Raw genomic sequence first — 132,939 nt, 5'->3', positions numbered from 1 at the left:
AATGGGAGCTCTACACTGAATGACATTTCCCATTCTTGTGAAAAAGAGGATGCTATTTTTTGCATTTAGAATTTTCTGTAGTGCTTTGAGCAGACTGGAAGATATGAGGATGGAAGTCTTCCAGTCTTCCACATGTTAAAACAGAAAGGAAAGTGGGGGACCTTGATTTGTGTTTTCTACAGTACCTTGAGTAGTGCCTTACACAGAATAAACACTCAGTTTATGTTTTAATATGAATTGATGGCATTTATTACCTAGGAATTGGCCATCAATAAGATACTTATTGATGTAAGAAACTTCTTATATTAGCTAGCTAAAAAAGGAAAGAATGGATATAATTTTGCTCTTTTCATATAAGAATTAACTATTCTTTAACCTGTATATTTTTTTTCCAGTTGCTTAGTGCTTTTGCAGCACTTATTTTTAGTGTAGTTTGTTTCATGTTTCTTATGAAATGTGGTGGACCACCTTGGTCAGCAGAAGGGAAAATAGGGGTAGCAGTAAGATTTACTAGAAAGAGTGTAATGATTTTCAGTGTAGCTTTTTTCCTTCCTTTTTTTCCAACATTTCTTCCCCTCCTTTCTTCCTCCTCAAAAACTCTTTCCCCCTCCCCACAAGAAGACAATACATGTTAGCAACTTAATATGAATTCTGTCATACTTTTCCTCCATGATCATAAATCGTTAATGTAGCACACACATGTATATGTGTTTATGTGTGTGTATCCATATATGTAATACACACACATAAACACATATACATGTGTTTTCTGGCACTGTTGAACAAATGGTAATGTATACGCATTTTTTTTTTGGATCTTACCTTTCTCATTCGACAGTATCTTCTGGATATTTCTCCAAATCCCATTTCATCTTTCCCCTGTGGCATCCACTTTATGCTCAGGGTTTTGCTACTAGAACATTGAGGTCCTTTTAGATTTTTTTTTTAACATAATCATACTTTTATTTCTTTGGAATAAATTCCCATGAGTAGAATTGTTGGGCTGAGGACTGTATGTATTTTTAATTTTAATAGATTTATCTGAGTGATTTTCAAAAAGATTACAATGCTTAATGCTCCCACTAGCAACTTATGAAAGTACTTTTCCTTCACTTTCTCACCAGAAACAAGCAACAGTTTTCATAGGTTCTCTTAATTTTTGCTGGTCTGATAGGAATAAGGTTTCATTCTTACTTTAACTTGCATTTCCCTGAGTGCTAATGAATTTGAACACTTTTCATATATTTGTTGGCTATGTAAATTTGTTCTTCTGCTATCTAACTTTATGGAGTTGTTTTTCTTTTTTTATTGTCAATTTGTAAGAGCTCTTTTTCATATTCGTGTATAGTTAAACATGTCTATTTAAAAAATAGCTGCTTGGTTTCTAGGCTTGGGCTTTGAAGTTTTTATCTGCTTAGAGAAGACTTTATTGAATTATTTTAATTTTTTTTACACTTAAGTCTTTAATATAGAGAGAATTAGTTTTTACATATGGTATAAGATGCAGATCTTCTTTTATACTAAACTCAGCCCAAACTCCTCTTCAGACCATCACCCAGGATAGAGAGCTTGCTACCTCCTAACTGTGTTAAAATGCCACATATATTTTTATTATACTCAGGAGGGGGTCCTATAGCCAGGTCACCTTATATTTACTTAGTGTATTAGTCCGTTTTCATGCTGCTGATATAGACATACCTGAGACTGGGAAGAAGAAGAGGTTTAATGGACTTACAGTCCCACATGTCTGGGGAGGCCTCACAATCATGGCAGAAGGCAAGGAGGAGAAAGTCACATCTTCAGTGGATAGTGGCAGGCAGAGAGCGAGCTTGTGCAGGGGAACTCCTCTTTATAAAACCATCAGAATGCGTGAGACTTATTCACTCTCATGAAAACAGCATGAGAAAGACCCGCCCCCATAATTCCATTACCTTCCACTGGGTCCCTCCCACGACACGTGGGAATTGTGGGAGTAACAATTCAAGATGAGACGGGTGAGGACACAGCCAAACCATATCACTTATTTCAGTCTCAGATTATTCTTTCCAGAAAGTTAAACTGATGCTCTACTTTTGGCCTAGAATTCTGGTAGAAGCAAGAATGTAAACATTCCACATTAGTCTCCTCTTTGTTTTGTCTTTTTTTTTTTTTTTTGGTTGGATTTTGTTTTTGGTTTTCTATAAGGTCTTAGTAACTTACATAATTCCCCTGCTTTCACTGACTTTATTCTATTTTTATTAACTATCCTTACATCTCTCCATCTTCTAAGTCATTTTCTTTATGATTAATATTGCCCACTCAACAATCCTTAGTCCTACCAAAGGACTTTTTTTGGAAGTCTTTTAGGAATGCTAGAACTTACTGATGTACTATAACCATTGTTATCTTTTTTATTATATCATAACATTCTACTGTCTTAGTTTTTCATTTTTAATATTCACTTTTACCTCAAGTTTGGTAAAAATTATATAATAATGTAGTCAATTTAACATATTTTCAAGAAATTGGCTGAGACATTTTTCAAGCTTGTGAACATAATTTTTTCAACATTCCAAAAACCTAGTAACTAAACTAAGCTGGTATATAATGACCGTTGCACATTTAATCTTTAAACATGATATTAAACAACACATTTGGGTTCTTAAAAAATTTATTTTTTTTGCATTGCCTCACAATACATATTTATATTTTAAGTGTTTCTATTGTAAAATAAGACTTGCTGAAGGACCACATGGTGTAATAGCAAATTGAACTTGGTCATGAACTCCTACTTTAAACCCAGGTCATTGCACTTACTCCTTCGTTGACCTTAGGAAAATTATCTTCTCTGAATCTGTGCTCCCATGTATCAAATAGGAATAAAAATGTTCACAGAATTTGGTTTTAGAGACAATTTAATTAGTTAAAAAGAGAAAAGAAAACAAAATCCCACTATCAATATATATTACTTTTTTTGCGTATTTCCTTCTGGTTTTTGCTCCTATGTATATCTATTTTACTATATATTTATGAGTATGGTATATGTGTATATTTAACATGTTTATTTAGGTCAAATAAAAAATGTAACACTTTTATTAGGCTGTTCAGTATCGAGCAATAAAAAAAAGCATATAATCTTAATAAAATAGATTTTTAGTTTTCTCATAACAAATAAGTCAACTTATTTGCATTTCAAATTGCAGTTCCTGGCTGATGCTGATTTTGCTGGTCCAGGGAACACACTTTGAGGTCACTGATCCCTAGGTAATTGTTGCCCAAATCCTCTTCACTTTTTGTCATATGAGTTATATGAAAAACAGCATGTATTTTTTAATGTTGATTGTTTACAAAGCAACAAATCTTTTCCTATTATATGCCTTCTGAAAGTCACTTTTCAGTTTATTATTTTCAAGCTGCAAGATGCATTTGATATTATTTTATATAATTTTATCATTTTAAAATTAGGGACCCTGATGCCTCATTTTCTGATTTCTATTATGAATTCTGTTTTTCTCATTAGGCTGACAGAATAGATAAGAAAATTTCAGTAGGTAGATAGGAGGGAAGGGATATTTAGAGGTAATTAGGTAGAGTGGAAAACACAGACAAGCTGATTTGAACTCAGTAGTAATCCTTTAATAACTTGGATAATATACTTTCTCAGCCTCACTTTTTTTTTTTTATCTATAATACAGCTAATGATATCCACCTTAGAGGGTTGTTAAAAAGATGAGATAACATACATGATGGTTGCTAGCCATGCCTTGTCTATAGTAGGCACTCAATAAGTAATAGGTGAGGTAATATTGTTACTGTTATTAAGCAATGAGAAGTTCAAGTTTGAACTTGTTTTTTATTTCAACATTATAATTCATATATATCGCAATAAATCTTGATAAAAATAAAGGTATAATAACCATCAAACTAATAAAATACATTTTCTAGGTTGAAAAATGACAGATGCAATTTGTTCAAAAAAGAAAATGTACGGAGAATATTCAGACAGTGATGACAGGAAACAATGGAGATTACACAATATCAGAGTAAAATGTTCATAATTGTTAAAGCTGGGGGATAATCACATGGGAATTTATTATACTATTGTGCCTATTCTTATGTACGCCTGAATGTTTTCATAATAAAAAGTTTCAGGCTGGATGCAGTGGCTCATGCCTGTAATTCTAACCCTTTGAGAGTCCAAGGCAGGAGCATTGCTTGAGCCCAGGAATTTAAAACCAGCCTGGGCAGCATAGTGAGACCCTGCCTCTACAAAAACATTTAAAAATTAGCTGTGGGCTGGGTATGGTGGCTCATGCCTGTAGTCCCAGCACGTTGGAAGACCGAGGCTGGTGGATTGCTTGAGCTCACGAGTTTGAGACCAGCCTAGGCAACATGACAAAACCCCATTTCTACAACAAATACCAAAAAAAAAGAAAAAAAGAAAGGAAGGAAGGAAGGAAAAGAAAAAATTAACTGGATGTGGTGGGTCATGCCTGTAGTCCCAACTACTTGGGAAGCTGAGCTGGGAGAATCATTTGAACCTATAGGAGGTGGAGGTTGCAGTGAGCCAAGATCGTGCTACTGCACTCCAGCCTGGGTGACTGCAGTGAGACCTTGTCTCATAAAAACAAAACAACCCCAAAAAAGTTATTTTAAAATCAGTGCTCTCATTTAACAAACATTTTTTGAGCATTTATCAAGTGCCTTGCTTTACACCGAACTGTCCTTCAGTCCTATTGCTGTTACTGAGGTGTGAAGGAAGTGTGGAGCATAGGAGGAAGGGTTTAATATCAATGGATTGAGGGTATGTGGAAAGAATTGGGAAAAGCTTTACAATGTTGAAGATGTGGGCTTTGAAGAACGAGTAGGGTTTGGTTGGATGGAAAAGAGATTAGAATGGGCATTCCAGAGAGGCAACAATCTAAACAAAGGCACAGCGATATGAAAATCCTGGCATTTTCCATGATCGATGCCTCTTCTAATATGCAGGCATGTGGGAGCTGAGGCTGGAAGGAACTTGTATGTTATGCTGAGAAGTCTGGACTATGTTTCTTCAACTGAAGGCTTTTGAGTAGGAGAGTGATGTGATTGGATATGTGTTGTAGAAAGATAACTTCGCTTTTTAAGAAAACTTTATTGAGGTATAATTGATATACAATAAACTACACATACAATTGCTGAGTTTGGACATATGCACGTACCTGTAAAATTATCAATACAATCAAGCTAATAGACATAAAAAAGATAACTTTGATTATGAGTTTGAGAAAAGATTGGAAGGATAAGACACTAGAGACAGACTAGTTAGGATACTCTTAGAACCTATTGAAATAAGAACTAATTTAAGGACTTTATGAGTATTGGCAGTAGAAATGGAAGGGTGAAGACAAGTTCAAGACATTTTCTGGGTGGAAATTTGACCTAGGATTGAAGCAGGGAGCTACACTGTCCTCCACAGTGTAAACTAAGTTGTTATGAGTCATATAAAATAGCAATAACTAGAATTTTTTTTCCGCTTCTGCTGAAAGCATTTGAAGAATGATTTTTCTCACCTGAGCATCTTTTCTTCAAGTTCATGGTTCAGCTTTTATAAAGACTAGTATTGTGCTTTCTGGGGCTGTTTTCTTTTATTGATCCATTTATTCCCCCTCACCTTTCTCCTTTCTTCCTTTTGTGTGTGTCCATCCACACACACTCCTTTCTTTTAAACAAAAAATAATTTACTTTCTTATGACTTGTGGATATAAAATCATCATTATCTTTTGGGCTTAACATTTAAGACAATTTCATAAATGTGAAGCTTAAAACCTATTTCCCCAAATATTTTGCATTATTAGATTTTTGGGGGAAGTACATATTGCTGACATGTAGAAACTTTTTTTTTTTTCTTTTGAGATGGAGTCACCCAGGCTGGAGTGCTGTGGCATAATCTTGGCTCATGGCAGCCTCTGTCTCCCAGGTTCAAGCAATTCTCCCACCTCAGCCTCCCAAGTAGCTGGTATTACAGGCACGTGCCACTGTACCCAGCTAATTTTTGTATTTTTAGTAGAGATGGGGTTTCACCATGTTGGCCATGCTGGTCTTGAACTCCTGATCTCAGATGATCTGCCTACCCCAACCTCCCAAAGTGCTGGGATTACAGGCATGAGCCACTGCACCCAGAAACTTTTTTTTTTTTTTTTTTAATCATAGAATCTGTGTAGGTAGTGTTTTTTTAGGTGGAGTTTCTCTGTTTTTATTTTTTTCTCTCTCTCTTCCCATCCCCCACAACACTAGAAGACCATAAGTTATGCTTTGTTTTAGAAAAAAGAACATATCACATTTCTAGATCTTCTTGGTATATTACAACTAGAATATGTCTATAAGGAGAAAATAAATGGGTAGAAATACCAGCACAATTAGAATAACCAAGACATTGATTTCAGGAGGCCTCTATTAACAAAAGGACCTAGAGAAGCTGCCACGTGGCGGAAATCATGAATAATATGTTGAATTGACTTAGATCCCTTAAACCCAGTCTTGCTTCACATCAGGTACCTTTGTTGGGCTTCCTAGTTGGAATTTACCTGGAGTGCAGCTTTGCCATAAAGTAAACCATCGGCCTACGTTAGAAATTAGTAAAAGTTCCTGTCTCTCAACACTGCTAAATCAACTTGATGAGAGTGTTTATTTTGTAAGGAAATACTGCATTGAAATAATCATGTAATGAAGAAATATTTCTTACTCTATTTGCTACCACAGACATACACCATATCATATTCTAGATGTAGACTTTTAAGTTATAAACAATTAGCAGTTGAAAGAAATAACAAATAAATGACTCTCGGGACTGTATTTTCTCTCTATATTTATACAACTATATTTGAGTTGTTGTCTTTGTTGGCAAGAATCAGATATAACATAAAAATGCATTCCTGCCACAAGTGTGTACCTGTATCAAATCATAAGGAAACATAAGACAGACCCAAAGTGAGGGACATTCTACAAAATAACGGGCTTGGATTCCTTAAACATGTCAAGGCTAAGCAACACAAAAGCTGAGAGACTTGCATGTTTTTTAAAAACGAAGATGTGATAACTAAATGCAGTGCATAAACCTGGATTGGATCCTGCTCCAGGTGAAGATGACATCTATAAGAACATTATTGGGACCAGGTGTGGTGACTCATGCCTGTAATCCCAGCACTTTGGGAACCTGAGGCAGGTGCATCATGAGGTCAGGAGTTCGAGACCAGCCTGGCCAACATGGTGAAACCCCGTCTTTATTAAAAATACAAAAATTAGCCATGGTGGTGGGCACCTGTAATCCCAGCTACTTGGGAGGCTGTGGCAGGAGAATAGCTTGAACCTGGGAGGCAGAGGTTGCAGTGAGCTGAGATCGTGCCACTGCACTCCAGCCTGGGCCACAGAGCAAGATTCCGTCTCAAAAAAAAAAAAAAAAAAAAAAAGATTACTAGGACAAGTGATGAAATTTGGATACGGACCATAGATTAGAAAATAGGGCCTGGCGTGGTGGTTCACACCTGTAATCCCAGCACTTTGGGAGGCTGAGGCAGGTGGATCACTTGAGGCCAGGAGACCAGCCTGGTCAACATGGCAAAATCCTGTCTCTACTAAAAATACAAAAATTTGGTGGACGTGGTGGCACACGCCTGTGATCCCGGCCACGTAGGAAGCTGAGGCACAAGAATCACTTGAACCTGAGAGGCGGAGGTTTCAGTGAGCTGAGATGGCACCAGTGCACTCCAGCATGATCAACAGAGGGAGACTGTCTTAAAATCATTTTGTATCAGCATTAGATTTCTTTATTTCAGTGACTGTGCTGTGGTTATATAATAAAATGTTCTAGTTCTTAGGAAAATGCATATTGAAGTGTTTAGGGCCAAAGAGACACTTTATGTAAACAGTTGGTAAGTCCAAGTAAAAGGTAGATGTGATTTTTTTGTGCTATTCTTGATATTTTATCAGAAAGTAACCTCCACAAAAATATCTTAGAAAAAAATCATTATTTTTGAGAATATTTTATTATTGTCATAAGTTTTTATTTCAAATTGGTGTGTTGAATTGTGTAAATTTCTTAATAAAAGACTTGTGTATTAAGCATATTACTTATTATTAAACGTTTTCTGATGACAGTTATTCACAATTACCTTCCAAACAGCTATTTATCACAAGTTCATTGTAAGTGCTGGCAATTAAAATCATATGTAACATACTAGGGATGCTGAGAAAGAGAAGGGCAGCCCTTCTCTTTCTGTGGGGCCAGCCTGGCATTCACTGGTAGGCCTTGGCGCTCTCCTGTTGGACATAGTTTCACAAAATATCAGCATTAGGCAAGGCCAATCTGAGACCATGCTAAATACAAGATAATAAATACAAGGTATCTTGATGCAGTACAAGATAAACACACATTTTTTTCTAAATGCACACAAAAATAAGGTTACTGTGTCATCTACAAAATACCAAACATCCCCCTTCCCAGCTAATGCTAGTGACAGTTGCTTCTCTACCAATTATAGCTTGAGCTATGCTCTCGTGCCCTCCCTATAGATAAGATTTATTGAGGTAGCTAGTCACAGAATTGTCCTCATATTCTGCCAACACTCAGTATACAGTGAACCCCTGCTTCCTTGAACTCTCCCCCAAATCACAACCAGAGTCCAAATCCATGACAGATTCTGACACCCTTTTACTGAGGTGCCCCAAGCCTCATGGTGTGCCTCTCAGGTTCAAGTGATTCTTGTGCCTCAGCTTCTCACGTAGCTGGGATCACAGCCTCATGGTGTGTGTGTGAATAATAAACACAACTTGTTCAACTACAGGTGTGTTCCTGACCACAAGACATTGACAATGTCTAACATGATGTATAATACAAATCAATATGTAATAGGTCACTCACAGACATATATTTCTACCAATATGTAAGTGCTATTTGATTTTTTTTTGGCTTAAAAATAGAAGGTTTATAACTACCTGACTAAGATCATTTTGTAGTAAGGAATTTATAGCCCTGTATTTTAAAAATCAAGTTCTGGCCGGGCGCGGTGGCTCAAGCCTGTAATCCCAGCACTTTGGGAGGCCGAGACGGGCGGATCACGAGGTCAGGAGATCGAGACCATCCTGGCTAAAATGGTGAAACCCCGTCTCTACTAAAAAATACAAAAAACTAGCCGGGCGAGGTGGCGGGCGCCTGTAGTCCCAGCTACTCTGGAGGCTGAGGCACTCCAGCCCGGGAGATAGAGCGAGACTCCGTCTCAAAAAAAAAAAAAAAAAAAAATCAAGTTCTATGGTATAATAAAAGTAAGTATTTTCTTTTGTCAACATTAATATTTTACCATGTGGATGGTAAATGATGGACAGTTGTTGGCAACTGAATGAAAGAAAGATGCTCCATGTTTTCCCGAAAAACACTTGGTTCTTGGAGATGATTTAATATTCGGATTGCATATCTTTTTTTTTTTTTCTTTTTTTTTCTTTTTCTTTTTGAGGCAGTCATTCTCTGTTGCCCAGGCTGGAGTGCAGTGGCATGATCTCAGCTTATTGCAGCCTCTAGCTCCCAGGTTCTTACCTCAGCCTCCTGAGTAGCTGAGACTACAGGTGTGCACCACCATGCCTGGCCCCTTTCCCCTAGCGTAATGTCCTCTAGGCTCATCCATGTCATAGCATGTATCAGTACTGCAGTCCTTTTAATTGCCAAATGATATCTTATTGAATTGATATACCACATTTTCTTTTTCCATTTATCAGTTGATGGCTATTTGGGTTGTTTCCATTTTGGGGCTATTTTGAATATTACTGCAGTTAACACTGGTGTACACAATTTTTGTGTGTTATTTATCTTGGGTAGATACCTAGGAGTGAAATTGCTGGGTCAGGTGTTAACTCTATGTTTAGTCTTTTAAGGAACTGCCATACTGTTTTCCAAAGCAGCTGCACCATTGTACAATCACATCAGCACTCTGTGAGGGATCCAGTTCTCCCCATCTTTGCTAACACTTATCTGTTCCTTTTATTATAGCCATCTTAGTGAGTGTGAAGTGATTTTTTCATTGTGGTTTTGACTTGCATTTTCTTATGACTAATGATGTCGAGTATCTTTTCATGTGCTTATTGACCATTTGTATATTTTCTCCAGAGAATTGACTTTTCAGAAACTTTGTCCATTTTCACAATTGGGTTAAGTTTTTATCATTGAGTTGTATGTGTTCTTTATATATTCTGGATACAAATCCTTCCTTTATCAGATAGATGATTTGAAAATATTTTATCCCAATATATGAGTTATCTTTTCAGCTTTTTGATGCGTTTTGCAGCACAGAAGTTTTTAAATTTTTGGCTGGGTGCGGTGACTTTCGTCTGTAATCCCAGGACTTTGGGAGGCCGAGGTGGGCTGATCACCTGAGATCAGGAGTTTGAGACCAGCCAGGCCAATGTGGGGAAACCCCGTATCTACTAAAAATACAAAAAATTTAGCTGAGTGTGGTGTCATGTGCCTGTAGTCCCAGCTACTCTGGAGGCTGAGGCAGGAGAATTGCTTGAACCCAGGAGGCAAGGTTGCAGTGAGCCAAGATCACGCCATTGCACTCCAGCCTGGGCAACAAGAGTGAAACTCCATTTCAAAAAAAAAGAAATGATTGCCTGATCCAAGTTCATTCAGAATTATGCCTGTGGTTTTTTTCTAAGAGTCTTACATTTAGATCTTTGATCCATTTGGAGTTAATTTTTGTATATGGTGTTTAGTAGGGTCCAAGTCCATTCTTTTGTATGTGTATAGCATCATTTGTTGCAAAGACTATTCTTTTACCATCAAATTATCTTAGCACTCTTGTCAGAAATGATCATAAATGTTAAGGATTATTTCTGGACTCTCAATTCCATTCCATTGATCAACATGTCTATCCTTAGGACAGTACAGCATTGTCTCAATATCTATAGCTTTGCGGTAAATTTTGAAATGAAAAAGTGTGAATCCTCCAACTTTTTTCTTTTTCTTCAGCATTGTTTTGGTTATTCTGGGTCCCTTAAATTTTCATACTAATTTTTGGATTCAGCTTGTTGATTTCCGCAAAGAAGCCAACTGATATTTTGATTCAATCATTTGGTTTTTAAATTTAAATTAATTTACCCACTTTTGTGGGGTGATTTAGAATTTATAGAAAGCTTTTGTTTATGCTACTTGAATAATTGTCTCATTTGTCGTTTTTGCTAAGCATTGTTGTACATTTTGTAAATGAGGGCCTTAAAGGTTCAAAGAGGCTGACTATGTAATTGTTATTATTATTTTTTAACTCTAATACTTGTTCTTTATATTGTAGCTTATTTCTTAATATGCCCTCAAATAGCCATTTAGAATAATAACGTCTAAATTATAAATGTGATACTACATTGGTGGGAAAATTAGTCAATAGCTAAATTAAAAACATTCTTATTAGGAACATTTTTTCAGTTAGAGGATATTTGACTGCTTAGAAAAATTATGAAGAATTTGTGTTAATCCCTTAAATCTAGTTAATTGTCTCAGGCAGGATTGAGATGACATGAAGTCACCCAGTGAGTAAGGAAGGTAGATAATGACAAGTTATTATTTGTAGTACACTGAATGAAGGATATTTTATTTAAAGGGTCCTAATTATTCTTTTTCCAGAATGATTTGAATATGGAACCATACACCTATTAAAAATCACACTTATGGGGACCACACTGATATAATTTTTGTTTGTTTTTGAGACAGGGTCTCACTCTGTTGCCTAGGCTGGAGTGTGATGGTGCAGTGCTGGGCTCAAGCGATCCTCCCATCTCAGCCCCCAAGTAGCTGGGACTACAGGCATGCACCACCATGCCTGACCAATTTTTAAATTTTTTGTGGAGATGAGGTCTCACTGTATTGCCCAGGCTAGTCTTGAACTTCTGAGCTCAAGAGATCCTCTTGCCTTGGCGTCCGAAAGCATTGGGATTACAGGTGTGTTAGTCTGTTTCACACTACCATAAAGAACTACCTGAGACTGGGTAATTTTTGAAGAAGAGGTTTAATTGACTCACAGTTCTGCAAGACTGGGAGGCCTCAGGAAACTTACAATCATAGTGGAAGCAAAGGGGAAGCAAGCACCTTCTTCAGATGGTGGCAAAAGAGGGAGAGAGAGTGAAGGGGGAAGTGCCACACACTTTTTTTGATCTCTTGAGAACTCACTCACTATCATGAGAAGAGTAAGGAAAATCCACCCCGTGATCCAGTCACCTCCAATCAGGTCCCTTCTCTAATTGCACATGAGATTTGGGTGGGAACACAAATCCAAACTATATTAACAGGTGTGAGCCACCTTGTCTGGCCCAATACAAAATAAACTTATATCTTGTTATCAAGTTTTTTTTTCATTATGTAGATATGGTCAAAGAAAATGTCATTAATGTTTGTGAGAGCTTTAAGTTCCACCTGAACTCAATTTTTAATATTAAGAAAATATATATTGAGGCTAGGTGCAGTGGTTCACGTCTGTAATCCCCATACTTTGGGAGGTAGGCAGATCACTTGAGGCTAGGAGTTGGAGACCAGCCTGGCCAACATGGTGAAACCTCTATCTCTACCGAAAATACAAAGATTAGCTGGGTGTGGTGGCACATGCCTGTAATCCCAGCTACTCAGGAGGCTGAGGCAGAGAATCGCCTGAACCTTGGAGGCAGAGGCTGCAGTGAACTGAGATCACGCCACTGCACTCCAGCCTGGGCAACAGAGTAAGACTCCATCTTAAAAAAAAAAAAGAAAGAAAGAAAGAAAATATTTATTGAGGTAAAATTCATATAACATAAAATTAACCATTTTAATGTGAACAAATGCTGGACTTTTATCATGTAAAATTTCAGGGACACAGAACAATAAAAAAAAATACCATAAATACTGTTATGCCTATCACCCAGATTCGGAATAGTCTTAGCATTGTGCCTTATTTGATGAGAACTTTAATACTTTTTTTTTTTTTGAGATGGAATTTTGCTCTTGTTGCCCAGCCTGGAGTGCAATGACACAATCTCTGCTCACTACAACCTCCACCTGCCAGGTTCAACTGATTCTCCTGCCTCAGCCTCCCAAGTAGCTGGTATTACAGGCATGCGCCACAATGCCTGGATAATTTTGTATCTTTTTTAGTAGAGACAGGGTTTCACCGTGTTGATCTGGCTGGTCTCGAATTCCTGACCTCAGGTGATCCGCCTGCCTCGGCTTCCCAAAGTGCTGGGATTACAGGCATGAGCCACCGTGCCCGGCCTAATACATTTTTAAAAATAAAACCTTATAGATAAGTTTAAGGCCCCATGCCTATTTTTCCTGATTCTATTTCTCAAAGGCAGCTGCTATCCCAAATTTGGTATTTATTGTTGCTATGAATATTTTCATACTTTTGCTACATATGTGTGTATCTGGAAACACTATATGGAATATATGGAAGGAATATATAGACTATATAGAATTGTTTGACAAATTTTTATATAAATGGTTTTATATTGAATCATATTTTACATGCTTTTAAATTATTTATTTATTTACTTATTCTTTAGACACAGAGTCCCAATCTGTTGCCCATGCTGGAGAGCAGTGGCATGATCATAGCTCACTGCAGCCTGGAACTCCTAGGCTCAAGTGATCTTCCTGCCTGAGCCTCCCAAAGTGCTGGGATTACAGGCATGAGAAACTGTGCCTGGCCACATACCTTTAAAAAAAAAATGCAACATTATGTTTCTGGGACTCATTATGTTGACACATACCTTTGTAACAGCTAAACAGTATTCAGTTGTATGGTTACATCACAATATACTTATACATTCTTTTTTTGATGGACATTTAGTTTCCAGCAAGGTTATTTAAATTAGAAAATGCAACAATGAACATTCTTTTTTTTTTTTTTTTTGAAACGGAGCCTCACTCTGTCATCCAGGCTGGACTGCAGTAGCGCTATCTCGGTTCACTGCATCCTCCGCCTCCCAGGTTCAAGTGATTCTCCTGCCTCAGCCTCCCAAGTAGCTGGGATTACAGGTGCACACCACAATGCCCAGCTAATATTATTCGTATTTTAGTAGAGACAGCCGTGTTGCCCAGGCTGGTCTCAAACTCCTGAACTCAGGCAATCCACCTGCCTCGGCCTCCCAAAGTGCTAGGATTACAGGCATGAGCCACCGCTCCCAACCAAACATTCTTTTTTCTTTTTTTTTTTTTTTTTTGAAATGGAGTGGTGGTCTGTTGCCAGGCTGGAGTGCAATGGTGATCTTGGCTCACTGCAACTTCCGACTCCCGGATTCAAGCGATTCTCCTGCCTCAGCCTCCCAAGTAGCTGGGATTACAGGTGCCCGCCACCACGCCGGCTAATTTTTGTATTTTTAGTAGAGATGGGGTTTCACCGTGTTGGCCAGAATGGTCTCGATCTCCTGACTTCGTGATCCACCTACCTTGGCCTCCCAAAGTGCTGGGATTAAAGGCGTGAGCCACCGTGCCTGGTCAACATTCTTATTTCTAATGTGGCATAGAGGAGTAGTTAGGAGCTAGGGTGCTAGAGCCACATTATTTGTATTTGAGCTGTGTCCCTATGGGTAAATTACTTCTCTGGATTTGAGCTGTGTCTCTATGGGCAAATTACTTCTCTGTTCTTCTCTTTAGTGCCCTGTTCCCTTCAGTCATGAAAGCAATGAAGGAAGACAGAACTTCTAATATTATGGTTTCTGAGTCATCCTTAATGAGCCTGTCATCAATAAAATGAGAAACTGCAACCTATTTAAACACTATTTATCAGATTATAACACACATTAGAGAATTTAAATATCTTTATGGCAGTACAATGAAATAAAGTGCAGTCTCTATTCTGACTATTGTTTGAAGCTGAAATTTATTGGTATTTTAATACCAATAAATTAAAGTTAATAAGTGACTTACTAAGTAAGACCAATCATGGCATACTACTCAAGGAGCATTTTACAAAGATCTAATACAGAAACTATGTCTGATACAACAGTAACTACAGTTGCCAGATCCCCATTTTATTTCCTGTAATTTATATTTGATATTCCTGGGTTCCTCTGTCTTTTGGAGCAGCCTATCTAATGTACGAAAAGGGAGAAGTTAATAGGTGTATATAATTATGATTTTATTTACTGTCCCTGGGACCTTTTGCTGTTTTAAACTTACAGTTTGGTGGGGTAGAGTGCCCATTTGGCATGTTTGTATGTGCTTGGCCCATTTAAGCAGAGCTCTTCTTTGCCCTAGGCTGGTAAAAAAAAAAAAAATCAATTCCAATAGCACATTTGAGAAGAGGAACAACCATCATTGGAAACTTCTTTGATGTTTAATTTATAGTTTTAAAACATAATTTGGTAAACTGAGGTGTTTTTCCCCTCCTTTACATTCTCCAGTAGCCAAAGTTGTCTCTCTTATTAGAAATAGCCTTTTTTTTTTTTTTTTTTTTTTTAATGAGACAGAGTCTTGCTCTGTCACCCAGGCTGGAGTGTAGTGGTGCGATCTCGGCTCACTGCAACCTCTGCCTCCCGGGTTCAAGCAATTCTCCTGCCTCAGCTTCCCGAGTAGTTGGGATTATAGGTGAGCACCACCACGCCCAGCTAATTTTGGATTTTTAGTAGAGATGGGGTTTCACCATGTTGGCCAGGCTGGTCTCAAACTCCTGACCTCAAGTGATCCACCCTCCTCGGCCTCCCAAAGTGCTGGGATTACAGGAGTGAGCCATCATGCCTGGCCTTTACCTATGGTTCTTGTATCTAAAGCGCAAATTTTTGGAAGTTGATTTCTGTCCAATATATCTGTACTTGAAGATTGACAGTAGAGTTCCTCTGGGCAGATCTGACATAGTAACTGAATAGGAGGGATTGGAGATGGGAGCTGTTGTTCCCTTCCTCCCTCCCCATCCCCCACCCCCACTTGGACTGAACCCTAATCTTCAGAGCAAGACTCCTTAGGATTAGGATAAAAAGAAATTAAGATCTCAGAAGTTTGAACTGGTTTGTCACTGACTAGGTAGAGAGTTTCCCTTCGTTGTTTCAGTGCTAAGAATTTGACCCTGTCTGGTGCTGCACCTATCTTTTTGTAATTATATACATTCATTGTTGTTATATCAGTTTTCAAAAGCCACTTATATGGGCTTACTTTACACAGATAAAGTTAACCGTTTTCTTGTTTAAGCCATGCTGCTTTCAATTACAAGCAGCCTACACAAATTCTAACTGATACTGGTGAAATTGGATTAAATGACTTTTGGTTCCTTTCCAGTTCTGACACATGAACTTAAATATTTTTTGAGGGCCAGCTCTATGCCTGGTGCTATGCTAACTGTCTACATTTCCCTCCTATCTGTCCACATATCCTTCAAAGTGAGCTTCTTTGAACTACATGCTTGAAGCCCTGAGTTGGTTAGCATTCAGAGACTGGGTGATGCAGCTCGAGTGGCTGAATTTTCTCCCTACCTTCTGACAGTCAGTGGGCTCTGATGATCAGTATCTTGGTCCTGCCCATTTTTGCTAAGAGCATGAAATAACTTAGTTTCTAACCTCAGTATCCTAGTTGTGAAGTCCATCCTGACATTCAGAGATTCTATACTTCTTTTTTTTTTTTTTTTTAATTTTACTTTAAGTTCTGGGATATATGTGCAGGTTTGTTACATAGGTATACATGTGCCATGTGGTTTGCTGCACCTATCAACCCGTCATCTAGGTTTTAAGACCTGCATGCATTAGGTATTTGTCCTAATGCTCTCCCTCCCTCCCTTTGCTCCCCACCCCCTAACAGGCCCTGGTGTGTGATGTTCCCCTCCCTGTGTCCATGTGTTCTCATTGTTCAACTCCCACTTATGAATAAGAATATGCGGTGTTTGGTTTTCTGTTCCTGTGTTAGTTTGCTGAGAATGATGGTTTCCAGCTTCATCCATGTACCTCAGAGCACCACACCTGATGCCTTTGTATCCTGTGACCACATTGTTAAGGTCAGCCCACTTGTAACCCCCACTTGTGTGGACCGCAACCCCTGGTCTGGGGATTCCCCGTATCTGTCATTGTCACTCCCCTCGGGGTCTTCCATCTGATCACCAAGGTTTAGTTTGAGAAATCTGGTTAGGATCTGCTACTTGCGCTTACATGTCGCCAGGGATTCTACTTGTTTCACCTTCTCTGGGCAGTCCTAGGACAAAACAATTGGGTCTATTTGTTCATTCATTCATTTTCTCATTCCTTCTGTGGTTAGTACCTCTTATTTAATATAGTCAAGGCATCAAGATACAGTTACCCTTGATGAAGTCATCAAGATCTATTTGCTAGAATGCTTTAGATATGCCTTTTATCAGGAGGAAGAAATGGCAGGAGGTCACTGAAGTTCAATGGACAGAATTCTTATTTCAGCAAATGTGGCCAGATTTGCTAAAGATTGTGTTTATCTGGGTCTGACATTATCTCTTTCCATTTCTCTCTCACACTCTCCTTGTAGTAAGATATTCGAAGTCAGTATCTTCTGGATGATGATGATCCATTGGAGGAAGATGTCCTTGTTGATGTATATGTTTTAGGTTCTCCAACAAATAAGTATATAGTTTTTGTTTTTCTTTCTTTCTTTCTTTTTAAATTTTATTTATTTTTTTGAGACAGGGTCTCACTCTATCACATAGGCTGGAGTATAGTGTTGCGATCACAGCTCATTGCAGCCTTGCCCTCCTAGGCTCAGGTGATCCTCCCACCTCAGCCTCCCAAGTAGCTCAGACCACAGGCACGCACCACCATACCTGGCTAATTTTTATATGTTTTTGTAGAGACAGGGTTTTGCCATGTTGCCTAAGCTGGTCTCGAACTCCTGGGCTCAAGTGATCCTCCTTCCTTGGCCTCCCAAAGTGCTGGGATTACAGAAGTGAGCCACTGTGCCAGGCCTAGTTTCTGTTTTTAATTGGAGAAATATCTTCAGATTTGGCCAACTTACAAAACACTTATTTTTGAGTCATTTGAAATATAATTTATTTGAAACTTAAAGATATTTTTATTTGTGCTAGTCTTTTGAAAATACTTGTGTCCTTTGCAAATGGTCATATCCTTATCTGAATAATCTTTTGTAAATACAATTTCTGGAAAAAAAGGGAAATTCAGCTTCCTATTCTAAAATGTAAGAACTAGGAACATGATGCAACCTGGCCTCTGGGAAGGAATCTGGCATCCACTTGTTTGGGAGATATTCATTGAAGAGTTAGTGAAGCCGTTATACAACGTGTGTGTGTGTGTGTGTGTGTGTGTGTGTGGAGGGGGGTGGAGCAGGAAGGGTAATTCTAAAGAGCACAGAGCTTTTAATAGCTATGCTATTTAAAATTGATTATTTAAGTATGAATAAATACCTGTTATAGTAATTTTCAGAAACCTCTAATTTATTTGGGAAAGGATGGCATTATAAAAAGTAATATTTGTCAGAATCTGCTATAAAAACTGGTAAAGATTATGTGAAACTCAACAGAAAGATACTGAAAAAATTAATAGCATGGTTTGCTGCAAATCAGAAAAATGTATTCACAGGGATTGAAGTGGAGGAGGAAGAGTTTCCAAGGTAAGGGAAAGGGGGATAGCTGTGAGATTGGGGATGGAGAAAAATAACATTTAATGCTAAGTACAGAACTGAGAAATTTAGATAGATTCACATTATAAAAATAAATAAATATGAATATAGGGTTTTTTATTGCATACTACAATTCTAGAAAATGTCAAGATTGTTTGATCATCTTATATTTTTGCTTCCAATTTATCATTTAGCCTTGCAGACTTTAAAATAAAGGCATTTTAGGCTGGGCACGGTGGCTCGTGCCTGTAATCCCAGCACTTTGGGAGGCCAAGGTGGGCAGATGACTTGAGGTCAGGAGTTCAAGACCAGCCTGGCCAACATGGTGAAACCCCATGTCTACTAAAAATCCAAAATTAGCCAGGCGTGGTGGTGCATGCCTGTAATCCCAGCTACTTGGGAGGCTGAGGCAGGAGAATCGCTTGAACCTGGGAGGTGGAGGCTGCAGTGAGCCCAGGTCGCACCACTACACTCCAGCCTGGGCAACAGAGTGAGACTCCATCTCAAAAAAAATAAAAAATAAAAAATAAAATAAAAGTTTTTTTTTGAGGAAATAAATCATTTTCTACCAATATTACATAGAAAGTCTTAAAAACATAATTAATAACTAGAGAAAGATAGTGTATTTAAAAATAATATCTAACCAGAGAATTTCAGGTTTCCTTCTGGTTTTCTAACTATTGGTAGCTAAAAATGCTGATGTCATTTAAAATTATTAATTGCTATTTTGTATGATCCATTTAAGCTTAAAATAAAACTGGATATTCAATATTAAGCCAATATTTTTATTCAGTTCTGTGCCAAGAATGATTCTAGGTACAAATACACGGCTATGAATCAAACAGCCAAGGGAATTAAGAAATGGAAATGAGTTCTGTTTCCATGACAATTTAATGATTCTTATTCTGTAGGGAAAACATTCTTGCACTACTTCCCCTGAGTTCATGTAGAGTAGTAGTTCTCAATCCTGGCAGCCATTAGAATTACTTCAGGGTCACTTGGAGTGGCATGAGCTCAACCCAGATTTATTAGAAATAAACAGAATTTCTAGAGATGGAGCCTGTTACCTTCTTCTTTTTGAGCTCCCTATGTTGTCGAGCCAGAGTTGAGAACCACCGATTTATTCTAGAGTATGCCAAATCCAAGGAAGCAGATGGAAAGCCTACTTCATTTCTGAAGATTCATAGCTTCTTTTTTTAAAATTCAATGCACAGGAATGTAAAATGGCTCTGTTGCTGTGGAAACTGGTTTGGCAGTTTCTCAAAAAATTAAACACCATAATTTTACCATATAACCCATCAGTTCCATTCATAGGTGATATACCTTCAAAGAATTGAAAACAGATGCTTAAACAAATACTTGTACATGTATGTTCATAGCAGCACTATTCACAATAGCTAAAAGGAGGAAACCATCCAAATGTCCTTGAATAACACACTGTGGTATGTACAATGGAATATTGTTCAGCCACAAGAAGAAATGAAGTAATGATTCATGCTACATCATAGATGAATCTTGAAAACATGCTAAATGAAAAAAGCCTGACACAAAGGATCACGCCGTATGATTCCATTTATATGAAATATTCAGAATAGGTAGATTTCTATAAATGGAAACCATATTGGTGGTCGTGGAGGGCTGAGAAGAGGGAAGAATGGGGAGTAACCGCTAAATGGGTATGAGTATTTCTTTTGGGACGGTGAAAATCTTTTGGAACTAGATGTAGTGGTTGCACAACAATATGAATGTACTAGATGCTACTGAATTGTTCACTTTAAAATGGTTAATTTTATGAGATGTGAATTTTGCCTCAATTAAAAAAAACCCTATCATCTACAAACATTAAATCTTTACTTTTAATGTGATTTTCTTGATTAAAGAAAACTAGCTTTTCAGCCAGGCACGGTGGCTCCCACTTGTAATCCCAGCACTTTGGGAGGCCGAGGCAGGTGGATCATGAGGTCAGGAGTTCGAGACCAGCCTGGCCAAGATGGTGAAACCCTGTCTCTACTAAAAATACAAAAAAAATTAGCAGGGCATGGTGGTGGGCACCTGTAATCCCAGCCACTTGGGAGGCTGAGGCGGAGGATTGCTTGAACCAGGGAGGCAGAGGTTGCAGTGAGCTGAGATTGTGCCACTGCACTCTAGCCTGGGTGACAGAGCAAGACTCCATCTCAAAACAAACAAACAAACAAACAAACAAACAAACAAACAAACACAAAAACAAAACAAACAAAACTAGCTTTTTAGGAAATCAGATTAAAGCTTGTCATAAAACGCCAGTTGAATTGACTTAATTCTGTGATCCAGGCTTTTCATTTGTCTCATAAATAGCCTAAGGAAGAAGCTGTGACTTGCCCACATTCTGAATACGTCTAAGAAGATACTGTTATCTGGAAATCTGAATTTCTTTAAAACTCTCTGTTTAGGTCTTCATTGGGGAGCTCTCATGGACCAAAGGGTATCCCTTGTCTCAAAAATTCATGCTGGTGGTTTCAAAACTTCTGGCCATGTCTCTGAGGCGACAGAGTGAGACTCTGTCTTAAAAATAAATAAATAAAAAATTGAAGATACTACCTTCCCCAAAAGGACAGAGGAGAAGCATGCCAAAAGGAGGAAAGGAAATTATTATATCAAAAAGATACCTGTGCATGTATGTGTATTGCAGCACAATTCACAATTGCGGATATGGAATCAACCTAGGTGGACCATCAGCTTGTGGATGAAGGAAAGTGTGGTGTATACAAGTCAAGCATAGTGGCTCATGCCTGTAATCCAGCACTTTGGGAGGCTGAGGCAGAAGGATCCCTTGAAGCCAGAAGTTTGAGACCAACCTGGGCAACAAAGTGAAACCCTGTCTCTATTTTTTAAAAAATGATGTATATATATCATGGAATACTACTCAGCCATAAACAAGAACCAAATAATGTATTTTCAGCAGTTTGGATGGAACTGGAGGCCATTATCCGAAGTGAAGTAACACAGGAACAAAAAAACAAATACCACATGTTTTCACAAGTGGGAACTAAGCTATGGGTATGCAAAAGTATACAGAGTGGTATAAAGGACACTGGAGACTCAGAAAGGGGGAGGATGGGCTGGGCGCAGTGGCTCATACTGGTAATCCTAATACTTTGAGTGGATCACTTGAGATCAGGAGTTCAAAACCAGACTGGCCAACATGGTGAAATCCCATCTCTGCTAAAAATACAAAAAAATTTAGCTGGGCATGGTGGCATGCACCTGTAATCTCAGCTACTCAGGAGGCTGAGGCAGGAGAATCGCTTGAACCCAGGAGATGGAGGTTGCAGTGAGCCAGGATCATGCCACAGCACTCCAACCTGGGTGACAGAGCGAGACTCTGTAAATAAGAAAGGGGGAGGGTGAAAGGGGGATGAGGGGTGAAAAACTACCTATTGGGTACAATGTACACTATTGGGGTGACTGGTACACTAAAAGCCCAGACTTTACCACTCTTCATCCATGGAACCAATAACCATTTGTACCGCTACAGCTAGTGAAATAAAAAAGTTTTTTAAAAATTAAGGAAATAAGAGAAAAGGAAAAATCAGCATAAGAGATGTGAAAATGTCACAAGTAGCTAGAGACTTCAGGTTTTGAAAACATACCAGAAATCTGAATTTTTCTTAATAAAAAGATATATGAATACTCTAGTGGTATTTAAAAATGCCAAGCAATGGATATATTTGGAACCTAGAAAAAACTTGTTATTGTTTGAGAAATAATCTTCTGGAGGAGTGAAAATGGTGTCATGATTCAGATGTCAAAAAGCAGCTGATCCTGTGTAGTTTGTGATTTCACGGCATGCTAAACATAACAGAATGGTGGGGTTGGTTGTGAGTGATAATGGCTCAGAGATAAAAATATTTGTTTATAGAGTACTTTGGTTAAAAGAATCATGAAAACAATATTTTCAAAGAAAGACTAAGAAGACAATATAATTGTCTCTTTTTGCCCACTAAATTCTAAATGAGTTGCTCATGTTCTCTCATGATTCAGTAGCACAACACCTTCATATAGTCGAACTGTGGCTGCTGCTAGCCTCAACACCCTCTTTTTCTTTTTCCTTTATTTTTTAAAAATAGATACAGTGTCTTGCTATGTTGCCCAGACTGGTCTTGAACTCCTGGGCTCAAGTGTCCTCCTGCCTCAGCCTCTCAAATTGCTGGGATTATAAGTGTGAGCCATCACACCACCTTCAACCCTCTATTAAGACTAAAAAATAATGAAGGCGGGAATGAAGGAGGTGGAATGTTTAATACAGCTCAGAAATATAGACATTGATGAGACAGGTAGAAGATAAGTTTGGGAAATAGAGTATTCAGCATAAATGAACCTGTTTCTGGTAATCTTGTGTTTTTATTCTTTAAGTTTAAACTTTAAAAGTTCTGTTCATCTTCTCACTTCCTTTGACCCTGTCTCCTTGTTACTTTTCCTCTGCCCTGGAAATCATAACTGACTGAAAAGTAAGCTTTTCCCTTCATTGGCTTATCACTGGCGAGCTATTTTAATGTAAACATCACCTTAAACTCATAAAAATGATAATTTTGAAGGTCTCAGTGCTTCTTTTCAAACCTTCATTCACTTTCTCTTATCTCTTCCACAGGGAAGGGTATCAATTTACTTCTAAGAATTCCCCAAAAGGAACAAATGGAAAATAGAATTTTATCTGCTTTATTTGCAATGTCACAAATATGGATCATTTTCATAAAATTCATCTCATACCCCTGGGATGAAAGAGTTGATGAGGTAATGTGCAGAGAACCTTCACTGGCAGTTCTGGTATCAGATGTACAGTTTTCAATAATCAGTTATTTGTAGATTATTTTCAACTCTACTAATGTTTCTTATGCATCTGAGGAAGACAAAAATATTTGCTGTGTGGAAGCTGGAAGGAGGAAGCCTAGGACGTGGAGAACATGTATCAAGCCTGAAAATGGGCCTATTTTTGTTTTTTTACTATTTAACCAAAATTTGAACCAATCAGAAAATTACAGAAAAACTGAGAGTATAGTTTAAATAAACCTTTACCCCTGAACTGTTTGAGAATAAGTTGCCAGCATGCTGGTCCATCACCCTGGAATAGTTTGTATTTCCTACAAAGACACTCATCTATAAAACCACAATACAATCAAAAAGTTAGGCAGTAAACACTGATACATTACTATCATCTAATTCACAGAGCCATTCAAGTTGACAGTTGTTTCAGTAATGTCCTTTATAGCAAAAGGATTCAATCCAGGATTATGCACTGCTTTTAGCTGTCATGCTTCTTTTTTGTTTTGTTTTGTTTGAGACAGGGTCTCACTTTGTCACTGAGGCTGGAGTTCAGTGGGGTGATCTTGGCTCACTGCAGCCTCAACCTCCTGGGTTCGAGCAATCCTCCTGCCTCAGCACCCCCCCCCCCCCCAAGTAGCTGGGAATACAGGCATGCACCACCACACCTTGCTAATTTTTGTGTATTTTTTAGAGATGGAGTTTTGCCGTGTTGGCCAGGCTGGTCTCGAACTCCTGAGCTCGAGTAATCCACCTGCTTCGTCCTCCCAAAGTGCTGGGATTGAAGGTGTGAGCCACCACGCCTGGCCTCATGTCTCTTTTTTCTTCAATCTAGTACAGTTAGTCTTTCCTCAAATCTCATCCCTTAGCACATTTGAAAGTTCCAAGCTAGCTATTCTGTAGGATGACCTGCCACTTTAGTTTGTCTGATGTTTTATTATGATTAGATCCAGATTATGCATCTTTGGCAGGAACATCACAGAAGTGATACTGTGTTCTCATTGCATCCTATCACGTGGGGTAAGATTTTTTAAAGAAATAGATTGTGTTTTTTAGGTTCACAGCAAAATTGAGCAGAAGGTACAGAGTTCACATACATCCCCTGCCTTACACATGCATAGCCTTCCCCATTATCAACATCCCCCACAAGAGTGCTACATTTGTTACAACTGAGGCCCACATTGACACATCATCACCTAAAGTCCACAGTTTACATTAGGGTCCAGTCTTGGTGTGGTGCATTCTATGAGTTTTGGACAAATGCATAATGACATGTGCCCATAATTATAGTGTCATACAGAATAGTTTCACTGCCCTGAAAAAACCCTGTGCTCTGTCTGTTCATCCTTCCCTCTCCCCTAACCTCTAGTGTCCACCAATCTTTTTACTGTCTCCATAGTTTAGGCAAGATTTTCATTTGCCCCATTATTGATGATGAGCATTTTTTTTTTTTTTTTGAGATGAAGTGTCACTCTTATTGCCCAGGCTGGAGTGCAGTGGCATGATCTCAGCTCACTGCAACCTCCACCTCCTGGATTCAGGTGGTTCTCCTGCCTCAGCCTCCCAAGTAGCTGGGATTACAGGCACCTGCCGCCATGCCTGGCTAATTTTTGTATTTTTAGTAGAGAGGGGGTTTCACCATGTTGGGCAGGCTGGTCTCAAATTCCTGACCTCAGGTGATCCACCTGCCTCAGCCTCCCAAAGTGCTGGGATTATAGGCGTGAGCCACTGTGCCCGGCCGATGGTGTACAGTTTGATCACTTAATTAAGGTGATGTCTGCAAGGCTTCTCAACTGAAAGTTACTTTCTGACCTTTGAAAAAAGTAAATATTTGGGGGGAGCTACTTTAAAATGATGTAAACATCTTGTTCCTCATCAAACAAGTAAATCTATGTATTTTATTTATATTTATATGTGTTCCTATTTTATTCAAATGGTTATAGTTCATGACTCTCATTTTTTACTTTAATTTTTTAAACTTATTTTAAGTTCAGTGGTACATGTGCAGGTTTGTGACATAGGTAAACTTGTGTCATGGAGGTTTCTTGTACAGATTAATTCATCACCCAGGTATTAAGCCTAGTACCCATTAGTTATTTTTCCTGATCCTCTCCCTCCTCCCACCCTGTACCCTCCATTAGGCCCCAGTGTATGTTGTTCCCTTCTATGTGTCCATGAGTTCTCGTCATTTAGCTCCTACTTATAAGTGAGAACATGCAGTATTTGGTTTTCTGTTCCTGTGTTAGTTTGCTAAGAATAATGGCCTCCAGCTCTACCCATGTCCCTGCAAAGGACATGATCTCATTCTTTTTCATAGCTGTATAGTATTCCATGGTGTGCATGTACTACATTTTATTTATTCAGTCTATCATTGATGGGCATTTAGGGTGATTTCATGTCTTTACTATTGTGAATAGTGCTGTGATGAACATACACGTGCATGTGTCTTTATAACAGAATGATTTCTATTCCTTCGAGTATATACCCAGTAATGGGATTGCTGGGTTGAATGGTATTTCTGTCTTTAGGTCTCTGAGGTATTGCCACACCGTCTTCCACAATGGTTGAAGTAATTTACACTCCCACCAACAGTGTGTAAGTGTTCCTTTTTCTCCACAACCTTGCCAGCATCTGTTATTCTTTGACTTTTTAATAATAGTCTGGTGTGAGATGGTATCTCATTGTGGTTTTGATTTGCTTTTCTGTAATGATCAGTGATGCTGCATTTTTTTTTTTTCATGTGATTCTTGGCTGCATGTATGTCTTCTTTTGAGAAGTGTCTGTTCTTGTCCTTTGCCCACTTTTTAATGGAGTTGTTTTTTTCTTGTAAATTTGCTTAAGTTCCATATAGATGCTGGATATTAGATCTTATTTATTTTTATGCTTAAATTATCTCCTGTTTGGCCAGTGGAAGCCCATCCAACTGGGCCACAATGTCTTTCACACATATCTTCATCAGTCTTTGAGCATAACCTTGTTTTTTGGTTAGATGGTAAGATGTTCCCAGTTCACCTTGTATTTTCCATGCCCCAGCTCTGGAATCAGCCATTTCTCCAAGATGTTTTATTCTTTGTTTGTTTGTTTTTGTTTGAGACAGGGTCTCATTCCATTACCCAGGCTGGGAGTGCTGCCACATGATCATGGCTCACTGCAGCCTTGACCTCCTGGGCTCAATCCTCCCACCTCAGCCTCCCAAGTAGCTGGGACTGCAGGGGTACACCACCATGCCCAGATAATTATTTATTTATTTTTTTGTAGAGACAGGGACTCACTATATTGCCCAGGATGCTCTCAAACTCCTGGGCTCAAGTGATCCTCCCCACTTTGGCCTCCCAAAGTGAAGTTTTTTTTTTTTTTTTTTTTTTTGTAAAAAGTGGCATTTAGAAGCTAAGACCTGGACATAAGGTGTATTTATTGCTATTCTCAGGCTGGCTCAGTTCAGAGTTAGGGAATATCTGTTGGTCTATATACCTATCTTTCTACACACACACACACACACACACACACACACACACACACACATTTGCATATGTATTTATTTATCTAGTATCTCTCTCTATCTTGAAAACCACGAGTTTACAACAATATGCCGAATTCCAATTCAACACCACAGGGATCATCCTTGTTTTTTCCTCTTCTGTAGGCTGTTTTCCCTCACGGATGGCCTCCTTGCACTGCTTGGGCTCTGAAAGCCCACACCATGCACAGGGGTGCTGTCCTCTCCCTCCTGGGCCCTGGCTCACTCGCCACCGCAGGCTATCCCCTGGACAGGCACCTTCCCCATCATGCCCAGACTCTAATCCCCCAGGTGCTGGGCTGTTCTCAGCTGTGGATATCTCCCTCATCCTGCTCGGGCTCTGACAGTCCGGGCCAGGCTGCTGTGCTGTGTGGATGCTGTCCTTACTCTGATGGGCGTCTGAGACCCTGTGCCAGGCCACCCCCCGTAGCCCATGCTCCTCACCCTGCTTGTACTCCATTATCCCACACTGGGTCACTGTGAGTCCTCTCAACACCACTGTGGATGCCATCCTTCCTATAATCTACCTAATAGCTTTGCGATTGAATTATGAAGGAAGGGGCCGGGTATGGTGGCTCACGCCTGTAATCCCAGCACTTTGGGAGGCGGAGACAGGCAGATCACCTGAGGTCAGGAGTTTGAGACCAGCCCGGCCAAGGTGGTGAAACACCGTCTCTACTAAAAATACAAAAATTAGCTGTACCTGGTGGTGAGCGCCTGTAATCCCAGCTACTTGGGAAGCTGAGGCAGGAGAATCGCTTGAACCTTGGGGGCGGAGGTTACAGTGAGCTGAGGTCATGCCATTGCACTCCAGCCTGGGCTACAAGAGCAAAACTCCGTCTCAAAAAACAAACTGGCATATATGTTTACCAGCAGTACCAGACACCGCTGAATTATGATATGGTCCAAAAACAGGGAAGAAAAGGGACAGTGATTCAATTCATTCTAACACATGTGTGTGTGTGTGTGTGTGTGTGTGTGTGTGTGTGTGTGTGTGTGTGAGATCGCCACTATATTCTCAGAGCTAAGGTAGCTAAAAGACATGAAAAAAATCTACTCAAAACATAGATAGTATTTAAGTAATTTAAAGTTTATTTTTAAAAATCATTTCCCTTCCTTAATAATATATATATACACACACACTTTTTTTTTTTTTTTTTTTTTTTTTTACTAAGTCTTTCTCTGTCACCCAGGCTGGAGTGCAATGACATGATCTCTGCTCACTGCAACCTCTACCTCCTGGGTTCAGTGGACATGAGCCCTTTTCTCCTTCGCCAGCCTGCACGGTGCTAAATTTTGTCGGTAGAGGGTGCTGGAGACATTGCAGAAGGAAGGGGAGAGGCAATCTGCTGCGGGTTCTGAGCGTCCCCGCCCACTACTCTTTACCTGGGCCATTTCTCAGAGTTGTGTTTGCAGCGAGAAATCTCGAGGACAAAGAGCAGGAGAGCCTACCACTTACTATAAAAGCAATGGAGTTCCCAAGCTCTGTGGATTCCCACCTGGAATCCTCTGTCTTTTTCCTGGGGAATTGAAGGGCACAGGAAGTGAAGCCAACACGATATCCCTACTGCTTTCTGTGCCTTCAGTAATAAAATCCTTTTTCTTCAACCCCTGGATGTCTTCTGCCAGCATCCATGAAACCATAACAGGTCAGCTTATTAGCTCCAGTAGGGCAAAAGCAAATCTCAGATCCTGATAACTAGCCAATCCTTTCTGAGTCCAGTTCTCTGTTATGGGACGTGATTCTTTATTTAAAATCTTCCCTGTTCAGATGACCATGTGGTTTCTGTCTCCCGACTGGACCCTGTCTGATACATCACAGCAGCAGACACATCCTCCTTAGGTAGCTATGCATAGTCCCTAGAATTGCGAAGCATTTGGCTGCCTTCAATGACATGAAACTTCTAATAATGGGTTTATGACTTCCTGCTAATGGCTCATCCTCTCATTTCCATTCATGACTGCTCAACTCAGCAGCCCTGCTCTCTGCTCTATTGACAGCAACAGCCCTCTGCACCCAAGTCATTAACTATGCCATGCTTTCTAAAATGCCCTACTTTGTCCTTTCACAGAGCATATTTAAAAAGAAAATAGAAAGGCACTTACGAAAGCTCTCTCTGTGTGTATCCATTCATGCACACAACAGGCAGAATTATATAGCCTGTTTCTACTCACTAAAAGTAAAAACTTAAAATGTAGCACAGATGTGGTGAGGACGTATCTTGGCATCAAGTATGTATCATCCTGTGTAATGTAGACAGCTTAAACTCACCTCCATGTAGCAATCTTGCAAAGAGTTTTTAAAAGACTCTAAGGTCATACAGATCTGGCTGGTTTTGAAATTTGACTCTGACATTTACTAGCTAGTTTCCATATCATTAACTGGGAATAGTCATACCTACTTCATACAGCTGTTGTAAAAATTAAATGAGTTAACATACACATGAAATGCTTAGCACAGTGTTTGTCACATAATCAAGCTGACTCAGCCTCCCTATGTTAAAATAATCAAATGAACAAGTCTAAAGCAATTTAATAAAACTTGAATTTTTAACTCAATTTCACTTCAGTGCCTCCACAGCTAAGATATTCCCTAATTGTTTTCAGACCCAGAGAAAACTTTCTCAGAGACTCTTAGAGACTTTCTCAGGGTGACCCTGACATGTGGAGTTCAGGCCCACATTCCTCAGTCTTTCACCTCGTGGGCTCTTCTTGCAATTACTTTCTTATCATTGGAAGCTTTACCTTGGCTTACCATTTTCTTTGCTAGTATTTGCTACCATTTTCTTTGTAGTTTTTTCCCCTCATTCTTCTCCTCTCAGAGGCCTCATATTCTAGGTGATGGAAGAATGATCCCCCATGCACAGGTTGGAAATGTTTTCTGTAAATGCTAAGAAAAAGATACGTATATCTGTCACAGCTATTCAACGTTGTTGTCATAACATGAAAGCTGCTACAGACATCAACAAATGAGCATGTCTGTGTTCCTATAAAACTTTATTTATAACAACAAATAGCAGACAGAGTTGGCCTGTGGGCTGTAGTTTGCTGACTACAGAGCTATAGATTTTAGGTCTTTTGGCCTGCAAAGCTGAGGTATAATCTTATATTGGGCATTTTTCTCTATCTTTGTCCTTCAGAAAGGTGCTCATTTAAATATGTATTTGTTTGGGAAACTTTGCCTCACTACAGATAAAAATATTTTTTTCTTTTTTATTTAGGAAATGGGGTCTTGCTATGTTATCCAGGCTGGTTTTGAACTCCTGGCCTCAAGCAATCCTCCTGCCTCAGCCTCCCGAAGCACTTGGATTACAGGTATGAGTCATACAGATGAAACCCTTAATTTTAAGTATATTCCTTATTCCAATAATACTTGTCACATTTTATCATGAACTTTCATTGAATGAAACCTGGCTCCCTGGGATTCTGTACCCACAGGTTATTATATGAATGTAGATAATTCAGTTCAAAAAAGTCTTTAGCTCAAATCTTAAAGCACAATGGAAATAGTTGAAAAAATGACAATGTGCTCAATAGCATTAACTATGCAGTATCAGCAAACAACCAAGAATCGTAAGTTAGCATAATTTTTAACACTTTGATATAATCTAAAACATCTGCTGGATAAGCCAAAGAAAAATTGACCTGAATAATTTTTATTACCAATAAGAGAGAATAATTTTAAAATTATGACTATTAAAATATATAATATTAAGTTATTATTTTATTATGGTCAGATGCCTTGTCACCAGTATGCAGATGTGGGTGTACTGTGGTTTTGATTCCTCTGAATAGACTATCGTTTAATATTTTTAGGTATTACAATACTTTCTGAAATGCTGAACCATTATTTAACACACTATAGTAATGGCAGTCAATCTCATGAGCAATATGAAAGACTAGACAGAAATAGGAGAAGAAAGTCTTTCACCATATTTTGAGTAATTATAGAATTGCTTAGTGTAATGAAATGAACACGTTTTAGCATTGTTGAAGGAATATGAATGACAAATGTTGTACTGAAATTGTGTAGCTAGGGCGTTTCCCTTGTGATATTTTCTGTGCTTAATTTTCTGGGCATTCATTATTCTGCTTAAATACATTTCAGAAAGATAGTCTTCCTTGACTGGTGGAAAATGCCAATGAAAATATCAAGGCCTAGAGTTTTCTTTTCTTTTCCTTTCTTTTTTTTTTTTTTGATATGAGGTCTCACTCTGTCGCCCAGGCTGGAGTGAAGTGGGGTGATCTCGGCTCACTGCAGCCTCTGCCTCCTGGGCTCAAGTGATCCTCCCAACTCAGCTTTCCAAGTAGCTGGGACTACAGGTGTGCACCACGATACCTGGCCAATTTTTTTATTTTTTGTATAGATGGGGTTTTGCCATTTTGCCTAGACTTGAACTTGTGAGCTCAAGTGATTCACCCACCTCAGCTTTCCAAAGTGCTGGGATTGTAAGAGTGAGCCAACACGCCCAGTTTAGAGTTTTCTTTGTGGGAAGATTTTCTTTAAATAAATAGCATTATTCAGATTCTTTTTCCCAAGTAATGTGAATCTGGGCTGCAACTTTCCAGAGAGACTGGTTTCTGGTCACATCTTCCTAGACATTCCAATGGATTTCCTTTCCTTTTTTGTATTCTCCTGATAATGGGGAGTGAGGTAGGTGTTCTTCCGGTTTGTCCTTACCTTCGAAGCTGTAGTACTTACAGGTCCCAGCTATGTAGAAGTAGGATCTTCCCACCTTGGACAGGTCCTAGGTTTCGAGTTCTCTATCCCATCCCCTGGGAGGTCAGCAGAACGGAAGGGGAATTTTTGAGAGTTTGGCAAATGCCCTTGGGGCAAAAGAGCTTCAGTTCTCTGCTTATTTTTCCATGTCTTCTCTCCTTTCACTTGGAGTTTTTTTTTGTTTTTGTTTTTGTTTTTTTGAGACAGAGTCTTGCTCTATCACCCAGGCTGCAGTGCAATGGTGTGATCTTGGCTCACTGGAGCCTCAACTTCCCAGGCTCAAGCAATCTTCTCACCTCAGCTTCCTAAGTAGCTGAGACTACAATCATGCACCACCACACCTGGCTAATTTTTGTGTTTTTTGTAGAGACAGGTCTCACTATGTTGCCCCAGGCTGGTCTCAAACTCCTGGGCTCAAGCGATCCTGCCTGGGCCTCCCAAAGTGCTAGGATTACAGGCATGAGCCACTGCACCCGGCTGGCTTTCACTTAGATTTTTGTCCTCTTAATCCTGAAAATTTTGTCTGTGCTTTAATGCTTTAAAGACAACATATTTTATGTTTCATTCTGAATTTGTGGTTGTTTTAAGCAGGATGATTCTTCTGAATAATCTACTCAAACATGGTACCCAGAAACCAATATCTGCTGAGTGGTTCATGGCTTTAAAAGCTATGATCCATTTTAGACTCTCACAAATATCTCTTTAAGTAACTTTGATTAAAATATTCAATTTCTTTTACAAAAATACTATTATTTGTCAGCCTCACTGATTTGGTATAATTTGGGAAAGCTCAACTAAATTAGTAGAAACCTCCACATGGTATGATGTTTTAAAATAAATTAAATTGTATATCTTGCACCGGCTTAATAAAACTAGTAAAGTACCTAGTAGTTGTCTTCAGGGAACTTTAGGTGGCTCACACCTGTAATCCTAGCACTTTGGGAGGCCGAGGCAGGCAGATCTCTTGAGGCCAGGAGTTCTTGACCAGCCTGGCCAACATGGTGATACCCCGACTCTACAAAAAAAAAAAAATACAAAAATTAGCCAAGCATGGTAGCACCTGCTTGTAGTCCCAGGTACTTGGGAGGCTGAGGCAGGAGGATTGCTTGAGCCCAGGATACGGAGGTTGCTGTGAGCCAAGATCACACTATTAAGCTCCAGCCTGGGAGACAGAGTGAGACCTTGTCTCAAAAAATAATAATAAAAAAAAGAATGATTTGTAATCTCCTATTTATGTAAATGAATGGCTCTTGTGAACGTGCCTGAGGGTGCTCGAAAAGTTTGCTCATGGAATAACACAAAGGGCCCAGATATGAAGAAGTTGGTAAGTCAGGGACGCAGTATGCGAGGAGCCTAAGGCACCATTGTGTGGAATGGGGCCTGGTCATCCTCCTAAATGTGGCCGCACATTAGAATCACCTGGGTTCTGGCTGGGATTGGCATCCCAAGATGTCACACCTGGAGTGAAGTGCAGGCATCTATGTATTTTAAAATTTCTTCAAGTAATCCTACCATGACACTGTAGTTGAGAATCACTGGACTGTAGTTCAAGCAATGGGGTAACAACTCCTGTGGCATTCCAGGTTCTGGCTGGGATTCACATTCAAAGATGTTATAGTTGCTGAGTGGGTTCCCAAGAGACAGTCATATGATATTCAACCTACCTTAGTGAATACTGGAGCTGGAAGGGATCTGAGCAATCATCTGGTACAATCTTTGCAAAGACATTTCTTATCGTGAAGGATTTATGTAATGTAAATAAATTATAAAATTCCTCCACAACCCAAATATTGAGTAAAATATCAATAGCATTTGAAAATCTGTTATGAAGGACATAAAGATGGAACAATAGACACTGGGGACTCCCAGAGAGGGAAGGGAGGTAGGTAGGGGCTGTGGGCTGAAAAACTACCTTTTGGGTACTGTGCTCACCACCTAAGTGACAGGATCATCCGTACCCCAAACCTCAGCATCACACAATATACCCATGTAATAAACCTACACTTGTATCCCCCTAACTCTAAAATAAAAATTGAGGCCAGGCACAGTGGCTCACGCCTGTAATCCCAGCACTTTGGGAGGCCAAGGTGGGCAGATCACAAGGTCAGGAGTTTGAGACCAGCCTGACCAACATGGTGAAACCCTGTCTTTACTGAAAATGCAAAAAAATTAGCCAGATGTAGTGGCACACACCTGTAATCCCAGCTACTCAGGAGGCTGAGGCAGGAGAATCACTTGAACCCGGGAGGCAGAGCTTGCAGTGAGCCGAGATGGCACCACTGCACTTCAGCCTGGACAACAGAGCGAGACTCCGTTTCAAAAAAAAAAAAAGTTGTAATTCTTTTTTTCAAGAAAATATGTTGTAATATCACTGGGAGAAGAGAAAATAGACTGCTTAGTTAATGTATTAATGTATTTTAGCTGGAAGCAGTCCATATGGCTACTTAAACAAGGTCGGGAAGGAGGAGCAGGTAGATTGAGTGTATGGGGGCCTGCTTGCTGATTGCATCTTTTGCAGTTTTATGACCAGCTGCTATGTCTCCATATATTTTATTTTACTTTTTATTTTTTGAGGCAAGGTCTCACTTATGTCACCCAGGCTGATCACAGCTCACTGCAGCCTTGACTTCTCAGGCTCAGGCAATCCCCCGTCTCTGCCTCCTGAGTAGCTGGGACCACAGGTGCACACCATCACGCCCGGCTAAGTTTTAAAAAATTATTTGTGGAGACGGGGATCTCCCTGTGTTTCCAGGCTGGTCTTGAACTCCTGGCCTCAAGTGATCCTCCCACCGTGGCCTCCCAAAGTGCTGGGATTACAGGCGTGAGCCACTGCATCTAGCATCCATAATAATAGTCAGGTACAGGCAGAAGGCATGACTGGTATTTTAAAAATTAGTTTTATTATTATTTTATTTATTCTGCTAGCAGTCTTTATCCCAGCATTGAATGGCTGGCATTTTAAATTTGAAACAGTGAATTACAAACTTTAACGATAAAATTAATTTTAAAAACAGTAAATTGGCGGACAGTTCCCTCCATCCCTCTGCACATGTTCCATGCTGCAGTCAGCCTGGGCCGCTCACTACTTTCTGAAGGTATCCCGGCTTTCCCTCTTCCATGCCCAGGTTTTCCACCCTAGTCCACTCTCCTAGTCCACCCCCACCAACATGTGAACAAGGAAGCCGCAAGGATTCTTTCTGTTCTGTGTTTCAGAATCTGTGATACTATAAACGCACACTCCAATACCTTGGAGATGGTTTACCTCAAAGACCAAATATATTTCCTATTTATATTCAATGAATAATTAGTGGAAGCGAATTATGTGAAGGTGTGACAATAGATAAAAAGGTAAGTGCTTAAATATACCCCCGTATGTGGCCTTAAGGAACTACCATTCTCTCCCCTCCTTTGTTTTATCATCTATTACTGTATAGGATCTCCGTCTCCCTACTGTTTTGCTCAATGCGTTAGATAAGAAAGTTTCTGAGGTAAAGGGATTCTCTATTGGATTAACTCACTCTCCCAGTCCTTCTCTGCTGCTTTGCTACTGAGTTTCTGATACGGAATCAGAAATAAGTAGGTCAGCTTTTGCCAAACTTACTACCCAACATTTTTCTTCTCTGAAGTTCTCACACAACACAGTTATTCTTGTCACTGCAGAGATGGCTCTGAATGACAGCTTCTCCCTAACCTCATCACTCCAGCTACCACTAAGCTGGGACCTCTTTCCTTCCACAAAATTTGTGCCAGGTCAGTGTGGTGACTCAGGCCTACAATCCCAGCACTTTGGAAAGAGGAGGCGGGAAGATTGCTTGACCCCAGGAGTCTGAAACCAGCCTGGGCAACAATGTGAGATCCTGTCTCTACAAAAAATAAAAATAGGAAAAAAAAAATTAGCCAAACATGGTGGTGCATGCCTCTAGTCCCAGCTGCTGACAGGCTGAGGCTGAGGCTGAGGTGGCTGCCTAAGCCCAGGAAGTTGTGGATGTAGTGAGCTATGATCAGGCCATTACACCCCAGTCTGGGCGACAGAGCAAGACCCTGTCTCAAAACAAAATCAACCAATCAACCCCCAAATTTACTCTACATCCTTTTTGTTTTTCCTTTTTTTCCCTGAAGGTGAACGTCTCCCTGAAAATCAGTACTCATTGAAGTTGAACTATTTTTTTTTCTTTTTTGACACAAGGTCTCTGTCACAGAGGCTGGAGTGCAGTGGTGCAATGTCAGCTCACTGCAACCTCCGTCTCCTGGGCTGAAATGATCCTCCCACTTCAGCCTCCCAAGTGGCTGGGACTATTCTGGGCTAATTTTAGTATTTTTAGTACAGACAGGGGTCTCAAGATGTTGCCCAGGCTGGTCTTGAACTCCTGAGCTCAAGCAATCCCCCCGCCTCAGCCTCCCAAAGTGCCGGGATTGCAGGTGTGAGTTCTTTATAGCAGTGTGAAAATGGACTAACAACAAGGTATTTATGGACCTTAAGGGTAATTTTGACCACATTCGTTACACAGGCCATGGTAAATGATTACATTTGTAGACATTTTGGTGCCTTGATGTTAGCAAGGGTTGCACAGTAACTTTTCACACACATTCATTCTGGAGATGTATAAAAAGTTCTAATTACTTATATTAAATACATTTTTGGTAAAGAAGCCTAGTACCAGATGCTGGCTTTAGATAATAGGGCAGTCTAATGACTTCTGACTTCCTCAGATAAAGAGTTTTGCCTCTGGATGGTCTGCTTGATGGCCACCAGGTGATTTTTGCTGTCCTCAAAACTATGTGAAAATACCTCGATTAAACATAATTGTTTATTATCCACAAAGAAATATGGTCAAATGGAACCAGCTTGAGCCTGGGCAAAGATCCAGGGCACTAGATTTGCTTCCCGAGCTTCCCTGGGTTTGCTCTCTAAATTGTACCTCGTTAGCCCAAATAATTACCCAGGACTGGGGGAAATGAGGGTGGCAGGGAAGTCTAGCGATGATGCCAATACCCACATCAGTCAATACGGCATTTCTTCAAGAGGCTTGCGAGTTGTTCAGCCCCAAGAGAAGATACAAAATAAACACGATACTCTCCTACACCTTAGGAAAGAGGACAGAGGCTGTGATGGGAGAGGTGGTGTGTTCTTACAAGTTCTTTAAGACTCAGAATGATGAAAATGCCGTAAGTAGCCTGTAATTTTTCATGGCATTTGATTTTGTTTTACTCCAGTTAAAAAATAAAAAAAATTACGTGAGAATTTATTATCTAGTCACAGTAAAATTAAATACCATTTTATTGAATATTTGTTTTTGAGTAAGACTTATTAACAATTCCAAATATTACAGAGTTCACGAAAAGATAACTATTTCAACTTTTAGAAAATATTTGTGGAATGCCTGCCATGTACCAGATGGGGGGGAGTTCCTGTTAACTCTCCCCTCATGGCTCTCAGTGTTTCTCACTCCCTTCTTAGGTTGAAATTAAGATTTAAGAGTCTTTCTGTCAGATTTTTAGAAATTAATTTATTTGCAAATTACATTGAAAAAATTCTCTTCCGGATGTATATAAATCCAGTGTTTTGATCCTAGTGAAGCGTACAGAATGCTATTATTATGACATTTAAGTATCATAACATAATGTAGCTAATAAAGCTTTTAAAACATTATGGTAAAGCGTATGTGAAATTTACCATTAGTGACATTGAGTACCTTCACTGTGTTGTGCAATCATCCCCAATAAGTAGTTCCAGAACGTTTTCATCACCCTAGAAGGAAACTCCTTTTTAGCAATCACTCCCCACTCCTCCTTTCTCTCAGCCTCTTACAACCATTTATCTGCTTTCTGTCTCCATGGATTTGCCTATTTTGGATATTTCATATAAATGCACTCACGTGATACATTGCCTTTTATGTCTGCCTTCTTTCACTTGGCAAAATGTGCTAAAACATCCATGTTTTAGCATGTATCAGCACCTCATTTCTCTTTATGGCTCAATATTCTATTGTGCCATGTGTAGATACCACTGTTTGTTTATTCATTCATCAGCTGATGGCCATTTGGGTTGTTTCCACTTTTTTGGCTACTGTGACTAGTACTGCGATGCATATTTGTGTGAAAGTTTTTGCTTGAACACCTGTTTCAGTTCTTTTCAGTATATGCCCAGGACTGGACTTGCTGGGTCATATGGTAATTCTTTAACTTATTGAGGAACTGCCAAACTGTTTTCCACAGTGGCTATACCATTTAACATTCCCACCAATAATGAATGAAGGTTTTCAATTTCTCCACATCCTCTCTAATCCTTATTTTCTCTATTATTTATTTTTTTCCTATAGGTTTAGATCCTAGGTCTATTTTCTTTAAAAATTATCGTCCTTCTAATAGGTGTGAAGTGGTATCTTCCTGTGGTGTTGATCTGCATAATGACTGATGACATTAAGCATCTTTCCATGTGCTTGTCGGCAATTTGTATATCTTCATTAGAGAAATGTCTATTTAAGTTCTTTGCCCATTTTAAAATTGGGTTGCCTTTTTGTTGAGCATAGGAGTTCCTTATATATTCTAGATACTAGTTTCTTAGCAGATATTTAAGATTTACAAAGATTTTTTTCCCATTCTGTGGGTTGTCTTTTCACTTTCGTCAGTGTCCCTTGATATATAGAAACTTTTAATTTTGACGAAGCCCAATTTGTTTTTTTTTTTTTTTTTTTTTTTGCTGTTGTTGCTTGTGCTTTTGGTGCCATATCTAAGAAATCATGGCCAAATCCAAGGTCATGAAGACTTATTCCTATATTTTCTTCTCAAAGTTTTATGGTTTTAGCTCTTACATTTAGGTCTTTGATCTATTTTGAATTTTTATATATGGTATGAAGTATAGGTACAACTTCATTCTTTTGCATGTGAATATTCACTTGTCTTAGCACTATTAGTTGAAGACACTGTTCTTTCTTCATTGAGTGGTCTTGGAACCCTTGTCAAAAAAATCAATTGACCATAGTGTATTGACATAATTTATTTCTGGATTTTCCATTCTACTCTATTGCTTTATATATTTTTATACCAGCACAAGACTGTTTTGATTGAAGTAGCTTTGCAGTAAATTTTGAAACTGGAAAATGCAAGTCCTTCACCTTTATTCTTGTTCAAGATTGTTTTGAACAAACTTGAGTACCTTCAGTAACTTGCAATCCCGTAAAAATTTTAGGGTCAGCTTTTCTGTTTCTGTAAAAGGGTCACTGGAATTTTAATAGGGATTGTATTAAATCTATAGACTAATTTTGGGAGTAATGCCATCTTAACAATGTTAAGTCTTCCAACCTGCCAGCACAGGATATCTTCCATTTATTTAGGTCTTCTTTAATTTCTTTCAGCAACGTTTTGTACTTTTCAATGTCCAAGGCTTGCACTTTCTTGGTCAAATTTATTTGCAAGTATTTTATTCTTTTTCATGTTATTATAAATGGTTTTAATTTTCTCTCAGGTTTTTCTTAGACTTTTGTGTGTTGATCTTGCAACCTGCAACATTGCTGAATTTTTAAAATCAGCTGGAATCATTGTGTGGATTCTTTAGGATTTTTAGTATATAGGACCATGTTTACTGCAAATGTAGTTTTACTTCTTCCTATTTGGGATTCATTTTATTTCTTTTTCTTGCCTAATTGCTCTGGCTAGACCTTCTAGTATAATGTTGAATAGCAGTGGGGAAACCAGGAATTTTCATGATATTAGGGGAACAATTTTCAATGTTTTGCTATTATGTTGTTAGCTGTGGGTTTTTAGGAATGTCTTTATCAGATTAAGAAAGTTCCCTTTTCTTCCTAGTTTGCAGTGTTTTTACCATGAAAGAGTGTTGGATTTTGTCAGATGCTTTTTCTTATCAATTGAGGTGATTATGCTGTTTTTTCCCTTCATTCTATTAATATGGTATATTACATCGATTGACGTTTGTGTGTAGAACCATGTTCCCTGCACTTCTTTGATAAATCTTGCTTGGTCATGCTGTATGATCATTTTAATAAGCTGCTAGATTTGGCCTGCTAGTATTTTGAAGTTTTTTTGCATCTATATTCATGAGGGATATTGGTCTGTAGTTTCCCTGTGAGGTCTTTGGCTTTGGTGTTGTTAAGGTAATGATGGCCTTGGAGAATGGGTCACAGGGTGCTCCTTTCTCTTCCATTGTTTGGGAGAGTTTGAGAAGGATTAGTGTTAATTCTTCTTCATATGTTTGGCATAGTTTGCCAGTAAACTCATTTAGTCCTGGACTTTCTTTGCTGGGAGATTTTTGAGTAGTGGTTCAATCTCTTTACTTGTTATAGGGCTGTTCGGACTTTTTATTTCCTTTTGAGCCTAGTTTGTCAATTGGTGTTTTTTTAAATCTAGGTCATCTAAATTGTTGGCAACAATGCTTGTTTTTATGAATAAATTTGTTTATAGTTAAGTTGTCTAAAATACCATGCAATTCATCTAATATGTATAAAACTTGAAATATTATTATATTGCATCTACTTTTCTAAAGCAAAACCTGTAAAATTCCATGAGATTTAAACAATTAAAATAAATAATTCCTCACATAAAATCTTTTTTTTTTTTTTTTTTTTTTTTTTTTAAGATGGAGTCTTGCTCTGTCACCCAGGCTGGATGGAGTGCAGTGGCGTGATCTCGGCTCATCGCAAGCTCCGCCTCCCGGGTTCATAATTTTTTTTTTTTTTTTTTTTTTTTTTTTTTTTTTAGTAGAGACAGAGTTTCACCGTGTTGGCCAGGACGGTCTCGATCTCCTGACTTCATGATCCACCTGCCTCGGCCTCCCAAAGTGCTAGGATTACAGGCATCAGCCACTGCGCCTGGCCAAAATCTTTTTCTACCTAGTGGTAGGAATAGTAAGAGTGAAGACTGCTGAGTGAGATGGTCTTTGTATGAATCCCTGCTCTGCCACTTCCTTGCGATATATAACCTTGGGGCTAACTTCTCTGTACCCCAATCTCCTTAGCTATAAAAAGGTAATAGAACTACCTCATAAGGTTGTTGTGAGGATTAAGTGCATTGATGCATACAAAAACTTTGATTCTTAGTTCACAATAAACAATATTAGCAAATATTTTCCATAAAGTGGTTACTAATTGGGGTTAAAATAAAAAGCATCTTAGACATCTCAATGACTTATATCTTGTAGGATTTATCACAAAATGCTACTGCCCAGTGCATTTTTGCAAACAATAACAATTCATTGAGAGTAATAACATTCACATATGTAATTAGAGTTTACAAATGTAAAAAACTTAGGGTAACAAACACTTTAAACTTAGTTTTTAGACATTCAATAAGCCCATTCCCCCATAAACTTTGATTACAAAGAAGCACAATGGGTTAATTGTGGCAAAACATAAGAAATAAGGCAGGGGAGGCAGATACAGACTTGAGAACATAAGGATATCCAAACAATTTTGTCAATATCAAGAGACAAAATCAAAGCATCTTTTATAATATAAAACAAATCCATATAATTAAATACTAATTAGGTGAAAGAACATTATAGGGTATATAACATTTATTTTCTCTACATAAATTTGCATATCTTCAATTTAATGCAAAACATCATGTTTCAACTTCAACTTAACATCATAACATGTAGTTCTTGGTGAGTCTAGATGTAATGGAATGAATATTTAAATAGACTTCAAAGATCCTATCAAGTTTTTATTTGGTTATTGTTGCTTTAAGTCCTTAATGCTTTTCTTTATTTATTGGACTAAGCCAATTTTAGAAACAAAATCCACAACCAACACACATATAATGCAGATGTTTCTGAAAAAACTAAATAGTGTTATCTTTAGTGTATCATTAAAACAGTGGTTGTGGTTAAACAAACAAGCAAACAAATTACTGCAACTCATGTATGATAAGCTTACAAAAAGTAGCATTTTAAAGTTTCATCTGGTGTGTCTGCACTGTAGGAAAATAAATCTGGATGTGAGTAAGATGTGCTTGACTGAATAAGTGAAACCCCCAGTTAGCACTGGGTTATGTTCCAGGGCAGTGCATTTGTCCTCACATATTACATCAGAAATGTGTGTTCACAATCCACCAGCTGCAGGTTTTAATTTACTAAGAAATGAAAGGAATTAATCCTGGTCCATCCACTGCTTCCTCCTTTGTTTTACTATCTTCACTTTGAGATCAGGCACTTTGTGCCCAGGATTGTGACAATGCACGTTTACTAAAAATGTATCCATTGATAGAATAATTATACTAAATTAATAAAGGAAGACGGTGTCTTCATGTAGAAAACGGAGCACTAAATTATAATTTTACAGTCACAACACAAGCTCCAGCTCTTCCTAGGCACAGTGGAGCAACCTGAAAAAGAAAAAGAGATATGTATTGGATTTGTAGGTTAAAATGTCGACACTACTATACCAGTTGGTGAAATATTGAAGCAGCCTGTTCTTGTTGGCAAAGCGTTGCTGCCCTGGCCCCTGCTGTATCAGTGCTGTTTCTGGCCTGGTCCTCTTCCCAAGAAGCACCCTCCATGGCAAAGTTTCACAGACTAAGTTGTTTTGGGTATATCATGATTGTGTAGCATTCACTCTTCTTTAAAGGTGATTTTTAAAAACAGCTCAAGAATTAATCTACATGAAACACTATTTTAGCCAAAATGATGCACAGTATGGATATGAAGAAATGCTGAACACTTACAGTAACACTCTGACCAATATGGAGGAAAGATGAAGTTTTATCTAGAGAGGTCCTCTAACAGCCATGCTGTCTCAGAGATAGCACACAAAATACTCTGAATGCCTGGGGATCTGCTTATTCTAGAATAACTCGTAACCTCACATTTTTTGACTACCTTCTATGTGCACGGCTGAAAAGTCTAAACCCATTCTACTACTTTTTAGCAGACTAAATAAATAATAAATGCTACCCATCCAACTCCCCTAGGAGTGGAAACAAACTCAGTGAATGAGCTGTATTACAGTGAGACAGAAGTCGGGGGAGGATTGCTAGGAAGAAATACAATCTAAACTTATGGATAAAGAACAATTCTTAAATCTTTCACCTCTTTTTTAAACAATAGGAACTCTAGACACTGGGTAATTTGTAGTGGAAATAAAAGTGTGGACAAAAATAGTTTTTGAAGAATTATTCTGAACGCAGTAAGAATCTATGCATTTGACCCAGGAGAGTTAAAATGTTAACATGGATTGGTGGGGTGAGTAATGCAAAGTACTAAGAAGGTTTGCTTTGTACTTATATATGTTAGGGTATATACTAAAGTATTTTTGTCAAATGCCAAAATGACTTCCTAATCAGTTTGACCCTGTAGACCAATGAGTAGATTTTAAGAACAGGTCAGATTTCAGTTATAAGAGAATTCTCAGCATTTCTCCATCTGAATCAGTTGTTTTGATCACTGTAAGTCTCTTGGAACAATCAAATAACCTATTTTAAAACCATATCTATTTATAGCATTATCAAACTGACCTCAAATCATTTTATATCAAAATGTCAGTTTATAATTAGTAGCTCTTCTCAAATCACCCAAGACATTTAGTCTCTACACTGTGAATAGTTGACACTGTCATGACAATCAGCTAGAAAGTGTAGCTTAGAGAATTTGTTAAATACAATGCAATCACCTCTTGCTTTGAGATAAGGCTGGTAGTGAGGGGGTAGTGGCTTAGGACTTTGTCATCTCATTTTAGTGCCTATACAAATGTCCATCTGAAAGGAAAACTTCAAATTTTTTTTGTTTATTTGGCTTGTTTTTGAGAAGGAGTCTTGCTCTCTCACCCAGGCTGGAGTGCAGTGGTGCCATCTCAGCTCACTGCAACCTCCACCTCCCGGGTTCAAGCAATTCTCGTGCCGCAGCCTCCTGAGTAGCTGGGACTACTGGCACATGCCACCATACCTGGCTAATTTTTTGTATTTTAGTAGAGACAGGGTTTTACCATGTTGCCCAGGCTGGTCTCAAACTCCTGAGCTCAGGCAAACCGTCCGCTTCGGCCTCCCGAAGTGCTGGGATTACAGGGGTGAGCCACCATGCCTGGCCCAGGAAAACTTACATTTTTCAGATACTATGAAAATGAGTTCACATTTTTAGGTGCTTTAACATAGTAATAGAGGTGGCTTGCAAGAAAAATAGCTATGTGGACACTGATGATAAATTTTGATATGGGGTTATTTAGCATAAAGTATTAATTATAAATAATAAGTCTCAAATAACTGGCTGATAGGGCTTAAATCATATATATAACTGGACTTAGGGCTTAAATACATGTCAGAAAAAGAGATTCTTATCTTTCTGAGCTCCTTGAGTGTCATTCACAACTGTTTTGCCATAGTGGGAAGCTGATACTAGGTAATCATCTCATTTCCAATGAAATCTTGTAGCTCTCAATCTTATCCCTTCCTCCCTCCATCAAGTGATCTCACTTAAGAAACAGGATAAAGCCCACACAATCTAAGTCCTTTTTTTCTATCTTTCTCTTCACACTACACTCAAATTCTCATCTTTTCCCAAGCCTTGGAGGGTAAGATCTTTCTTCTAGTCTGAGGGTGACCAGTCTGCTTTTTTTTTTTTTTTTGAGAGGGAGTTTTGCTCTCGTCGCCCAGGCTGGAGTGCAATGGCGTGATCTTAGCTTACTGCAACTTCCACCTCCCAGGTTCAAGCGATTCTCCTGCCTCGGCCTCCCAAGTAGCTGGGATTACAGGTGCACACCACCACACCCAGCTAATTTTTGTATTTTTAGTAGAGATGGGGTTTCACCATGTTGGCCAAGCTGGTCTTGAACTCCTGACCTCACGTGACCCACCCGCCTTGGCCTCCCAAAGTCCTGGGATTACACGCATGAGCCACTGCACCCGCCCCCCCAGTCTTTGCTCCTAGTTCTGTTTCCTGCCCTTTTCTCAGAAAGGTGCCCTTCAAGTTTTGCTCTTTCTTTCTTTCTTTCTTTCTAGTATCTGGAATCTTTCTCTATCCTCTTGTCATCTCTATTGTGGAAAAAAAAATCCTTGGCTCAAATTCTAACTCTACCATTTATTTGCTATGTGGCCTTGGGTTAGCTGTTTAACCTTTGTGTCAGATTCCTCATCCTGTACAGTGGGAAAATACCAGAACTCAACCTTATAGGGTTGTTGAAGATTAAATTCTTTACAGTGCTTAGAACAGAGCCTGGTCTGTAAGATGTGCTGAATAAATATTCACTTTCTATCATCATCATTTAAAAACTGCATGCCTCTCTAGCTCCTACACCCTATTCTTTTGTTTACTTGTTTTTTTTTTTTTTTTTTTTTTTTTTTTTTAGAGTCTTGCTCTGTCACCCAGGCTGGAGTGCAGTAGCACGATCTTGGCTCACTGCGACCTCCACCTCCTGAGGTCAAGTGATTCTTGTGCCTCAGCCTTGTGCCTCAGCTGGGACTACAGGAGCACTAATTTTTGTATTTTTAGTAGAGACGGGGTTTCACCATGTCGGCCAGGCTGGTCTTGAACTCCTGGCCTCAAAAGATCCGCCCACCTCGGCCTCCCAAGGTGTTGGGATTACAGGTGTGAGCCACTGTGTGCCTGGCCTCTTCTGTTTACTTTTGAAACTGTGTACTGGCTTCTGCTTCTATCAGATTCTCAGAGAGTCCCATAACTTTACAAATGACAAATCTTCATTCTTTCTTATACTGTTGAAACTCCTACTCCTCCCTTTAGATGCTCTATTCCATTGTCTTCTGAGAACTTCTCTCATCATTCCTTTCCTGTTTTCTTCAGAGACCACACCTCCCAATTCAACCCAGTGAGTGTGTGTATATAAAAGAAGATCAACAAGACTTGGCAATATCTCTTGAATGCTTGCAACTGAAGCAATCCTCTAAATATTTTTCCTTTTATCCCGCCCTCACTTCCCCTGCCCCTAATGCAACCTACGTGACCCCAACTGCATCATTCTCTTGGTTGAAAGTTTCTGCTGGCTTCTTGTTACCAAACTCTTTAGCTTGGCCTTCACACATCCCCATTCTTTAAAAAAATTATTATTAAATGATTATTTATTTTTAAGAGACAGAGTCTTGCTCTGTCGTCCAGGCTGGAGTGCAGTGTCATGATCATGGTTCACTTCAGCCTCAACTCCTGAGCTCCTGCGATCTTCCGCCTCAGCCTCCCAAGTAGATGGACTACAGGTGCGTGCCACCACACCTTGCTAATTTTTCAAAATTTTTTGGGCTGGGCATGGTGGCTCATGCCTGTAATCCCAGCACTTTGAGAGGCCGAGGCAGGTGGATCATGAGGTCAGGAGTTTGAGACCAGCCTGGCCAACATGACAAAACCCTGTCTCTACTAAAAATACAAAAATTAGCCACGTGTGGTGGCGGGCACCTATAATCCCAGCTACTCGGGAGGCTGAGGCAGGAGAATCACTTGAACACGGGAGGTGGAGGTTACAGTGAGCTGAGATCGTGCCATTGCACTCCAGCCTGGGCGACAAGAGCAAGACTCCATCTTGGTTTCTCCATCTCCAAGAAACCAAACAAAACAAGACAAAAAACCCACAAATTTTTGTAGAGATAGCATCTCACTTTGTCACCCATGCTGGTCTGGAATTCCTGGCCTCAAGTGATCCTCCCACCTTGGTCTCACAGATCTCCATTCTGACCCCAATCTTCCTCTCTAGTAAGCACTCCTCCTCCTCTCAAGTATAGATCCTTATAACCAGTCATACTTCAATATGTCTTACATAATTTTGCTTTGGTGACATTTCTTTCACATTTTCTCACAGTTTCTTCTTTCCAATCTTTTTGAATTGGATCAATTCACTAAGGCTTGGTTTAAATCACACTTTTTTCTCACTAAAGCTTTCCCCATAACCACTTTCTTTTTTCTCTTATCTCCTGTATCACTTGGCGCCTGTACCACGGGACACTAAATACCCACTGCCTTGTGTGGTGCATTCTCCCCTTGCACACGTAGATCTTACCTGCCCAAGACCTTAGGTTACATGACCGTGGGGCTTCTCAGAAGCTTTGTTTTCTTGGCAATACTTACCATTGCTCCTTGTATACAATAAAATCTTGGCTCAGCTAAACATTTATTGTCTTTTATGTACCAAGTACTGAATTGGGTGTCATAAGCACAAATTCCTGATTCTGTTCTTGGTGATGATGGAAGCAAAGATCTCAAAAGATCATTCTTAGAAGTGCTAGACCCTCCCAGAAATACACAAGGGTGAAATTCTTTCTGTTAGTAAGATTGCCAGATAAGGTTTCTTACTTAGTGTAATTTAGGGTTGCTATCTTCATTAGGTTATCAGGACTTTAATCTGCTCCCAAATATCAATGGGTTGAGTATTTAAAAATCACTGCTCATGCATGGGCAAGTTGTTCAAAGTTTTCTGACTACTATCCTTGTTTTTATTTTCCAGTCTCCCCTCCCATTGTTACAGCCTGCCTGTAGTCCTATCGGCTTTAATCAGGCTAGAACACCTCATCATGCAAGTGGTAGCAGATAATTAATAATTTCTCTGAGTATTAACTTACATCTCAAAGGTAATTCTGGATTTTAATTATGTGATAAAATTAAACATTGCCTTTTTTTCTCATCTTTAATCAAGAAGTGATTGTCATATTTATGCCATATATTTCAGTACTGGACAAGATTGAGGGGATCTGTTTTACCGTAAGAATTGTTTTAATAAAGAGAGTCAGTGTAATAATGAAACATGAAATGCCGTACCTGGGTCCACTCATTTGTCTGGGGATCATAAGCCTCCACGGTATTAAGGTATGCTTGTCCATCATACCCCCCAACAGCATATAACTTATCACCAAGTAAACAGACCCCCACTGCATCTCTGCTGATGCTCATGGATGCTACTGCAGTCCACATGTCTGTTTTGGGATCATATCTGAAAGAAAATTTTAGAACCGGAGCTGACATTATTCTTAAAATATTTATGTAAAAACAGTTTTGTTCTTCAAGTCTATCTTCTGACTTATTATCTACTATGTAAATCAAATACATTTGAACATATTTTTGAGAAAAATGCCTATATTTTTCTGAAAACTTTAACTTACAGTATTATATTAACAGATCCACTTAACAGATGTATAACACTTAAAAGGAGCTAGGGTCAGTACTGAAAACTGCTTTCAGACCTTAGATTACCTACGGAAAATTTGGGGAAATCAATGCATTAAGCTCTATGTAAGATGGCTCACAGCCTCAGTCATTGTAGCTGTCCAATTTTGGGCTTTCTTGTTCCTTTCATGAGGTATCTTAACTAGAATTGCCCACAGTTGTATAGCTAAGAGCAGATACATCATGCTAGGATGACTGATATTGCTCCTAAATCTGTTGTATCAATGAACAGCTTTCCACTGACTGTAGTAAAACAGCAAGTCCATAATTCATGGGGCAAAGTATATAAACACTTCCACATTCCTTTCCTGGATTACAACATGAAACGAGCATAGGTCTGAATTGTTTTCCCCCCAATATAAGTGAAATGCAATTGTAACTTTCCTGCTTTCTCAAACAACACCAATATAGAAAGCACTTGTTATGGTTTGAATGTGGTTCATTCCCCCCAAAACTCATGTTGAAATTTAATTGCCAATGTAATAGTGTTGGGAGGTGGGGCCTTTAAGAGGTGATTAGGTTGATAGGATGGATTAATGTTTTTCTCCTTGGTTAGTTCTTGTGTGAATGCATTAGTTTCTGTAAGAGCAGGCTGTCATAAAGTGAAGTTGCTTTGCATTTTGAATGCCGACTTTCTCTTCCAATTCTCCAACATGTTATCACACAGCACAAGGCCCTCGCCAGAACCTGTCAGATGCAGCCTCCCAATCTTGAACTTCCCAGCCTGAAGAACTGTGGGCTAAAGAAACCTCTTTTGTTTATAAATTACTCAGTCCTGGGTATTCTGTTATAGCAATGGGAAACAGACTAAGAGAGTGCTCATTATCATCAACAAACTTTGATTTTACTTTTTATCCTTCTTATGGTCACTTGGTCACATGATAAATCAAACTAATCTTTAAAAAATAAATCAAACTAACCTTTAAAAAAAAATCTGATCACGTCCAACAGACATACACACACACAAACACACAAACACACACTCTCTGTCACACATGGGTACTCATTAACTTCCTATTTTTCTTTATAATCCAAAACCCTTAACAATGCCTCAAGGAGTCTAGATGATCTGCACCCACCCTGCCCACTCCGCCTCCTTTCCTGCCATTCCCTCCCCATCACTCTTTGCTCTCCAGCCACAATGGCTACCTTTCAGTTTCCTGTATGAACAGTATTTCTTTCTGCTTTGGAGTGTTCAGACAAACTCCTATTGATTGTACCGCCTAAATCCATTCAATTCTCTCTATTCCTTATACTAAACTAAACATAAGAAATGGGAACCTGACCTACCATCCAAATCTCCCACTGCTCTTCGGCTCTCTACCTGGCACCACACTTGAGTTTTGCGAGGCCAGTTGGGATGACTTAAGTTTGTAAGCCTTATTATTAGTTTTTTTTTTTTATTTTATATCAAAACACACAGAAATGTCTCTATCCTTTTCACTTTTTATTTAGCCTACAGCCCTTAAGTCATTCTGCCTAAAATTCATCATGCTCCTCTTCTTATTAGGTCCAATATCCCATATAAAGTAAAATTGCCTTGTGTGTAGTGCATGCTCAATACAAACTTATTTTTCTGGAAGTATCAGTTCCTGTGAGAGCAGGCTGTTATAAAGTGAAGCTGCTTTGCATTTTTGAATGCCGACTTTCCCTTCCAGTTCTCCAACATGTTCTCCAAATAGACATAAGTATCAGAGACTTATATATATATATTTTTTGTTCCTAATTTTTCTTCGCAGGAAATTACCTCTCCACACAGTCGGAGAGTCTGGAAGTCAAGTTGGATGCGGGAGCGTCATGCCCCCCTATAGCATACAGCAGTCCGTTCCAGGTTGTCACTCCTACGCCACCTCTCCTTTTTGACATCTGTGCACACAGTGTCCACTTATTAGTATGAGGATCAAAACATTCTACTGATTTGAGACAAGAGCTTCCATCACGACCACCAACTGCATAAAGTCTGTAAAAAGAATAAATGAAATGATAAATAAGACATTGTGCCATTATGCTTAGAACAAAGAGGCTCTTCTTATGTTATTTCATTGAATTTAAGGTGCCATCAGTTATAAAACACACTGTCAATGTGTGTGTCATTAAAGAAGATATGCTATGTTTGAAATGACACATGTAAGTATCTTATATCACTCTGTATAAACATGAAAAGGAAAACAAACTGCACATGAAGGCAATGACAACTATTTCACCACTGCCATCTCTTTGACAAGTCACCATTGATTGTAATATGCACTGAAATTCTAGAGGTGTTAAAATGTGTGTCTTAGAATAGACAAAATATGGTGTATAAATATACCATGGCTTATTTTTTTTTAATAGTTAAGACTTTATTATCAAGGAAGGAAACTAACCTTCTCTGAGCACCTACCATAGGTTAGGGACTTTATATGTACTAATTTAATCATCACAGTGATATGAGAAACTGTTTGAATCCCTGTTTCACAGGTAAAGAAACAAGGGTTCACAGAGAGTAAGAGACTTGCACAGGGTCACCCAGTAAGAAGCAGAATCGGGACACATAGTTTTATTAATGAACAAACAGTTGGACAGTCAACACAGTCATGTAGAATGTACTTGTAATAGTGAAATAGGAGAATGAAAATATAGCTTGAAACAATGGCATAAAAAGTAACATTTGTTACATATGAACAATGATCCTTCATTAATTTAAATTACTGCAGAAAAGGATATAGGTTATCACGTGAATGACCTAAATGTTACCTAGTAGATCAATTTAAATTCATTATCAATCAATACACTGCACTAATTTGAAACAGTCTTTTACTCTGAACCTAAAACGTTTGTAAAATATTTTAAATATTTGAACACAATATTTCTTGTTAAGCAAAAATCTTCTTGTATTTACTATTCATTTGGGAAGCTCTCTATAAATATTTTTTCTACTAGTTTTTTAAAAGAGTAAATTTACTTTGTTGCTCATCAAAAAGATTATACATTTTGAATTTACAAATGTTAGTTAATACTTAACTGTTTTTATCATTTCTCAAGAAATAATATTTTAATTATCCCAAATTTCTGCCAATTAAAACTCTAGGTATTTATATTTAGGTAAATCTACATATTTAACCACGGATTTCCTAATTAAGGTATGCCACTATGTCACTGAAACTGTTTCTTAAATAATAAGATGACCATATCTTAAACAGCAACATATGGTTGTAGCAATATCTTGTTCTAAACTTAAACTATATTAATAGTATTGAAATTGAAATTTATTTGAAACATTAAAATTTATCTTAAAACTTTTATCTGTTAAAAACTTTTATCTATTACTAACTTGTTTATGTTCTAGTTCTTAATATTATTCTTATCTTATCTAAATATGGATCACAGAACATAAGAAGCCTTCAACAATTAGGGAGGATCAGTAATTTAAAATAATTCACACATGCATATGTGTGTGCACACGTGTGCACACCCACACATACCCACACACAATAGGCTTTAAAGCCTCTTACCCTCTTGAACAGTGGACTCGTGGGTCTTAATTGTAAAGAATGGTACAGTACAATGATTAAAAGCATGAACTCTGGAACCAGACAATTCTGGTTCTACCACTTACTAGTTGTGACTATGGACAAGTTATTTAATCTGCATCTAAATTTCATCATCTATAAACCCTGCCTCATAGGATTCTTGATAATTAAATTTAAAGTACTTTGAACACTGCCTAGTACATGATAATCATGGTGTAAACATTTACAGAGAAAAATTAATTGTCTCTGTGTTCTTGTAGAAAATAGCACTTAGAGGAGATCTTAAGTGTACAATGTTTATATTCAGCTAATATTAAGGGTTAAAATCAACTGGTAACAGTTGCTAAATAATCATTATCTCAAGCAATGATTTTCAAACTGTGTTCTAAGAATAGGATTCTATGAAGAAATTGAGGGAGTCTAAAAAATGGTTCATTTGAATTTCAAATTTTAAACATTATTTTTAATTTTCAAAAATATCACCTGGCTCAATTAAATGTCATGTAAGACTCAGAACTCATCTCTCTTCTCCATGCTAGTGTCTATTATAATAAAAAGAGAAATATTATGTCAACTTGTGAAAGTATTGTACAACCTATATATACTTAATAGTAAGATTTAGGTCTTGCCTGATTTTTAAAATTATGATGAAGAATGCAAGTAGGCTGGGCATGGTGGCTCACACCTGTAATCCCAGCACATTGGGAGGCCAGGATGGGAAGAATTACTTGGGCCCAGGTATTTGAGACCAACCCGGGCAGCACAGTGAGATCCCATCTCCACAAAATATCATTTTTTGAAATTAGCCAGGCATGGTGGTGCACGCCTGTAGTCCCAGCTACTCAGAAGGCTGAGGTGTGAGGATAGCTTGAGCCTGGGAGGGAGGTTGAGGCTGCAGTGAGCTGTGATCGTGTCACTGCACTCCAGCCTGGGCAACAGAGCTAGACCCTGTCTCAAAAGTAAAAGGAATGCAAGTAGTTGGCAGATACTGTTTGAGATTCAACTTAGAAAAAAGATTTATTACTACTTTCAAACCGTTTGGGCAATTTAACTGAAGAATTTCCTGAAATTCCAATTAAATTACTCTAGTAGTTAAAATAACTGTTACCATTTCAGCCTCTTATCTGTGACTCAAGATTTTCCTCATATTAGACAATCAAGACAAGACACAGACATAAGCTGAGTGTTCTTTAAAATTTATTCTTCTGTTCTTCAGCACTTACTCTTCTTCACAGATTTTTATAATAAGTAAATATAAGCTTGAACTTGTGATACATTTTAAGTAAGCTTAAAATAAACTTGAACTTCCATTTGCCTTTTAAATACTGAGGTATTTTTAAGATTTCATTTGAAAGAGATTTAACTGCTAAAAATATTTGCCAGCCAGTGGCTTAAAGGTAGCCTGAGCAACTGGAAGTCTAAATAAGGTTTCTTTCTGTCAAACATGGTAGGAAGAAAAATGTTAACACCTTAAAAATTTTAAGATTTGGGAGGACAAGGTGGGCTGATCACTTGAGGTCAGGAGTTCGAGACCAGCCTGGCTGACATGGTGAAACCCTGTCAAGAATATAAAAATTAGCTGGGAATGGTGGCGGGTGCCTATAATCCCAGATACTTGGGAGGCTGAGCCAGAAGAATCACTGGAACCCAGAAGGAGCTGAGATTGCCCACTGCCCTCCAGCCTGGGAGATAGAGCGAGACTCTGTCTACTCCCCCACCACCCCCGACCAAAAAAAAAAAAAAAAAAAAAGAAAAGAGAAAGAAATTATAAATAAGTTAAAATAGGCCAGGTGCAGTGGCTCATGCCTGTAATCCTAGCACTTTGGGAGGCCAAGGTGGGTGGATCACCTGAGGTCAGGAGTTCGAGACCAGCCTGGTCAACATGGCGAAACCCCGTCTCTATCAAAAATACCAAAATTAGCTGGATGTGGTGGTACACATCTGTAGTCCTAGCTACTTGGGAGGCTGAGGCAGGAGAATCGCTTGAACCTGGGAGGTGGAAGAGGCTGTAGTGTGCTGAGATCGTGCCACTGTACTCCAGCCTGGGAGACAAAGTGAGACTCTCTCTCAAAATAAATAAAAAAATAAGTAATAAGTTAAAATAACAAAAACCACAAAAATCAAAGCTCTTCATTTTACAGAATAAAAAAACTGAGGCACAGAGAAATGATTTGTTCTAAACCACAAAGCAATGATAAGATGCATCGTTAGTGTTTTTCAACCAACCGCATACTTTCTACTTATTCCAGATTCTTTATACTATACTTTCAAAATCAAATTTCTTAATAGTTAGTAGATTAGAGATCCTTACCTTCTGATATGATTAATTAGGTTGTCTCTGAATTATATTCAATTAACTGTACTTTAGGTGGGTTAAGGATTGAAATATTTCTCATTAGAGGGCAAGAAAAGGTAAGAAAGTAAGATGTTTCTAGGCCTAGAAAGCTAAGCTACTGTAGGTCCGGAAATCAGGTTTCAGAGAAGGCAATTATTGTTTTGTCCTCTATTAGAAATAAAGGCTAAGAAATATGCTGCTGAACAAAAATTAATCCAATGAATCAATCCCAAAGGTTTAAATCAAAGGGTCAAAACCGAGAAGATACTGTTTCATTTTCTTTTTCTCTCATTTACTAGATTATTTAATGGCTGACTCTTATCAAAGAGTTTAGAAAGATATGTAGTGATGAATTTTGAAGTTATTTCTTTAGCTAAAACATATGAGGGGAGGGGCATGGAGATCAAAAACATCTCAAAAGTGATTTCCATTTATCCATCTTATCACATGTAATAGTGCTTAAAAAAAGTATCAAAAAGTAGAACATAACTGATGGGTCCTGAAGAAACAAGATCTTAGGTCCTAAAATATAAAACATTTCACTAATTTTTCATTTTTCTTATAATAATCAATAACAAAATTCTATAAATAATTTTAATTCTATTTTAACCTTGATCCATTGATTTTTCTGGAAACAATGATAAAGCATTCTAAATGAGCAAAAGGTACCCTACAAATAACTTTTCTTTAACAACTACAGACGGCTTCATTTTATGGAAGAAGAAAGGACGGAAAAAAGACACATATTTACTTTCCGAGTAACAGAGCTATTAGTGATGGCTCTACCTATATTTATTTATTCAGAGCAGACAAGAAGCAAGAGAGCACCTCTTTATAAATCCATTCTAGTTTTCACCAGTTTTCCAAGATAAGAAAGAAAAGAGGTTCGTGAAAGTCAAGATAAATCAGTAGAAATGATGGAAGGAATTTTTAGATAAATACTGAGAGAGACTACACTACTTTTAAAAGACCATATATGCTTTTAAACATAATACAGATAATATACTTTTAAAGTATATTAAATAAAATATTTTAATATAGATATACCAGATTTTTACAGTACAACTTATTAATATTGAACGTTAATATAAAATGTCTTCACTCAAAATGATAACTAGAAATGTACAGTATCTGCATATTAAAATGAAAGCCTAGCTTAACAATCAACTGTTTATATTTACAACTATTATAGAAAGAGACATTGTCTTAAAAGTCTCTTCAAATCACTGTATTTATGTATATCTTTAAATTAGAAATGATATAGCTTAATAAATTTGGTGTATTGCATTTTAAATAGAACTTTAAATATTTCCTTACTTTCCACTTAGTACTGCCACACCTACTGTACTCCTGGGGGTAGACATAGTGGCAACAAAATTCCACTGGCGAGCCTGAGGGTCCCATCTTTCTACTGTGTTCAGATAGCTCCAGCCATCATGTCCTCCTACAGCATACATGGGACCTTCTAGTACAGCCACACCTATGAGGAGACAGGAAACAACGACTTCAGGTTGGCTGCCGTCTTAAAAATCACATTTTAATTGAAGTATAAGTACAATAAGCCTTAAACATACAAATGGAACTGAGTAAACATTTATGATGTAGACATGTGTCCTCAGTGTTCTTAGTAGGTCGGTGGGTGGGTGGGTGGGTGGGGGGTTGAAATAGCATGGGCGTTCTGGTCTTAAAAGTTCTAGAGATTGGCTGGGCGCGGTAACTCATGCCTGTAATCTCAGTGGTTTGGGAGTCCAAGGTGGGAGGACCACTTGAGGTCAGGAGTTTGAGACCGGCCTGGCCAGTATGGCGAAATCCCTTCTCTACTAAAAATACAAATATTAGCTGGGCATGGTGGCAGGTGCCTGTAATCCCAGCTACTTGGGAGGCTGAGGCAGGAGGACTGCTTGAGCCCTGGGGGCGGAGGTTGCAGTGAGCCAAGATCGCGCCACTGCACTCCAGTCTGGGCAACAGAGTGAGACTCTGTCTCAAAAAAAAAAGTTCTAGAGGCTGGGCGAGGTGGCTCAAGCCTGTAATCCCAGAGCTCTGAGAGGCCAAGGTGGAAGGATCTCTGTGAGATTAGCCTGGGCAACACAGGAAGGCTGCCATCTCTATGAAATTTTTTTGTTAAAATTAGCCAAGCATGGTGGCATTATCTATAGTCCTAGCTAAGGTGAAGGATCCCCTGAACTCAGGAGTTTCAGGATGCACTGAGCTATGATCACACCTCTAGCCTGGATGACAGAGTGAGACCCTGTCTCTAAAAAAAATTAAAAATTTTAGAAGCAATATTTTTAGGTACAATGGTGGAAAATTATTTTAAAACTGCACCAGATGCATACACTGCTACTATTTAAAACATTTTTCAACAATTTGGATTTAAGATATATTTGGAAAAGTATTTTTATACCTTCTCCCCTATTAATTCAAATTCATGAGATTTTACTATAGTTAGATTTGATACCATGATCTATTGGTATGATTCATCAGCAGGGAGCTGAGCTAGATTCATTTGTTAATTTATTCAACAAATATCTTCTGCATGTCTACTAAGTACCGGGCACTCAATAGAATGTAACAGGTAAGGGCTGTGCCCTCATAAATCTTATAGTCAGGAAACAGACATAAAATATATTTTAGTTAATAACAATTGCTAATTTAAAAAGTGGTGCAGAGTAAAAGGATAGAGAGGGTCAGGGGAGACCTTTCTGGTAAGGTAACATTTAAGCAAGAATGTGAATGAAGTTGGGAAACCAGATTTGGAGATAGCTGGGGGAAGAGAAGGTGAAGTAGAGGAAATGGCACGTGCAAAGGTCCTGAGGTATGCTCACTGTGTCTGAGGGACAACAAGGTGGCCAGTCTGGCTAGGCAGGGTGAGTGAGGGGGAAAATATAAGAGATGAGGGAGAGTGTAGAGCCAGATCATGCAGGGCAGTCAGAGACTGCAGATAAGGACTCTGATCTTATCTCTTGTAAGGACTTTGGATCTTATTCTGAATGAGATGGAGAACGGTCTCCATGATGGCTTTCAGATGGCTTTAAGGTAGAGGGATTTGAGAAGAGGTGAGACATGATCATGGCCAGGTGAGATAAAATGTCTCACCTGGGGGCCAAAAGAACCCCTGTATTACAGATATATTTTAATTTGTGAAATCACAGCCAGATAAGAAAAATACTCATCATTCATGCATGACCCAAATCAACATATTATTCCACTCATTTATTACATATTGTACCCCACCAGTACCAGCTTTTGGAGATTTTATATGTGTGTGTGTGTGTACACATATGTACACACATATATGTGTATATAAATATTCATACATGTTATTTATATGCTTATATGTGCATATACACATTTTATGTGTATATATGTATAAACAAAAATATACACATATCAAAATATACATGTGTAATATATACACATACTGTATATACATGTTTATGATACATGTATATCTCTAATTTTACATATATACATGTATATATGTATATATGTAAAATGCGTAATATGTCAAAGGGGGCAGAAAAGGGGTTCACCTAATTCAACCCATTAAAAAATGGCTTTGAAAAGAAATTTTAAGCCTGGTGTGGTAGCTCACAAGTGTAATTCTAGCACTTTCAGAGGCTGAGGCAGGCAGACTGCTTCAGCCCAGGAGTTCCAGACCAGCCTGGGCAACATGGTGAAACCCTGTCTCCACCAAAAATACAAAAATTAGCCAGGTGTGATAGTGCATGCCTGTAGTTCCAGCTACTAGACAGGCTGAGGTGGGAGGACTGCTTAAGCCCAGGAGGAAGAGGTTGCAGTGAGCCAAAAAGGTACCACTGCATTCCAGCCTAGGTGACAGAGCAAGAACCTGTCTCAAAAAAAAAAAAAAAAAAATTAGCAGAACTCTTTTTTTGAATGAAATGTCCATAAAATTCCCACATATGAAGAGATAAAAGGAATGTTTCTTAAATAAAAGATTATTTTAGGCCAGGTGTGGTGGCTCACGCCTGTAATCCCAGTACTTTGGGAGGCCAAGGTGGGTGGATTAAGAGGTCAAGAGATTGAGACCATTCTGGCCAACATGGTGAAACCCGTCTCTACTGGTGGAAATACAAAAATGAACTGGGCATGGGGGCATGCGCCTGTAGTCCCAACTACTAGGGAGGCTGAGGCAGGGAAATCACTTGAACCCAGGAGGCAGAAGTTGCAGTGAGCCGAAATTGCGCCACTGCACTTCAGCCTGGCAACAGAACGAGTCTCTGGCTCCAAAAAAAAAAAAAAAGTTTACTTTATAGGTTCAAATTTGTAACAGTTATTTAATTATAAGGTAATTTAGTAAGAACATTGCTGTGTTGAATGACACAAAACTTTTAAATTAGGGCTTAAAGAAGACAGTTTTGAGCTATGTGATCATTTTCCTTTCAACTTGCTGCAGTTCAGTAAAGTCTTCTGTATGGCACCTAGAACTACTGACAGTATTCAATGCACAGTGTCATTTGCACAGAACAGCTGGACTATGAGCAATCACATTATATCTACTATATCCATAAGGATTTAGCCTATGTTAGAATTACATTTTCTTCCCCATGGTAGGGGAGGGGAAGCACGCAGTTGACTCATTCTACCCTGGATTTTATGGTCAACCCAAATTTCTAAGTCTCATTCATGCTCAGCTCACATTTTCCCAGTCTGTGCCTATATAATAGTTGATTTTATGGACTCAAGAGTCATGTTTTACAAGTTTACTTTGTTAAATTTCATATAGTTAATTTTAAGCTCCTTCTCTCTGTCTTTGCCTTAACCCTCTGGTTTTATTTCCTTATCAAACTTCAAACTTAAGATGATCTTGCATTGAGAACTAATTACAACTAAGTGGAAATCTATGTCTGTTTGATCTCTTACTGTATCCACCACCATACCCATTTCAATCTTCATCCCTAGAGAGTTTTCATTACTGTCTACTGTTATTTAGTGGAAGCCTCTGCTCTGGTGGTCAGTATTAATAAAACTGAGTATTGTATAAACCATACTATCTAAACTCAACCATACCTTCACTGGTATTGATCTTTTTTTTTTTTTTTTTTTTTTTTTGAGATAGATTTGTTGCCCAGGCTGGAGTGCACGATCACAGCTCACTGCAGCCTTGACCTCCCAGGCTTAAATGATTCTCCCTCCTCAGCCTCCTGAGTAGCTGGGACTACAGGCCCAAGCCACCTAATTTTTTAATTAAAAAATTTTTTCCCAGCTAATTTTTAAATTTTTTGTAGAGATTGTTTTTTCCTAAGTTGCCCAGGACGGTCTTGAACTCCTAGGCTCAAGCAATCCTCCTGCTTTGGCCTCCCAAATTGCCGGGATTATAGGCGTGAGCCACTGCATCCGGCCTCATCTTTTATGATGACCTATCAAGTTCTTTATTGCAGCATGTGAGGAATGCTTGGTGACTGCTGCTGATGCAGTGGCTGCCACACGGGTCTTCTGCCTAGTACAGCACGGGTCTTCTGCCTAGTACAGAATGTAAATGTGCTGTGGGAGCTATTGATATTTTGAGTGAATCTGCACAGTTATACTTACCAAGGCCATGTCTATGTGTGGACATAGGTGGCATCACACTCCAAGTTTTTGTTTTGGGGTTGTAGCACTCTACAGTATTCAAAGTCTTCAGTCCATCTCTTCCTCCAACCACATACAGTTTGTCATCTAGCACTGCAACACCGAACTGTAGTCTCCTCCCATTCATATTTGCTACTGGAGTCCACATATTTGTACGGAGATCATACTTTTCAATGCTTGTTGCTCCTTCATAGTAATATACAGAAGTTATATAAATAAAAATTATACCGTAATTGGTAATTTTATGAAATTACAGATACAAAAATATAATCTTATTAGCATTGAGAATAATAATTTTATTATATTTCATGAAGGTCCTGCATGATCTAGCCTCTGCCTAACTCTGTGTCCTCGACTCTTACTATTCTCCAGGGCACACACAGGGCCCAGTAAGAAAAGGTCAAATGGACAAGGATTATCTGTCAAAGGAGGGTGAGAAACAACACCCAGAAGTGGAGGGAAAAAAAGCAGAGGCTCAGTTAAGTGTCATGGAAGCCAAAGGAAGAAAGTTTATAGCAGTAGGTCTGCTATACAGTATCCCACTGAAAGGATCAAATAAGATGAAGACTAAGAAGTATTATTGGATTTAGCTACATGGAGGTCATTGATGACTTCAGAGGGAGGTTCCTTATTGAGTGGTTGAGACGTGACTGGGAGGTGAGGAAACACAGACAGTGAGCATAGAAGATTCTTCTGAGAAGTCTGGCTATCAAAGTAAGGAAAGGTAGAAATTACTAGAAGAGTTGAGGAAGGTTTTGTTTTGCTTTTAAAATTTGAAAACTCAGAGTTTGCTTAAATGTGAATGAAAAGGATCTGGTTGAGAGGAAAGCAGCTAAAAATACAGGAGATGAAAGGGATCAGAATGAACATAAGGAACCATGTTCATTATGGTTCGTGGGGAGGCAGGAAAGCACAGTACCCAGGGCACAGGCAGAAGAGCTGGCTTTCACAGGAGGAGGGGAACATATTCTACTGCAATAAGCAAGGACAGGGTAAGTACAGATCAGGTACTTTGGAAACTGTGAGGGTAAGGAGTTCAGGAGGTTGCTGCCTGAAGGCATCTATGTTTTCCTTCCTTTTTTTTTTAAGAATTGGAAGATTCCAGGACTCCTTTGTTCTCTTTATGAGTTAAGATGAACGGATGTTTAAAAAAAAAAAAAAAAACCCTCTAAAAAAAAACCTAACCCCCAATTGTGAAGAGTTCAACTAGAACCCTCTTCTCTCTTCTAAGCTTCTAATACATCAAGTAAGCAGTGCTAACCTTACAGAATTATAATCATGACTAACACTTATTCTAAAGTATTTGTTATAATTTGGTCATCAGAGCACCAGTATTATTGATAATTTCCTAAAATTTAGAAATAGTTTTGTTATACACATGGATTTTCTCATGTTAAAGTTTTTATTTACCCTACAGAATTCTAAATTATTTGGGATAGACAGCAAGTCTTTTTCTACCTCTGCATGCATGCATATATATATATATATTTTTTTTTTGAGACAGAGTCTTGCTTTATCATCCAGGCTGGAGTGCAATGGCATGATCTCGGCTCACCACAACCTCCACCTCCCAAGTTCAAGTAATTCTTGTACCTCAGCCTCCCAAACTGGGATTACAGATATGTACCATCACTCCCAACTAATATTTTGTACTTTTAGTAGAGACAGGGTTTTGCTATATTGGCCAGGCTCGTCTCAAACTCCTGGCCTCAAGTGATCCTCCCACCTTGGCCTCCCAAAGTGCTGGGATTATAGGCATGAGCCACTTTGCCCGGCCTTCACCTCTGTATTTTTCACAGCACCAAATAGAGTCCCTTATACATAGTATAGCTATTCAAAAATATGTTTGAATACTTTTTCTTTATAGTTTCTAGCTATAGTGAGGTTTTTTACTCATATGCTTACATTGTAATAGTAACATACATAGTAATAGTATATTTAATTACTCTAAATATGATCTTAAAATATCATTCCTGCCATCAAATAAATCAAATCAAATTAGAAAATTCCCTCCAACAAATAAAAAGCTAATCATCTCTCTTCACAAATATATTTAGGGAATACTTTTAAATTTTAAGTTATTTCTTTTAGATCTAGTTTACTAAGCAGTATCATATTCACATGAATTGGTAACTAAAAGTTATTTTGCTAATTTGAAACATAAAAATATTAAAACATAGTCTCACATATATATTTAATATATATTATATTATATGTAATATATAATACATTTAATATATATTATATTATGATATATTTAATATATATTACATTAAATATATAAATTATATATTTATATATTATATATCATATGTATGATATATATTATGTAATATATACCATGCACATTATATGTATTATATATTTATATATAATACACATAATATATAATTTATATAATATATAATATATATTATATTTATTATATATATATATTATATTATATGTATTATATATAATATATAAATATAATATATATTAAATATATATACATATTTAAATCCAAATATCCAAAACTAACAAAAGCCTAATAATTGTAAAATTTTATGTAAAACCTTGGGGCTTCCCTAATTTATACCAAAGAATTAACCTTTTATAAAAGTAAGCACAAATATACTCTAACATTTTCTGAGTGGCTATTTGGAGCCAGTATTAGCTTATTTGTTTGGCCCTGTACTAAACAGATATATGAAGGGACCAGGAGTCCAATGGTCAGACTACCATCTGACTAAGGCAAACTGCTCTTCATTATAAAGATGGGAAATAAATTAGGGCCAAGCAGATAGCTTGAACAGGATAGGTCAGAGTATTTAATTATTAAAAAATACTCAGAAATAAAGTTGGTCAAACAGAAGGGTCAGATTAGAGAAAGTCTTAAATGAGGCATTTGCATCTTATGTGCTAAGAAATAAAGACTGCTGGAGTTTTTGAGCAGAATAATGGCATGTTCATTGAAGAGTCAATGGAATAGAATATCATCTCCAAAGCCAAAATGCCTTTTTGAATCTTGACCTTATCACTAATTAGTTGTGTAATCTTTCGAAAGTTACTTAAGTTCTCCAAATCTTAGTTTCCCTATCTATAAAAAGAGAACTGTTATGAAGATGAAATGAAATAACATAGGCTAAGTGCTTAGCATAATGCCTGCCACATATTAACAACGTAATGAATGCTATTCCCTCTAAATTAACATGACCAAAATATGTAGACTGACAGAAGGCTAACTGGAATTAGAAGGATGGAAGCAGAAATTTGGAAGAATTAGATATAAGACCCATTTGCAAAAAGACCTGACGACTGTCAGAATGTAAGATTTCAGAGAGACAGAGAGAGAGAATGAGAATTGTTTACTTTGGGTGCTTAGTATCTAGTTCCCTTCCCAAGCTTGGGGAATTTTCCACCTGTATGTATGAGCCTTGATGGGAAGCAGGAACTCATCTCTTAGAAAGCTGAAAAGACAGATACACATTTTCCTTGCCATGTACCAAGGCAAGTTTCCTTGCCTTTCCACATACCAGGCTTGAGTTAAAAGCTGAGCAGCATGACTTATAATCCTTGTGGGAAGGAAGGGGGAGGGATAGCATTAGGAGATATACCTAATGTAAATGATGAGTTAATGGGTGCAGCACACCAACATGGCACATGTATACATATGTAACAAACCTGCACATTGTACACATGTACCCTAGAACTTAAGGTATAATAATAAAAAAAAAAAGCTGAGCACCAAATAGATATTTCACACAAGTTGGAAATATGAGAATAAAATCAAAGTGAGGGTATTATACATAAATATAGAGATAACAGTTAAAGCCTTGAAAAGGAGAGAAAAAGATAGAGGGAGGAGAGTGCTAGTAATGACTCTACAAAAGCTAGCACCAGCTCCAGGTACACAGATGACAATAAGTATTTGCAGATTATCTGAACAATGGAAAATCTTTTCCAATGTTGAAATATTTATACTGTAACCCTAATCAGTTATCTTATTTATTTCTGTACCATGCAGTCATCAGGCCTATATCTAAAACATAAGCATCTACAAATAAATAGCACTATGTTATATGTTATTTGGGTTAGAAAGTGGTAGTCAGGGGGTTGCTATTGAATGGTCATGGAAGGCCTCCTTGGTAAGTTGTCATTTGAGAGATTTGAGTGAATAATTTCTGCTAGGCACTTCAATATCTGGGGGCAGAGCATGCCAGTGAGAGCATCAGGTAAAGTAATATCCTGGATATGGATAAAATGTTTGGCCTGTTAGATGAATGAAAAGGCCAATGGGGTTGAAATAAAAGCATCAGTAAGGGAAGAAGTATTAACAGAATGAGCTGACATCAGAGAGGTAGCCAGAAGTCAGAGACTGTCAGGAGATTGCAGACTGCTAGTGCCAGGAGTTCAAAGGGGAGATCAATGCATATTGAGGGATAATACACAGAAAGTTTCTAGCATAACACTGGCACCCAGCAAGCACTGTGCATAGTGTTTATTACTATTATTTTTAATTATTATTATTTTTTTGAGACAGACTCTTGCTCTATTGCCCAGGCTGGGGTACAGTGGTATGATTTCCGCTCACTGCAATCTCCGCCTCCCATGTTCAAGCGATTCTCCTGCCTCAGCCACCCAAGTAGCTGGGATTACAGGCACCTGCCACCACGCCTGGTTAATTTTTTTAGGTATTTTTTAGTAGAGATGAGGTTTCACCATGTTGGCCAGGCTGGTCTCAACCTCCCGACCTCAAGTGATCCACCCGCCACGGCCTCCCAAAGTGCTGGGATTATAGGCATGATCCCTGCCTATTTTTAATATTAATAATAACTTGTGAGAGTGGTACAAAGAATTCTTAAGATACCTTTGACCCAGATTTCCCAAATGTTTACTTTTTACTGTATTTGCTATGTAGGTATTTTTTTTCCCTGAACTGTTTAGGAGTAAGTTGTGGCCCGGTGCACTGGTTCACAGCTGTAATCCCATCATTTTGGGAGGATGAGGCAGCCAGATCACTTGAGGTCAGGAGTTTGAGAACAGCTGGCCAATATGGTGAAACCTCATCTCTACTAAAAATACAAAAATTAGTCAGGCATGTGTGGTGGCATGTGCCTGCAGTCCCAGCTACTCAGGAGGCTGAGGGAGGAGAATTGTCTGAACCCGGAAGGCAGAGGATGCAGTAAGCTGAGATAGCATCACTGTACTTCAGCATGGGTGACTGAACAAGACTCTGTTTCAAAAAAGCAAAAAACAAAAAAACAGTAACTTGCAGAAATTATGGCATTATACCTCTAATACTCAGTGTATCTTCCTCAAAATGAGAAATTATCTTATAAGACCAAAATACAATAATCAAAATCTGGAAATTAACTTTTTTTTTTTTTTTTTTTTGAGACAGAGTCTTGCTTTGTCACCCAGGCTGGAGTGCAGTGGCGCAATCTCGGCTCACTGCAACCTCTGTTTCCTGGACTCAGGTGATCCTCCTGCCTCAGCTTCCCGAGTGTAGCTGGGACTATAGGCGTGTGCCACCATGCTGGGCTAATTTTTTTGTATTTTTGGTAAAGACGGGGTTTCACCATATTGCCCATGCTGGTCTTGAACTCCTGACCTTAAGTGATCTACCCACCTCATCCTCCCAAAATGCTGAGATTACAGGCGTGAGCCACAGTACCCACCTGAAATTAACATTTATACCACATTATTATCTAATCTACAGACCTTATTTGGATTTTGTCATTTGTCTCAGTTATGTCTTTTACAGCAAAAGAAAATCCAAGATGATGCATTATAATAGCTGTCACGTCTCTTTAGTCTCCTATAATCTGGAACAATTTCTGAATCTTTTATTTCATGACACTGACATTTTTGAATACTATAGGCAGATAAGTTATTTTGTAGACTGTCTCTCAACTTAGATTTGTTTCCTCCTCATGATTAGATTCAGGTTACACACTCTTGGCAAGGACGGCATAGATGGGTGGCTGAATTCTCCGTGCATCCTGTCCTGCACAATGCTGCTGCTTAGTCTGTTTTCTGTCAACATTATCTTTGATCATTTGCTTCAGTGCTGTGTGCCAGGTTTTTCTACTTTAAATATACTATTTGTGTATTTGTAACTAGTAAACATGTGGCTGAGAGACACTTTTAGACTAAGTATCCTGTTGTCAAACTTTTCCCACTAGTCTCAGCATCCACTGATAATTCTCGACTGAATTGGTTACTGGTGGTTACTAAATGGTAACTTTTGCAATCTCATCTTTCCTTCTATATTCATTCATTGGCATTCTTCTGTAAGGAAGAGCTTTCCTTTCTCCCTTGTTTATTTGTATAGGTGTGGAACCATGGATACTTATTGATTTCATAGGTTATAATCTTTTACTATTATTTATTTTGAAGCTCAGATCATCCCAGATTTGGACAATAGTAGCCCCTACAAACTGTTTCCTGTGTCTTTTGACCTGTCTCCATCATTCTTTGACCACTTCCTTTTTTCTGGTCTAGAGGATGTTACACAATTATCTGGTACTTTTTCTGCCCCTGTCCTGCAACCAGCCATTTCTCCAAAGAGTTCTTTGGCCATATATGTACTTATTAAAGTATCTTTTTCTTTGTTCCTCCCTCCCCCAAATAAAAGATTATTTGGTACCTTTCGTTGAATCGATTCCCCCAACTGCAAATAATGTACCAACAGTTGACTTCCTAGGTTTTGTCCGAGGACTCTGTAACATGGGTCGTCTCTCTGGTAATAAATGGTACTTCATTGCTTCCATAATGAGTTTCTGACATTCTATATCATCCCGAAAAAGTGCATTATTTTCCATGTCTGCCAGGAACTAGAAAAGAATAGTGGTGGGTATGTATACTGAATGACTAAGAAAATGGTAGGGTTTACCGAAAAAAATGACATAACTATCAAATGGATTTTTACATATTTTAAAAAAATTCAAGCATAGGCACATATTTTTAACTAAAATATGCAACATTTACAAGATTTACATTTTAAATTTCACTGAAAAACAAAACATGAGTAGCATAAATGGTATCCTCTAAAATCTTAGTACTGTAGTGCTTATCTCTGGGTAGTAGGAATACTGGTGCTTTTTAAATAAAGTTTTTTTTTACTACTTTTCTATAATTTCCAGATTTTCTAAAATAAATAATTTTACTATTAAAATCAGAACTAATTCTAATGGAAGAATAATTATAAGTGGGAGATGACTAATTATGCTGCGTTAACTTTGCTAAACAATGTCCAACTAACAACTGCAAAAGCAAAAGTTACCAATTTCTCAAGGGACAATGAACTCCAAACAGTGATTGGTCTAAAAACATTAAAATCCCTTTTGTGTCACTGAATCCAACTTTATGTATTTATATAACACAAATACAATTTTTATATGTTTATATAGCACAAATACGATTACACCTTGTCTTTTTAAAAATGATAGTCTTTTAAAAAATAAAATGAAAGTACAATCACATTGGAAATTAAATAAAACAAAAAAAAATTTTAAATCTTTTCCTTTTGTGCTTGGTTCTCCATCCCCCCCTCCCCATCCTGCAATTCTTCCCTGCCTTATAAAAACAACCTGGTGTGCAGCCTTTCATATTTTCTTCATATTTATGCAATCCTCTGCTGACATAATTCTCATACATTTATATGTATAACATATATAAATACATGTAGTAATTTTTACAGTTCTTTCTTTTAGTAATTGTTTTATTATATGCTTTGCTGCATCTTACCATCTTTACTCAACAATATCTCACGAAAATTCCTCCAGGTCTTCTGAAAAGGTATAGTTCTGATCTATTCTTTTTTTTTTTTTTTTTTTTTTTTGAGACGGAGTCTTGCTCTGTCGCCCAGGCTGGAGTGCAGTGGCACGATCTCGGCTCACTGCAAGCTCTGCCTCCCAGGTTCACACCATTCTCCTACCTTAGCCTCCCAAGTAACTGGGAATACAGGCGCCCGCCACCACATCCGGCTAATTTTTTGTATTTTTAGTAGAGACGGGGTTTCACTGTGTTAGCTGGGATGGTCTCGATTTCCTGACTTCGTGATCCGCCCGCCTCGGCCTCCCAAAGTGCTAGGATTACAGGCGTGAGCCACCGGGCCCGGCCTGATCTATTCTTTTTAATAACTGAATAATACTCTATAGTATATAGATATGCTAATTTTTTAGCCATTTCCTTATTACGGACATTAACTTTGTTTCAGTATGTACATACATATATTCATATGTATATATGTGTATATATACACATATGCATATGTAAATATACTTTTTTCTGCTACTAAAAACAAGTCCAGTACAAAAGTCCTTATGTATTAATTTTTACCTTTATAGGACAGATTTCTAAGAATTGAATTGATTCCAGGTGGGTCAAAGTATATATGTATGTATGTATGCACGTGTGTGCATATATATGTGTATCTGTGTGTGTCTATGTGTATGATCAATGTTGTCAGATTATTTTCCAGAGTGGCTCACATTCCATTATAGTCATGTATAATAAAATGGCTCACATTCCATTTTATATATATATAGAGAGAGAGGAAAGCCATGTACACATATATATATCTAGAGAGAGAGAGAGAGACCTATACATATAGCCACGTATATAGCCATATATATGTATATACGGCCATATATGTGTGTCTATATATAGAGACAGCCATGTATAGCAAAGAGGCTCACATTCCATTACAGCCATATATAAGAGCACAAGACCACAACATTCCTGCCAGGAATAAGTGCTTTAGCTCTTTTTGTTAATGATATCACATTTTCCCTTTAATTTGAATTTTTCTGATGTGAATATAAGCATTTAAAAATATTTTGACCATTTGTACTTTTTTCTTCCTTTATCTGCCTCCTTTTGTCTACTATCTTTTGATTAAAAATTTGTAAGAGTTTCTTATAATACACACACTAATCCTTTATTTTTCAACTGTATTTTTCTAGATTTTTAATCATTTGTCTATTAAGGTTGTTTCATAATACTTTTGCTATTCAAATAATTTTTCATTTTTAGGTCATCAAATATGTGTCTTTCTTTTCATAGTCCTGCTTAGAAAGTCTTTTTGCTGCAGTTTGTAGATGTAGTCTCCTGGATTATCTGGCAAGATTTTATTGCTTTCTTTCATTTAGGCCAAGGATCCATGTGAAATTCATTGTTTTTGGAATTAATGTTTAACTAGAGTATGAGTAGAGGAGCATTTTTATTTTCTTTAAGATCAAGAGCCAGTTCTGTACCACTTATTAAATAACCCCCTCCATTTCCAACTGAATTGAATCTTGGTCATAAATTACATTCCATAAATAGATCTCAAGGTATATGAGGTTTGTTTTTTTAATTCTTTATTCTATCGATCTATTTGTCTACTCCTATTTCTAAATAGCATATTTTATTACAGTGTCTTTTAGAGCATATTCTGATACCCGATATTTTTAGGTTTCCCTCGCTGTTAACTTTCATAGCTTTCTTGGCTATTTTTGTACCTTTATTTTTCATGTAAACTTAAGGCAAATTTATCCAGTTTTTTTTTTTATCCTGATTCTCTTGGAATTCTAATAAGAACTTAAATTTATTAATTAAATTTATTAATTTTGGAGAACTGATGTTTTTATATTGTCTTTCTGTTCAAGAAGCCTTTCCATTTGTTGTATAGCTTTCTACATATTATACCTTTCTTGATTATATATTTCCTATATATTTTATTATTTTCATTGCTATTGGGAATGGGTTTTAAAAGTTTACTTCATATATGTTTTGCAGGAGAGAAAATCTACTGATTACACTTGTATTAACCTATTGCTTTACCAAATTCCCTTATTAAGCTCTATGTGTTATGCAAATAATCATAACTGTCACCAAATAGGGATAGTCGAATATCTTTTTCTAATGTGTATGCCAATTATTTTATTATTGCAATTGCTAAAGCCTTCTAAAGAATGTTAAATAATTAGGATGATAGAGTATCTTGTTTCTGGTTTGAATTGATATGGTTTTAGTGTTTCATTATTTAGGACAATAGTTGCTATAACATTTAGTCATCTATTTTTATTATATTCAATAAAGATAATATAGATTTTCATAGATTTTTTTTTTTTTTTTTTTTGAGACAGGATGTCTCACTGTCACCCAGGCTGGAGTGTGGTGGCGTGATCTCAGCTCACTGCAACCTCTGCCTCCCAGGTTCAGGCAATTCTCCTGCCTCAGCCTCCTGAGTAGCTGGGATTACAGGCATGCGCCACCACATCCAGCTAATTTTTGTATTTTTAGTAAAGACGGGCTTCACCATATTGGCTAGGCTGGTCTTGAGCTCCTGGCTTCAAGTGATTCTCCTACCTTGGCCTCCCACAGTGCTGGGATCACAGGCATGAGCCACCATGCCTCACCCCTTCATAGATTTCTTAATGATCATTTCAGTATTCCTGGAAAAAGAACTTTCTGGTCAGAGTGTATACTTTCGATACACTGTGGGTCGTATTTGACTATATATTTCTTTACAATTTTATTGGGGCACACTTTACATGTCCTAATTTATCCATTCCAAGTACACAATTCAGTGATTTGTAGTAAATTACCAAGTTGTGGAACCATTACCATAAAACCGTTCTGAAACATTTTCTTCACCTCAATTAGATCCCACATGCCCATTTACTGTTGATCCTCATTCCCATCTTCTGTCCCAAGCACTAATCTGTCTCTACAGATTTGCTTTTGCTGGACATTTCATATACAGAGAATCATACAATATGGAGACTCTGGTGTCTTGCTTCTTTCCCTTAGCATACTTTTGAGACTTGTCCCTGCTGTAGCTACTCGTATCAGTGCTTCATTTCTTTTTATCATTGAATAATATTCCATTGTCGGTCTACTCCTCATTTTATCTATCCATTCATCAGTTGATGGATGCTTCTTAGGTTGCTTCCAGTTTCAAGCTATTATGAACAAAGCTGCCAAGAACGTTTATGTACAAGTCTTTGTGTGGATATATTTCTCTTGGGTAATTATTACCTAGGAGTAGAATTGCTGGGGCATATGGCAAATTTATGTTTAACTTTTTAAGAAACAACCAAACTGTTTTATAAAGTGGCGGCACCACCTTACATTCCCACCAGCACTGTACGAGGGTTCCTGTTTTTGCACATCCTCACCAATTGTTAGTTTGTCTCTATTTTAGCCATTCAGGAAGGTGGAAAATGTGGTTTTATTTTGCATTTTCCTAGTGACTAATGATGTTGATGATATATGTTCATGTTTTTATAGAGGAAGAGGGAAACAGTCTCTAAAAAGAGTCACTATAAAAAAGTTGGTGGCATTTGGAAACTAGCACTGCATACCAAAGGCAAAAAACCAAAATAAGACGTAAGTCCCCTGACCTACACCAGAATATACATTTTGGTATTAATTACTCCACATTTTTTTCTATGCATACAAAACATAGTTATACTTGTCACAGAAACCATTAGTGAATATGCATAAAGTTGGCTCATTAAGGTTAATTTTAATGTTTATGTTAATTCTATTATATACAATTACTTTAGTCATTTCTAAATAAAAATGTAAAAAAATGTAGAAAGTAAACTCTTGGAAGACTCAATAGTAACTGCAATTTGAAGCAAAGTATATTTCCTAATACACAGATAATCTATAAATTATGAATAAGTAGGATTAATTACATTTGAATTTAAAAAGCCATTAATCTAAGTAAGTATCACATTAATCAAATGGGAGGAGCCAGGTATCATTTAGAAAATTATTCAGAAGACACTGAGAGAAAACTACAAAATATATACTCTTATGTACTCTGCATTTTTGGTGAATACTAAATGCCTTCTCTGCTATAAAAGAAGAGCAAATTATTAAAATGAAAGCATTCATAATACAGGAACAAAGTTTCATTTTATAAATTTTTATCCTCACTCATATTTGTTCACCTTATGACTACTGCTCTAAAACTGTCCCCTCAAACACAAATAGAATGTGAATAATTTATGAACTCTATAGATGTTAAAAAAATGTTTTGGAGGCTGGGCAAGGGGCTTATGGCTATAATCCCAGCATATTGGGAGGCTTAGGCACGAGGATTACTTGAGGCCAGGAGTTTGAGAGCAGCTTGGGCAACAAAGTGAGACCCTGTCTCTACAAAAAATTAAAAAAAAAAAAAACTAGTCAGATGTGTGATGGGGCACAGTGACTGTAGTCTCAGCTACTCGAGAGGCGGAGGTGGGAGGATCATTTGAGCCCAGGAGTTTGAGGCTTCAGTGAGTTATGATTGTGCCACTACACTCAAGCCTGAGTGACAGAGTGAGACCCTGTCAAAAAAAAAAAAAAAAGTTGTTTTAGTATCAAGACCTTGTAAACTAAAAGAATGCTAAAGGTAAATACTGACTCATTTTATATTTCCGACTTTCTTTAGAAAACAATACCAAACTGAGAGTGGAATAGCAGAGACTCAGATACTTATAAATTCAGGCTAAACATTGAAAACATTTACAATTTAGGTGTCAAAATCTTTTAAATAATGTATATATGCCCTAGTATTTCTATTCACATGGTTTAAAATTTGATCAAATTGAAATGTTTGGAATGCTTTCAAGAGTAAGATAAAATCAATCACAGTACTTTGAGAAGCTGAGGTGGGAGGACCACTTGAGTCCAGTAGTCGAAGACCACTCAGGGCAACATGGTGAGACCCTATTTCCACAAAATTTTTAAAAACTGGGCACCGTGGCTCACACCTGTAATCCCAGCACTTTGGGAGACTGAGGTGGGTGGATTTCTTGAGGTCAGGAGTTCGAGACTAGCCTGGCCAACATGGTGAAACCCTATCTCTACTAAAAATACAAAATTAGTTGGGCATGGTGGCGTGTGTCTGTTAATCCTAGCTACTTGGGAGGCTGAGGCAGGAGAATCTCTTGAACCCAGGAGGCAGAGGTTGCAGTGAGATAAGATTGTACCACTGCACTCCAGCCTGGGCAAAAAGAGCAAAACTCTGTCAAAAAAAAAAAAAAAAAAAAAAAAAAAAGCCATATAAAAATGATCATCAGGCATTATTTCCTATATTATTTTAAGAATCTACTGTTGGAGACACTATGATAAAATTACTGTATGTAAATTGAATCCCTTCTAGCCAGGGTAAGTGGAATGTTTCATATTAACAGAGTAGGATAAAATCTCATTTAGTTGGTATCATTGGAAAAGGAGCTATTTCATAAAAATAAATTCTCTTGGTAACCAGACCTAATCTGAATTTTAAAAATATTAGTCATTTATTATTTGATTGGCATATGGTAATTTAATAATTGTTATATTTTCCTACCTTTTAAAATAAAACATACAGGATACAATCCAACACTTTCTTCATTATTTTAGTGTCTACTTCAAAACTTTATTATCTGATAACTCTAATTCTGCAATCCTGCCATTCACTTATGGCAGTGAAAAAAAATCAACCCTGCCAGTATCTCTAAATGTCACAATACTGCAGCACAGTATTATCACTGTGGGAAAGAAAACTGTTCTGAGAGGTACAGTAACTTGTTTAAATTATACAAGGCAATGTGGCTTCCATCACCACTACTTATGGTGGACAATGGTTCTCACACTTGAGGATGCATCAAAGCCACTGGAAGACTTTTTTTTTTTTTTTTTTGAGATGGAGTCTCGCTCTGTCGCCCAAACTGGAGTGCAGTGGCCAGATCTCAGCTCACTGCAAGCTCCGCCTTTCGGGTTCACGCCATTCTCCTGCCTCAGCCTCCCGAGTAGCGGGGACTACAGGCGCCCGCCACCTCGCCCGGCTAGTTTTTTTTGTATTTTTTAGTAGAGACGGGGTTTCACCGTGTTAGCGAGGATGGTCTCAATCTCCTGACCTTGTGATCCGCCCGTCTCGGCCTCCCAAAGTGCTGGGATTACAGGCTTGAGCCACCGCGCCCAGCCTGGAAGACTTATTAAAACACCATTTGCTAGGCCCCAGCCCCAGAGTTTCATATTCAGTAGGTGTGAGGTGAGGCCTAATCTGTATTTCCAAGAAGTTCCAAGTAGTGCTGATCTTCCTGTTAGGGATTGCACTTTGAGAACCACTGGGCTAATCCACTGGATTTTCCTTCCTTGTCTTCTCTGTAGCAAAGGATAATGATAAAACTTTGTCCTTTTTGAAGTATGATATCAATTTTTAATAACACTCTGGTTATTTAGCCAGGTTTGGGAACAACCTCTATATATTGTGTCTCCTAGGGTTCCATCCCGAGCACTCTTGTGTACTCCTTGGCCAGTGTCATTCTCTTGCCTTTGGATTCAACAATCTAAGGAAGTAGTTTTCAAAAAAGTCTAAGGACTTCAGAGTCCTTAGACTCTAAAAGAATTAAAGGTGCCAAGAAGCTTTGGGAACATGATTCTTCAACTTCCTTCCCCATTCCCTGAATTAGCTCTTCATTCTATATTCCTTGTTTCAATTGAGAGCACCTTTTAATTAGCCTAATTGCACAAATCAGAGTCAGTCTCGATTCCTCTTTTCGTATACCCTCACCATTCAGTCATTAAGTTTTGTCAATCTGACCTCATAAATAGCTCTTGAGCCTGGTAATTCCTGTCTATATCCACTGCCAGAGTGTGCCTAATTCACTTGTCTGAATTCCAAAAGCCTTCCTAATGGGTTTTGGCTTTGACCCCTCAGATCCATTCTCCACGATGCAGTTACAGTAATCTTTCTGAAATAAAATTATAATTATGCCATTCCTACTAAAAAATCCTTTAGTGCTTCCTCATTGCTTTCAGGATAAAATTCAAACTCCTTGGCCTAACTAGAGGTTCTCCATGTTCTGGTCCATTCCCCTCTTCAGCCTCATCTCTTGACTTTATCCCCTTTTATTTCTGCACTCTAGCGATGCAAACTACCTTCACATTCCAAAATACAATATATTTGCTCATGACTTCATGATGAAGTACAGCTCCTATTTCTCCTGGTTATCACCCTCTTTTGGGTGGCTAATTCATAATGTGGATCAAGTAACACTGTAAGAAGTTCTCCCTGCTTTCTCGTCAACCCCTCTTTTGGGTGGGTTACTTCCATTATTTTCAGAATGCCACATTCACGTATCTGTCACAGTCTTCATCTCATTATAATCACTGATTTATTTTTTAATCTATTTCTTCCTCCATCTGATACCATCTCCCTGCTACCTCTAGCAATTTTACACACAGTACATTCAAGAGGCAGAATGGTTTAGCGGATAAGGTACAGAACTGTTCTTGGGTTCAAGTCCCACCTCTGCCTCTTATTAGCCCTATGATGTTAGCCAAATAGCAAAAACCAATTAAAACCACAATGCAGAAAGAGAGGAATTTATGCAATCACACTGTGATTTTGAACATACGGATTTATTTTTTTGGTCTGTCACTTCATTTGCACAACAGGTGTTGGAACAAATGATCTCCAAAATGCCTTTCAACCCTAAGAACTTATGGCTAGGATTACCAGTAGTATCCTGGATAAGAGATATTTTAAAGGTCTATGAGAGTCGTGCAAATATAGTAACATGAATATTTGAAACTACAGAAGTGAAGTAAATTGTCAGGTTACTTAATTGCACAGATTCTTTTCAAAGTCAAATAGGATTTTTCAGATTTGGTATGATTTCATCTAGAAAGAATTTTTTAAAATCTGCTAAGTAGCAGTAAAAATGTAACTCCCTTTAAAAAATCTGATTTCAAGAGAAACATTTTATTATGTTACTTTTCCTGAATTATCAACTCATGCAGTTTCAGTCCTATGTATTCATACAATATTCTATTTCTGAAGAGGAAGGTCTTACAAAGCATCCACATTGATTACTGTCTCTGTAACGTAAAGAACAGTAACTTTTGCTCACAACAGCAGGAAATAATGCTTTATGCTCAAGATAACTGCAAATAAGAGAACATTTATGACACTTTAAAAAAAGCAAAAGAAAGTCAACTTGAACAGTAACAGCTCATTCTTTTTCTGCTTTCAAAACCTCTTTCACCATTCAAGGCCTTGAGATAGGCAGCAAAGTATACAGGGAAAATTTTTATATACTCCAGTGAAAACTGTAAAAAGGGGAAAACTATGCATGTAAATGTTATGACTGATTGCCTTGAATGCACCAACTAGATAGCTCTTCATTCTGAAATAATATTTTTATTCACAGCACATTTTATATAATAGAGCATGTTTCTGATCCTTATAATAATCCTGTGAGATAGTCAGGGAAGACGTTATCTCTACTTGACAGATGAAGAAACTGAGCTGTGTGAATATGCCAAGTCACAGTTTTAAAATGTCAGAGCTTTGACTATTAATATACCTTATTAATCTATATATCACCAGAATCCAATATTTTGTGGACACTTTATTAAACATGTGGCAAAGAAATTAAGCTAAATTTTCTGGTTTCTAGAGTCCAGTGCTCCTTTTATTAGCAGTTTTAGTAATTCTCCTCCAATTGGTAGGATAGGTTTGTAGCTGAGTCAATTAAATTACTAACCCCAAATCAAGAATGTTACTTAATTAAGGATGGGCACGGTGGCTCACACCTGTAATCTCAGCACTCTGGGAGGCCAAGGCAGGCAGATCACCTGAGGTCAGGAGTTTGAGACCAGTCTGGCCAATATGGTGAAACCCTATCTCTACTAAAAAATACAAAAATTAGCTGGGCATGGTGTCACGCACCTGTAATCCCAGCTACTTGGGAGGCTGAGGCAGGAGAATAACTTGAACTGGGGAGGCAGAGGTTGCAGTGACCTGAGATCGGGCCACTACACTCCAGCCTGGGCAACAAAGCAAGACTCCATCTCAAAATAAAATTAAAAAAAAAAAAAAAAAAAGTTACTTAATTGAAGCAATTTAGGTAGCCAGATCTTCTGGACTGAAAACCTAAGCAGAATTTTGTTAGCTACTATCTTTTCACCTACACGTTTCATAGGAATACGTGTAAAATTACTTTCTTTGATAGAATAGACAAAGAAAAATTCCTATGAACAAGTACCTATTAATTACCTGTGGTGCAAGAAGAGGTAGCCTAATATAAGCCAAAAGTTTACTTAGATCTTTCCGTCTCTGTTCCAAATCATGACGGACCCAAGTAAGAAGTGCATTCAATATTGTCTCCTCATTAGGAATGTTCATGTCATCACTTGCCAAGAGCTTTGCAATTTCGCTGGCTGGTAATAATACAAATTCCTGGTTTCTGATTACTTCCATGAAATGCTCCTAGAGGGAAGAAATAGCAGATAAACAATATTGTCCCTTCTGACATCACAATTTACTTAGAAGAAAGTAAAAGCTTTTTGTGTTAGCTACCACACACAATTTATATTTTAGACCTTACAATGTACTACTACTTGTTAGGAAAGAAACACAGCAGAGAAAAAAAAATTAAACTAGAATTATGTTGTTAAACATATATAAGTAGAATTAAAGTGTTATATCACTTATTACATTCAAAAAATGGACCTGGACATTTAAGTATTGCTTCACTCAAGTTAGGAAATACTTTTGGCCATTCTTTTGAAGGAAGAGAGAAAAAATGAATTAGACACTGAGATGTATGATACTCTAACACGAGAAGTAGTTAGATTTGTGGTTTGGATTTGTAGGTGCCGAAGAATTTGGCCAGCAGTGGAGCCAAACACCTAGACAGCTTGGTTACTTCTCTAACTAGGAAATGGCCTCCGGGGTGGCTAGATTTTCCAGAACCTTTCTAGACCACAGATGTCTTCTCATATCTTCCCTGGAATGAGTATTTGTCCTTAGGGTTATACTACAACCATATTGGTCTTCAAGATCGTTTTAATGATATTTATAAGACCATCTAGGATTTTGGGTCTGTTTTCAAATTTTTAATCTCTTTTAAGGGTCTGTTTTTTAATTTGTTATATGTTCTAAGTGTCTGTTTTTAAATTTTTAATCTCTTCTAATATAATTTACAAAGCTCTTTTGGTCTCATAGGAAAAAGGACCAAAGTGGGGGAAAAAATTAGTGACCTACAATGCCATGGGATCAGGACATTAGATAACTCAGTCCTGGCCTCACGTTAGAATCAAATCCTCTATAATTGGAAATGGGAAATAAAAATGCCGTTTGGTGTGAGATGACCTTGATAGGCTATTATGCTAAATAATCAGGAGAGAAGGAAAACATACCATCTGATTTGAAAGGCTGTAAGTCTTAATGAATGGATAGTTGACATAGTTATAATATAAATGCAAATGCTAGACACATATTGTCCCTTAATGTTTTTCTCGTATTTCCTGATGTATTATCGCTGTCTCAGCATGCAGAGGTTTACTAAAGAAGCTAAGGCTGTTTAAATTAGAGCTAGAGATAAGGACTATCAATAACTATCTTCTATATTAAAATGCAAATTATATTTTCCATATAGCCTGTGGTAACTCAAGTGAGGTACTGATCTAAAATATATATTAGCTTGGCATTCCTATCAGTAGAAGTTCTAAAGGGGAAAACCATTCATGAATAATTAATGAAGTTCAATTGCTTCAATTTATCATGATTTGTTCAAGGATGTCTAAATGAGTCTATTTTAAATGATGGATTATCATTTCAGAAACATATTTTAATAAAACTTCAATGCTAGAATGGCTCCAAGCAAAAGGTTCTATTGAATTGCATACTGACATTCTTTAGTAACACATAGCAAGAACTACAAAAATGTTGAAACTCTCAACCCAGTTATCCCATTTGTAATTTAAACCTTAATAAATAATTTGTAAGCAAAAAACAAAGCTGAATACCTAACAATACTTCTCTGTATTATTATTTACAATGGCAAAAAATGGAAAATAGCCTACATGTTCAGTTATAGGGAGCTGTATATTAAATAAGCATTAAACATTTCAAAGACAAAGATCATGTAGCTACATGGAAAGACACTTATGATAAAATGTTAGGTGAGACTATGAAGAAACTGAAATAATAATACGTATTTCCAATTCCTTAAACATATAAAGTATAATCGACAGATATATACATTGGTATAACTATGCCATACTTTCTTTTTTTTTTTTTTTTTTTTTTGAGGCGGAGTCTCGCTCTGTCGCCCGGACTGGAGTGCAGTGGCCAGATCTCAGCTCACTGCAAGCTCCGCCTCCCGGGTTTACACCATTCTCCTGCCTCAGCCTCCTGAGTAGCTGGGACTACAGGCGCCCGCCACCTCGCCCGGCTAGGTTTGTATTTTTAGTAGAGACGGGGTTTCACCGTGTTAGCCAGGATGGTCTCGATCTCCTGACCTCGTGATCTGCCCGTCTCGGCCTCCCAAAGTGCTGGGATTACAGGCTTGAGCCACCGCGCCCGGCTGTATGCCATACTTTCAAATGGCATTAACTGGATTTCATCAGTAACAAAAGGACTATCATGTAAATATTCACTTGACAAATTATTTGTTGATGTATCTATTTCAGAATAATGCCCATTCCATTGTAGTATAATTTACATTAAGTGAAAATTGAGTTTTTCAACAACTTATGAAATACTACTGAACTCAAGGTTGAATACAAAGTATTTTTCAAAAGTATTAATTTGGTTTTGAAGCAGCTACTTTAGCAGATCTCAATGTTTTTTATGTCTTCTAGATTGAGAAAGACAATTTTAAGTTTTAAAATTAAATGTTTTTATTTGTGTCATAAATTCGAAATGACAATAAATAGTTGTAATGATACAACCAGTCTTAAGACTTTTTTAGAGGTTATATGACTTGCTCCAGGTCATGTTTAGCGGCAGGGAGAATGAGAAAACAGGTTTCCAGATTCATGGATCCTGGGGAGGACTCCTCATCCTTTACCACTTGTATTCGTGCAGGATCAGTGAACGTCCCCAGTCCATGACTCACTGGCGTGGTATTATGCTGTATATTTTAAATCCATATTAAAATACACACAACTACCATGCTACCAAACACTTGCTAGCACTGTGCCCTTTCCCCCTTTGGAATAGTTTTTAAGCAAATGAAATTATGGAGGGGTTTATTTAAATTGAAGATTGAATTTTGCTATACATTTTCATTTGGTTCCCATAGCAACAATTCAAATCAGACAATCTGCCTCTAAATTACTTATTGTTATTAGAATTCAATTTCATGTCTCTGTTAAAACTGAATAATGTTAAATAATGGCCTTGAGAAAAAAAATCTACCACAACTAATTGGCTATGAAAATAGCTTTAAAAACATTCAGCTAATTTAAATTTAATTTCTGTGTAAGCCTTAAAGCAGCAAGCATGCCTCTACTGTAAACAACAGGAGTGACCTAAATGCACACAAATGTTTTCACCTGAATAAAACTCCTTCCTAGAAAAAAGATGATTATTCAAATTATAAACTGATTATGAAGAAAAAAATCCAACTTTATATTCATCTCATTCAAAAAAGTAGTTGAAATCGCAGGTGTATGGTTAAAATGAGAATCTACAAAGAATGATAAAGACTGAGGGAAAAAAACATTTCAATGGACTTAATTTTTAAAATGTCAACATAATAGCACACTAGGGCTATATATTACTGTCCTGTTGTACAATCTCTTATTTTTCCAGTTGAGGCTCTGTGACTATCATAAACAAGAAACATTCCTGAGAAAATGACTACACCACAGGGAGGAAAACCAATCATAAAGGCTGTGGTTTTGTGACTGCTTTTGTTCCCTCCCATAAATTTCTATTGTGTTGCATAGAGGAAATCTATATAATGATGATGACAACAATGGAATGAGACTCATTGACTGGATATATGACATGCCAATCAATGTTCTGACTGCTAAACTTCTATTAACTCATCTAATCCTCACACCAAGCTCAAGAAGTAGACAGAACTGATCTTCCCAATAGTTTGTAAATACCTATTCTTAAAATTTTTCCAAATCTCTATTTCTCTAACGAAAGATTCCTAAAGCACTCTCAATCTTTTCATATCCCAACTCAATGGAACGATGAAGGAGAGGGTAGGCAAAATAGCATTTCCTAAATGCTGATAAAATCAGTAATCCACAACTGTACACATGTACGTGAATGTTCACATTTTTTCTTCTCTTAGAAACTGTATTGCCCTAAACTGAAACATTTTAAGCAACAGTTTTCAGTCATTGCTCAGGTGTGAAGAACTAACTGTTACAGTGTGGCAACATGAACATTCCTCAAAAACCCATGCACCCTCCCTTGCCTGTACCCTTCTACTGTTAAAACCATACAGGGTGGTCCTAACACTATGCTCTCAACATGACCTTATTTTCTTACTCTCCTAGGTCAACCCATTTTTTAACTTTTAAGTTCAGGGGTACATGTGAAGATTTGCTATACAGGTACACTTCTATCATGGGGGTTTGTACAGATTATTTCGTTTTATTATCCTTCAGGCTACTGAATCAGAACCTCCTCCATGATTTGAGCACATAATTTGCTATAATGAATAAAAACATCATTATACATGGTTGTAAATACTTTATACATAGTCAGATTTATCCTTAACAAAAAGCCTCCCATTCATCCTCTACCAATATGCTGCAACCTCTGTCACCAATTTCTATCAGTGAAATTTCTATCAATGAATACAATCCTGAAATTCATCCATGTGCAGCAAAGTAAAATGTTTGGGGAGAGTCCTATTTTAAAAAGCAGCAAATCTGCAAATCTTAATGGAATAGGCCTAGGCCACTGTTCTGTTTCCCAGGGACTGCTTTAGGGCTTGATTCATATACCCAGGAGAAGTATTACTTGGTGCTTTCCCATTATAACTCAATGAAAATATGACACACTAGGCAATGAAACTCAATCTCAAGACATGTGGCAGAACCATGGGAAAACAGTAACATGTAGATAAGCCTGCAACAATAAGAAATATGCATTTGGAGGATACTTTCAAAAAATACATACCATAGTATAATTGTGAGCCACTTTATGCAAATCTGTACAACCTTGGGCATCAGCAAAAGAACGAATTCCAAGACAGTTGGATGGATGAAGCTGTTTCATTAAAAACTTACAGCATGCTTCTACAACCTGTGAAAGCTGAAGAAGGCAAGCTGTAGATAACAGGCACTCAATATTATCTTCTTTTAATTCAAGGCGGCCTTAATGATAAAAAGAAATTCCATTAGCTATGGAACTACATTAACCTTATTTTATAAAATAACTGATGTTAACAGTGGTGGTTCCATGTAAGAGCTCATCACATGCATTACAGACCTACATGGTTTAAGACATCCCAAAACGAAAAAAAGGACTAAATGGAGAAAAAATTATTAGCTCCTTGAGATATCTACTAAAATAAAAACTAATGGCGTATTTTCAGAATTTTAAAATGATACATTAGTTAGTAACTTACATCTACTATATACCTGTGTAACTCTCAATTTTTTTTTTTTTTTTGAGACAGGGTCTTTTCTATTGCCCAGGTTGGAGTGCAGTGGTGTAACCAATGGCTCACTGCAGCATTGAAATCCTGGGCTCAAGTGATCATCTGTCCCGCCTTGGCTTCCCGAAGTGCTGGGGTTTACAGGTATAAGCCACTGCATCTGGCCAACTCTCAAATTTTAAATGTAAAAATTTGACACTACATAATTAAATTTTTATATTAACATTTTAAAGGGCCATTCAAAAATTTAATTATGATAACCATTTTAAAGGTTTTAATATGGAGATTTTAATTTATCACCAGGTTAAATACAAAAGGGTAGTGATGACAATAGCAGACTTAACTGTTAGCTATGGCATGCTTTCTAAAAACAGAAATCCGAAATCTAATAATACAACATAAATCTAAGAGGTTTTAATTTACATTTTCAGACTTGTTACCTGTATAAGCATACTGGATCAAGGACCACAATGAATTTGGTTCTACACCTTCCATTTTTATTTCTTCTTGTCTTGCTTCTCTGACATCATTAGTAAACATGGCAGCAAAATAGTCTGAGACAGAGGAGAGCACCAATCTGAGAACACATTAGGAAAAAAAAAAAAATCAATGACCACATTCAAGTTGATGTTCATTAATAAATGCTGCTGCTTCTTTTTTATTTGTTACTCATAGTGCATGGTACTAGGAAATGCATTTTAAGCTTGACAAATTGCTTTATGCTCTAGTTCCTTCCTTTGAATAATAAATTACCATTACCAGATTTTCTGCTGAGGTGAATGCTTTACCAGCTCAATACTCAAATCATGCTTTATAACATCCAGAAAACAAGCTACAAGCCCATAGCATCAAATCAACTATATAAAGGAAAAAATGTAAAAGTTATTGTTTGCTTATCACTTTTGAAAAATAAATAAACTAAGCCATTTTTAAAAAATTTAATTATAGAGTAGTGAATATATAGGAGACATTTGAAAATGGTTTTTGCTAGCAAGTTTTAAACTTTTATAATAGTCTATTATCTTAAGTCTGCATTTTGTTAAAAATTATGTTGTAATAACACTATAAAACTATATTTTTTATAATATAATTATAAAATATATTAGCTATGTCTCTAAGTTTTTGATGGTCATATATAATACATTTAAATTAAAAAAAATTTTTTTTTTGAGACAGAGTCTCATTCTGTCTCCCAGGCTGGATGCTGTGCTGTGATCTCGGCTCACTGCAACCTCTGTTTCCCAGGTTCAAGCAATTCTCCTGCCTTGGCCTCCGAGTAGCTGGGATTACAGAGGTGGCCACCATGTCCAGCTAATTTTTTTATTTTTAGTAGAGACAGAGTTTTGCCATGATGGCCAGGTTGGTCTTGAACTCCTGGCCTTAAGTGATCAGCCCACCTGGGCCTCCCAAAGAGCTGGGATTACAGACGTGAGTCATGGCACCTGGCCTTATTTTTGAAACAGGCATTTTTTCACTGGATAATGTCTTGAAGACATTTCCACGTCAGCACACTTAAACAGATTTTAAATAAATATTTTCATTTTTGAAAGTAACAAAAATTATGATACAGATAATCATTGGGTCCCTCTCTAATTCCATTTTCTTACCTCCCCAGGAGTGGCATTGCTGAGTCATAAGATTTGCCAAAGTAAGGTACCAATTTAGACCCCACCAGCACTGTATAAGACTAACATTTTCCCCATAATATTATCAGATGTTAAAATTTTTGGCTATCTATGTAGTGTTAAATGCTATCTCATTGTTGTTTCAATTTTCATTTATCTGATTGCTAGTGAGGTTTTTCAAATGCTTATTGGCCACTGGTTGCTTCTTCAGAAAATTGCCTATTCATTCATTCATTCAATGAACAAATACGGATGTGTGTCCAATAAGTACTGGGTACTGTTCTAGATACTTGAGATACATCAGGGTACAAAATAAGACAAAAGATCTCTCCCTTATGGAGTGTTACATTTAGAGGGTAGGGAAACAATGATCAGCAGAAGTAAATTCTATAGTATATTAAGAGGTGATAAGTGCTAAGGGGAAAAAAAGTAGGGCAAAGGCAAATGGGGAAAGGGTGGTGAGTTTAAATAGGCGGTCTCACTGGAAAGTGACATGGGAAAAGACCTGAAGGAGGTTTAGGATTTGGTCATGCAGGGATCTGGGAATAGCCTTCAAGCAGAAGAAATAGTGCAAAAATCCAAAGGCAGGAGCAGCATGCCAGGCACATGCAAGGAACTACAAGAGGCTGAGTGGCTGATGCTGACTGACCAAGACAGAGACCAATAGGACAATACTAGAGAGATACGGCAGGCTGGATCGCATATGCCATTGCATGTACTTCGTCTTTCACACCCAGTGACATGAGGAGTCAATGAAAGATTCGATCAAAGAAATGACTGAATCTGAGTTCCACTTTAAAGGATCACCCAGGTAGCTATGTTAAAACAGAATGTAGGGGCAAAGAGTGGAGGCACGGAGACCAGTTGGGAGGCTTTTGCATCAGTCATCTAAGTGAGATGTTGATGGCTCACACAAGGATGGCAGGTAAGGTAATGAGTTCAGTTTTGGAAATACAGAATTTGAGGTGCTTCTATGAAATTCAGGTTGAAATAGCTTTTCTAACAAACCCATGTTCATAACCTGGACTTTCTGTCACAGTATATAGTAGTATCTCAATAAATGTATGCTAATTGAGTCACTGAAAACTGTAATACCAAGCCAATTCTTCCTAATGATTCTATTTCCACTTTGGAAAGTTTTTTATTTTTATTTTTTATTTCAATAGGTTTTTGGGCAATGGGTGGTGTTTTGTTATATGAATAGTTCTTCAGTGGTAATTTCTGAGATTTTGGTGCACCCATCCCCCAAGCAGAGTACATTGTATCCAATGTGTAGTCTTTTATCCCTTACTCCCCTCCCACCCTATCCCCTAAGTCCCCAAAGTCCATTGTATCATTCTTTTTTGGGGGGTGCGGGAGAGACAGAGTCTCACTCTGTCACCCAGGCTGGAGTGCAGTGGCATGATCTTGGCTCACTGCATCCTCTGCCTCCCAGAATCAAGCAATACTCGTAACTCAGCCTCCCAAGTGGCTGGGACTGCAGGTTCACGCCACCACACCTGGCTAGTTTTTGTATTTTTAGTAGAAATGGGGCTTTGCCATGTTGGCCAGGCTGGTCTGGAACTCCTGGCCTCAAGTGATCCACCTCAGCCTTCCAAAGTGCTAGGATTACAGGTCCTGAGCCACCATGCTTGGCCCATTGTATCATTTTTTTTTTTTTTTTTGGAGACAAAGTCTCACTCTGTCGCCCAGGCTGGAGTGCAGTGGCATGATCTCGGTTCACTGCAACCTCCGTCGTCTGGGTTCAAGCAATTCTCCTGCCTCGGCCTCCTGAGTAGCTGGGATTACAGGCACCTGCCACCACGCCTGGCTAATTTTTGTATTTTTAGTAAAGATGGTGTTTCACCATCTTGGTCAGGCTGGTCTTGAACTTCTGACTTCGTGATCTACCTGCCTCGGCCTCACAAGGTGCTGGGATTACAGATGTGAGCCATCGTGCCTGGCCTCACTGTATCATTCTTATGCCTTTGCATCCTCATAGCTTAGCTCCCACTTATGAGTGAGAACATATGATGTTTGGTTTTCCATTCTTGAGTTACTTCACTTAAGTCTCCAGTTCCATCCAAGTTGCTGAGAATCCCATTATTTCATTCCTTTTTATGGGTGAGTAGTATTCCATGATATATGTCCACTCTTTATCCACTCGTTGATTGGGCTGGTTCTATATTTTTGCAATTAAAAACTGTGCTGCTATAAGCCTGTGTGCAAATATCTTTTTCGTAACTTCTTTTCCTCTGAATTGATAGCTGGTATTGCTGGATCAATTGGTAGATTTACTTTTAGTTTTTTTTTTTTTTTTTTTTTTTTACTTTTAGTTCTTTAAGGAATCTCCACACTGTTTTCTGTAGTGTTTGTACTAGTGTGCATTCCTGCCAACAGTGTAAAAGTGTTCCCTTTTCACCAATATCTATGCCACATTGATTATTTTTTGATTTTATGATCGCGGCCATTCTTGCAAGAGTAAGGTGGTATTGCACTGTGGTTCTGATTTGCACTCCCCGATCATGAGTGATGTTAACCATGTTTTCATATGTTTGTTGGCCATTTGTGTATCTTCTTTTGAGAACTATCTATTCATGTCCTTAGCCCACTTTTTGATGGGACTGTTTTTTTTTTTCTTTTCTGATTTGAGCTTTTTGGTAGATTCTGGATATTAGTCCTTTGTAGGATGTATAGATTGTGAAGATTTTCTCACTCTCTGTGGGTTGTCTGTTAACTCACAGACATTCTTTCTTTTGCTGTGCAGAAGTTTTTTAGTTTAATTAAGTCCCATCTATTCATCTTTGTTTTTGTTGCATTTGCTTTTGGGTTCTTGGTCATGAAGTCTTTGCCTAAGCCAATGTCTAGAAGGCTTTTTCCAATGTTATCTCACTTCGGAAGGTTTTCATTTTTTAAAAAAAAAACCTTTGGGACAGAGTGTTAATTAGTTTTGAAGGGCATCCAGAAAAGAAAAAAACCTTTGAGAATCATAGTGGTGATTAACAATGAACAACAGAATACAGAATTATAAGAAAATGAATTATTTTTTATTAAACAGCTATTTTCCTTTTCTTACTTCAAGAAATAATATGTAATTTGTAGTAAAGGCTTTTTTTCCCTAGCACTGCTTTTCATACTTCTTGGAAATCAGCAAACACAAATTGGGATAGATATGTCTATTTTAAAAACTCTTAAGACTTTGTGCTACTCCACTTCACCAGCTTTTCTTCTTCTAAATATCCACAAGTTTTAATTGCCATTGAGTTTACTTAAATTATTTAATAGGTAGAATATTGCACAAAAGCTTCTAATAGTAGCTGAAGTCTATACCAAACAATACCAACTTATCTGAGGCTAGTATGTTTTGTTATTGTGCTTCTACGGCAGGACAATGACCCTTTTAGGATCACCAAACATGTAATAATTTCATATGCACTGTTTTCTTGATGAAAATTCCATGAAGATGGAAATTCCCCTTTCCCAAAACATAATAGTTAATTGAAGTAGGTTACCACAATATACATATCTAAATTACCGAGGAAATATTTAACACATACAGAAATATAGAAAACAACTACCTGTGAGCTGGAATTCTGCGATCACCAGCGACCAAAATTACATCGCACAACTGTTTATGTCTCAAATAGTTTTCCATTTTTTTAAATGTTTGTTCAGCATGATTAAGGGCTTGGAAAAATTCATCTGATGAACATGGCTCCATAGTATGACAGGATGATAATGTCTGACTACTATTGGAAGTCCTGAAAAGAAAAAAAAAACACATTTTGAAATATCACTATCACATTAAAAAGATCTTTGCTATTAAGTCCTTTGAAAGCCTTCAAATAGAAGAAATCATGCTACCTATCAATATTAATGTATAATCATTCATTTTAGTCTCTTAAAAATCAATGATGCCTCAAGTCATATGATTCTTGTAAACACTGTAAGTGAATTTAAACTGTTAATTAATTGCTACACATATTCTTTGTAGTATCTTTTTGTGAGGTCTTTTCTCTGTTAAAGCCAATGTCTCTGCTGAAAAAGAGCTAGCTATATTCATATTGATAACCATATCTCCTAACATTATATTTAAGGATATAAGAGATAATTCATCTTTGAAGGCAGAAAGGCAATTAAATTATTTTAGAGATACAAGTTCAAGTCAAGTTCATTAAAAAATATGTTGTCATAAAAATAGTGTTATAATTCTTTTGGTTCTCTGTCCAGTCCTCAAAAGCCCAGGTAATCTATAACTTATATTATAGGTTAAAAGAATTTGATAGCCTAATACAGCTGTCTAAAAAAATTATTTGAAATTTCAAATGAGTTCTATTTCCTTCCTTCCTTCCTTCCCTTCCTTCCTTCCTTCCCTTCCTTCCTTCCTTCCCTCCCTCCCTCCCTCCTTCCTTCCTTCTTTCTTTCTTTTTTTGAGATGGAATTTCACTCTTGTTGCCCAGAATGGAGTGCAATGGTGTGATCACGGCTCACCGCAACCTCTGCTTCCTGGGTTCAAGCAATTCTCCTGCCTCAGCCTCCTAAGTAGCTGAGATTACAAGCATGCACCACCATGCCCGGCTGCTTTTGTATTTTTAGTAGAGATGGGGTTTCTCCATGTTGGTCAGGCTGGTCTCGAACTCCTGACCTCAGGAGATCCACCTGCCTCAGCCTCCCAAAGTGCTGGGATTACAGGTGTGAGCCACTGCACCCGGCCTTATGTTCCATTTTCATATGATTTACTGATAAAACTGTGAAAAAGCGAAAAGGTTAGGACTAAGAATGAAGTCCTGAGCACACATTCCTCCTCACTCTTACTCCCAGTTCTCCTCTCCAGGATCACTTAAATCAAGCAATTAAAGTCGGTTGGTTATGCAATTAACTGTAAAACCACTGACTGTGCCATAACTTAGTTCTTATTTCTCATCAGATCTTCTTTTAAGGATATTATGGTTGTGACATATGCTTTGTTGAATCAAGTCCCACTGTATCTTAAGATAATCTTGTTAATATAACTAATAACCTTATCAAAAAAGAAAAAGTCATCATATTTCTTACTTTTAAAGTAAAGGGAACTGAAGCCAAGGAGATTAAGTGCCTTGCCAAGAGTCAGAGTTCATTCATGGCAGAGATAGGGCTATCACAGAAACTGCTACGTGTTCACCAAAACATTCTTTTTTCCCCCTGAGAATATAGCTAAACTACATTTCCCAGCCCCTCTTGCAAATAGGTGTGTTCTTATGGAAATGAACTATTACATCACACAGTTCACCTTAAAGAGGCTAAGAACAGGTATGGCTTTTCTGTATTTTCTTTCTCTATCCACAGGTTGAAGGGAGAGGACTGAAGACTTACAAAAAGGAAGAAGTAAAATACACAAAAGATCACTAAAGCAAGAACACTCACATTGAACTAAGATTTATCTGTTTTGGAAGTTAATGCCTTAACTGATAAATATTCCTTCCTAAATCCTCCTAGTCTGATGTATTTTCAGTACCATACAAACATGGGCATCAGATAAATGCCCTTGGAAGATAATTGTCAGTAATGACAACAGAAGTCAAATGTATATTATCTAGAAAGGATGTGTTGTACACTATGAATATTACTGGTGTAATGACTTGGAAAATTCAAGTCAAGTAATACTTGACTTCACATTTAAGATTGTTATTATAAAAATGGGTTGAATAGTATGTAATTACATATTGTTTATACAAATAAATGAGAATTAGAAACTATTTTAAAAGTTAGGAGACAGCATAACATAAGCAAAAAAATAATGGTGGTTTTGATGAATAATAATTTGAAGATTTTGCAGTGGCTCACGCCTGTAATCCCAGCACTCTGGGAGGCCGAGGCAGGTGGATCACAAGGTCAGGAGATTGAGGCCATCCTGGCTAATATGGTGAAACCCTGTCTCTACTAAAAATACAAAAAAAAAAAAAAAAAAAAAAATTAGCTGGGCATGCTGGTACACGCCTGTAGTCCCGCTACCCGGGGGGCTGAGGCAGGAGAATCGTTTGAACCCAGGAGGTGGAGGTTACAGTGAGCCAAGATCACGCCACTGTACTCCAGCCTCTGCGACAGAGCGAGACTCCATCTCAAAAAAATAAAAATAAAAAAATGAATATTTAAAATATTTTTTGATAAAGTTTTATACTGTTAAAATACTGACAAATGATTATAAGAGCATTAGTGACCTGAGGAGGGGAAAAAATTATAGTATCTAATTTTTATAAGCCATAAATTCAAGAACAAGTAAATAAATCAAGTACTTCTTTCTTAAGGCTTCTATATTTTGTATCACATTTCTTATACTTCATATCAAATTATAAGTAATGATTAAACAAATAAATTAGTTGAATGTTTCTTGAGTGATGAACTGCCATCAACTAACACAGATGCTAATCAATGTTAAAGTTCTGAAAGAACAACAGAACTTTGTAATACTATCATCATTGTTATTATAGGCTACTTCTGATGTTGACATATGCCCAGTTAATAATTTTCTTGTCAAGAACTTTCAGGGTATTTTGGTTCAGATGCTGAAACAAGTCAGGATAACTGGGGAGCATTTCAGTCTCAGTGTTCAAGGCCTCATACCCTGAGAGTGATTCAATAGTTCTGAGGTGAGATTTGAACATATTTTAAAAATAATTTTATTTTTAATATTATTGACAAATAACAATTGTATATATTTATAGGGTATAATGTGAAGTTTTGATACGTGTATATGTGATGAACTGCTAAAATCAGGGTAATTAACAAATTCATTACCTCTAATATTTATCAATTCTTTGTGGTGAAAAACATGTAGAACACTCTCTTTTAGCTATTTAAAGCCCTTTTAGCTATTAACCATAGTCACCTTCCTGTGTTCTAGTACATGAGAACTTGTTCCTCCTAATTGTAACTTTGTGCACACTGATCCAAGTCTCTCTTTGGCACTCCCCACCCTCAGCCTCTGGTAAGCACCTCTGGTAAGACTTCCTTACTCTTTTTTCTCCTATTACATCTTTTGTGTAGCATGTAATAGGAAAATAGAATTAAGGAGGTATTGATGAGTGATGAAGCACATTTTAGGAAGTTCTAGAGCTGTGCTGTCCAATACAGTAGCCACTAGCCCCATGAGGCTATTTTAATTTAAATAAAAATTTTAAATTCAGTTCTTTAGTTGGACTAGTCGTATCTCAAGTGTTCAATAGTCTCTCGGGGCTAGTGGCTACCAAATAGGATGGTACAGATATGGAACATTTCCATCAATGCTGAAAGTTCCATTGTGCAGTGCTGGTCTAGAGTCCTATAGACCTGGGTTCAGCTCTCACTCTGTCACTCACTATGTATAATTCTGGACAAGTTATTTAACTTCTCTAAGGCTTACTTTCTTTAATACCACAACAGAAATAATACATAGTGCTGTCTTTTAGGGGATCCCTCAAGAGAGGATTATTAAATGATATAATGCATGCACAAGCCCTACCGCAGATTAGTACACAATCGAGGAAAGCTACTGTTAGTAGAACCCTACTTTTCAGTGGCCATTGGGAAGGCCTGTAATTACAGTCTTTTGTCTTTATATAATGTTGTTTGGATGGTTGTCTTTTTTTAAAAAATGATCCCTGGCATTATCATTTTTCATAACTAAATTTCATACTTCTTATTTAAAATGGCTTTTAGTAAACATTCTAACCCACAACACAAATATCTAGGAATAGGCCATTCCTGAAGCATTTAAAATATATTTCTCTCTTATTTCTACTTGATCTTTTACATAACAACAGAGGAAATACATCTAATATCTCTGCTTAGTTTTACTTATATGATACCACTAAGATAGTAAATCATATTTCAAAAAATTACATAAGATCATTCAAATCTTTTATGTTAGACTTTCACTGTAATGAATACATTGCTGGATATTTCTAGTCCACAGGGAAACATTTAATTTGTAGCTTATGTCTTTCTCCGCAGTAGGCAATGAATTTTAAAGTCAGAAAGATGCCTAAACATAGAAAAGAGGCAAGTATCAAATAGAAACAAGTCACCAACTATTCACAGAGCAACTACTCTGCATTGCACCAGTTAGAAACTGGGGGAATGCTAACAAAGATATTATTCCCTAGTGAAGGGACTTGGAATTTGAAGAGTCAAGCTCCATATCTGGAAAAAGTGAAATAGCAACTCTAACCCTTGTAATTCCCTAGATTTTACATGTGCTTACATGTACATGTGCTCACACAATATTCACCATGACCAATACACCTTTTTATTGTAAACTATTTAGATCCTTTTACTTTTATCGCCAGAACTTACACTAGAATGTCTTAATGGAATACTTTTTCAAAAGAAGTTTTACAAATTAATTTATAAAAGTTATACTATCTATGATTATGAGTAGAAAAAAAGCTCTTTTGAAACCGTAAATAGTCTCTTTGGCTCACTCTCTCGGAAAGTGATTTACTCCTAGTTTGTGGCATTCGGAACTCATGTTTTTGCAGAAGTGTGCTTACTATATTACGAATCTTTTGTCATCTTTTACAAATATTCAAAACTACAAGGTGCAAGGTATAGGCTAGCAGTCTCTAAATTTGATACATATCCTTTTCAGTATACTTTTAAGCATGTGCCCAAATATATATTTACTAATTTATAAAAGAGATAGATGCCATTGTACATTTTTTATATAATATACAGACAAAAATAGAAATTTAAAAGATAAAATATAAACAGAAGCGTTTACATATATTTTTAACCATTACTCCAACTGATCATCTTGTGCATCTTTAATTGGAGTATAATTGCTATTGGAATACAGAAAAGGGGAAGATCAGTATGGGCTAGTGTTTAGAAAGTCAACAAGTAGTAGGTGCGAACTGAAATATGTCTTGACATTTAGATGGGTGAGAAAGAAGAGGAGACAAGGCAATTGTGTGAAGAGAAATAGTAAGAGCTAAGGAAAACGGATGTCTTCACCCTTTCCCTCCTCAAGAGAAATAGATTTTGATTTGGAAATTTATAGGGCATTTTTCCCCTGGGAGAGTGCCAGAATATCTGTGGTAAAGAGAGTTAAATGCTGTTTATAAGAATCCAATTTTCTTAAATAATAACCAGCATGAAGGGGAAGGGAAATGGACATTTTAATACAATGCTGATGAGAATTAAAATAGAAATGTTCCTGAAATGACTCTGAAAATACAAATCAAAACCCCTCAAATGTGAACATCCTTGGGATTTTGTCCAAAAGAAAGAATCATCAATATGTACAGAGATCTAGCTACAGGGAGGGTTTCTCACAGGTTGTTTCTAATAGATAAATACTAGAAACAATCTACATTCAAAAAAATAGAATACTGGTTAAATAAACAAAAGGACAATCCAAACACGGAAGAATGATGGAGCCATTTGAAAAGATACAGAATATTTAATGGCCTAGAGAGCTATTTAGTGGACATTGTTTTTGCCTATCCAGCATTCCTTCTTACGGTAATAAAACCCATCTCTACTTTTTCGGAAACCACACATTCCCTGCCTCAGTCTACAGGGAATGGTCAGAGGTGTAGAAGCCAATGAGGCCTGGCCAATAAGAGTATCGTATCTCCTGGCAATAACAATTGGTTCAGGTGGACACAGGACCCAAACAAGACCAATCAGAGTCAACTTCATGATGTTTGATCACCCTCTTGGAAAAGTGTCACTTTCTTTCCATTGAGCTTGCTAAGCTGACAAAAAGTAAACTTGGAGCTGTTAATGGCCCTTCTGCTACCACACTGACAGACTACCTGAGATGATGGCATCACAAAGGAAAACAGAATTTAGAAATGGAGAAAAAATAGATTATTAGTGTTATTTGATCATTTGGATCCAGCCATGTCTAAAGCTAGACTCTATCCTTGGACTTTTTATTTATGTGAACCAAAAAGTTCTAGTTTTTGTTTAAGTCAGTTTGATTTGGGCTTCTGTCATTTTCAACCACGAGTTCTAATTTACAAACTTACATTAGGGCAAAAAAAGCAGGCTACAAAACAATATGTACAATAAGATTGAGATTTTTATTTTAAAAACACATACTATACATGTATAGAAAATATAACAGGACACTTCCTCAAATTAACAGTTGGCATTCTGAGGTGGCTGGGTAGTTGATGATTTTTACTTTTTCCATTTTTACTTATCTCTATTTTCTAATAGCTCTATGGTAAAATATATATATATATATATATATGGTAAAAATATATAAAAATAATATAAATATGGTAAAATATATATATAATATAACAGGGAAAAATTCATTTAAAAATTAGATATAAAGAACTCTGAAGCATTCTATTCAGCCATCTTCACTTCCTGCACTCTGTTGATTATAACCCCAGATCCATTCTTTATATCTACCACAGTAAATGACTTTTAGCTGGAGACATGGCTACCCAGGGTGAGACTGTATTTCTGAGCCTCCTTTGTAACTAGTTGTGGCCATGTGACCAATGAATATATGCAGAACTGATATGTGCAACCTGTGTCGCTTCCTTAATGTCTTCCCTTTCCTCTCTTTGGTCCTTCCTACAGGTTGGCATGCTGAGGGACAGCTGAGTAAGCTTCAATCATGCAGAAAAGATAACATCATACAGTAAGGAAAAACAATATAACAGGAACCTGGGTCTCTGAATGAACTCGTGAAGCAGAGCTATCTACCCGCCCTGGGCGACTTGTCCAGCTGTGAGGTGAGAAATAAACTTCAATCTAATTTAAGCCACTGTGTTTCTGAATGTCTTTGTTATATCATTTTAGCCTATGCCTTACTAATATACTTCCTAAAGTTAAATGAGCAAATTATGTAGTTATGTAGTTATCTATGAGGTATGTGTGTGTACACGCCATCATTTTCATGCCCAATATATCTGATTCTAAACACTTAAACCCTCACTCTCTAGTTCCAAGTGAAACACAGGTAAAATAAAATGTGAGTGATAAATGGCATAAAGACAGATTTTCTGCTTAAACAATTTGGAGTTTAAAAGGTCAGTTGTGTAACTGTAGGACCTATCCTTTTCATATACTGATTCTTCAGCTTTCCCAGCAGTTCTGGGAACTATTATGATTCAATAAATTCCTATTTCTGGTTAAATCATCTAGTCAACTTCAGTTGCTTAAAACTAAGAACTCTGATGGATACAGCATACAGATAGCCTTCTGAGGGTTCATGAACTCCTTGAACCCTATATGAAATATTTCACACACACACACACACACACACACACACACACACACACACACACACACAGTGTTTTCTGGGGAGAGGTTACATAGCTTACATCACATTCTCAATGGAGTCCATGATAAGATGTGGGCATATATGTGAGAGGGGAGACAATGCAATATTGTCCTTTCAAGTTCATTATAAACTTCTCTGCTACCGCTGGAAACACATTTTTTTTTCCATTATAGGATTTTAATTTAAAACTGAACCAGAATTAATAGACCGGATCAAACAATGAGATGCAGAGACAACATAAAGAGGGTCCAGAAAAAGGAGAATGCCCATGAGGAGTGGTGATATTATGCAGATAACCTCTTGTTGGGAGGGGAGGAGGACCTATGCCTTCAGGATGAGTTGAGGAGTAGCAAATCAATTGACCAAAAAATAAAAGTTTGAAATATCTGCAGTGGAAAGACAGAGAGGCAAGCAATCAGTAAGATGGGTTAGAAGACTGTGGATAAAGAGCTATGGGGCCAGGTGTGGTGGCTCATGCTTGTAATCCTAGCACTTTGGGAGGCCAAGGTGGACAGATCACTTGAGCTCAAGAGTTCAAGAACAGCCTGGCCAATGCAGTGAAACTCCATCTCTACTAAAAATATAAAAAAATTAGCTGGACATGGTGGTACGCGCCTGTAATCCCAGCTACTCTGGAGGCTAAGGCAGGAGAATTGCTTGAACCCAGGAGGCAGAGATTGCAGTGAGTCAAGATCCCACCACTGCATTCCAGCCTAGCCTGGGTGACAGAGCAAGACTCTGTCTCATCAAAAAAAAAAAAAAAAAAAAAAAAAAAGACTTATGGGTGAGTCATATGGGTGAGTCAAGAGATTACACCTATAACCTAACCAAGCTTGCCATTCTCAAGAACTAAAAGAGAATTAACTGAAGAAAGGTGAAACTGGTTAGAATGAGTAATTAGCTACATGCTATAGATAAACTCTGTGATTAAATGAATAGTCACAGGTATGCAGGCAATATATTAATAGTACAGTGTTTGTTAAGAGCATGAAATCTACAACTTAATTGTTTGAGTTCAAAAATGCAACTATTTCCAAGTGATCAAGGTCAATACCAACAGTGGTAAGTCAGATTAACGGTGTGCATCTTTGATATGATGTGATAAAAATGGCATTTTTATCTCTGTGGTATTCCTCCCCAAAGCCCATAACCTCAGTCTAATTATGGGAAAACAAATCTCAATTGAGTAAGACATTCTACAAAACAACTGATTAGTATGATTAGTACTCCCAAAACTGCCAAGGTCATCAAAAGCAAGTAAAATCTAAAAAACTGTCATACCCAAGAGGAGGCTAAGGAGACATAATGATTTAATGTAATGTGATATCTTGGATAGGATCCTGGAACTCAAAAGAGCATTAGGTAAGAAACTAAAGAAATGTGAATAAAGTATGCACTTTAGTTAACAATAGTGTATCACCACTGGTTCATTACTAGTAACCCATGCACCATATTAACATAAGATATAAGTAACAGGGGAACCTGGATATGGGGTAGATAGGAACTTACTGTAACATCTTTGTAATTTTCCTGTAAATGTAAAATGGTCCTAAAAAAATAAAGTTTCTTTTTAAAAAATGCAGTCATTTCACTTACTAACCTTGAGCAAGTTACTTAGCCTTTCTGTGCCTCACTTGACTCATCTATAAAATTAAAATTAGGTTGATAACGGCAGCAACCTAACTCAAGAATGTGCTGTGAAGACTAAATGAGTTCATATAATTAAGTGCTTAGAGTAGTGCCTCACAGTTAGGAAGCACCGGTTTGGTATCAGCAATGATTATTTTTTAACACAGATGCTCCTTAACTTATGATGGGGTTACATCTGGATAAACCCAACAAAAATCGAAAATGCACTTTCAACTTAGGATATTTTTTCAACATACTGTACGTTTATTGGGATGTACCCTATTGTAAGTTGCAGAATGTACTGAATGCATGAGACTTTTCCATCATTGTAAAGTTGAAAAATTTTATGTCAGGAAGCATCTGTACTTGTAAAGTGCAGTAAAATTGTATGCAAAAGGAGTAAAAATAGCCTGATGATATTAAACTCTAACTTTATAAATGAAATTGAAATAAAATTCCTCCAATTGAAAATATGTCAAAAATTACATAATTTCAAGGTCAGTAAATCAAGGGAAGTATAAACCACGTTTATACTATGGTTACATGGTGGGCCACCATATAGATTTTGCTAGCCCTGGTATGAATTTATCCTCAATTAAGGATCTAGGATCCTATTGCTCACATAAAAGGTGACAGCTCTGTTACTGAAGGTCTAAAATTCCTCATGTTATAAGAAGACTAAGTCTGTATTTTAATACCAAAGTAATGACTTAGATGACTCTCATGGAGAAAAGGTAGCTAGGCTACAGAGGCAAGGTCAAAGTTAAACGGCGAGAAACTTTTAAATCATTTAGGTGGATGGTAGTAGAAATTACCAGAAGTCTAAGACTCAGATAGACATTTTTCCTTGTTAGAATACAACTGATAAAACATGACCAACATATGCTGCCTCTTAATTCCTGCTTTAAACTGTCCAGATCCACCGTGGCTAATGAGATTCTGAGTATGTAAAACCACTTAGCTGTCTTCCCCTTTTTCTAATAACTCAAAATTTCAGTTTAAGTTCTGAAATTCATGTAAATATTATGACGGTTAAAACAAGTAATTAGTATATCATATGTATTTCTTCATTATGTCTTTAACATTTTAAGATATCAATCTGTAGTATGCTCAGAATGTTTACTATATATTTACTATATATTATTTGCAAAGTATTATATAAGAAAAAGAATTGTCCCGAAGTTACATAAAAAAAAAAATTTGATGAGGCCAGATGTGGTGGCTCACACCTGTAATCCCAGCACTTTGGGAGGCTGAGGTGGGCGGATCACTTGAGGTCAGGAGTTCAAGACCAGCCTGGCCAACATGGCGAAACAGTGTCTCTACTAAAAATACAAAATTTAGCTGGGCACACTTCTGTAGTCCCAGCTACTTGGGAGGCTGAGGCAGAAGAATGGCTTGAACCCGGGAGACAGAGGTTGCAGTGAGAAGAGATCGCGCTATCGCACGATCTCCAGTCTGGGTGACAGAGCAAGACTCTGTCTCAAAAAAAAAAAAAAAAATTGATGAATGTCAGTGTGACATTAACAGTGACAGGCTTTGATTTGTTTACAGTAGATGAACAACTACTTAGAGAAGTCTGACTGCTCACTTAATCAAAAAGCTGAGTGCAAATAAATGTATCTTTATGACAAAGGTCAAAGACTCAGTCAGGGCGTTGAAGGAAAATATAAAAATTAGATCCATTTAATCTAGAAAAAAATAGAGAAAAAGAATATACAGACAAAGGACTTTTCCAAAATCTTGAATGTTTGTTTTTTTCCTTATTTGCAATAAGAAGATTGAAATTTCAAACCATCCAAAATATTAAATTGCTTTGAAATATTTCCCCTCATATCTAAAAATCAAAAACATTTTTTCACAGTACATTTTATTTTTGAAATTTTATTTTTGGAATAGTTTGGTCACTGAAGATGTAAACTGTCTACACCCATTTTACTTTGATGAGTCTTCTTGAGTAGCATTTTTTAAACAACTTCATTTATTTTAGATTTTTTAAAATGTCATTTTTTATATCTCCTATAAATTAAAAATGTCAATTTAAAATTATTGAAGAATGCACATAGCAATCTCTCACTCAAAAAAGGATAATCTTTTTATTTCATAACGAATAGCCCACCAAGATATTTCTGTATGCATACTAAAGAATAGCTTAATTTTATTTCAGTAATCATTAGCCATGCAAACTACCTTTGTTGTAAGGAATTATAGCAACCAATGTGTGTAAAATTTTTCCAAGATTACACAATGTATAAAAATTTTATATTCACATTATAATTTCTCTGGTAATAGATACATGTTAAGAGTTTCATATGTGAATTTACTTATGTTGGTAAATAAATGTTTTATTTTTTTAATTTTGTTAAAATATTCTTGATATTTTGATTTTCAAATGAAACATTTACTGTTTGTTTCTCCACAAAAATGATGAATCTTTTACTATATAAATTGTTCTCTTTATGGCAACAAGTCTCCAAAGAAAATACAAACAATGAAACCACATTAGCTCAATTGATTTCCAAATTAAATTATTAGTGGCTTCTATTCCCTTAAGATAATGCCAAGTCATGAACTAATTAAAAAAATTTAAATTAAATACACTATTTACCTACATACAGATATTCCCCTCTCCATTACACAAATGATGACAGATGACTAGAGTATACATTTTTTATCCTTCCAATTCCACATTCTTAAGGTTAGAAGAGGAAAAGGTGGTAAATATCCTCAAGTGAGAGATACTTAAATATATAAATTCATTTTGTCTCAATCCATATGATGCCTGTATCATTAATAACCAACTTATAAATTACAAGTGTTATCAAAAGCTGCACAGAAATTTTAAAAGAAAAATATAATAATCAAATTAGACAAATGATAAGTTATTTGTGCCTTTAAATATTTAGAAATATTTTTGAATGAAGATTGATGAGAAAGATGACTTTCATGCTCTAACTTGTTACATAATCTTATTGTAGTTTAAACTGATCAATAAGAAAATCCATTTCAAAGATAAAGCCAGATTCCAAGAAAAAGGTAGATAAAGTCACTATGAAATGACCAATTTTTTCCTGTATTTTCTTTCTTCTAACTGATTTCCCCTTCTTCCTGTCCCCTTTTCACCAGATAATCACATCTAGCCCCTCTACATTCCCTTAAACTCTCCTGAAGGAATGTCCTTCATTTCCTTAAATAGCACACATTTCAGTGAAAGTGAAGGTAACAGGAATTAGTAGCTGTCATCTTAGAGACATGTTACTTCCGTATTCTCTATATTAGTCTGGAGAGCTGTAACACAGACAGGACAAAGAGAAATAACCATAAGAAAAATATTATTGACAACTACAATTGTGTCAAAAAATTGGTAACTATAATGTGCATCTCTTTGTAGAACCTTTCCTTTTCATTAAATTAAAAAATGACTCTATAATCTGTTAAAAACTAAAATGTCACATAAAATTTCATACTATAGAAATGTTTTCTATAGTTTTGATATGAATACAGAAGGTTAATGAATGAAGCAAACCATAGGCAATGATACAGGAAATTGCTACTGTGTATTATTTTCAAAGCTGAGCCAGATCTATATATAGAACACAAGATATTTCAAAATGAATGCTATTTGTTGTCTTTGTAATTTTACAGAATATTAGAACATTAAAAAAATCCTAGAAGTATCACATGTTCATACCAAGATATATGTGTATGCAGATGTACATATATAATCAGATTTTAAATAATAAATACTAAATTATTTAAAAACATTATAGAGCTATATCCCCACACCCCTTTTCTAACAGTAAGAAAATAATCAACCTGCATGAACTGGAATCAGATTCATTTTCTTCTTCACTAGTGCCATCATCCACTTCTGGTCTATCCAGCCAATGTGCACCGCCACAATCTTCTGCTGTAAACTCAAATGCAGGGACTTCAGAGGTGGATGCCATTGGCCAAGAAGGTGAATTCTGAAAATCCAGTTGGCTGGACCTTTGGTAACCAATTGAAGCCAAAGGCAATTGTAGGCTACATGGATCTAAAAACTTTCTCCCACCGTTTGCGCCAGTCTGTCCTCGGTTCCAAAATTCTCCCTGCTGGCTGTCAACTGTAGAATTAGGAGATGATGCTTGATGGCCAAACCACCTCCATCTGATTTTCAAAATCTGTTTCACATCAAACTCTTTACGAGAACCAGACATCCTCAGAGAAACCAAGTGATCGTCTAGGCAACGGGCAAAAAGCACTGCACACAGATTTGTGCATCCAACCAAGACAAGAGAAGTATATGCCCTGCTGTACACAACAAAAAAATGTAAAGGAAAATAAATCACATTTATATATGTATCTACAATTACTTTTATGCCAGTATATCAGATTTTAAAGAACAAAGGATAATGAATAAAGATGAAACACGGTGGAACATTCCGTTCAATCAGAGCAAACTCTCATCCACCTATCCTGAAGCAGCTAGACCACTTTCCCGGCTCTCCTTTCCCATACTGACCATTAGGTCTCACAAACACTGACAGCATTCATTAAAGTCCTTTCAAATGCAGAACACCACCCCCTTTTTCTTAAACCACAAATGACAGAGACAGAAAACACTATCCCCGTTGCAGTATCTCAGTCTCTGCTGCTTAGTATATTAACTCTTTTATTGCTGAAACTCTATAGCATTTCCCTTTGTATTTAAAAATAATCACTTTAAAACTAAAATGTTTCTATTTCTAAACTAAGTCCCTAAGTGAAATACCACAAAACAAGTTTTTTAAAAAGCATTTGTAAAATTAGATGAGTTATGGTGATTTTCAAGCTGTGCTCTCTGGGTGGGGAATGAGGAGGAAAGGGGAGTACAAAGGTGGGGCTCCAGATTGGTGCCTTCACCTCTATCTTCTCCCTTCATAAAACAAATGGATCTAATTAATATAGTAAGATCCTGGGTAAGATTTCACTCAGATAAAGAATAACGAGGAGAATAAAAAGTCTGAAAACTACAAAGGATCAAAAAGTAACAAATACTATTTTTCAAATAAACTGAGGCCAGGAATTCTTACTATAAGTAGAAATGGGCCACTGCCAGTTAGTATAATACCCAAATGTCTATGACATTACTTAGGAAAAGGAAAGTGCCCCTCAAAAAAGCTACCAGGGACTGGGATGGGACTATTGGGTGTACAAGTGCCCTAATGGTGCCCTCTGTTAGCAAAACAAACAATGGTTTGAACATGGTTACAGTTAAGGCAAATTGATAAAGCAAATAAAAATAAATCAAACTAAAAAATACTGAGTAGTTACTGTGAACAATGCAATCTACTAGGCATTGTCAGGGACACAGAGAGATATACATCTTGGTTCCTAACCCCCAAAATAATTAAATCTAGCTACTGAACCAAATACAAAATATTTGATAAGGTAAAATAAGAAACATTAATATGTTGCAATATTAAAGTGTGATCTATCAATGCAGAATTTGAGTTTTCAGGGTGCTCAGTATTTACTCCTTTATCAACTAATTCCATATAAAAGGCGATACCTATGTAAGCTGACCAAAAAACAAAAACAAAAACTACTTTGGAGGTTTACAAAAATATTGTGAGGCATATATCTTAACCTCACACAACTCTTTAGGAGAATACAAATTATTCAGAGAAACAAGAATGAGAAGCATAAAAAGCCAAGTACAATTTCGTGCTAAATAATACGGGAAAAACCATAAAAACTGCATGAAAGAAAGGAGATATCAGGATGGCAATGGAGTGGTATGGGCCAGTTTCATTAGGGAGAAGGCTGCTAAGAACAGTAAAATGTTGTTTAGGTAGAATGACAGATTTCTATAGAAAAAGATTCTAATAAAAGCATGAGGTGGGCATATCTACAAGGAAGAGGTGGGAAATAATCAGTTTGATCAGCCAGCCATACCTAAGTAATTTTAAGGGGTAGGAAGAGATGAAGTTAGATGAATACAATGAGATAAAATGCCTTGAGCATGCAGCAAAGGCATTATTGAATGGACTGTTGAACAGGACAATGTTTTAGAAAATTAACTTGGCGGTACTGTGCAGGACGCATTAGAAAGTGAAATGACACTTTCCCCGCTCCTCTCACCTTTGTCAGACTCCTTCTGATCAACACCCTTCTAACTTCACTCTACCTATCCAACTTTATTTCTAACTGTTTTCCAACATAGACACACCACTTCATTGGTCAAGGCAGTCTACATTATGGTGTTCCCTCTTTTATAACACTGCCTCCCAGAGAAACTCTGGTTTAAAAAACACACTTCATCCTTCAAGGTTTAGCTCAGGCACTATCATCTTTGCAAACACTTCAATTACTCTAAGTAGGTGGTTCTCAACAAGGGAAGCACCAACCTGCTCCTAAAGGCTTCTGGAAGATGGGTAGTGGTGGTGGTGGTGGCGGTGGTAGATTTTTAGTTGTTGGAATGACCAGCGAGTGCTATAGACGTTGAGTGGGCTGGGGCCAGAGACAGCAAACATCTGGCAATGAAAGATGATACCTTTATTTTGTCAATCCTCCTCCACTCATTCCCATGGTAATCATTGTTGACACCAAGCTTGGTACATACAGCCTTTCACACCTCTCTCCATGTTTAAAAATCATGGACAAATTTATATACACATAGACAGATCATATTGTATTCATCTTTTAGCATTTTGCTCTTCTCATCTAATTTTATATATACATGAAAATATTAATCTTTTTAAGAGTCACATGATATTTCACTGCTGTAAAAAAACAATTTATTAAACTATCTCCTTGCTAATGGGCATTTAGGTTGATTTCAGGTTTTGGGGTTTTTGCCATCAAAATAATGTTGAAAGAAACATCCTTGTGAGGCTTGTATATCTACAGAATTTATTCCCAGGAGTGGACTTGCTGGGTTGAAGATATGTGTATTTTATTTTATTTTATTTTATTTTATTTTAAGACAGAACCTAACTCTGTCACCCAGGCAGGAGCACAGTGGTGCAATCTTGGCTCACCACAGGCTCCATCTTCTGGGTTCACACAATTCTTATGCCTCAGCCTCCTGAGTAGCCGGGACTACAGGCACGCACCACCATGTCCAGCTAATTTTTTATGTTTTTACTAGACATGGGGTTTCTAGAGTGCAGTGGCGTGATCTCGGCTCACTGCAACCTCCGTCTCCCAGGTTCAAGCAATTCTCCTGCCTGAGCCTCCTGAGTAGCTGGGATTACATGCGTGCGCCACCATGCCTGGCTAATTTTTGTATTTTTTCAGTAGAAACGGGGTTTTACCATATTGGCCAGGCTAGTCTCAAACTCCTGACCTCAAGTGATCCGCCCGCCTCGGCCTCCCAAAATGCTGGGATTACGGGCGTGAACCACCGTGCCTGGCCATATTGTCTTTTTAATTTTAGTCATTCTGACAGGTGTGTAATGGTATCCCATTTGGTTTTCCTTAACATTTTCTTCATTATTAATGTGGCTCAGTAACTCTTCATGTTTATTGGTCATTTGGATATCCTCCATGAAGTGGCTATTTAGGCCTCTATTTTTTTTTTCTATTAAGTTATCAATCTTTATCTTCTTGATTTGTAGTTCTTATATTTCTGATATTTCTTTATAAAAATATGAAGTAAGCTTAAACATTAATGCCTTTATGGAATGAAATTCAGCATTTACTTAAAAAACACCTTTTCTTCTGTTCCAACAACTTTCACCAACAATATAAAATTATTTTGCCCCAAAATTTATCCAGCTCTGATGACAAGTATTTCCCAGGAAAATTATTTATAAAAGATCAATATGTATTAAAAACCACTACATTGTTAAATTATCAAAATAGTCTTCACTGACTACTCTCTGTAAACTAGACCCCTCATCATTCACAAGCCCGCTGACCCTCCTAATTTTTCTCACTAGCGCTTACGACCACCTGGCATATTAGATGTTTATTTGCCTATTGTCTTTATCCTCACTACAAAGTAAGCTCAAGTGAAGCTTTGTTTTAGTTATGACTGTAATCCCAGCACTTATAATAGAATAGTACCTAGGAGACAGTAAGTGCTCAATAAATATTTCTCTAATGAATACATAAATTATTCAACAATTATAAGAGCAATAATAAAATCCAACAATTGTAAGAGCAATAATAAAAGTAGATACTTATACTGTCTATTTTTTAAATTATAAAATAAGAATCTAATTTTAAAATTACAGACACATTTACCTTGGTGATAAAATTTTTCTTTTTTTTTTTTTTGAGACAGGGTATCACTGTGTCACACAAGCTAGAGTGCCGTGGCTCGATCTCAGCTCACTGCATCCACAACTTCCTGAGCTCAGGTGATCCTTCCATCTCAGCTCCCAGGTAACTAGGACTACAGGCACCCGCCACCACACCTGGCGAATTTTTGTAGAGCCAGGGTTTTGCCATGTTGCCCAGGCTGGTCTTGAATTTCTGAGCTCAAGTGATCCGCCCACCACGGCCCCCCAAAGTCCTAAGATTACAGGCCTGAGCCACAGTGCCTGGCTGGCAAAATCGTACAGTATTTTTTCAACTTAGGAGAAAAATCACAATGTTATTCTAAGAATTTCTTTTTTCTATTCATTCTTAAGGCATAAAATTCTATCACTTGAAATCCAATGGCTAAACAGCAGATGTCTTTTCAAGTGGACACACTTTCTTCAAACTAATTACAAAATTATATTCTGTACCTCTGATTTTATAACCTTGCTTTATTTCAGGTTAAACTTGAGATACAAAAGCTCAAGTATTATTTAAAATAGATAATATGTGTCAATTATGAATGCATTTTTCAAAATGTAATTAAAGGACCCATGTGCAATTTGTCTCAAAACTGCTCAAATCTTAGTCTGTGAATTTAAAAGATGACACTATTCAGTATTACAATAGAAACATTGAAATGTCATTAAGATAGACTGAAGGTGAGCTCACTTGAACAGCGTGGCTTTTAAAGCTATGTCTTTACTCAATTTAAATCATGGCTATTTGGTAGCTACTTTATATTACTAATCATCATTACATCAATCTCTCTTCACATAGAGTTTTTTAGGTAACAGTATTTATGGCTCATCAATTTTAATAAATCTATTTCTAAAGTTTTAAGTGTGTGATATACACTGCATTAAAAAAATCAAGAATTTTACCATACTAACCCAGCAGCTCTTACCTCTCTGTTTTTCCTCAGTTATAAAAAGAGTAAGTTGCATTGCATGATTTTGAAGAGCCCTCCAAAGTTTAATAATTCTGGGATACTTTTTAAACTTTGTCAAATTAGGTCTATCAGAATTTGATTTAAAATATTTGAATATTAATATAATTCTACCAGCATGTAAATTCCCTAACACTTAAAAATGTATGATGGTGGAAAATTTCAGTTAATTATTTACCCTAAATGATTTGAGATCTACTTTTACTAACCTTGACTTTAATTCTAGAAATAACACCAGATATTCTGTACTGCTTCTCCATTCTCATAAAAAGCAAACATTATAAATGTGAAAAATATACTATATTTCTATAAATGCAACAAATCTTTTGTTCTGTAAGCAGAACAGAATGCAAAGATGAGGAAATAGACCACAAAAATCAATCAGGACAGGGACCACTATATCCCTAACGACCTGTACAGAACATGGTATTTAAATCATTTCTGAATTTAAATTTTAAAAAATGAATAAACTAATGGCACAGACCTTGACTTGAAAGATTTTAAAATCCAGCAACAGAGGGTCTGGAATGAAACTCTTACTGAATTAAAAAGAGGTAAGTATGTCCTTTATTTGGGTGAAGTTGAGGTTTTTGAGGTGAGGGTTTAGAAATATACCTCAAGATTAATTTGGCAATGGTGAAAAATGGATTTACGAGGGACGATACCTCGTAAGGAAACCAGTCAGAAAACTCTACCATGTGAGAGGCACAGTTCAAACTTGACTGAAAGCAACAAGATCTGAAAGGGTGGTGGAAGTTGAAGATATTACAGAGGCCTTATAGGATGGCTGTGGCAAACGGAGAGGAAAAAGTCAAAGATGACAGCAATTTCAAGTTTGAGTGACTGGAAGAAGAACACTAAAATTAACACAAGTAAGGAGGTAAGAATATTGTTTCAGGAGGATTGAGTGCGGCTTTAGACATGTTTGGTTTTAACTATGTATCAAGCAATCAAACGGCTAGGACAGGAGTCTAGAGCCAAAAATTAATCTATTCAAGAAACTGGAAATTTAAAGTGTGAACAAGTGAGCCCTGGGTTAACACTGGTTATCTTTGGTTATCTTTGTATTCTATTCACTCGATACCACAAACGCATGGCACCAAAATGTCTTCTGTAATAAAAAAACTTAGAGTTTGAAATGCAAAACTAAGATTTCTAGCACAATGTTAAATCTTTCACTTTGTTAAAAACAACTGGGAAATACTTCTAACTTAATTAATAAATGAAAAACTTAAAAATGTCAAATTTAAATTCAGGCTGGGTGCAGTGGCTCATGCCTTAAAAGTGTTAAATTTAAGTAAATGCTGAATTTCATGCCATAAAGGCATTAATGTTTAAGCTTACTTCTTATTTTTTATGAAGAAAATATCAGAAATATAAGAACTACAAATCAAGAAGATAAAAAAAAAATCCCAGCACCACTGAGGGTGGATCACTTGAGGTCAGGAATTTGAGACCAGCCTGGCCAACATGGTGAAACTCCGTTTCTACAAAAATACAAAAATTAGCCGGATTCAGTGACATATGTCTATAGTTCCAGCTACTCAGGAGGCTGAGGCAGGAGGATCGCTTGCACCTGGGAGGTGGAGGTTGCAGTGAACCAAGACTGTGCCATCGCACAGTCCCCCGGGCAACAGGGCGAGACTGACACACACACACACACACACACACACACACACACACACAATTTAAATTCAGTTGCATTATACCAAGAGATCTGGCTCTACAAATCACATGGTAGACTGAAAACTAGGCAGTCAAGAACTTTGATATATGCTCAAAACTGAAGATGACTTCATGGTAAAAGCCATATAATATAGAGATTTTATTTCTTTGTGTATCCTAAATAAATCACTGTAATATATACCTATAAGTATACATTTATGAGAGAAGATCAAGATGAAAAAGATCAAGGCAAAAAAAGTAAATGGAGTAAACTTTAACCTTTAAACTATGTCCCGTTACCATATCACTTACAATGCAGGAACTGACATTAAATTTAAAAATTATAATACAGCATGATGAAGCTACACACAGAATGCATAGGATAAGCTAAGATAGCAAGGCAAGCTTAGACAGCTGCAGAGGTCAAAGATTGATTTCCAGTCAACCTGGAACTCCGAGTACAGTGAAAGCCCCCTTTTCAGATGAAACCTACAGTTGGTCCACTAAAGAAAAAAGTCAATAATCATAAAAATAATATATACATTCCCTTAAAGATGTTCTTTTAACTTGAACATATACATGCACATTCATTTGTAAATCTTTTTATATAGGGTTAATACCACATACTTGATAGGGGTCTCCTACTGAGTTTGGGTCCTTTTTCTTGCATAAGCCATACCCATAATGATCCATCATCTATGATTTCCACTTACAGTTTCTATAAATGGAAACAGAACTCAAAAGCACTTCTGAAAGAATATGAATACAGAATCCATTAGACCAGTGGTCTGTCCACCATAGGAAAAACTTGTGCCAGACTGTAAATTAATGCATTGCTTTCTTCAAGGAGAAAGTCTCACCATGAAAACAAAACATCTGCTGAACCAGTGTGCATTAGTTTGCCTAATGTAGTTAATTAATATTCTAATATGCGCTCCTTATATCCTTGAGGACCCCTAATAGTCTGAAGACCAGGTAGCTGGTTGATGGCCCTTGACAGGCACTGCTTTAGACTTTGATGACTTTTTCCCTAGTCTCTTACAATTATCCAGCCTTTATCCAACTTGATAGAATTTTTTAAATAACTCATTTATAGAGAGGCATCCCAAAGCATTCAACTTAATTTTCATAGGAAGAATTCTCTTTTCTTTACACTTTCATCAATTTATATGTTTACTCATGTTTTATAATTACTATAATGAGTATAATTGTTAAAAAAAGGTTCATGAATAAACAGAACCAACTTCTGGTAAGTACTCAATTCAACGAGTAAGCAGAGATGTACAGGTGAGCTATGGAGCTGCCTACTTACCCATGAGTGTTCAGTTGGCCCGTGGTATCAGTAAGTACATTTTACAGCAGAAGAGTGTGCATCAGGTTAGAGCTACAAGTCAGTTCAGAAGTAGTTGGTGACGAGTCCTTCTGCTGTTATTTTCCCACATTATCACTTATTAATGGTAGCCTAAGTGACACAGCAGAAAGAGTCTGAGTCAATAGCAAAGCCACTCACCAGCTAGCTGTATAATTTGGGCAAACCATTTCACCTCTTTTGTCTTCAGTTTTCTCTTCAGTAATAGGATTAAGTGGCACATCTAAGTATTGAGTAATGGTCAGGATTTGTAGCAGCAGCTACTATCTCTTAAGTGCCCAAATGAGCACAAAAATATATAAAATACTTTAGACTGACTGGGGCATTTTGCTGTCAGAAAAACTCTGTCAAACAGGGGTCATTCCTGCCCCCAGCCTGCCACTCCTTATAGACAAAGATAATGAAGTAAGATTAATTAACCTGACTTAATACCTATATCTGGTGAGTGGCAGGGTCCAGGATGGACTCTAAAAACCATATACTTTCGAATACACCACACTGCTTCTTGCTTTCAAAGCAAGAAGTATTCTCATTCACTACTCACAAATACCTTGTGGGGCAGGTATAGTAGTTGTGAAAATGAGAAAGTAGATTGAGAGTATAGGTGACTTGGACAAGGATAGATGTCTAGTAGAGAGTAGCAGAGTAGACAAATTCTTTGCCGATAATATCTGACCAAACTAAAAGCAAGTAAGGCACAAAAGGGGGGGAAAAACAGAGTACTTAAGGAACACATGATTTCTTACATAACAAAATATTCAGTTCATCATAACTGCAGTTAAATGCCAAATGACATTTATTCACCAAGTACAAGTGCCTCACAGATTTCTCCCTACTTAGCACCCTCCCAATTTCTGCTGCTGTTTCTTACAAAGTACTGGCCTACAGTAACATCAAAAGAATCGTTTTATTCCACAACTACCTATCAGTACTGACACCTGGTAGTAAAGCAAGGGACATTTTAAAACTCAGCTAAATTAACATTATGTAGCCTTTATTTAAGCTCACCTGTAAAAGTTATTACGGTTGATACTACTATGGTATAACAAAATCATTACTTTTGAAAACAGTCCTTTGGCTTGATGACTGGTAAAAAACAAAGTTCCCTTGCTGTCCACTCCTTAGATTTTTGTCAATGTAAGTATATATTTGCTGTGCGCAAGGATGAAAACTGTAATATCATTTAAAAAATGATGGAAAACCACTGCTAAATTCTTGCCTGATCCATTATGGTTGGCATGTGCTGAGACACCCAATTATCTTATGTGCCATAAAAAGTAACAATCTGGATAACCACAAATTTGTCTTTTACTGACTTCAACCAAATCCAGACGTGCTTCAACCAAATCCAAAGCTATGTGTTTCACCACATAGCTTTATGGTGATGGAGGTTAAAAAAATTTTTTTTAATCAATCAGTACTCTCCAGACACAAGTATAATCAATTAAAGTTGCCTGTGCTCGCTGAACACATTATGAGCCAATCACAGATCAACTTGATTCTGCTGTAGGACCAATCCAGATTTTATAAATTATATATTTTTGTCAGAATAGCATAAGTCAGGTAGGGAAAGGGTAGTAATGGGCAGTGTGAGCAATAAAGAGGAGAAAATGTGAAGCACTGTTTCTCAATTGCTCATAATTAGAAATGGTTAATCACTACAAATGTTAATTAAACCAGTTACGCATTAAACTGCCTAGCTTGCCCTAAAACTAGACCCAAAGAAAAGCCACCAATAACCTGTTCAATAATTTAACTTCAGCAAAAAGCAAAATGAGGATGTTAGTGGTCAAATGGAGATTAGTGGAGACCAGTTGAGGCCAGAATTTCTTAGTGTTAATCATGCGTTAGATTAAATCCAATGTTCTTAGGAGGCACTTCAGAGTAGTCCTCCCAAACTCCAATGGGGGGAAGGAGATGACAAATAAATTTAGGACAAACTGATTTAGGCCTCTCCAAAGAACCACGCGGAAACCAGGCGAGCAATTCTAAACTCCTGTGGAGCACAGACTTGAGTATTCCTTTTTCCTGCTTATCAAAGAAATAGCTCCTTAAAGAAAGGCAAATATTAAGTAGAAATGAACCAACCAACCTCAAGTCTAAATCCTCTCTTATTCTCCACGCTATCGCCAAAGTAGCCTTCTAAAGTGCAATTCCTGACTACATCACTCTACTTAAAATGTTTATTTTTGTTTGTTTTTGATCAGCTACAAGATAAATAAAAGCTAAGATCTCTAGCATGGAATTCAGGATTTTTAATGATCTAGTAGTCTTTCCTGACTTTCCAGGCTCACCTTCCTCTCAACTTATTTCACTTTCTCCATTATAAAAAGGTGTAAATGAGCCGGGTGTGGTGGCTCACGCCTGTGATCCCAGCACTTTCGGAGGCTGAGGGGGGGCAGATCAGGAGGTCAGGAGTTCAAGACCGGGCTGGCCAATAGTGAAACCCCATCTCTAGTAAAAATACAAAAAATTAGCTGGGTGTGGTAGCGAGTGTCTGTAATCTCAGCTACCTGGGAGGCTGAGGCAGGAGTATCACTTGAACCAGAGAGGCAGAGGTTGTAGTGAGCCAAGATTGCACCACCACACTCCAGTCCAGGTGATAGAGCGAGTCTCTGTCTCAATAATAATAATAATAATAATAATAAATTTAAAAAGAGTAAAAACACACTACATCAAAATAATCAAAAGAAATATTATGGAATACTTCTTAATGAAAGGCACTGCAGATAATACAAGTATGAGTAGACTTAAGCTTCAGTTAACCCTTTTGGCTCTGTTTCCTGGCCATCTGTAAAACTAGGTACCTCAACTATGTTACTAGGTAACACTACTTATAGTAAAAATGATCCCTGTGATTAAATCAAGACTCAGGAACTATAAATGAACCATAAATATCTCATAAGGAAGCTACAGCTTTGACTTCCCTGTGATGGCTCTTTTAATTAGCATAGCTTTTACAGAACCCTGGAAACTCAGTCTATGGAGTTTGTGTTAAGAGTTACTGGCTCCTGTGGGACGTGTTTTTTTTTTTTTAAGCTAAGGCAGCTCCTGCACCACCTAGCGTGAGCTTCCTCTGAGGTGCTGCCCAGATGGCTACGAGCTGCCTGCGTGGACTGCTGTGAAAATCACTCCCACTGAGGAACATTTGATGCTGCCCTGCTGGCAAGCTATGATTCCTGTCTGATAGCCTTCTAAGTAAACAAGCTTTCTGAACTTGAAGTTTAGTTAAATCCAAGAAAACCCCTTCATTTGCACAGCAACAAGTGTCTAAGAGTCTTAATATGATATTCCAGACATTCTACAATCTAAACCTAATCTCATATACAGCTTTTACTCATCTTTTTTTTTTCTGGGAAATCCTCTTCAGGTAACATATACCACCTCCCCATACTTAATCTCTTCAGCCACTGCTGAGGTGAAGCTATAGATATTTTTCAACCATGAAGGAGGTGTCGCATAGTTTGAAAATGCAAGAGAACTCTGCTAGTGAAGCTAAGTAAACAAGTCTAACAGAAAATGATGGAAATATATTGAGAATAAAATTAGATTAAATTGGTGAAGAGATATGGTAATAGCATATTAAAATGTAAAATGTCCAGATAAAGAGTGTCTACGAGACCAGTTTGGATGTAAGAAAAGAGCAGAGCTAGGTAGTATATTACATATGCCCTTATTCCTACATTATTACCCATGAGGACAGGCCAGGGAGCCCTGTATCAGGATCAAAGCAGATGACTTGTAAGAGTTAGACAATTCAGTCAGTCCTTACCCTGGGAGAGGAAGAAGGGATGGGTGAAAGGATTACAACGGAGATGGCATTTGCCAGTGTTCAGGGAGGGAATATCGTAGTTACTTAAGTCAGATCCAGTTATACCTTCTCATCCTGATTATCATAATCAGCCTGTCCCACTAGAATTTGCAAGCTGATGTTAATTGTGTAGAACTTTTCATGGCACCTCGGTTTCTTTGATTGAAAGCTATTATAACTGCCTCTTTCTCTACTATAAAGTTGTCAATTACGCTAATTTGTTATACCTTAAGAGTCAACTGCATTATTTCCTAAGTCTGGTGGTTAAGAGTTTACAAAGACAATGCACTTAAAAATTTTTAGATCGTCTAAAATTGCTAAAGCCTCTAGTTTCAAGTTCATAAACTCTTAGATTAAAACACCCAGTAACAGCAAAATAGAGAAAAATTAGTCAACAGAGAAGAAGAAAGAAATACAAGTGCAGAAAGAGACACTAGCAAGAAATCATATAGATCTGGAGAGAGAGAAAGTAGCCCTAGCTCCTAGGTTTCTGTTATTGGTGCCAGTTGCTTTTGAGGCCCAGCTGCACTTCTCGCCCTTGGCCTCTGATATAAACTATATTCCTTTTCTAATATGACATTCCTTTTGCTTATGCTAATTTAAGTAATATTGTTTAATTTGTCCTGAAATACTCCTTAAGTCCAAAAAGGCAGAGAGGAACAAAGTATAACAGTTTACATATTTAGTATTTTTCACTATTTTATATATGTGTGTATACACATCATTTACACACTGTAAATGATGCCTTAAAGAGAAAGGGAGAGAGAACTCAAGTATAGTTATTTTCTACTGTGATTGTAAACTCCCTATTTATTTATTTATTTATTTATTTATTTTCGAGATGGAGTCTCACTCTGTCACCCAGGATGAAGTGTAGTGGCGTGATGTCGGCTTACTGCAACCTCTGCTTCCCAGGTTCAAGCGATTCTCCTGCCTCAGCCTCCAGAGTAGCTGGGATTACAGGGGTGCACCATGATGCCCAGCTAGTTTCTTTTGCATTTTTAGTAGAGATGTGGTTTCACCATTTTGGTCAGGCTGCTATCAAACTCCTGACCTCAGGTGATCCACCCACCTCAGCCTACCAAAGTGCTGGGATTAAAAGCTTGAGCCACCACACCCGACCCTCATTTATCTTTTTATCCTCACAATGCCTTATACTATTTATTTATTTATTTATTTTTGAGACAAGGTCTTGCTGTCCCGTAGGCTGGAGTGCAGTGGCCTGACCATGGCTCACTGTAGTGTCGACCTCCCGCTCAAATGATCAATCATCTCACCTCCCTACCCCTGCCCCCGTGAAGCTGGGACTGGAGGCACATGCCACTACACCTAGCTAATTTTATTTATTTTTTGTAGACACAGGGTCTCGCTATGTTGTCCAGACTGGTCTCAAAACTCCTGGACTGAAGAATCCTCCTGCCTTGGCCTCCCAAAGTGCTGGGATTGCACAGTCTTGAGCCACTACACCTGGCCCCTTATACACATTTAACAAATGTTTATTGAATAGACATACAATTTAAAAAGAATGAAATTCATTTGGCCAAAATAACAAACCTAATCGTGGAGTTTTCAAAAGCATTTCATTTCAAACTAATAAGTTCTTTATAATTCTCATTAGCATAATTCTGATTAAACACACTCACATACACAAAGAAATGCTGTTTTCTATTTTCTAAATAGAATACTGCACTGACATAATTTGGGTTTTGATTTATTTAGATTCTGTGTCAGCTCATGGGACTCTGAAGCCTTTTTAGTAGTCATTAAGACCGTTCACAAACTATTCCAGTTCTCCTCTTTCTGGGCACATGGTAGAAATGCATTTCCCCATCTCTTTGAAGTTGGGGGTAGTCAAGTGACTTTTGGCCAATGAAATAGCAGTAGAAGTTACCTGTGTCACTTCCAGACAGAAGCCCTGAAGAGCCAATGTACACCGGGTGCAGTGGCTCACGCCTGTAATTTTGGGAGGCTGAGGCAGGTGGATCACGAGGTCAGGAGTTGGAGATCAGGCTGGACAACATGGTGAAACCCTATCTCTACAACAAATACAAAAATTAGCCAGGCATGGTGGCGGGCGCCTGTAATCCCAGCTACTTGGGAGGCTGAGGCAGGAGAATTGCTTGAAACTGAAGGCAGATGTTGCAGTGAGCTGAGATCCTGCCATTGAACTCCAGCCTGGGCAATAAGAGTGAAACTCCGTCTCACACGCACACACACACACAAAAAAAAAAAAAAAAGAAAAGAACCAATGTAAAATCACCACATCCTTTTCCCTGTCCTAACAACTGTAGAAGCACGTGTTGAAATACAGCCTCCGATAGCCTGAGACTGACCATTTGTAATGGAGTTCTCTTGCTGACCTGCTTCAGCATGTAGTATAACAGAAAAAAAACTTTGCTGTTTAAAATCAATAGGATGTGAGAGTTCTTTCGTTACCACAGCATAATCTATCCTGCCTGGTATACTCAGCAAACCCCTTTCTCATAAATGGAATGAAGCAATGAATAGCTCTGGCCCTCTAGTTTCAGAATGGTATCATTCTGTACAGCACTATCATTTAGAGAATACTTTTGAATGGAAGTGCCCCTCATTATCCAAACTCATCATCCCAACACAGGAACTGAATGGATTTTGATAAATTTTTGGATCAACACCTCATTCTCTCAACTCTCTGTACCTGCCATCTCAAACTCTGAAACCAAATACATTTGGATAGGTGCCATTCCTTGCCTTCCATACTCTTGCCACCTGCACTCAGGAATGGAATAAATTTAGACAGTGAAGAATTCTTGATATACTATTTCATTTGTACTCTGCTGTTTTTCTACTACCCAGTACCCAGTAGATTCTCATTTATTCCATAAATGAATTTATGTACTGTCATCATTCTAATTTTACAAATAAGGCAATAGATTCAGGGAGGTTCATCGACTTGCTGGAAACAACCCTGCACATTCAGTAGTGACACAATCCCAGAGTTTCTGGCTTCAAATCTTCACTCTTTCCACTCTGTACTGTGCTTTCTTAGGTTTCTCATAGCTATAGAATGCTTATGATTTGATAGTAAATTAACAGTACAAATAGTGTTTGTGATTAAAAAAAAAAGTCAATCACATATTTACATCCAAGAATAAAGTCATTCCTCAAGGACTTCAACTTGCCTATACCTAGTCTAAGTCATAGACACTAAATACCCTGAAGCACAGAACAAGAAGGTGCCCTAGAGGTCCTTCAACAGGCAACTTGCAGAACAATGAAGAAATGTGAAAGAACTGGGGGAAAGTAGCGTTCTCCTTTGCTATACAGTATGTTAAAATCCTGACTTTTAAATTATCTTCACTTTGGACCTTACCAAATTGGCTAACCTCAACTCTTTGCTTTCCAATTCTCATTGAACCTCAGTTGTAAGAAATACTAATGAAGAACTGCCTGAAGAATAGATAATTCATCTTTTTTTATTTTTATTTTTTGAGATGGAGTCTCACTCTGTTGCCCAGGCTGGAGTGCAGTGGCACCAACTCAGCTCACTACAACCTCCACCTCTTGGGTTCAAGCGAATCTCCTCCTTCAGCCTCCTGAGTAGCTGGGACTACAGGTACGTGCCATCACACCTGGCTAATTTTTGTATTTTTAGTAGAGACGGGGTTTAACTGTGTTGGCCAGGGTGGTCTCGAACTCCTGACCTCAAGTGATCCACCTGCCTCGGCCTCCCAAAGTGCTGGGATTACAGGCGTGAGCCACTGTGCCCAGCTAATTCATCCATTTTTTAGATTCAGTGGTCCTCAATTTGTGTTACATAGTCAAATAGATTTGGAAAAGATTACAAAATATATCCCTCTTTAAAATAGCAACTTGAACATTAGTATAATAAATCTCCAAGAAATTCTGTAGTAAAACCAATTTTCTAATCTAGTTGTCTCAAACTTACCTTGAGCTCAGAACCTTGTTGCAAGAAAGGAAATATTTTCTCATTCCTTAGAACAGTTTGGGAAATACTGTCCTAGATCATTCTAAAAGTTATAAATGGATCAAGTAACTCCACTCCTTCAGAAAACTTATTGTTAACAGTTTTATTACTCTCCTGTATTGAAAAACACTGTTGTGCAAAATTCACTATTTTCCTTAGGGGTGTTTTAAAGATATTGTCAACTGCATCCCATATCTCCTTTTTGTATTAGGGCCATGAGGAAAATATGCCTCTCAGGCCTCATTACTGGAAAACGCCTTGCTTAGGGCAGAACTGGTTTGTTTCTAATCTTGGAATTAGAAACAAATGAAACTTTGTTATTTTATTTATTTTTATTTATCTTTTTGAGCAGGGGTCTCACTATGTTGCCCAGGCTGGTCTTGAACTCCTGAGCTCATGTGATCTGCTCACCATGGCCTCTCAAAGTGCCGGAATCACAGGTGTGAGTCACCGCGCCCGGCCAAAACAGGCTGAAACTTACGTTGTTCCTTTTTCTCTTTTTACCTAGCTCCCAGGAAGCCCAAGGCCCAAACTGTGACTCATCTCTAGCACAGGATCTTTTAAACAGGAACTTGGTATTATCTTTTTTCTTGACTTTGTATTCTTCTTTTCCTGCTCTACCTCAATTTTTCCATTTAGTTTGTTTTATCCTATGGTACTACATGGTCCCTAGATTGCTTCAAATATATAGTTTCTGGAACTATATATTGTACATATTGCATCTTCTTACAATTTCATGTTGATTCCATCCTCCCTGCCCAATTACCCAATAATGTCAGCGTATTCATCTTTGTGTAAAAGTATTCACGTAAGTCATAACAAGCCAATAGGACATACACATTCACAATACAGTCAAATCTGTAAATGCTGAAAACCAGAAAAAAAAAAAAAAGGAAAAAAAAAAGGTCATGATTTTTTTTTGCCACCAGAGGTCTAATAACCAAAAAGAGTTATTAAACTGTTTCCTAACAGGAAGGAGAATCAACATTTATTTAGCACCAGCAGATGCCAGGCACATAACAGCAGCTCCATTTTTCAAAGCAAGCAGGAGGGGCATCTGCACATCTAACCTCTGGAAGAAGACACCAGAAACAGAATATTGGGGTGGGGGGTGCAGGGGTGGGTGGGGAAAGCCTGTCTGTCCCTTTTGTACCTTTTGAATTCTGTGAACTTGTCGACTACTAAAGAATAATTTAAAAAACGAAATGAAGAGATAAAAAACCACAGTAATGCTTTACTCTTTGACACAGTAAACTTTTTTCGCCAGCTTCTGATCCCAGAGTATGCACTGAAATAAACGCCTAAATGGAAAAGTTTCACCAGACACGCCGGGTCTTGGGAAAATGAAGTCCTCGTCTTACTCTCCACACTCCGGGGGCGAGGCTATTATTTAAAAGAAAAGCTTAAAAACTTAGGTCAAAATTGCCTGCAAGTAATAAGGAGAGGAAAAAAAAATCCGAAATGGTTTCCAGTTTGTTTTATTGGCAAGGACAGTCCGGGAGCAGCAACGTGTGCACCGCAGTCCGCTCCTCACCGCCAGCCACCAGCGCCGCGTCCACAACTTTCCACAACTCCAGGGCGGCCCGGGCGCCGGCTCCAGCGCTCGGGGATGCGCAGCGGGGAGGCCGGGCCGGGGTTCGAGCCCCGGGCGCCGTGTAGGGAGGCCCCTGCCCGGTCCGGCCCCACCGAATCGGAGGGCCTCGCAGCCGCCTCCCGGAGGGGCAGCGTCTTCGCGCCCAGCGCGCTCGGGGCGGCCGCGGCTGGGCGTGAGAGTCGCGTGGGGGCGGGGAGCGGGCCCTGCCCGGAGCTGCCCCCTCCCCGACGCCGAGGAGGAAGTCGCACTTACCACGTCGGGCTACGGAGGCGGCCGGGGGTCACGGCGGGCCAGGCCGGCCAGGCGGGAGGAGCGGGGGAGCCGGGGGCCGGGGCCGGCGAGCTGAGGTGTGGGATGCTCGGCCCCTCGCGCGCCCCTGGCCCCGTCCGGGCAGCCTCACCCCCGGCGCCGGCCGGCCCGGAGCGAGCCACTCCCGCTCCGTCAGGCGGTGCCAGGCCAGGGGGTCAGAGTACCCCCGCGGCCCCGAGGGGGCAGGCGAGTAGGTGGGGGTCGGGGACCGGTTAGCCAGTCAGTCCCCGCGCGGCGCAAGCGGCTGCCCGCCCCGCCCCCTCCCGCCAGGCCCCGCCCCGCCCCTCCCGCCAGGCCCCGCCCCCTCGCCGGGCCGCGCGCCCCAAGAGACCGCGGCAGTCATTTCCCCGCCGGGGGTTTCTTTGCTCTCCTGCGCGGCCCGAGCTGGGGAAGGGGTTGGGGGAAGGGGAGCGTCTGTGGCGAGGGGAGCTAGTGGGGGAAGGGGACGTCAGACTGGGCGGGGCTATGGCGAGGAGGGGGCGTGGCGTAGCGGACCTGACAAAGATTCTGGTTGTTCCCCGCCCCTTGAAACTGGGGTTAGGGGAATTCCTGGGGGTGGAAGTTAGGAAGAGGTCCCTCTGCAGGGCTGGAAGGCCGTGAGAGAGGCGGCCTCTGTCATCTCAGAGCTTAGAGGAAACTCACCAAGACTCGCCTCCCTTCTCCAGCCTCAGTAACCATTCCCCTTGCAATAATCTGATAATTATTGTGCTCTAGGTGGTGGGTTTGTGGCATCGCAAATATCATCCTCAGCACTGTGACTGTAATCATTGTTTTCCAGTGGTGGAATAAGAATCTGAAAAAGTGGGTTCTTTATTCAGTCCTCTACCCAACATTGAATTCCTATATGCTAGGCTGTGAGAATAACAACTAATTTATTTGGCACCTTATGAAAACACTAAAGTACTTTACATGTTAATTCACCATCAGGTTTGAGCAAAACAGCTATGTTCCCTGCCCCCAGTAGCTCATGATGCATTCGGAAGGGAGGGATTTCCGTACTTTGTCTCTGAGTGATGCGTAAACCAAATGCCCATCTTTTGGTTCTTAAAGTAATGCCTGTGTTCATTATTCGTAGATTAGTGTTTGCTACTCTGAGTTAGTTGTATGCTCTCCGTCCGTGATGGTTGAATGTGGTCATTCCCCGCAAATAACATTTGTTCAGGAGATCTTCAGTTTATCTCCATAATAAAAAACCCAATGCAAGCAAAGCAAGTGGTCCAGAAGACTGATAATCAAATAACATAACCAAATTGTGGTAGCAGCCTGGGGTGGCTGGGAGATCTATTTAGGGATGTTTTGTGCACTTCCACTTGGGGAAGTGGTTAGGAAAAAACAATATGATGTAAAAGAATGAAGTACTGACATGGACTGCTAGTTCACAGGGAAGTGGGTGGGACAATTTAAGATTGTTACAGTCAGGAAGAAGATACATCACAAACTCTCCCAAGGAGGGTTCCAACCACAAAGTACAGGATACATTTTTTATCGGAGCTATGTGGAAGAGACACCCTCCACCTCCTATGCAATGACACCTATGCCCATAGATAAAAATTGCCTCTGTAACTTTGTTTTTAAATACAAAAGACAATTGTGTAAACAAACCCACTGCTTGAATTTTTGGAATTTGGTACTACGTTTCAGCCCTTATTGGATTTTTCAATGTTTACCTTTGTGTACATTAACAGCAAATGACATTCTTCTCATAGCTTTTTTTTCCCCTGCTCATAGTTACTTGTTCAGTTTTGGATTTTTAGTCCAGCGTTTTTCTTTCAGTTTTATAATGAGAAAGACTAGAAAAGCATTGCAATCAAATCAGATTACAATTGCAGTAAAAATTCCTTATTTAAGAAATAGGCTTTCCCAGCCAGGTGCGGTGACTCACGCCTTAATCCCAGCACTTTGGGAGGCCAAGGCGGGCGGATGGCGAAGTCAGGAGATTTGAGACCATCCTGGGCAACATGGTGAAACCCCGACTCTACTAAAAATATAAAAATTAGCTTGGTGTGGTGGCATGTGCCTGTAATCCCAGCTACTTGGGGAGGCTGAGGCAGGGGAATCACTTGAACCAGGGAGGTGGAGATTGCTGTGAGCCAAGATTGTGCCATTGCACTCCAGCCTGGTGACAGAGCGAGACTCCATCTAAAAAAAATAAAAGAAAGAAAGAAAGAGAGAGAGAGAGAGAAAAGAAAGAAAGAAAGGAAAAAAGAAAGAAAAAGAAAGAAAGAGGCATTCCCATACTTAATCTTTTTTTTTTTTTTTTCCTGGTGAAATATATTGTTTGTTCTATCCTGAAACCTATTTTATTTACTGATCTGTATTTTCAGCTCATTTGCTCCATCAGCCCAGTAAAAATGATGAAATAAAACATCCCCTGTGATCTGGCTCCCTCCACGGGCTCTCACGCTACTCCCAGACACTGGATTCCTTCCTCTTCTGCCAACAGGCCAAGTGCTTGCCCATGCAGCCTTCACATGTTCCTCTGTCTAGCAAGCTCTTAGCTACTCCCTCCTCCATCATGTCACTTTTCCTGACTATCCATGTAAACCTGTAACCCACCCCCCAACTCCTCTCTTCTCAGCACTGAGCACCACCTGACATATACATCTGTTTATCTCTGTACTCCCACTGGAATGTAAACTTCATGAGAGCAGAGCTTTGTTTTGTTACTTTTAAATCTCCAGTGCCTATTATTTCCCATGTCGGTCATACAGTAGATACTCAACAAATATTTTTTGAGTGAATGAATGAATCCAAATAGGAGAGATAGCTTGTATTCCTTTTGTAATGGCCAAACAGCTTTCATGCAATTTATCTTATAACTGAATCATATGACTTAGATGTATTAATAAGGTCTAAAACACAGCCCACATTTACCTTATTTAAAAGTAGAATTTGGCTGGAAGTGGTGGCTCATGCGGGTAATCCCAGCATTTTGGGAGGCCCAGGTGGGTGGATCACTTGAGGTCAGGAACTTGAGCCCAGACTGGGCAACACGTTGAAACCCCACCTCTACCAAAAATACAAAAATTTGCTGGGTGTGATGATGGGTGCCTGTAATCTCAGCTACTTGGGAGGCTGAGGCAGGAGGATTGCTTGAACCTGGGTGGGGGAGGTTGCAGTGAACTGAGATTGCGCCACTGCACTCTAGCCTGGGAGACAGAGCGAGATTCCATCTCAAAAGAAAAAAAAAAAACGTAGAGTTTGAAAAGGCATTTTATCTCTCATTCTGGCAATACTAAGGAACAGGATTTGAAGAAGCATTCGCAGCTAAGAATTTATGCTGAGATCTTACAACTTCGGCCATAAATGGATCCGTAGAATCAGAGGGAATGAGGGATCAATACATGCTGTGAAAGTCTTAATAATTTTTCATGAGAGGAAACACAGCCATAATCAGAAAATTTGAAAACTCTACTGATAATTTGATACATGATGTCAGTAGGACGTCTTTTGTGAATGCTTAAATAATTTTAATTGATACTTATGATGATGAGGTTAACAATGTTTTAGTCTGGTTAAAGTGTAATACCAATAGATAGTAAAGAGAACTTAACCCTAGTATGTAAATGCGCTTAATAAAGAAATGGTTTGATTTTTCATTTTGTGCTCTGCCTACTGGGTGTGTGGGTGGGGAGGATTAAAAGATTAAACTATGATTATATACAGTATATGTGTTCAAAATCTGGATCCCAGGAATGTGATCTTTTTTAGAGGACTTAGGATTTCTTTTAGTAGTATTTCTGCTCTCCAAGTTCTGACATGAACAGCCTCCTGTGGAATCAGTCTCATTAAAATAGAGAGCTATATAAATATGACCAGATCATACCCCTGGGAAGCAAATCTCCAAATCAGGAGAGACAGGTGGCCAGGTAAACCCAACTAAAAGTGTGTCCCTTGAAGTTTACCTTATATTCTCACTCTAGTTTCTCTTGGTTCACCTGTCAATTTGGTCCAAATACAAAAAAAAAAGAAAAAAGAAAAGAGAATTTCCTTAGCTTTTTTTTTTTTTTTTTTTTTTTGAGACTGAGTCTTGCTCTGTTGCTAGACTGGAGTGCAATGGCATGATCTCAGCTCACTGCAGGTTCAAGTGCTTCCCCTGCCTCAGCCTCCTGAGTAGCTGCTGGGACTACAGGCCCGCACCACCATGTCCAGTTAACTTTTTGTATTTTAGTAGAGATGGGGTTTCACCATGTTGGTCTTGATCTCCTGACCTTGTGATCTGCCCGCCTCGGCCTCCCAAAGTGTTGGGATTACAGGCATGAGCCACCACGCCCAGCCTCAGCTCTCTTAACCACAGCTAAACCAATCTAGAATTTCTAAGTGAACTTTGCTAAAATCTAAAGGAGAATAAAAATGAAATTATTACTATATTATGGAAAATATAAACAACACCAATAACTTTATTCATTTGTTCAGCTTCTCTTCTCAGTTTCCATTCTTCCAAGAACAAACTTCCATCCCCAAGGGGAGATATAAATTTGCAGGCAACCTACCTAGTTTCCTTCCCTCTAGGCTCTCTTTTTCTCTGCACGGTAAGGTCATTTTTCTGTCTTATTATTTTTTTTCTTTTTAGACGGGGTCCTGCTGTGTTGCCCAGGCTGGGGTATGTTGGCGCGATCCTCCCACCTCAGCCTCCTGAGTAGCTGGGACTACAAGCCACCATGCCGGCTAATTTTATTTATTTATTTTGTAGAGATGGAGTCTTACTATGTTGCCTAGGCTGGTCTCAAACTCCCAGGCTCAACTGATCCTCCTCCTCAACCTGCCAAACTGTTGAGATTACAGGCATGGGCCATCACGCCTGGACCACTTTTCTCTTTCACATGGCCACCACAAGCCTGTCCCAATCACAGCCAAGACTAAAAGCCCCACTTGTCCTCTGTCCCCATTCTTCTGGTGAGAGGGATACGGCATAGTCCGGGTCAAACTGCGGGACTATGGTGACTGTCATAATATATGAGCTACTTCTTCGGGTGAGACTCACTCTTTACACGTGTTAGGAAGGTCATTACCGGCCCACTGTCAGGCCACTCCTTGCAGTCCCCAGAGCATTCCCGAAAGAACTGCCCAACACAGCGTTGGGGACATGGGGAAGGAATGTGCATTCTCTCATGCACGTATTTCCATTCACCCATTCATAAGTAGGTGTCCTATAACCAGGCCACAGTTACTGACTGAATAAAAAGGTCTTTGCAAAAGGACTTTCCATACTTCCTGCCAGTCTCCTTAACCTTTCTAAAATACAAATTTAATTCTGTTCATCCCCCAGGACCGTGTTTAACATGCTTTAGTGACTCTATTGCTTTCAAGGTAAAGTTCAAACACCTTAGCATTGTTGTAAGGTCCTTTATAATCTAACCCCTATCTACCTATTTAGCCCTATGTCTATTCTGAACTATTTGCAGCATTGAGAACGTATCATTTTTCCCACAGCTGTGCTTTTAAATAAGTTTCCTCCTTCCGAAATACCCTTCTTTCCAATATCTGCTAGCCCTCAAGACTCAGCTCCAGGGTCACTTCCTCTGGCGATCTTTATCCTGCACTTTCCAAGCTGAGCGAGTTCCTTCTTTGTGCCCCCAAAGTACACTGGATGCCCCTTTGATTGTAGCAGTTACTCAATGGGTTGTGAACATTGGCTTACTTGTCCGTCTGCTTGACTAGCTGAGAGGTCTTTGATGGTAGGCCCTCAGAAATACTTTCTGAATGAATGAATGAATGAATGAAATCCACCCGCTGCCTATAAAGTCTTTACAAACAACAACTTATTTGAGTATGGCCATTTTTCCCCTGAGTGTTATAACATATACAGACAGGATCTTTCCTCTAATTTATAGTGTTTACTACGAGTTTCCTTAAACTTTAGAAGTTTATTAACTTAGGATTTCAGAAACTTACAAGGACAAGGTTATGAACACAAAGTACTTGTATTTATTTCTATGCACTGAAAAAATTATTCCATACTTTCATGTATTAAAAAATTATTTCAGCATTTCTATATAATTACTTTACATTTTGAAAATAACAGTTGAAAGACTACTAATTAATGTTGATGTCTCATGAGTTAAAAATGTTCCAGGATGGGATGGGTGCTGTGGCTCAGGCCTGTAATCCCAGCACTTCTGGAGGCCGAGGAGGGTGGATCACAAGGTCAGGAGATTGAGACCATCCTGACTAACACAGTGAAACCCTGTCTCTACTAAAAATACAAAAAAAAAAAAAAAAAAAAAAAAAAATTAGCCAGGTGTGGTGGCGGGCGCCTGTAGTCCCAGCTACTCAGGAGGCCGAGGCAGGAGAATGGCAGGAACCCGGGAGGCGGAGCTTGCAGTGAGCCGAGATCCTGCCGCTGCACTCCAGCTTGGGTGACAGAGCAAGACTCCATCTCAAAAAAGAAAAAAAGGTCCAGGATGTATCTTTGTATTTGATATATTACTTCCTGATTCGCTAACAGAAGGGAACTACTCAATCTGACTTCTGTTTTCATGTTCTGAGAGAACAAGTTCATAACCACTATAGAAGTTTAAACATTGTTACTGTGCCGACAGTTTGTGTACAGAAATCACAAAATATTTACCAAATATTAAGAAGAGGGCTACAGCCTAGAAAACACTGCTACTTGTTATGAGGGAGAGAATGAATAAAGATGAATCAGATATGTAAACTGAAAAGTTCTTATCAATTATTAAGCTTCTTCTACCTCCATCTTGTTCATCTTTGTAAAAGCACATATCCCTGTATTCACACTTGCATTCTATATTCAGTGACTATACTTAGCACAGAATTCTTGGGGAAAGATTCTAGTTAAGTAACAAGCAGCTGACCTGAAATACAAAAACAGTGAGTGAATAGAAGGTGGCACGCTCTGTACACGTTTGAAGACATTCAGAGTCAATGGGCTAAACGATACAAAGATGGAAGAAAAACAACAACAACAACAAAACAACAAAACGAAGCATTTCATTCTCCTCTGCTCTATCCCCAAGAAAACCAAGAAATGATATTACTTAGAGTCAGACGAGCTCTTTTGTTGCAGCCAGTTCTTTTTATCTGAGACTGGATCTATTAGGCCTGATACTTTCAGACTCTGAGAAATTTATTTTAGTTTATCTCGTACATATTCAATGGTTGTTATATTTACCATCATGAAGAATGTTTTGGTTATGCTTTTCTGTCTCTTTATGCATGTAATTAAGAAGATAATGAATTCTGTTGTTCGGTTGCCAGACTTTGTTCCCAGAGGCTGAAATCTACCACAGTGGTCCCAGAATCCATTCCGGGGTTGTTTTCCCTCCTTGCTCCCACTCTGTGAGTATACAGCTGGGCAGACAAGCCTGACTCATAGTTCTTTTGAGGAAAGAGGCTCCAACAGGTTCTTTCCTGTCTAGGCTGCAATCTCAGGGTAGAAGGTTTTGTTAGTGAAAACAAACTGCCTTTCCAGCCACAGGTGATTGGGGTCAGGACACTATGGGCCAAGCAGCCCTGTGTGGGCTGGGCATGAGAAGCCCAGCCACATCTCAGGAGGCCTGAGTGTGAGGGCCTGGGGCAAACTCTGCCCATTGAGGATTCTAAACCTAGTGGTGGCTGGTCAAACCACATTTCCCCACTTAGAGGAGAAATGCACTGAGTGGGCCAGGTGCAGTGGCTCATGCCTGTAATCCCAGCAGTTTGGGAGGCCGAGGCAGGTGGATCACCTGAGGTCAGGAGTTTAAGACAAGCCTGGCCCACATGATGAAACCCCGTCTCTACTAAAAATACAAAGATTAGCCAGTCGTGGTGGCGCATGCCTGTAATCCCAGCTGCTCTGGAAGCTGAGGCAGGAGAATGGCCTGAACCTGGAAGGCAGGGGTTGCAGGGAGCCGAGATCATGCTCACTGCAACAAGAGTGAAACTCCATCTCAAAAAAATAAAATAATAATGATAAAAAAGAAATGCACTGAGTGAACAAAGATAAGGCAGCTTAGTGACCCACAGCCTGGGGTCTGAGCAGTGCTGAGCACCTTTTCCAGTTCTCTGAGGGGCTGACTGTACTTCCAGGTCAGGCTGGCTGACTCAACCTGGCTACTGAAGGGGTGACCTCCTGTGTGCACTCATGTTGTGGAGTTCTTTGCAGCAACCTTGCCACAGCCGCTGAAGGTACCACTGCTGTCTCCTGTTGGCCTGCTCAGAGGTTCTCTCTGGATTTCTGCTCTATTAAGTTCAAGCTCCAGCCCAGGGGAGAGCCGCCAGCCTCAGAGACACCACAGCCCCTTTCTTAATTATCTGTTTCTAAAATAGCAAAGAGGCTATGTGAGTGGAGACAGAAAGAATTATGTTTATTAAATTATAATTTATATACAGTAAATGATGTACATCATTTTTTAGGGTACAGTTCTAGAATTTTGAGTAACACACAGTTGTATAATCACCACCATAATCAGGATATAGAACATTTCCATCACCCTAAAAATTCCCTTATGTCCCTTTGTCATTAACCCCTCCTCTGTCTCCAGCCTCTGGCAACCACTGATCTATTTTCTGTCTCTGTGGTTTTGCCTTTTCCCAAGTGTTGTATTAATGACAAGGCCCTCATTAATGTCCTTATTTAAACCAACATGTGCCCTGCCCAACTTTCTGCTGGCACATCTCACCTTCATACTTTGCCTGATTTTTTTTTTTCAGAACACCCACATTAACTGAAAATAAATTATTATTTACTTAATTACTCTCTCTCGTTGGAATGTACACTGTCACTAGAATGTGAGCGTGAGAACCTTGCCTGCTTGCTGCTTGATCTCCAGGTTTCAGGATGCTGCCTGATGTATTGTAAGTGTTCGGTAAATATTTGTTGAATGAACCACAGAATGAATGAGGATACTAGAACTTCCGGGGACCCTCTCCATACTCAGGTAGACCTTGTTAAAAAGAGATTATTTTTCCCGATAAAAATATGTTAATCTAAGAATTGCTGTGTTTTCAAAGTAGATGATTATCTGCTAGTAACACAATTAGGAGTAATTAGGGGTGTGGTGGCTCACGCCGGTAATCCCAGCATTTCAGGAGGCTGAGGCGAGTGGATCGCTTGAGCCTAGGAGTTTGAGACCAGCCTGGCCAACATGGCGAAATCCTTTCTCGACAAAAAATACAAAAATTAGCTGGGCCTGGTGATGTGTGCCTGTAGTCCCAGCTACTCAGGAAGCCGAGTTGGAAGGATTGCTTGAGCCCAGGAGGTCAAGGCTGCAGTGAGCCTTGATTGTGCCACTGCACTCCAGCCTGGGCAAAAGAGCAAGACCCTGTCTCAAAAATAAAAAAAGGAAAAGAAAAACAAATAATTAGGCTAATCCAGGTTATGGATTATCTTTTAAATTTACTTTCTGGCTCATTAGGTTACCTAGAACTGGCCTAAAGTGACTAAAATGGAAATAATGATAGTAACTATTTCATAAGGTGGTTACAAAAATTAAATGCTACAAATTGGGTTCAGTGTTTACTGTTCAGGTGATGGGTGCACCAAAATTTCACAAATCACCACTAAAGAACTTACTCATATAACCTGTTCCCCAAAAATCTATGGAAATAAAAAAATTTTTTTAATGGCCTCATATAAGTGAAGTGTTTCATGCAGTGGTTCTCAGCTGGGAGCTATTTTGTCACCCCAAGGACATCTGGCAATATCTGGAAACTTTTTTTTTTCTTTTGTTTGTCAAAACTGGGGTGGGGAAGCTAGGTGTTGTGTTCATGCCTATAATCTCAGCACTTTGGGAGGTTGAGGTAGGATGATTGCTTGAGGCCAGGGGTTTGAGACTAGCCTGGGTAATACAGTGAGGCCCCATCTCTACAAAATTTTCAAACTAGCCAAGCCCAGTGGCACATGCTTGTCGTCGCAGCTACTCAGGAGGCTGAGGTGGGAGGACTGCTTGGGCCTGGGAGTTCTAGGCTACAGCGAGCCATGATCATGCCATGCACTCCAGCATGAGTGATAGAGACCCTCTCTCTTAATTTTTTTTTTATTAAAAAAAAAACTGGGGTGGAGAGGCCTGCTACTGGAATCAGCTGTTGAACATCCTACAATGTAAGGATATCTCCTACAACACAGAATGACCTGTCCCCAAATATCGATAGTGCCACCAGTGAGAAATCCTGGGTTAGTGCAGCATCAGGCACATAGTAAAAACTGCATTGGTGTTTGCTATGATTATTATTTTATAAGTGACCCTTCTTGACCAATGTTCACACACAGCCTGACAGTGGAGGTATAATGGAGTGTTGGGTTGAGAGTATTACGTCTGCAGTCAGATCTCTGGGTTTGACACCTAGCTTTACCCTTTATTAACTAAGTGACTTTTAAGCCCTTACTTGACTTCGCTATACTGCATATTCTTTGTCTATCCAATTGGAATAACAGCAGCTCCCTCAGAGAGTTGCTGGGAAATTGGATAAAATAATTCATACAAAACATTCAACACTGTGCAGTAGCACATGGTAAATGTCCAATAAATGCCATCGATTGTTGGTGCTGTTGTTGATCCAATAAAGACCTTTCCACAGAATCTAGTGAAGGGATGGAGGACAGTTTCAACTAGGAAAAAAAATTACTTATATAAAGTATACACAAGTATATATTTCATATATTAATAAATAACTATGTAGAAGTTAAATTTAAACTATCCTTTTTAAGACTGCTATTTATAATTTTCTAAAAAGTATATTGCTTTTGCTTTCCTAGGGTAGAGCACCTCCTTGATGTAAAAGATCCTCTCAAGTTTAAACATTTGTATCTAACACAAAATGCATAATTATTTAATTAAGACATTTGGTCTTGATTAGAAATATAAATACATTAAAGTATTTTTGAGAACACGGATCTCAGATATGAAATATAAGACTTAGGAAAGTTAAACACTAGTGTAGTAGGAACAACCTCTTGTGTTTTAGATTCGTTAATCTCTTATTCCTTCATTGAAACAGGAAGGAGAAGCTCGCAGTGGGTAATTGCAGATTGGTAGCTATTTGTAACAGTTCCTAGATTCCCTTTTATAATGTAATATTTGTGTTTTTTAAAAAATAACCTAATATTTGTAAAAGTGCTTTGGAAGTTGTAAAACAAAACTATGGCGATGTGGGCCATTAGTATAATCATCAACCCTAACAGGATGTTAGAGGGTCAGATGTTGCCACTTCAAGGGAGATGACCAAGTTTTGATGCATTTCAGGAAGCCAAAATCAGGCTGCAAGTAAACTTTGTATTTAAGAATAAATGAGACTGGGCTTGGTGGCTCACGCCTGTAATCCCAGCACTTGGGAGGCCGAGGCAGTTGGATCACGAGGTCAATAGATCGAGACCATCCTGGCCAACATGGTGAAACCCTGTCCCTACTAAAAATAGGAAAAATTAGCTGGGCGTGGTGGCACGCACCTGTAGTCTCAGCTACTCAGGAGGCTGAGGCAAGAGGATCACTTGGACCTGGGATGCAGAGGTTGCAGTGAGCCAAGATTGCGCCACTGCACTCCAGCCTGGAGACAGATTGAGACTCCATTTCAAAAAACAAAAACAAAAGAATAAATGATTAATTGATAAACTATGCATTATTTCACGTAATATTATTAATACAATGAAGAACTGTGTTTCTCTGCATAAAACTTTTAGGTACGTATTTTATAATCTGTTACAAAATAGTTGGGTGGAAAAACTCCCACCATATACAAAATGAAAAGGCAAATGACAACCTGGGAAAAATGCTTGCAAAACATATGCAAAGATTCCATATTCCCAATAGAGAAAAAAGTCTTATAGATCAACAGGAAGGATCTAAATGCTGCAATAAAAGACATGAACATGCAATTAACAAAAGAAATTCAAATTGCCAGCAAATATTAAAAATGTTCAGAATTACTATCAACCAAAGAAATGCAAATTAAACAATACTTTTTTTTTAATTTTAAATTGGCAATGGTTAAAGGACTATAATGGCTTGTGTTGAAGTTTTGTGATATATGGGCACTCCTGTGCATAGTTGATAAGAATGTATGTAGATACAACTTGCATGGAAGACAGTTGGCTATATGAATTAAGATCTTCAAAAACCTGTATACTCTTTGTCTCAGTAGTTCCACTTCATAATCAGACTCCCACAAATATTTATATATGTGAATGTTCACATTGTAGTGTTATATGTGAAATTTTTTAATGACATAATTAGAATATGGAATTATGATCCATCTGTGGAACATTAAAAATTGAATGCTGCCTTTAAAACTAACTTCTGCAGCATTTTTAAGTTTGGGTGATGGTAACAGAGGTAATAAGAGAAGACAGCATAGACGCGATGAGTATATCAAAAGGGGAGTGTCGGGCAGCAAGGAGAACCTTTACTGATTTCTCAAATTCTGGGAACCCCCTGACTTCTCACAACTCTTCAAGGTAAATACATACATTAAATTCTAACAATATCCCAGAGTCATACACTTAAAGGTTTAGCATTTGCTACAAATCTGTGGTATATAAATCCAAGCCACAAATAACATTGTTAAAGTTTCTTACACAGCACTCAATGCTTGTCTACTCCCTTTTTATTTCTGACTTTTCTGTTGCTTCAGTTCTATCTTCAAAATAAAATGAAAAGTTAAATGAAATCAAGGGTTAGCACGATCTTGATTTATTTATTTCTGAGGCACTGTCACTTTAAGTTAGATTACCTGCAGCTTAATTCTTAAATTTAAGTGATTTCTAGTGTTTAAAATGCAAAGATTTAATGTATTTTATAGATTTAGCAATTTCAGCTATAAAACATTTAGTGGATGAATTATGACAGTAAAAAAAAAAGCAAAACATTTTGAACCTTCAATTTGAACCTATGCTATTGAATCTTGGAAGATTTGACCCATGAGATATTTAGAACTTGTCATTGGCTTTTGCTCTGCTATCACTTTAAACAGTAACTGTTGGTAGAATGATTCAAAGTATTTATGGAATCGGATTATTAATATATAGAAAAATCATAGACAATAAGAGATTCCTGAAATATCTGGGTGCATATCTTAATTTACTCATTATTTGCTAAGTCAGAGATGACACACTGATGTCCAGCAAGTGAACCGCAGGCTGACTTTGAGACACTGATTCCTGTATCCTCAGAGCAGCCAGGCTATGATCTGGGACTTCGGGTCCCTGGACTGTTCTCCTAATATTCACCATCTGGCCATCTCCAGAGAAACCAGTTGCAGAGCACATGGGTCAGCCTATCGAAAACAAAGGATCCATAGAACTGCTGGATAATTTTGCTTTTTAGGTGTCCAAGAATAGGATAACAAGTCTGAGGTCAGACTGGCAGGAGGTGTGTGGGCAGTGCAGGTCTGGAAGAAATATTGCTACTGGGCCGGGCGTGGTGGCTCACGCCTGTAATCCTAGCACTTTGGGAGGCTGAGGTACGTGGATCACCTGAGGTCAGGAGTTTGAGACCAGCGTGGCCAACATGGTGAAACCCCGTCTCTACTAAAAATACAAAAATTAGCCAGGCGTGGTGGTGTCACCTGTAATCCCAGCTACTCGGGAGGCTGAGACAGAAGAATTGCTTGAACCTGGGAGGCGGAGGTTGCAGTAAGTTGAGACTGCGCCACTGCATTCCAGCCAGCCTGGGGGGTAGAGCAAGACTCTGTCTCAAAAAAAAAAAAAAAAAAAAAAAAAAAAAAAAAAAGAAAAAAAAAGAAAAAGAAAAGAAATGAAAAAGAAATAGTGTTACAGTGGGAGCTAGTCAGGTATGAGCAGGGCAAGAGAATGCCCCACCCCAACAAAACCCAGGAGTGTTGGGTGACCATCAGATGATGGTCAAGCTGTTGTTAACTGGCTCGCTAAAGCAGTAATTGGTCACAGCTGGTGCGAGGGAAAGGCAGGCTCCTAATAGATAGAAAACACCTGAAACTGATCAGCAGCTTCCCGATAAGATCTCAGGAGTAAGGAGAAGTAATGCAAGATCCTGGAAGTATGCCAACGTATAAAATTCCAAGTCAAGAGGTCAAGCTGGGCACTGGGTTTCTCAAGTTGCCCGCTTGGCCCTCTTCCAAGTTGTACTTTCCTTCTTTTCTTTTCTTTCCTTCCTTTCCTTACTGTTAAAAAGCTTTTTAATAAACTTTCACTACTGCTCAGAAACTTACCTCTATCTCTCCTGCTTTATGCCCCTCAGTTGAATTCTTTCTTCTGAGGAGGCAAGAATTGAGGTTGCTGCAGACACGTATGGATTTGCTGCTGGTGACTTAGGGTAACTCCAATGTCTGCCACCACTAACAATAGTGCTACCAAAAAAAAAAAAAAAAAAAAAAAAAAAAACTCTCCCAAAGCAATAAACTTTGAAATAGACAAAATAATTAATAAATGAACCAAGATGTTGGAAACTTCACATAGAAAAGAATACATACTAACAAAACAAATTTCAAAATTAATGAAAACTAATTAAAAACTAAAACGTAATTAATCAAAATTAAGGTGCAAAAAATTGGAGTGGCTTAACTACCCTTTTTAGAAAATTAAAAATTTTATTTTTTTTTTAATTTTTTTTTAAATTTAAATTTAAAAATTTAATTTTAGAAAATTAAAGTGAGTTAGCCGTGTTACATCAAGTCAGTACTTCCATGGTAAATTTCATTTCCATTGGTTACAATTATGGCTAGAATCCTTGTATTCGAAAAGAAGAGTCAGAACATATGGGGAATCATAACAGGGTCAAAATGAGAAGTATCACGCCTATAGTCCCAGCACTTTGGGAGGCCGAGGCGGGCAGATCACCTGAGGTCAGGAGTTCGAGACCAGCCTGGCCAACATGGTGAAACCCCATCTCTACTAAAAATACAAAAATTAGCCAGGTGTGGTGGTGGGAGCCTGTAATCCCAGCTACTCCAGAGGCTGAGGCAGGAGAATTGCTTGAACCCAGGAGATGGAAGTTACAGTGAGCTGATATCGCATCATTAAGAGAGAGGGCCTCCTTTTTCCTTCCTTCCTTCCTTCCTTCCTTCCTTCCTTCCTTCCTTCCTTCCTTCCTTCCTT

The 132,939-nt window shown here is 38.1% G+C and overlaps 1 protein-coding gene across 7 annotated transcripts; it reads right to left on the bottom strand.

The window, feature by feature from the left end:
* Positions 1–40,634: 40,634 nt before the first annotated feature.
* Positions 40,635–118,308, bottom strand: KLHL5 (kelch like family member 5). Of its 7 annotated transcripts, none has more exons than XM_030921476.1 (14): positions 117,873–118,218; positions 108,192–108,341; positions 102,366–102,491; positions 99,811–100,287; positions 86,678–86,860; positions 81,936–82,072; positions 81,015–81,211; positions 76,137–76,349; positions 65,754–65,940; positions 59,084–59,308; positions 54,848–55,010; positions 49,431–49,643; positions 47,279–47,450; positions 40,635–41,919 (listed from the first exon to the last, which is right to left on the bottom strand). In XM_030921476.1, the coding sequence occupies exons 4-14, from the start codon at positions 100,191–100,193 to the stop codon at positions 41,863–41,865; spliced, it is 2,130 nt and encodes a 709-aa protein (XP_030777336.1). In that variant the 5' UTR covers positions 100,194–100,287; positions 102,366–102,491; positions 108,192–108,341; positions 117,873–118,218; the 3' UTR covers positions 40,635–41,862. The 7 variants fall into 7 exon arrangements, with proteins under 7 accessions (XP_030777336.1, XP_030777337.1, XP_030777338.1 ...); XM_030921477.1 differs by having other exon boundaries at positions 99,811–100,284; XM_030921478.1 differs by lacking the exon at positions 102,366–102,491.
* Positions 118,309–132,939: the final 14,631 nt, after the last annotated feature.

Source organism: Rhinopithecus roxellana, chromosome 2, assembly GCF_007565055.1.
Source record: "Rhinopithecus roxellana isolate Shanxi Qingling chromosome 2, ASM756505v1, whole genome shotgun sequence".
Classification (NCBI taxonomy): Eukaryota; Metazoa; Chordata; class Mammalia; order Primates; family Cercopithecidae; genus Rhinopithecus; species Rhinopithecus roxellana.
This window is presented reverse-complemented; position numbering and strand designations above follow the sequence as displayed.

Excerpts from the sequence above, each read along its gene's own strand:
- KLHL5 (XM_030921476.1), bottom strand. The coding sequence starts at position 100,193 with ATGTCTGGTTCTCGTAAAGAGTTTGATGTGAAACAGATTTTGAAAATC. Across the intron at positions 86,861-99,810 it reads TCTGATTCCAGTTCATGCAG|GACTTCCAATAGTAGTCAGA; the intron begins GTTGATTATTTT and ends TTTTCTTTTCAG. Across the intron at positions 55,011-59,083 it reads CACACATAGACATGGCCTTG|GTGTGGCTGTACTAGAAGGT; the intron begins GTAAGTATAACT and ends GTCTCCTCATAG.